Below are 121,896 nucleotides of genomic sequence, written 5' to 3' on the forward strand. Positions count from 1 at the left end.
TTATTGTATGTAGGTGACTCTTTGAAATTTGCAGGGCGAAAAGCAAGGGGGCACTACGTAGCAGACGCATGAAAGAGCAGAAACGTTTGTAATTTAATTAAAAGTGACAAGACTTGAAAATGCCTCTCTGGTTCCCTGTTATTTAAAAAAAAAAAAAGTAAATTAAGAAGACTGATTAAAATTCTGCCCATCTCCTTAAGACTGAAAACTACCCTTAAAACATTGCAAGTTTAAATGTAGTCTAATTAGAATGTATGACAAGTCCTACAAAGTCTGCCATGCTGCTTTTGCAATAATGGGAATAGAGAATGAGGACACTGGGCGGATCAACGAAGGAAGGAGACAAAAGAGTTTTTTGACCAAATAAAAGAGATGCGTGTGTTGGACCATGTCAAAGCTTTTTGGTTTATGAGTCTGTTCTCTTGCATTTCACCCTCTGTTGTGTGGTATAATAGTCTCTGGCGTGTTACCTCACCTCTGTCTGCCAAACAGTTACACACTTCAATAGAATATTAGCTAACAGCAAAGGGTTTACTCCCCCTGACAAAAGCCTGTCAAACATAAATCTATTAGAAGTGTTTTCGTTGAAAACGTACTCTGTAATGGAAAATAAAATAAAAGATCGTGTATCTGACAGATTTACATAAAAGTGGAAGTATGACACATGGACTTACACACACTAGAGACTTCACATCTTTTGGGGGAACTCTTCTCTTAGCTCCCAGATTACACATTTTAATAAGGTTATTAAATGCTCTAATTACTGAAAATACTGTTGTGTTTGTGGGCTTTCACAATTGAGATCCTTTTGGGGTTTTCTTTTATTAAAATGTGAATGAATTGATAGGCCATTGAACAACAGCAAAAAAAAAAAAAATCAGATATGTTGTTCTCTTATGTGTTGTCATTTTGAAGTGCAAATGTTTATAGCTTTTGTTGTGTGAGGTGTCAAGCCATGACTGTAATGTTTACTCACACCTTGTGATGTAGGCTGATTCTGAAGTCATGTTGAGAAAAACACTGAGCAACATTGCTGAATTGTTAGCCACAGTTTAAAGACCCACTCCAAACAAAATTGTGTTTTTTTTTTAGTGGTCCTATGGCATTTTTCTGATGATGGAGGACGGGGATAGAGAAAATTAAGCTTAAAATTGCATTTCGGAGTATTTTTTAATTCAAATGTTGTTTGAAAAAGATGGTAGGTGTTACGTAGGACCTATAACGGCAATGTCAGAGGGGTGGGGGTGAAGCCCCAAAGCAATCAAAAATTTTAGGGATCCGCTGGGGAGTTTGCTAGTTGCTCCAGAGACAGCCAAAGCCCTGATAGTTAAAAGGTTTTAATAAAGTAGTCTAAAACCAGGAATGGTAAAAAAACTAAAAACAAGAATGACAGAAAACACATGTAAAACCAACACATCAGGAGAGCAGTGGTGGTAATTGTCCATATCACGCCATTGTCCAAATGTCCACCTTGACGTTCGTCCCACACCCAAGTCCTTCACACGAGCAGGCCTGCGCTCCAAGCCACCAGTTCACATGCAATAAAAACAAGGCAAATCCACAAATAGTTTTAAAAGCACAAAAACAGTCATGCAAAGGAGTTGAAATTCAATCCATATAAAACCCAATCAAAATCCACTGGTGACTGAGCTACAGGCTGTTCATAGAAGCTCGGTGTGTAGCTGGCACACTTAACTTTAGGAGGGGTGAAGCCCGTTCACCCCTCTGCGTCTCCAAATGGCAGTGTGAGATCTTCCCGAGGGTGTGCTGCCTCCCTCCTCCTCCACGCGAGCGATTTACTGGTCCGCGCCCCGATGAAGACCTGTGGTGGCTGTGGCCAATGTTCTGCCGCCTCCGCGTCCTGAATTGCGCACCTCCGGCTCCAAGCCTTCCTCCTGCCTGCACCTTGCAGGTTGCGCCCAAATGTCATGGACCTCGCGTCTCTGGCTCCAGCAGCAGGCCAAACTCAAACGCCACAGACTCCACGCGCTGGCTCCAACAGTTCTCCTGCTGCAGGCTGTGCCCAAGTGTCAGGAACCCCACGCGCCGGCTCCAACAGTCCTCCTCTTCTGCCCGCCGCCGGCCGCGCACTGGTGCTCTATAAGAGAATAACAGCCTCCCTGCTCTGTGTGTGACCACGCCCTCCCACACAGGTGTCCTTCATCCACCATCAGCAATCTGTGCAAGCAGTCACAAACTACCTGCTGACACTCCCCCCGACTGAAAGTGTTCTAGTCCCTAGAACTACTCACGGTACCTTTGGGGCCTTTGCCTATTAAGCCTCTGGGAGCGCCTTGGTTCAGGTGCTTGAGCAGCTTCGTACCCCTCTGCCACTGGGAGGGGAAAGGCAAATCCCCATAATGCTAGGCCATCTGCGGGTGTTTGCTCTTCAGCTGTTGGCTCGCTTGGTAACTCTTGAGGGACGAGACAGGGGAGGCAAGGTCTCAAATTGTTACGGTGCAGAACCCTTTCAGGACCGTCTTTACCTTCTGGCCTGACTCTGTAGACAGGGCGATCTGGATAGGGCTGGGCTACTACAACCTGAGGTTCACTTTCCCACCTATCACTAAGTTTCCCCTTTTCCCTTCTCCTCTGGTCCAAAACCAGAACCCGCTCTCCTGGAAGCAGGGGGGAATCTTTGGCAGTCTTGTCGTAGATCTTCTTGTTTGTGCTGGCTGCTTGCAGTAAAGAGGTTGACGCTTTGTTGTAAGCATAAGTCAACTGTTGATGGTGCCTACTCAACAACTCTGTCGTGGTAGTGGTACTCAACGAGCCCACTGCTCCTGTCAGCATGTCCACAGGGGTTCTAAGGTGGCGGCCAAACATTAGGAAAGAAGGTGCATATTTAGTGGAGGTATGCACGGTGTTGTTATAAGCTTGGACAAGGCCTGGAAGGTACCCCGCCCAATGCCTTTGTTGTTCAGCCTCCAGTGTCCCCAACAAGCTTAGCAATGTTTGGTTGAACCGCTCGCATGCCCCATTGCCTTGTGGGTGGTATGGTGCAGTGCGGGACTTGCGACAGCCATAAATCATGCACAGTTCTTTATGAGTCTTGACTCAAAGCCAGGGCCTTGATCTGAATGCATGACCTCTGGGCAGCCGAATGGCTGTACAACATGAGTCCACAAGGCACGAGCCGTTGCCACTGCTGTCTGGTCAGGAGTCGGAATAGCCCATGCATACTTTGTGAACAAGTCAGTCACAACCAGAATGTTTTGGTATCTGTCTGTAGGGCGGCTCAATGTTAGAAAGTCCATTGCCACTATGTGCATCGGGGCTCTGGCAGTGAATGGGGCAAGAGGAGCCCTGTGATCAGCCTTGGTTTTGTACAACACGCAGCGGGGGCAGGCTTTAATATAACCCTGAACAGTCTTTTCCATTTGGGGCCAATAAAAATTTCTTTGCAGCGTGGCAAGCATTCGATCTGCACCTGGGTGTCCACTGTTTTGATGGCAAAACTCTACCAAGGCTGCAGTTTTATTGTTTGGGACCACAACTTGTTGGAGAGTTTCAAAGGTTGAGGCGTCTTTTACTCTCCTGCATAACACTCCCTCAATAATTTCGAGTCTTCTCCATTGCTGTAAGAGTCTCTTTATTGGCTGAGAAAGCACCCGCCTTTCTGACCTCACTCCCAACGTCAAAGTGCCTAGCACAAGGGTTAAAAGTATGATGAAAGGCCACGGGAAGCAAACCCTCCTAAAAGTCAAAAGGGAAACAATTTAGTTGAGCTCGAAGGGTTTCAACAACCAAGCTTACCAGGAACACTAACAACCAGGGAGGGTCTACAGGAGCTGAAGACACAGATGAAAAATCATGTAGGCCAGACTGTTCATTAAGACCTATTTTGCTGCATGCAGTTCACCTAGCGTTTCATTGAAAGAGACAACTCGGTCATGCTGTTGTGCTGAGTGCATTTGGGAATGTAGTGCAACAGCAAACTCCTGTCATGTTATAATTTGTCATACGATGTTTCTAGGGATTTCAAATGCAAAGCATATATTCACTGTAAAAGAATCCCAGGCAGCAGAGGCTGAAAACTGGTATGGAATCTCAATCTGGGAAAGTTTCAGGTGAGGCCAACTGCACATGTCATAACTCTCATCTGGATATACTATTTGCCAATGTAATCATTTCATTGCTCTTTCCGAGAAGTAAGAAGTGCATACTGAAAAAACTGAAATGATGGCTCCATGTGCATTGCATTAACTCAAAATTGATCTAACATCCATTTTCAAACTATTTAATCAAGTTCAGGTGAGAGGATGTCTGCCGCTGAGCAAGAGGTGGGAATCATCCTGCACAATGAAACCAAGACAAATGTAGGAAATTCACAAGGACTGATGAAAATTTTGTTTTTGGTGTTTTTAACACATTCTTGTGCCATTTTTCTGTTGATAGAGGACATACAGTAAGAATTTTAAATTTTAAAAGAGCGGACAAAAAAATGCAGTTTAAAAAAAAGAGCTTATTTGTGACGTCTAAAAAACATTGAGCGGGGCACAATCTCCTTGCTCCAAGCTATTGGTTGCTCCCCGCCAAGAGTCCAACTCAGAGGGACATTCTATTTTTTATTTTTATTTTTTTTATTTGAAATAGATCTCAAAACATATTAACACACACCTCTTCATTAGAAGTAGACAAAAAGAAATCAAGTCTCTCCAAATTTGTTTAGGATTTTGGGAAATGAACATGGTTTTATTGTCAAAATGTGTGCATTTCTTAGGGGATTGCAGCAGTTCACCCTCACCCCCTGATTTGACCTTGTTTCAATTTAACACCGTATTCCAGAAGGAAGTTCAGTACCACTGATGTCATAAATATTCAGCTTTTGACTGCACCACAGGGGCAATGCATTCAGGAAAATCGCAGCCAGGAGGCTGAAGTTTGCCTTTTTTTCCCCCGTTGTTTTTGTGTGCGACAGTGCCTGAGCAAGATGGGGGAAGTTTACCATACGATGTTGCCTCTGTGAATTTTATCAGCACTGCACACTCAAAACAAAGGCTTTTCTTATTTCTAAATGAGCTTAAGGGTTTACCGTTCCACTCATGAGAAGGCGGTGATAAAGGAAACAGAAGTGGGATGGACAAGCTGTTGTTTGTGTGGAAGACAAAATGCACAGCCCCTGAAGCTAGTCTAAGGACAGCCGACAGAAAGTTTGAATACCATTTCGGTTGTACCCATGAGATATAACCAATTAGAGAACATGGTAAATCTGAAGGTGGGATGTGATCTGAAACACACCATTAGTATCGTAAATCCCTCAAAAACAGAAGAATAGAGTACTTCAAATCTAGGCTCTTGAACTAATGTGAAGAATAATGCTGGCCTCTTTAATCATTCTGATTCTTAGAAACATCAGAAAGGAATTGAAAAGATCTCCCTCTACAACATCCAAACTTTTACATGCTGGGTGGATCGTCCCTCACCTGAAATGTATGTTGAAAAGCCAGGTTTAGAAGTGACATGGTGTGGTATGAATGCCTCATGCAAAAGTTTTTTGCTTTTGTGACAGCACCCTTTATGCAGAAACCAGAGCAGAATGTTGTTGTTTTTTTCCCCGAAGGCCACTTATTCTTTCCCAAAGATCTATTTTTGTCCAGAGAAAGTGAACACCTTGTTATTAATACTTTGAATTCTTGTGCATTTTACATGCGCACATGGTTCATGGCAGCGGAAAGCAACAATATAAGTCCAATAAAAAGAGTGCAAGACAACCGTACAAAGAGTCCCGGCCTGTTCCAAATACTGCAACAGAGCTTTGTATATTTTTCCAAGAAGCCTTTTGATTGATTTCAAAGAAGAAGAAAAAAAACATTGGTAAAAAGACTTTCCATATTAGGTTTTTCAAGAATATATTGCTATATTTCAAGAAATACTGAAAAGTTGATGGTGGAATGTTTTTAAAGTTATCAGGCATGGGCATGCAAAACTTTCCCATGGTCTAGTGATACTTTTTGGATAAGGCTGATATTCCAAAGATTCGTAATTTAAGTAATCATAGTTTTATTAAATTTTGTTTTTTGCCATTTTTTTCCATTTTTCTTTTATTTGCAGATCGAAACATTTACTTGTTGCTTTACCACATTTTACACAGCTGCTCCTGGTCATTTACCCCAAATATATTAAAGATTATAATTGTCAATTGCACGCAGCCAGATTTTCTTCTCTTTCTCTCTTTTCTCATAACATGTTCATGTTATTTGCTTTTTACAGATTAGATTAATCTTTTATTTCTGTTCTAAACACAAATGTTCCTCACTGCAAAAAGTATTTCTTTGATAATACTTAAAAAATTGAGGCAACATTTCCAAGTAATTTGTTGTAGTTTACTGAAAAAAGTGGAATTGTAAGTGGTAAAACCAAATATTACTGAATTTTTATATTCACAAGTTTTGTACATACTATTTTGCAAAGTTACAATTTTAAAACTTATCTTAAATTCCCAATAGAAGTATGAAAGGTTTAACTTAACAACCAACTTAGTTTAGCTATAAATTTTTCAGTCAAAGTGTCAACATTAAAAACAAAAATACAAAAACAAGCAGAGAATTTAGACAGAATAGTCTTTAAAAAACTTCTCAGGCTTTTTAGTGTCTTGGTGGATCCCAAAGCAGCAAACAGCGGGGTCTTCAAAAATCGTAATGTCTGTAAGAACAGGAACTCCTGATGATTTCTGCTATATCTGGTGCATGGCAGAGGAAAATCTTCACTTATGCGTGGTAGTTTCTGCTTTTTTTTTCACTTTTGGTGAGAATAACTCAATTATTGTTGAATGAATATGAATATGTTCTGTACTCAAAAAAAATGTAAAACATTTTAAAATTTACTCCTTTATAATACAGTTGTTCCATTCATAAAAGTGTGAATAAGATTCGAGACAATGGGTAAATACGGTGCTTTTTTTCCTGAACTCTTTAGTCCTGAACTAACATTGTGGTGCGCGAAAAATGTACAAACCACTCAACTGATCATAATTTATACTATCTTTATCTTGTTTTTTTTTTAATTACATAGCTAAACATTTTCTGATATTTCCAAATAATTTACATTTCTGTCAATGATTTAATGTAGTGAGTTTTAAAAGGTTAATAAACAAACTTGACCGAACTATGATTAAATATTGAAACAGAAAGGGCAACAAAACAGGTAAACTTACCACTTACCACCAAATTTACTGAGCATGACTGACTTAAGTGAAGACAGTGATGCATAATTATTCTTTCAAAATGTGTATTTGATTTTAACTCGTCATTACTGTCTGTACATACTGGTGCCAAACTCCATGCTACTGTGACAAGGAAATTTCCCAATCGTGGGATTAATAAATCTAATATAATATTAGAATGCAGAGGGGAAAACATAAAATCTGAAAGCATGCCATAAACTTAGAACTTAGATCTAACAGAAAGGAACAATTGTTTCACAACATATTTTGTACATTTTCACTTGACTAAAATAAAAAATTGAAGGATTGCCTGTGGTGACAGGAATGTTATTGGAATTTTCCATCACTATATAAGGAACTTTTTTGTTATTTTTGGCTTTTTCCATCACAATCTTTCCAAAGGAGTTACAGGAAGACATACGTTTAAGAAATGTGCAGGAAGAAAAGAGACAAAATGGCCTATGCTTACATAGCGTTTTACTACCTTCTTAGAAAGCCCAAAGTGTTTTACAGTCACAGTCCTATTCACCCATTCACACACACATTCACACACTAATGGCGGGTCAGATGCCTAACATTGGCACCAACCTATACCCACCAGGAGCAGTTTGGGGTTTGGTATCTTGCCCAAGGTTACTTCGTCACATGAAAAACAGGAAACAAATCTGCAATCTCCCAATCAGAGGTCAACCGCTCTACCTCTGCACCACCCCTGGTTGTAGTGAAAAAGGAAGCAATTCCAATGAAAAGAAATACAGTAAAAAAAGTCTTTATTTTGACAACCAGTCCTCTTTTTGCTAAACTCTCAAAATTACAAAATGATATCAAACCTAAAGGGCTATCTAATCTCATGTAATCCTATGACCACACTCTTTAAGGTCATGTAGAAAGTTGTCATTTTGCCGTAATAAATGCTAGTCACCGTTTCTGTGTATTTGTAGCCACAGGAACCAATGTTTAACAAGCTTTTTCTCAGTTATTCACTTTGCTTTTGGGTCACCTTCTCCCCTCTAACAATCTCCTGCCAGGCTTTCTTTTCATCTTCAGTTCTTTCAACAGCTTTCCTTCTTTCTTCAGCAGAAACAACAGAATAATTTGGCCTTGGGGCAGCATTACATCTTCACACATCACTAACATTTAAATTCTACATCCCAAGCATTCAAGAAATAGCTAAACATGTTTAAGATCAGGTGTCAAATCTTATTAGAGAGGAAAAAAAAGAAAATGTATAAAATATCAAATCAGTTGTTTTCACGGAATGAAAAAAAGCGTCACATGCCCCCAAAAGCTGTTCTTCAGCCCCAACCTAAAATACTTTTTTTTTTTTTAAATTGAGTAATACATGTGGGGTGTGATAGATTGGCAACATAATCTGCAAGAAAAAAAGTTTAGACAAAAAATGGACATACTGATGGATGGAATAACACAAATTGAAATTGAAATTGTCTTCTTCTGCAGAAAAACGTAGCATCCTATACTACTATTGTTTGCATGATCATATTACATGTTTCAGTCTTCTCAGCTCTAACGTTTATCAAGGAACACACCCTGGAATTGATTTGCTTAAGCAACTCTCTGAAAATGAGGCTCACAGATATTCATATTCAAACAAAAAAAAGAAGTTCAGCTAAAAAAAAAAGACAATGAGGCTAGAGCACTATCTCAAAAACAAACTCCTTCAGTAAAGTTGATAGTAAATAACAAACATTGTTGGGTTCTGTTGTTTTTTTGTTTTGTTTTTTAAGTGAAAGTTCTCATTCATCCAGGTATTGCCTTGAAGCTAACCTTTCTGGTTGCATATAAAAGGAAAGCATAATTGATTTAAAAATTAAACTGAGACTTTCAAACAGCTTTGGATTGAAAACTGCTCACTTGCTGCGATACTAGGGTGAAACAATTAGTTGAATTAATCATTGAATCGATTTACATTCCTATGATCCATCTAGATCTATATGTCTGAGGTAAATATTAATGAAATCAACTATTTTATCAATATTTGGATTGAGACATGGTAACTTTATTTGACTATTACGTAAAAATGACCAAGTGCCATCACAACAGACGACACACATGCGATGGCAGCAAAAAGTGATCAAGCTATTATTACAGTCCAACGTGTGGAAACACTTTGAATTTAGCAAAGAAGTTCTAATGATTTTTCCTTTTGATTATTTTGATTTGGAAAAACAGCAGTGGGCTGAACCTCATGAAACTAAAATGTGAATGGATTTGAAATTCATTCTTGTTTACATGTTTGTTTGTACACATTTTTAATTTACACTTAGTTATTTTGTAAGAAATAGAGGGAATCTTGTGTCTGCACTGTTCGGTAGCCAGAAATTTATCTTTGAGTCACACTGGATGAATTTTTGGCTAAAGATATCCTGGATCCATTCTAGGTCAATTAATTGGATCAAATCGGATTGTTCAAAATGAACCAATATCCACTATGAATCCTTTAGCAACCACAAATTGTGATATAAATCGAATTGTTGAGAAAAGGAAACATTGCAGCCCTAATGTATATGTAGTAAAAATGCATTCAAGCAATTTTATAAAACACTGATGAAATCAGCTGCCTGCTTATGTTAAATGAGGCCCACTATATCTTCAGCCACTTTTAAATGTAAAAGTAAAATAACTTTTTTTCTCTCCATCTCAGCACTATTTTAGACTTTTATAATTTTTTTTTATGGTATTATGTAATCCAATATTTAGTTATTACATTTTGGAGTTTTGTACGGTTGTTTTTGCTCGATTCTATCGTTTTGTCCCTGTTGTCTTTATTTTTGCCATAACCATATCTTACTTTGAATATTTGTTCCCTTTTAAGCTATTTTCAAGACCGGCTCTGAAGGAAATTGTGTTTTTTTAACTAAAAACGACATAATCCTAATTAAAAGACCACTTGAAACACTTTTAAAATAGAATAAAATATGATCAGAGTATGTCTTTTAATAGGGTGCATGCTTAAAATAATGGTTTAAGTAATTACCATGTCTTAAAGACTGTAATTGTAAAAATTTTATATTAGAATGAATGCCACCAAGAGAGTATAAAAATAGCAGGGTTTGTCGTTTCTAACTTGTTTTTGACAGATGACGACATCATCTGTCCTCCTCTGTACCCCCTCCGTGAGCGTCAATGAAGAGGACTTCATGAGAGAAAGTAAGGCAAATGAGTTATAAACTAAACCTTTTATTCCTCAGTTTTAAATTTTAAATCATGCAAGCTATTAGAAATTCCTTTGACCTCATCAATTCATCCATCCATCCATTGTCTGCTTCAACCTGTTCAGGGTCACCATGCCAACTGTGGTTGGACAAAAGGCGGGTGCATCTTGGACAGGATGCCAATCCATCACAGACTCACAGAGAGACATATGTGACAAGCATCCATATTCATACGCACTCCAGAAATCCATCTGAAGTTACAAATCAGTTTAACATGAGTGTAAGCTGGGATACCCGGAGAAAATCCATATGCACACTGGGAGATGCAATCTTCACACATTAAGGCCCCAGCTGGAGATTAAATAAAAGCTTCATTGCTGTGAAGGGAGGTCATAAAATTCTAAAAACAAAAAAAAGCAACAAAAAAAGATGCAAAGCTACTAAATTTGAATCCTGACAAAATTAGAACTATAAAAAGTATTCCACAATAGGTCACCTTTTAACGTAGCCCTTACTTTTCATGCATTGCACTATCCTCCTTATGTTGCAGTGGCACAGAGCCCACAGTGTAAATGGAGGAGCCAGCTAACCAGCTGGAAGGCAGGATGCACAAATCATATCCAGGCTCCTTCTCAGTGTGTGGACACTGGAGCTGCTGTTGCTGCTGTGCTCTACAAGCTTACTGACTGGCTGTTTGCCTGAACAAGAACAGAGGTAGTTGCATAAGCAGGCTGCATGAGGGTAGAGCAGTCAGACACAAATCCCGTTTTGCAATCCTGAGACAGCTAATGTGTAATCGTCTTTGACGTCCGATTTGCTGTCTCTGCTATTCTTTTCAAAGACAAAAACAGCCCCACTGCTCAACTTGTGGGGGCTTAGCAACATTTTGAAAGTCTGTGTGTACAAAATCAGCATCAAATGTGCTACTCTTTCCTGTTTGATGGTGCACCTTACTCCAAGCAGATTTGAATGTAATACTAGTAAACGATGGTCTATTAACTAAATAAAAGGAGGCTATGTGAGTGTAAGCATAACCTTAGTAAAGTGTGTCAAATGCGGGAAAACAGAAGCTCGGTCATAAACAAGCTCAAAGTCATGCTGGCATCTTTAAAAGAATATTATTAGAAGCAAATTTAGTATGTATATATATATTTGTGCTACTAAAAATTTAGGTTTTTTGACAGTGAAACCAACTTCAAAGCTTACAATCTGTGGTACACCAGTATGAAGATTTCCACAAAAACAACAAAAGCACTTGCAAAAGCACAAAGCCCCACACTCCCCGGAACTGTTTTTTTCCTCTGTGAGCACAAAATAATAACTAGTATGCCAAGATTTTTCTTTTTTTACTTAAAGCACCAGGAAAGTAAGTTTTGAGGACAAAATTCAAAATGTAACATTTTACAAACAATGACTGTCTGTCTTGTAATGACAATTTAATACAATATATCAATATTTAAATTAAATGCATAAAAATAATGTAAAATAGGAATAATATGGAAGCGTATTGTATTCAATTAAGAAAAGGGTCAGTTCTACTTCTTTGTGTTTTTCGGTCTTTTTAAAGAACTACAAAACAGAGAACTAGGTTGGGCACTAATCTCATCTGCTCATGAGATGACCCATAAGATGACCTGCAATTAATAGCTGAAAAGCAGGTTAATGTAACTAATAGTTTTGCTCTGGTATGTTTGTGCATAAAGTAAATAGAACAAAACAGACCATGAAGGAGGAAAAACAAAACGGACACAGATCATTTCTGTGACACGGACACATTTAGCAGAGCCTGTTAGGTTGATATTTTAAACAAATCAATGCATTTTGCGGCACAAGCACCAAATTTGGCAAAGATGAACCTTATGACCTCCTCTTTCAGGGATGCATGTTAGCTGTGAGATAAATCCAAAAGTGGCGGCCATTTGTAAAGATGGATGCCATACACTCAGCTGTTATATATTTAATGTTTATTTGGCCCAGTGTCAAAAATATGAGATGTCCATGCACAACATGCAGTCTTTATACTTGACAGATACCTAAAGAATACTACTATATATATATATATATATATATATATATATATATATATATATATATATATATATATATATATATATATATATATTTTTTTATATCTTGGATTTTCTCATGGCTAACACGCTTTTCTGAAAGAGGGGATCCTTAGGTACTTCTATGCCAAATTTGGTGCTTGTTCCACAAAATGCAGCTCCAGTAAATGTGGCTTTTCCACTTTTATTGCAAGTCATCTCATAGTTTTCATCCAGGTGATCCAGCCTGTTTATACTTCTGTTTGTTTGTTGATGTTTTTTTATTTTCTGACTACCATACAAAAATTAGAAAGAAAACCCCCTTTTTTTAATACAATACACTTCCACTTAGATGTAAAGATTGAAGTAAAGATTACTTTGAAACTAACAACAGGATTTTTCAGAAAAAGTCACAAGGATAATGAGTCACATCTCAATGTGACTCTGTCGCAACATGCCAGCGCTGCAGCACCTTATGTCACTCCAAACGTGCCTGTCCTTTTGGCAACTCTGCACACTTCTGTAAGTTGGAAAGGATCACAGAAACCTCTCTGTGCTTAGTCTGCAATTTTCTTTCCTTTAAAGTCCAAAGAACTGACCCTTTAGTCAGAAAGTTCATGTTGTGAAACCTTTTTTGGAAGCTGTGTCATAGACCAAAACCTTAACAAAAGTGAAAAAGAAAAAAGCACAAGTTACTTTTATTTAATTTTTGTTTTAATATCCCTGAGTTGTGTGTGTTTTTGTGAACAAAATATCTACTCATAAAGCCAATATATTAATATTATACGTGTTTTGTCATAAATAACATTTTTTGTTTATATTTTAAAGATCTCAACATTAAAGAAGGACAGATTGTTAAAATAGAAAATTGTCAAAGTCACAGTGATTGAATATAAAGATTACCCCTTTTTACACCGCTCATATCGCATTGTTCACAATTGTCTTAGACAGATCACAAAAAGGGTTTATAGTTCCCATGAAACGGCTGAACGCAATACAAGCCACCCACACATTTTGAAAAGTCTTCAAATGTGAGTGGTCAGCTCGGCCGCTATCAGAGACTCAGCATAAAGGAAAAGGGTTCTTTGTTGTATTTCTCAAAAAAATATCTGTGGTAGCTCCCAGTAGCTTTGGTGATGTTGAGTTTGTGCCATTTATACTTTTATGTTTGAACATTGTCCAACAACCTTTGAATTAAATTCATTTTATCTCGTATTTAATCAATTTCTCTATTCATCTCAATTTAATTTTACCCAAAAAATATATTTTTAAGCATTTTTTTAAATAGAGGCAGTTTTTCTTTAATTATTGCCCTTCTTTTTCGTGTTGTCCGTGCTGCTTGTTTTGTCGTGTTTATAAGGGCCCACTGCTCTCCACTGGCTGGTTATTACAGTTATTACAGTTCTCTGCTAAAACACATCTTCTGCTATTGTCGCTACAAGCTGAAACCAGCACTACGAGGACACACTGTGAGCCGAATATTGATTGCAAAAACATTAAAACACAGGTGTGATCATTTCACTTGAACAGCACAAAAGGTCTGTTACCTAGTGTGTGTGTGAGTGTTCCGGCTGATTGTTACATGTAAAAGCTCACAGGACCTGAGGTTTGTTTTTTATCACTACTTATTAATGATGTTAAAAATAAAGTTATGCTGATGTAAAAAGACGCATCAAAACTATGAACAAAATTTCCTCTCCAAAGAAAACTGCTTGCAACTTTTGAAATTATGTATATTTTAAGTGTCCAATGTGAACATTATAACTAAAATAACCCTGGATGGATGGATGGATGGATGGATGGATGGATGGATGGATGGATGGATGGATGGATGGATGGATGGATGGATGGATGGATGGATGGATGGATGGATGGAATACATTTAGAGGACTACTTCTTGATTGACAGGAGTGGACTCAACAAAGCTCTCACTTTCTTTCGTCCCGCCTTTTTGTCACTTCAGGCTTGAGTTTTGTGGGTGTAACACTAAAGCTACATTCACACTAAAAGTCTATGTTCCCCCCGGCATGTGCTCACTTTGGGCTTCCGCTTTCAAAACTCTCTGGTTCATGCATCACTAAATAATTTCCACAACCGTTTTTGGGCTCTACGTACAAACACCAGTTGCAAGTTACACCACATCTAAGTTGTACCAATCAGAGACTTAGATTTGACAGTGACATATGGATGATGTCCCTTTTAATTTACTCAATTGCCAACCATTTGCAAATTTATCATGGAGGAGAAATGATTTTACAGAATTATATGACCCCAAGTATTTCATATATGGAATGGAGCTGTGAAAGAAAAAGCCTGGAGATCAGCACTGCTTCCACATTTCGTACCAAGCCTCTTCCAACTGTAGGTGGCAGACTATGGGGCGCCATAGCAGACGTGCCAGTAAACAGTAGAAAAAATAAAAAGGAGAAGAAGCCCCTCCCTTCTTGTCCTGTGTGAACATCATGGACTATACTTGTACATTATTGAACATGCATCAACTGGCCCATCTGTACATAGTTTAGTAGGAAACACAAGAAGTGATCAGTCCAGTGTATATGTCTCTAAGATTTACACTACGCATGTTTATTTCTTTCACTATTTTTCCTTTGAGAAACAGGGATTGACTTGTGTCTTAGGGCTAACTTGAGGATACCTGGTAACCTGATCTGATTTGAAGTTTCTTTCCCTTTTTAAACCTCCCTTATACATTCTTGAAGTAATAATACGATAATACAATAGACCTGTTGGAAATCGAATACAGCAGTGATGTGCAGTCAGGAGAGGCAGGTGAGGCTGTGCCTCACCTGTCATTATGGGAAGAAAAGAGAAAAAAATAAATTCAATTATTATATTTAATCAGTAATTTGTGCTTTGCAGTCATTTTCCATTTAAATGTACCATTTTTGGGCGTTTTTTCTTTTCAAAATCGCTGAATTTCCGCATTTGCCGTTCAGATACTAAGAAGTGACGTGCGATGAGGCACCAGCCCGCTGAGCCTCACCTTGGATTGCGCAATACCTATGCAGTCAGACGGTACTGCTGTCTCTCTGTGTGTCGGTTCAATCACTTGTACTGTATGAGCTGAGTTTACATAATTTAGCATATGTATATGATGTACAGTGTTTGTTTTTATAAATAACTGTTGTGAGGGACGTGTTTCTTGTGCTGAGCGCTAAACGCCGGCAAAAAAGCCGCTGGGTGAGGCCAGCAGTTCTCGTGCCTCATGTTAGGGGGCGCCGGTGAGCCCTGAGATTATGACGCTTAAAAACAATAGAATAAGTGATAGCAAGCGGCAAGTCATTTTCTTCAGAAGGAGCGGCATATGGACTTTATTTACAAGAAAAGGTAAGACGACAATAAGGTTTGTGCTTTTTTCTATGCTGCAGTTTGTATATGAAAAGAACACATGTAGAAATGATATTTTAAACAAAACACGTTAACTGTTGTCAATCAAATGGTGAATAAGTTACTCAGTATGGTTCATATGTTTGTAAATCTGACTGATGACGTCAGTGCCTCACCAGCCATTGACCTCACCGCACGTCACTGGAATACAGGGACAGTATGCAGTGATGCAGGCACATTTATCACAGTAATTAGTGGATGTCTGTACCAAGCAATTATGACTTTCAATACATAATAATTACAACAAACTTCTTATATTTCAAAGTTTACTGCATTCTCTCCAGCCACCAAGCTCAATGGCAGAATGTTTGAAAGGCATGAATAATAATACTCAGGTAATAATTGATTTTTTGTTCTTCCAAAGTAGCTCCTTTAGTTTTCTTCTTATCTTTTTTCTTCTTGTAGTTTTATGCCCCAAACTGACTTTTACAACTTCGAATCCTCACCGGTGAATTTCATGGTGAATTACTCCTTTCTGCCCCCTGCTGTCTTGAAGTGGATTACTACCCTTTGAAACTGTATATTTCTGAAGTTTTTAGAAGATAATGCAAGTGGGATGTTAAGTGATTAGTAAACACAAAGAAGAACAAAATATTGTAAATACAAGAAACTATACAGATCCAGTTCTTATTTAAAATATATTATCATACTTAAAATAAATGAGAATAAAATAGAATTAAAATATTATTAATAAATTCAAAAATGAAACAAATACGTACTGCACAGATTTTAAAGTTACTATAACCATTATAACCAGTTTTCACACACAGTAGCCACCCATCCTGGAATAAACAGCTGCAGAAAATTCCATTTTGATAAATAAAACTTGATTAGAAATTGCTAGATCAGGAAAATTTGAAAGTTTGGATTGCAAGAATTTTATATTTTTATGAATAAAGTATTTAGATATGTATATGATTCTAACGGCACACTTGTATAGTTTAAGGAGAAGACAGAGGAAAGTATTGTCACTAGAGTCCCATTAAATGAGGACAAATTAATTGATATAAAATAATGAAATTAATTTATATATCAAGAATCTTTAGACAGATTGTGGCTTGATAGGTGTTTTCTAAATAAGTGTGTTATTTCTATCCTTGTTTGCATCCATGAAGCATAATTTGCAACCAGCATGAAAGTTGGGCTATGTATAATAAGAAATAATGCTTACAAATAACTACCAAAGGTAAAAAATATGTAGGTAAAATCTTATGAGCCAAGTTTGCTTACTTAAACTGGTTTAGAATGAAAATCTTAACCAAGCATTCTCTGATTATAACAGTCGATTCACTTATTTTACTCCATTAATTAATTAATGTGTATTTTCACTTATGATGATTTGACAACAGTAGCTAAACAATAGAAAAATCTGTTAGGAGGATCACATGTGGAGGAGCACTGTGACAATAGTCCGGAGCCAACAGTCGCAGCCTGAGGTTCTCATCTGTTTGGTTATTTCTTCCTCGGTGCACTAAACTGCGTTCCCAGGAGTGCAGCATTTAAGCAAAAAGCCCTGAGACATCAGAGCAAATGGTTTGTTTTAGAGCAAAAAAAAAGAAATTGAAGTAACCTACTTTGCATTTTCTTTTAAGGCATTTGGCATTACGATAAAACCATGACTCATTATGTGTCACGGTGCTGTGGGACTGCAAGATGCATTGCTCTAATAACTGAAGAACTCAACAAATTTGTTAAAATAGTTTAGGCTGTGGAAGGACACAAAGTAAACATGAGATTTAAAAAAAAAAAACAACTACTGAAAGGAGCCACAAGCCACAGAAAGAGTTTGAATAAACAAGCATGTCTCTCAAACATAGGCTTGGCTTTGTAGGCTAAAAAGGAAAAGTGTTAGATAGACACAAATAAACTCCTCATTACTGGAGGCAAAAGGATTGATGTCATTCCTTTTTGTGCACAACAGGAAATAAAAAAAAGGGGGAAGTTTGAGAGAAACATGCATATCCCTGAGATAATTGGGGATTATCACCTCTAGCTAACATTTTGATGGCTTTAGAAGAACCATGACATGCTTTGAGAGCGTTAACAGTGCATTTCTAAGTTTGCTTTTTATTTTTAATATGAACTGACAAATTATGCAGATATAAAAAAAGTCTGGTCCAAAGAAAAGCTAACGATTTCCTGCTCAAAAAGAAACTGTCCGACCAATTACACGTTGCCCCTTTTGTTATGCAAATTGTTCTGCCTATTCGTTATGTTCTCTGCTTGTTTTATCACAAATAAGATGTAGTTTTCAGTGCTGAAATGTTGAAAAATCATTATATTCCTTGCATTTGTTTTACATTTGTCTGGGCTGACCTAAAACATTCTTTTTTATAAAGTTTGATTTTTTTTTATTATACTTTGATGTTTGAGAAAATTTTCTGAAGCCGTCATTCTGGCCCGTAGAAGTCCTGGACAGCAAGGGATATACTCGAAAATTCACCAAAATTTGCACACACCTATAAAACCTGTTAAAAAGGAATTTTGGGCATAGGAAATGACCCCCCCCCCAAAAAAATGATGACATCATAGCGGGCAAAAACATCAAAAAATAAAAAAAGATTTCAGCCAAAATCTCTTATGGAGTTAAAAAAAAAAAACAACAAAAAACTTTAAAATCCACAAACGAAACCAAAACACATGTGTCAGGAATATCCAAAGGAAGTTTGAAAGTTATTATGGTATGGCCACAGGATCTACGGAAAGTGTGAAATTTGCCAATTCTCACATTTTCCCCAACATGGGACAAAAAAAACATTTTGTTCCAGCGATGTTTCATTGATCTTTGACCTTGAATTTTCCAAAAAGATCACTGTTAGTCCTATGGAGTCCTATACTGTTCATAATTAAATAAATAAATATTTAATTAAATAAATAAATATGACCTAATGCAAATAAACAATCAACCAATAAATCTCTCATAAATATATAAAAAGATCATGAAATGGTGAAAAAGCTGCACACAGATTTTAAATAAGCCATTATATTATTCAATATATTTCATTTTGCTTTAAAAACCTGTTCATTATTTTAAAACAGCATTTTAAAATATTCATTTTAATCATTTGGAATATTATTATAATTTTACGTCTTTTTTCAGAAGCTTGTATTTCAAAATCAATATTTTCCAAAGCAGCTTTGTTTTTATTTCATTTTTATATATTTATGAGAGATTTATTGGTTGATTGTGTATTTGCATGAGGTCATATTTATTTATTTAATTAAATATTTATTCATTTAATTATGAACAGTATAGGACTCCATATAGTCCCAGCTATAAATGTAAATTCCTGTCTCCTAACCCCTTTAACATCATTGGGAAGCTACTTCTTGCTCGCACATTTTTTACAAGAAAATGTAAAAAACGTAATACATTTGACTTTTTTTTACCCCTTTTGCAGAGACATTCAATCTGAAAGGAAGGGCCAATTTTTGGTTGCTGCAGCTGCAAAAAAGAAGAATTCCAATTAAATTCTTAGAGATAAAAGGTAATTTAATGTTTATTGGGATTGTTTTAATACATCTAAAGCATAAAATGCTGCTTTAAAAAATGTGCTAAAGCTAAAGATGTTCAGAAATATTTCTTACATCCCTCTTCCTCCTCACACTCATTCAATTCAACATCACCCTCAGTTCATTCAAGGCCCCATTGTGTGCCACCCTACAAAGTCCCATTTATGGCTCTATGTTTTCCTCTCTTTTACCCTCTCACCATTCAGAAGGTCTCTAAAATGTCAAACTTTTAGAAACTTTAGTGGTTATCAGACTTTGAGGTTGTCATTGCTGCACTCATTACATGCCTCCATCCATTTTTCCTTTTTAAAAAAAGTAGTGCACTTCTTATGTTTGCAGTAATGAGAACAGCCACCCCCCAGTAAAAAAAAGAAGTCATTCAGGAAGAGTGACAGAGTTGAAAGTAATCACTGGACACCAGTGGATTTGAAGATCACCAGAAAATTGTCCTATGCTCCATTTTCCTGTTCCCTCTCTCGACACCTTCCTTTTTTAAACTTTGCTTTGAGTGCAGCCTTGATGTTGATCTTTCTGTCTCTGCAGCACATTGGGTCCAGAGTGCTGGCTCAGCGTGTTCTGACCGATGGGGGAGAGTTAGGGAGAACTTTACTGACCCAACTGTGGACAATTTTTACAGAAAAACTTCCTGACTGATTCGCATTTTCGTGGGAAGCTACACAATCTTCCAATTAATGTTTACCCACTACCAAAATGGTTTTGTCCAACTTGTCATTAGTCTATCGTAGCTTTTAGCTCAGCTCATAAAGACATTAGTTTTACTTCCAGAGTCATTTCGTCAAATCACATCTTGCAACTAATTAAAGACTGTTTTACATGCATGAGACATAACCTTAGGGACAGAGAAGGACACAGAGAGGATTGACCTTTTAATTTAACACAAATTAAGGGGAAAGTTTGCTCCTTTTGTTACAAGCAGTGGGGGGGGGGGGGGGGTCTGATGGTGATTTGTGGTAGTCAGGGTGGTTGAATGATAGAATCAAAAAGATGATTAATGTAACTCTAAATATTTCCTGCTGCAATCAGACAGTCTTGAACTGTAAAAACAAACAAAAATATTATTTTTTAGATTTTCATACGTTCATTTACTGTACTGATGAAAATGGAGGTTTTGGTGCTTTTTACGTGTTCTTGTGGCATTTTTCTGATAGTTTTAAACATATATCAACGAAAATTAGGATTCAATTTACATTTGTGAGTATTTCTTCATTCAAATTGTTGTAAATCAGGCACATATGAAAAAAAAAGTTTTAAGAATGTCATATTGTGCTGTAAAAAAAATACGCTGGGTGGGACACAAGCTCCCGTCTTTGTTTTTCTCGTCCAAGCTGGAATCTGTCTCAAAACTGATCAGCTGGATAGCCCCAATATGGCTTGTTGTTTTTGTAGCACCAGTAATATTAGGTTGGGGGTGTGAGTTTTTAAGGTGAATTTTGGATTTGAGTGAATTTTTGGGGTGAATGAACACCTGTCGCTCTGCAGAAAGTATGTCCAAGAAAACGACACTGATTTTTGATTTTGCCTAAAAATGACATCATCTTAATTAAAAGACCACTGGGACCACTCAAAAGATGATTGGAGTGGGTCTTTAAAGGAACTTTTTATTTCATTTTATGTGAGCAATTTTTAGATAATTTAAAGTTAATTGTTATTATTTTTAACAAAAAGTTTACTTTTATGTATATTACCCATGAGTGATAGCAGTTTTTCAGAAGTTTGTGCTGTGCCTGACCAAAAAAATATTTTTTTAAAGAATTTAATTTGACCACAGGTGAGATTTTTTGATCCAGTCATTTCTATATATCTAAACTTTTGCCTGTTTTAGGGATACTTTATCATTGCTATCTTGGCAAGAGAATGACACCAAATGACGTTTTATTAAAGGAGAAAATTAGCATTAAATTAGCATTGAAAATAAGCATTTCAAATGCTTATTCCAAAACTAATTTGATTTAATTCTGGGAATGAGCATGATGATGTAACCATTGATTCGAATGGACTAAAGCTGTGACTCAGGAGTTTTTACATGGTGACAGGAAACAGTTTCTTGTGGGGGGAAAAGCAAGAACTTGCTTTATGAGAATTGATTGGTCAATATTTCATCTTCTAAAACAAGATTGATTTGGTTTGATTAATAGGTCTATATTAGAATAGCTATATCTCAAAATTAATAAAGTAAAAGATGCCTTGAAGGTCAAAGTTATAAAGGCTTACAGGGTACATACTGCTGGTCAGTCTATCCCAGTTTTTAATTCTGAGTGGCTTAACTGCCTTTGTGTCCTGGTGACAGTTAAGGTTGTGTTCTGCACAGGGACTGACCTCAGACGCTACACTTAAAAACGTGTTTAGTGCCACTCAACCAAATTTGCAGAAATGGAAAAGCAGAATTACTTTCACCAAGTCAAGTCCAGTTTGTTGGAGGTCCAGAGAAAAGTAGCTGAACATTTTGGGCAATAAGGATTTGTCTGATTCCCTGTCACTTCACGAAATGGCACTCTTCAGCAAACTGAATCTAAATGGTGTAAATAAGAGACTTTAAATGAAACTGTAATATCTTAGCTGACTTATAGAAAGATATTTGCAATTGCTGCATTCAGCACAAAAATATTTGATCAGCTCATTCCTGTCAGCTGGTGGCATTCAACAGCCACCAGCAACACCCAGGAGGGACACCTCTTGCTAAAAAAAAATATAAACAGTGGTGGACAGAATTGTTGGTACCCCTCAGTTAAAGAAAGAAAGTCCATGTTCAAATGTTCAAAAGTAACAAAAAAATTAAAATTTATAGAAAAGTAAATATTCCAAATCAGCCATTGCTTTGTAGTTGTTGATTAACAGAATTATTTTTAAAAACAAACTTATGAAATAGGGCCGGACAAAAATGATGGTACCTCCATAAAAGACTGAGAACTAATTGCACCGGTGGTCATGATGAACTCAGGTATGTCCTTTAATTGACATCACAGCTGTTTTTAAACCCATAATCAGTCAGTCTGTCTTTTTAAAGGGAGACAAATAGTCACATTGCTGTTTGGTGAAAAGGTGTGTACCACACTGAACATGGACAACAGAAAGCCAAGGAGAGAATTGTCCCAGGACATTAGAAACAAAATTATAGACAAACATTGTAAAGGTAAAGTATAAAACCATCTCTAAGCAGCTTGAAATTCCTGTGACGACAGTGGCACATATTATTCAGAAGACCCACGGGACAGTAGCCAACCTCACTGGACGTGGCCGGAAGAGGGAAATTGATGACAAATTGAGGAGACGGATAGTTGGATGGAACTGTATCCAAAGAGCCTAGAACAACCTCCAAAGACATTAAAGGTGAACTCCTGGATCAAGGTACATCAGTGTCAGATTGCACCATTGGTCGTTGTTTGAGCCAGAGTGGACTTGATGAGAGACGACCAAGGAGGACACCACTGTTGAAAGGACATCATAAAAAAGCAAGACTGGAATTTACAAAAATGCATGTTAACAAGCCACAAAGCTTCTGGGAAAATGTCCTTTGGACAGATGAGACAAAACTGGAGCTTTTTGGTAAGGCACATCAGCTCTATGTTGGTAGACTCAAAAATGAAGCATACAACGAAAAGAACACTGTCCCTACTGTGAAACATGGAGGAGCCTCAGTTCTGTTTTGGAGCTGCTTTGCTGCATCTGCCACAGGGTGTCTTGAAGTTTTGCAAGTTCAAATGAAATCTCAACATTATCAAGGCATTCTGGATAGAAATGTGCTGCCTAGTGTCAGAAAGCTTGGTCTCAGTCGCAGGTCATGGGTCTTCCAACAGGACAACGATCCAAAACACACAGCCAAAAACCCCCAAAGAGTGGCTTAGAGAAAAGCGTTGGACTATTCTGAAGTGGCCTTCTATGAGCCCAGATCTGAATCCCATTGAACATCTGTGGAAGGAGCTGAAACATGCCGTTTGGAGAAGACAACCGTCAAACCTGAGACAACTGGAGCAGTTTGCTCATGAGGAGTGGGCCAAAATACCTGTAGACAGGTTCAGAAGGCTCATTGACAAATACAGAAACCGTTTCATTGCAGTGATTGCCTCACAAGGTTGTGCAACAAAATATTAAGTTATGGGTACCATAACTTAATACCATAACTTAGGTACCATCAGCCCTATTTCATGAGTTTGTTTTTTTAAATAATTCTGTTAATCAACAACTGAAAAGTAATGGCTGTTTTTGATTATTTAATTTTCAATACATTTTAATTTATTGTTACTTTTGAACGTTTCAAGTCATTTCAGTGAGCATTGTGGACTTTCTTTCTTTAACTGAGGGTTACCAACTATTTTGTCCAACACTGTATATTTTGTCCACCAATGTATATATATATATATATATATATACCACTGTATATATATATATATATATATATATATATATATATATTATTAATATATAAATAACACACAAAAGCTCTGTGATGCACTGGGAGAACTGTCCTGGCCGTTCCCCGTCTTCGCCCTTCAGTAGCTGGGTCAAATCAGTGACTCTATGTTCCTGAACGGGAATTCAACAGGTTTTGAAAATGGATGAATGGACACGAAAAAACAGATTTAAGAATATAGTAAGGGGTCTGTGGTTTAGCTTTTGGTCATGTTCTGAGTTGCTGTTTGTCAGTCAAACCAGTTTAAGGTCAATCGTGATCTACAGCTGTCTTCATTTCAGTTAATTACCTAAAGCCTATATAACTGTCTGGTTTCCAGGTCATCGCCTTGCCACATTTTCGATTCGCTTAGGTTTTTGTCATGTTTTATTTTATTTTCATAAATGTTTTAGTTTCTGCCACCATGCCTTGTCTCCTGCATTTTAGGCCCTACACCTGTAACATGAAAAAAAAAATCACACCTCAAGAAAGTGGAAGCTAACCAAAAGACAAACTTTTTGAACTGTGTCAATTCTTTGTTACCTAGTGGCCAAAGAAGCAAAGATGACTGATTACAATCCTACTTAAATAATGACGATTACACTTTACATCACAGCTGGAGCTAAATGTATCATTTTTCTTCAAATTCATGAGAACTTTCTTCTCAACTGGATAGCTTATACAAAGAGCAACTAAAAGTAAACATTGAACATGTCTGCTATGCCTTTAGGATCTGGGAAATATCAGAAAGAAACTCTGCAGTTTGCCAGTTTTTTGTTTTGTTTTTTAACAGTCTTTTTATTTAAAAAGGATTTCACAATGTTAATGGGGGTAGCACACACACACAGTTGACAAAGCTGTTTAATCATTTTGCTTGTTGTGGGAACAACTATAAACTCTCCTTATCTTTCCTTGGAGACAGTGATGTTTAAAAGAAAAATCACAAAAGATAGCATAAAAGTCCTCTAAATGTTTCATTGCTGCTCTATTACCATGATTATATAGCTGGGTGTTTGCTTCTATAATATTTAAAATCCATAAGTAGTGTTTGTGTTAATCATTGCAGAGTTATTTAGCAAAGCCATCTTAAACAGACTTAACTCCACAAGTAGCACAATAAAAAACTAAATTATAGTAAATTTTTAAGTCCTTTAAACAAAATGACTTGCTAAATGTTTCATTGCTACACTTGAAGTAAAACTGTGAGACAAATATGAGCCATTGTTACAGCTGCTTTCTTCAATGCTAACCAGTCTCCTTACTTTATGTGTGCTCCCACCTGCAGGAAACGCTCGCCAACAATGACTCCTCTGGCCGCAAACTCCTAGAATAATGCTGGCAGTTAAATAATGCCCAGGCAACCCACTCAGTGTGTCTGGGGGAAATCCACTCCGAATTTGGGATCTAGGCGAGCCTCGTGCCTTTTCAGTAGTTCTACTTCTGATTTAACTTTTCTTGCTTTATGCTCTCTTAAAAACAGTTTTCAGAGAATTTTTGTGTTGTTTTTTTTTTGCTTTTTTTAACAAATAAATCCTTCTACACCTATGCCTGTATTTTTATTTAGTTTTGTTATTTTGGGAACCATCCACCACAGTGGGGGGGGGGGGGTATTGGTCAGTCACCAGTTCTGCAAGTTGTCACACTTAAAAAATAGGTCTGTAATTTTCACCTGTGAGATGGTATGTAAATTAAAAACAAATCCAATTAAGTTGTAAGATTGTAACAGTGCAGAAAAAAAGAATTTAGCTCTTATAAACAAGCAAGAATCCAGTCCTTTACAGACCTGTTACTTCTAAGAAGTTCTTTCTATCCTCCACTTGTATTAATTTCACTTTTTGAACTGGTTTTCTATATAAAAGACGCTCTTTACACACTTAAACAGTCAGAATGCAACCTTTCCACCATGACCAAGACCAGAGAGCTGTCAAAGGACAAGTTTGTAGACCTAAAAAAGACTGGGATGAACCAGTTCACTTTAGGCAAACAGCTTGATGAGGAGAGATCATTTGTTGCAGCAATTATTTGAATATGGAAGAAATGCAAGATAACTGATAATCTCTTCTTAAGTCAGCACTTGATCAGGCCTGTCTAAAGTTTCCAAAAGATCATATGTATAATCTAGAGAAGGATCAAATGAATCTCATGTGATCAGATGAGACCAAAATAGAACTCTTTGACATAAAGGCCAGACACCGTTTTAAGAAAGTAGAGAATGTTGAGTTGCATTCCAAAAACACCATACCATATGTTAACCATGTGGGTGGAAGCATCCAAAATAAATCACAGAGGCAACAAAGGAATGGCTGTTAAAACATCTCAAGGTTCTGGAGTGACCTAGCCAGTCAGTAGCTGTGTTTACATGGACAAAAGTAATCAGAATGAACATCTGATCAAAAAGAAAAAGTGTCATGTAAACACGCCGCTCAGAATACTTTGCCTCGATTAGACTCATTCTGATTAAAAAAAAATTTCCGATCAAGACAGGTGGATTATTGTTAACAGATTGATGTCCAATGGGTGTGCTCCCAATTATTGAGAATTCTTCTCAGGTGTTTTCCCTGTGGTCATGCCATGTCACTGCCTATTTAAACTGCACCTGCACCAATAAACAATGGATTGTATGTTCTGACTGCAGACTGTGGCCCAGTGTGTGCTTGTCTCTCTGAGCAGTGCAGCCGGACTCATAGCTTAGTTTTGTTACGGTGTGCTCTCCGGAGGAGGCTTCGGACAGCAGTCCGTCTGGCCGCTCTTCGTGAGCGAGCTGCAGAGAAGCGGCTTTAAGACGGTGTGTGAGCTAACGGCGGCAGCTTTTAAATGGAGAAATGCCACGCAGTCCTGAGAAACTGTGTAAACAATCGTGTGAATTTATGTTGCCAATCGTGTCCAGACAAAATAAAGGCTGATGTTATTCCCACATATTTATGTTCAGTCCAGATGCACATTGCGGCATTGTAGACAGTTCAATTCTCATCCGATCTTTGATCCCATCAAAGATATTTTGCACATGTAACCGCAGCTAGTTGAGCACAATCCAATAGAGAATATGTGAAGGTAGTTGAAAGTTTGTGATGCCAAGGAACAACCTCAAAACATTAAAGCTCTTGAGAAAAGCTGAGTGGAAGAATGAGACAAGATTTTATTTCCGAATTGAAAGTGGAGACCTACTGAAAATGTTTTAATCTGTCATTGCATCAAAAATTATTTGAGTGAATGTCTCATGTATTTATGTTTTTCGTTTGCACAATTATGCAATTCAATTCTCTAAAGATCATATTTATGAGACTAAGAAAGAAACCCAAGACTGAGCAGTTGTTGTAGTCACTATTACCCAAAAGAATATGTATAATTATTAGATTGTAATAGTTCTAATTATGACTTCAATTTATGACATAGTTAAAGGAACTACAACCATTTAACTGTAGTAATATTAGATTCTGTCAGAATGGCATTAGACATCCAAGATTTCTTTGGAGAATAAATCCTTATCCCACTGAATAAAGCAGCAATGTCTTTCTACAGTTTGCTAAAACATTGGACGACTGCTGATAGAAATCTCATCTATGGGAGTCATATAGTAAGTGCTAAAGGTCACATAGAGTGATGGCATTAATGAGCATTGGATTGTAGCCAGACCCACAGCAATCATTTAAAATAAATTGAAGTTGGGGCCTGTAACATTTTAAGATAAATGCAGCGAACAGAAGGCAGGCGAGATGTTTTTTTATCTACTAATCACATAATGTATTAAAGTATAAAATAACATTAAAGTTTATAATGAATGCTCCGGTCTGTTAATAGATATGCACTAAAATATTAACTGTGTTCACCTCTGAGAATTGCTTCAAAGCAAAAAACATTTTTCTTAGAGGGCTTAGAGTTGTTCAAATGAAGCTTATATCCAGATATGAAATTTCTTATGCAATGAAGGAGAACATATTATTATTGTTGGAAAAAATGATGTACTGGCACCCACAGCTTCATGTTAGCTTACTAGACTTTGTGTTTTTGTATTTTGATCTCTTGTTGTTGGCCTGTTTTTGATGTTGTTTTTTTTACACATAGTGGGTGGGGTGGCGTGCTTGCTTCTACTTTTGGTGCTGCTTTTCTGCTGCTTTTAGGTCTGGGGCGGTCTGCGGGTGCATCATTTGCACGATTGGCTGTTGTCGCTTGCCAACAACTAAATGATAGATACAGAGGAGACTTAGGTCCTTCAGAGTTTGCAGAACTCCTAAAGAGTTTCTTGTGATGGCGTTTTTGCATCTGCCCTCTTCTACGGACTGTGTTGCTGCTGTGGGGTCAGATGCACTAACGGGAACAAGAAGAAATTGACAAACTGGTGCGGAGATCCAGCTCCAGTCACCTATTGTGGGTGAGAAGAGGATGTAATAGAAATTGGTACCCATCATGGACAATCCTCTTCTTCATCATCCTCCATGGCTGCACTGAAGAGCTCCTTTTAATCAGAGACTCATTGAGGGAAGAAGTGCTTTTGCAGATTTTTCTTCATGTCAGCTATTAAACTCTACAATGCCTTATAGACCTTGGACAATATTTATTGTTGTTTTAATTTTTAAGTGTATTTTTAATGTTACGTATTGTCTATCGGGTGTTTTTAATGGAGCTAAGGTAACAAGGTAATTTCCCCTTTGTGGTATCAATGCAGTTTATTCTTAAATTTGTAAATGAATCATTTAATAGAAAAGGCAAATATTTCCTGTCAGGAAGGAAACAACTGGAGGACTCTTTAGAAACTGATGATTTGCATTATTTTAGAACTTAAAAGGGTGTTGCTGACAGTGCTCTTTCCATCAAAAGTTGCATTATACGGTGGTGTTTTTTCAGCTAATTGGGACCTCAAGCTAGTTTGTCAAAACAGGTCACTCATGCCCATGAAAGTCTTCTGTAGCTATCAGTCAATGCAAGACAGTAGAAGAAAGAAATGCAACGAGTGGTCAATTGAGTAACAAAATAGGTAATTTTTCAGAAAGTCACAAATGGACTTACTTTTTAGAGCAATAAAGTGTTTGGCTCTTATTACTTGAAATTTCAGGTCCTTATACATTAAAGGAAGAATTTTGTCTGGCTGAAAACTCTAATAAATCAATCTCTTGGTAGTTCCACCTCCATGTTTGATCACAGGGATGTTGTTATTTGAGAGTCATTAGCAGCATTCCCCCACTTGCAAACTTAAAGAATTGATTTGATGCCAAAGAAAGCATTGTGTGCATTAAAATTCTCTTGTTTGGCTTTAGCAGACGTTCCCATGAACTCCTGTGAGTCCAGAATGACAGTGGAGCTGGATGTTGGTGCAGGAGAAAGAGTGAAAACAAAGCAAATGGTCAAGAAAAATTTACTTCCTAAATTTAAACAATGAATACTTTTCTGAAGCAGCTATCAGTTCCCCCGGTTAAAAAGCACATCAATAACAAGCGTCTGTGGCAGAGAAGATGGGTAAGTTACTGTAATGATACCTATAATAAATTGCATCATGTAAAAATGCCTCATAAAAACTTAGGCATCAAATAAATATTTAATATTGTTTTTGCAACGTTGTTCACTTTCAAAAAGAATTGTACAAAACTAAAATATTTCTTTTTCTAAATCCAGAAAACCTGACCTCTTTTTCTAATGTTGCAGAACAGCAATTTGATGGTTTAATGTTTTTTTTAACACATTTTTTTAACAAATTGACCACAATCAGGTGGTAAAAAATCTACTAAAACTATTGAAAAACATTAATGTTTTCTATTTTCCATGTGGCTGATTTAAGATTTAAAAATGAAAAAAAGATGGCCATGATCCACAACACACCCTGCCAATCATGGCTGGCCAAAATAAAATAAAATAAAATGTAAGAAAAAAACGTAAAAATGGCTGTAAATTCTGTCCAATAAATACTTCTAAGGGTATAAAACCTTTATGTAACCTCTCCTTTAACTAGTATTTGAAGCTCCATGACCTAGCCTGATGCATCCTCAACCTAAAAACCATAAGGACCAGTTCTTGGTTCTCCAAAAACTGGAGTACTTTGTCCCATTTGAGGGGAAAAAGTGTTATTGCTGTGGTCCAACAATGATATTAAAAGTTCACCTCTAGAAAACAACTGAGCCACTGAGCTGTTCATCCTGATAAACTGAAGCTTCTTTATCTGAAGTCCTTAATTAACAGCCATGTCTGCAGGGTGTTGATCAGTCGCCTGGGGCTGGTTGACAAACAGGATCCTGTTGTGTATTTGAGTGAGGGCGGGGTGCAATTCCAGGCCTAAACACCAAAACCAATAGATGCCATCAATCTGCTTCTTTGTTACATTCTTGTGATTTTCCTTCACATACTTGTTTTTATGTTTAGATTAAACTAAAGAAAATGATTCGACATTTTGAGTGTATTAAAGTACATTTCAAATCACCTAAATTGTGTTAAAGACCTTCCAAATTTTTTGCATGAGGATTTTTTGTTTTGTGACAAATTTTTCTCATAAAAAGAAAAATATTTTTCTGTGTTACCCATTGAATAATATGGTATAATATACTTTAACAACCCAACACATTTCTACCATTTAGGTTTTTATTATAGCACCTGGTATACAATGCCATGTAACACTTGCCCTCCTCTGTTTAGTATTGCAAAGACAGCAACCCTAAGGGGGTGAATAAACAAATTAGGTGTTACTCTCTGATGGGTATAGTGTTTGTGAATACTTTCCTTTGAGTATTTAACTGCAGTTTTGTTTGAGACTGTTTGAATATAAATGGTACCATCCTTTGTCAGCAACCTAATAAAACACAATTGTTTTAGGAAATGAAACAAACAAAATAAATTTTACTTGACAACGATCTTAAGCTTCGTGCACACCGAGCATTTAATGAGTGTTCAAGAACATGCACTAAGTGAGTTTCGCGTGTTCAGCAGATGAACATTTCTGTTTGGCTTTAAAAAAAGAAGAAGAAGAATGTACTGTACAAGTATAGTTCATGATGTTCACACTGGACAAGCGGGGAGGGGCTTCTTCTTCTTCTTTTTTTTTCTACTGTTTACCAGCACACGTCCGGCACCTACAGTTAGAAAAGGCTTGGTGCAAAATGTCAAAGTTGCTCAAATCTCGCAAACTTTTCTTTTTATTTTACTAATTCCGGGCAGGCATAAACCATAATTATTCATTTCTCCTCCATGATCAACGGTTGGCACTTGAGTTAAATGAATTAAGTGAATTAAAAGGGACGCCATCCATACATCACTACCAAATTGGAGTCCCTGATTTGTCAAAGTTCAGCCTGTGCAGTGACCACGTTTTTTCCGTATAGTCCAAAAACAGTCATGAAAACTTGCGCAGCAATGCATAAATGCAAAAGTTTTGAACGAGGAACGTGCATTTTCATTGGAAGTGGCCGCTTAAGCATGTGTTGCAGAAGGCATGTGAATGTAGCTTGAAGGTTTTGATGTGAGGGGGACAACAAGATAGCAAACAGATAATGCATGTGTCATGTAATAATGTGAACATATGTATATTTTAAGAAGTTAAAATAAAACTATATTTGGTGCAGAGTATGGTGCTATGTTTATAGCACCAAACTTTGCAGATATTGTACTTACTTTTTTTTGGTTGCATTGACCCACTTTCAAACTGCTAAGCAATGCTTGGCCCAAATGAAAAGAATGCATGAGAGGATGTTAGAGCACTTACATGATTTACATCTGTGTCAGGTATCTGTTTTGCTTGAAAGTTTTTTTTTTTTTTGCCTTTTTGTTTTTTAGGCCACAAAGCTTGAGGACCATGCATGACTCAAAATGCACTTCTTTGTGGCTTCCTGTTAAACAAACGCTCATCCTGTTCACAGTCACAGCCTCACTGCAACTATCGCATAACTGTTGTGTCCTTTAGCAAATCTTTCAGTTTAGTCTGATTGGCGTCATCCATTCAGAGGAGCTCAAATATGCCTGGAGCTGCTTTTGGGGTGTTTTTTCTTCAGTTTTTAGTTTCCGTCATCCAAGGTAATTCTGGATATCCACACTTACAGTAGCTCTTGTCAAATCTGTGGCTTGCGTTTTGGTAGTTAGTTGCTTTGGTTTCTAACTTTTTTTGCTTCATTTTTCTGGCAGGACTCCAGAATTATGTAATTCCTGGAGCAACAGTGGAAGCTGTCGTGGGCCAAAACATCAGCTTGCCCTGTATCTTGGAAGACGATCATGACCTCAAGATCACCATTATTGAATGGACAAAAAATGGAGCAACAAAGCTGGCGGTATACAGCGTGGTGCATGGACTGCACCTCCATTGGCCAAATGTAACTGTCCAGATTAAGCGAAGCAGCACAAGCAAAACATTGGGCACCTACCTATACCTTCAAAATGTAGAGAAATGGGATAGTGGAAACTATGCTTGCACAATTACAAGTTTTCCTTTTGGTTCTGATATAAGCGTAACACGTCTAATAGTCAAAGGTAAGATGAGCTTAAATACATTTATTCCTGCAAACCTCAACTCCAGTGAGGTTTTTATTTGGATAAAATTATAAAGTAAAGCTGCTGTGCTGTCATACAGTTTACATGTAATTCATTTTATCTCTTAAATATTACTCCTGCCTCAAAATGTTTTTCTTTCTACCAAAAAAACCCTCTTTCTTTGCTCAATGAACTTTTTTCATCTTGATGAAACCTGTAGTGCCTTACATTTATTTTTTTATGGCTATAACATTACTGTAAGGTTTTAATATATTCATCTTTTAAAAATGTTATTTTCTAACCAGATGAAATTCAACTCATTTGCAATGCTAATGCAACCGTTGAGGTTCTCTATGGAGGAAATGTAACCATTGGTTGCACAGCCTTTCCTTTTGCACATTAGAGATGGATGAAGGTAAAATAAACCAGAACAATAAACTGCCAGAAAAATACAAAAAATCTGCCATTTTGGGGGGAATTTGATTACATTTGGAGCATTTACATTCAAAATCATCTCAATAATATGTAAGAGATTTGTTTGCTATATGTTTTTTGCCTCAGGACAAGAATCTGGTATCAGACAGTGAATTTCTGGATCTCTGGTTGGTGACAGACGATCATGCAGGGATTTACTTCCTTACAGTTAGACAAAAGCCTGCATAAAGAATTTAGCATCACTGTGCAATCAGAAATAAGCTGTCTTCCTTTGGATGCTTTTTTGTTTTTTTCTTTAAACCCTCTTGACCCAATATGAACCTGAGTCGCCATTTAGCATTTTCTTCAGCTGTTTAGAGCTGGAGAAGTCTAATCATGCCAGAATGAGTTAATCAGAAACCTCAAACTTTTTTTTTCTGTTAAAATCTCACTGTTAAACTGGCAGGAAAACAATGAGGATTCCAAAGGATCTGAAGCATTGATGGTAGTAGAACACGCTCCCTCCTTTAGATAATTTTAGAACTGAACCTCTGTCTGATTGTAAAAACGAGAGCTGTGTGGGTTTAAAATCCAGCTTTTGTTTGTTTGGATTGATTCCAGTACAGTAAATGTTCTCACAAGGCCTTGAATGTCTGTCTTCTTGTACAGAGGCTTCATAGACTCGTACAAAATGGGGGTTTCGGGTGAAAAGGAAAACAGGTAGAATTCCTGTTCTTGTTTTGTTCATACTTTCAAGCCATAAACAGTCATCAAAGAACCAAATGATCTGGTGGAGTGAGAGCACAATCTATTGGTGAGACTAGAGAATTGCAACAAGTCGAGATGCCCACAAATAAACCAATAATATTAGACAATGTTTAATTCTAACTTACAAACGTTCTGTCTCAAGTATAACTTCACTGTTACTAGATTTGACTATAGTTTCTCTAGCTTGTTTTTGTCTGCTTGATATTCTTAACAGTTGTAGAGTACATGGATAAAGGCTTATTTGGTTCTGGTGCATCCAAATCAAACGCAGTGACTTATTGGTGCATTACTTAACTTTTCAACTTCATATTCCAGTCAAATATAAAGTTTATAAATGACTGACATTTTGACAAAATGCATGAAGAGCTGACACAAAGAAAGGAACACATACAGGAATTTTGTGCAAATAGATTTCGGACCAGAAGAAACAAAGAAAGATTCAGTTACTTTTTCCCACAACAAAATCATAAATTTGCCTCATAGTTCGTTGTGCCTTATATGTATGACATATGTTTAAAAATAGACCATTCATTAATGGTGCGCTTTACTGTCTTTTGTGACCTATAGTGTGAAAAATACAGAACCTAGTGGTGAATAATTAAATAAAAACAGTTGCAACAACCATACTGCCGTTTGTTTCACAGGCTGCATGTGTTTGAAAGTCAACAAAGATTGTTATATTTGTTTGACATTGTATTCTTTATTTTTTTCCTCTTCAGATGTGACAGTTGCGCCAGAGAACCTGACTGAAAGAATTCACAGCAGTCTTACACCACCATCAACTACAGAGCTTTTAGCACATGCCAACTGGACAGTCCATCCAAATTCCAGCGATGCTTCAGTCACCGATTCTTTGGCCACAAATATTTCAGAAACAACTGAAGAGAAGGCAACCCTCTCAAACAGTTTTACATCTGCAGCTACTCCTAACAACCACTTTACAACCAATCAGCCATTCAACTTTACTACAACAAACGCTGATACAACATTAATCCAATCTACACTCGACAGCAGCCTTACACCACCATCAACTACAGAGCTTTCACCACATGTCAACTGGACAGTTCATCCAAATTCCAGCGATGCTTCAGTCACTGATTCTTTGACCACAAATATTTCAGAAACAACTGAAGAGAAAGCAACTACTACGACAAACGCTGGTACAACATTAATCCAATCTACACTCAACAGCACCGGGAATCAGATGACAGAAGAACCCAATCCTCACAAACTGCACCTGACTACTATTTACTCATCAGTCACTGAAGAATCCAGCACCCTCAAGAGCAGTACAAAAAATTCTGAAGATGTTAATCTGAGCCCCACTCAAAAGGTGACTCCCCCTGATGGAAAAGGTAACTTTTGAAAAGCTTTGCATGTTTTTTGTGTTTAAAAATATGGTGTTTTTAGAGTTCAAAGCATCAATTTTGCAGATAGGAGTGGGTTTTCACATTTCCCATGTTTGAAGTTATCTTATGGGCAATAAATGTGTTTGTGGCTCCTGATGTAAAGCCACAGGGCCGTAAAATCGACAATAAACAGTTTTTTAAAAAATACCAGTGGAGTCGAATCCTCCAAAGGAAGAAACCCCAAGAGCTTCAGGTGAATGTTTAGTCACAGTTAATATCTGTATATTCCTTACATGTTGTATTTTGACAAATTCCAGCTTTTTGAGCCTTAAGCTACTTTCCAAGATGGAAAAGGTATCATGAGTGTCTATTGGTACACAACTGACTCGATTTCAGCAAAGGGTATATTTTTGTTTACTTAAATCACTTGTTTTGTTATGATTTTACTAAAGCAAGACAAGCAGTTTGAAATGTAGGCTATCTTGTTTTCTTAACTCCTAAGATAAAATGTCTTTACTAAAAAATGTCGCCTAGATACCACACGCAGTCATTTGGTGTTGATCGTCATTCCAGTGCTGACACTAGTTGGTGTCATTGGTTTCCTCTATTGGATACAAAAATCATATAAAAGGTAAAACCTCTACCTTCAGCATCTACTGAACTTTCATGCACTCAATGAATGTCTTGTATTTGTCGATGGTCTTGAAATGACCTATATCTATCATGTTTAACCCTGTAAAGCCCACTACATCAAAGAATTGACGGAATACGTAATTTTATGGATGTTTTTTTAGATTATTTTGATGAAATACATATTAAAAAATTTCTATATCATTATTACATCACATATAGATAGTATCAATAATGATATGTTGGGTGGTTTGGTGAGCTTTTGTTTAGAAGATTTTTCGATTACGATGTAAAAATGTTGTTATTAATGTTCAGAAAAAATCTATCTCATACACACACCGTCTCAAATTTAATCCACGCACTTTTAACATGATGAAGAAACAATTATGCATAATTTTGCATTTTTTCAGCAAGTAGTTTTACAGCAAGTAGTTATCTAAATATGTATAAAAATATAAAAGTAGATGAGTTATTCCCACCATAAAGTTTTGAAAATTAGCAAAACCTTTCCCTTCAAAAGCAGCCATTTTGAAATAAGCAGGAAAAGGCCTACTACTGCCTCTAGTGGACTGATATTGAACTACAAGGCAGAAAACATGGACCATCTTACATACAAGGGGTTTTTAGGGAAGGTTAAAAAACCCAAAAAGGCATAGGTCTACATGGCTTCAAGTCCCACTCCAATCATCTTTTGATATATCCTAAAAGCGTTCCCAGTGGTCTTTTATTATGATTATGTCGTTTTTAGCCTAAATTGAAAAATCCTATATCGTTTTCTTGGACATATTTTCTGCAGTGTTGAAGCAGTTCATTAGAAAATGAGTTTTGAGTCAGATGCCAGCTTGGACGAGGAAAACAAAGACGTACATGGATCTAGTCGTCTGCAAATGAATGCATCCGAATGGAGCAGAGCAGGGAGCTTGTAGCACCTACATCAGTAGCACCTACATCATCACTATATGCTTTTTCAAACACTATTTTTTGGGTCTCCTCTTGAGTCACAGCGATTTCAATAAAGAAATACACAGAATTTGTATCTTAATTTTCTTAATATATTTCCATCATAAGAAAAATGTGACAACATGTTAAAAAGACCAAAAACAGGGTTTTAAATGGAGTGGGTCTTTATTAGACTGGTTGACTTTCTGAGGTCTGTCAGTGTCAACAGTCAACCTTCTGTTCTCTTTCTCTGCAGAAAGATGAAGATGGAAGGGCCCCCTTTATTCAAACCCCCTCCACCTCCAGTCAAGTACACGGCTACAAGACAAGACGAAACATCAACCCAGTTTTTCCCCACGGCAAGATGCAACTCAATAGCAGATTACACAGATAACACATATGTTTAATGAAAAAAGGATCAGTCACAGACTTTGCGTCACGTGGGGGGAGGGGGGCTCACACGCGGTTTCCTGCTTGGGTTTTTTAGTGCTGGTAAAATGCATTGCTTTTTCTTGCAGGTTGTTTAAAAATGCATGTGCAGCAAGATAAATTTTGTGAAGTGTGAGTTTTATTTATGTAAACAAAGTCACTGGACAATATTGTGAACTTCTTTTTAAAATTCAGTCTGAAGAAAATAAGAAAAAAGTGTTTGCTGTTAGGTTTATGGTGGAGATTAAGATAAGAGATGGCTGACATATATGAATTACCTTGGTAGTTTTTTTCATGGAACCACATCTTTATATGGTTAAAAGATGTAAAATTACTGTTTTGTCTTGTTGTGTGTATTTTCTGTGTCTATTTGATCAAATAAAAATGTTTTTCAATGATTTAACTTTTTTTTATTTTTTCCTTGTCCTGTCCAACAGCTGGTCAGACAGATGACAGCTGAGGGCCTCTTGTGTTGGACATATTTTACTTTAACAATAGGGGTTATTAATCTTCATACAAACCAGAGGTATGTCTGAATAAACCCCTTTTGTAATTAAGGCCAAACTTTATTAATTTCAACCATGTTTGAAAATCTTGGGCGTTGGACCGGACGGAAAAGGAAAGAGGGGAAGAAAAGGGAGGGATGTTAGAGAGAGAGGGGGGGTAGGAGGGTGATAATAGGAGGGGAGGGGGGATAAGACCATGAAGCAACATAAAGCAACAAGTTTACTGGTTGTTAATCATTATGGTAAGGTTCAAATGTAGTACAAAAAGGGCGGGGCCTATCCACACACACACTCAAATGTTATAAACACACCTGCTAGCTGCAAAAATGTCCACCTGTCGACATGTACACAAAACAGATAGTGTTCATACGCATACTTATGCCTTAAAACCAACTAGTGTGAAATATTTCAGTCATTCAATCATGCAAACTGTTAGTGCAAAGGTGAGCTAACACCTGTGCTCAGGTGAGTGTTGATGTTCTTTTAAAATGGATGGTGGAACGTGAAAAGAAGAAGGGAGAGTGCCCAGCCATCCCAACCCCAAGACCCCCGCCGCCGCAGCAGCGGCAGCCGGAATCCCCCCAACGCCACACGGGAACAGGCAGGGAACAACCGCCCCCCGGGTCCCGTCCCGTCCCAGAACCAGAGAGCAGGGAGGCACGGAGGGAAAGAGAGCGCCCCCCCAGCCCAACCAGGAGAGCAGCCCCCCGCCGCGCCGGGAGAGCCCAACGCAGGGCCCCACCGGAGAAGGACGCCCACAGCCCCAGACGAGCACCCCATCACCACCCAGGAGTACTGGGCATCCCCCCGCCCCAACCCCAGGTACGAGCCAAGACCCCCCAAGGGAGACCCGCTCCGCACTCCAGGCAGCCACCCACCCGGCCCACGGTTGGTCCAGGGAGGAGCAAAGCAGGGGCCCGCCGCCCCCGCCCAAGAGGGGGGAACCCCGGGGAAAAAAGGGGGCCCACAAGGGGTGTTGTAAATATGGCCCGACCAGGCTCGGCCACAGTTGGAAATTTGGCGGGGCCCAGCGCTCAGGGGCAAGGACCAGGACCCACCCCCCAGGGACACGAACACCCCCGGCTCAGGTGTAATGTAAACCCCCCCCACCGCGCGGAGAGAGAACCGCCGGGCCCAGGAAGCTGGCACCCAGGGGACACAGCCGCCGTTGCCAAGGGGCCCGCACCCCCCACCAGGGGAGGGGTAGGGGACAGATGGACCCAGGTCCCACCTTCCTTGCAAAATGTGTGTGCGTGTATGTGTGTTTGAGAGGGTGTGTGTGTGCATGTGTGTGTGTTTATGTTGGAATGTATATATTGAGGGGGGACGGGTGTGTGTACCAGTTAAAATTGGCGGGTAGTGCACTAAGGGGACATCTCCTGATTACTCACAGTGATGTCCCTCACCCTCCCCACCAAGGGGCCCTGAATGTCTAAGGTGCGGTTAAAATTGGCGGGTACCATAGGCAACCATAGGAGGGGGGCCACTGCCAAGTACCCCCCCCCCCCCCCCAAGGCGCATCACAGGCTAAACCCCCCACCCCCTCACCCTAATATGAGGTTATATGAGGAAGGGGGTGAGTTGGGGACAGCTGGTAGACTGTCCCCCGGTGGTCAAACAGCTGTTCCCCCCCCCCCCCCCACACCCCCAGCAAAGGGGCTAGGCCAACCCAGCCCCACCAGTGACGTGCGGTGAGGTTAATGGCTGGTGAGGCACTGACGTCATCAGTCAGATTTACAAACACATGAACCATACTGAGTAACTTATTCACCATTTAATTGACAACAGTTAACGTGTTGTTTAAAATATCATTTCAGCGTGTTTTTTTTATTTTATTTTTTTATTTTATTTTTTCATATTCAAACTGCAGCATAGAAAAAAGCACAAACGTTATTATCATCTTACCTTTACGTGTAAATAAAGTCCATACGCCGCTCCTTCTGAAGAAAATGACTTGCCGCTTGCTATCACTTATACTATTGTTTTGTAGCGTCATAATCTCAGGGCTCACCGGCGCCCACCAACATGAGGCACGAAAATGTCTGGCCTCACCCTTTTTTGCCGGCGTTTAGCGCTCAGCACAAGAAACACGTCCCTCACATACAGTTATTTATAAAAACGAACACTGTACATCATATACATATGCTAAATTATGTAAACTCAGCTCATATAGTACAAGTGATTGAACCGACATACAGAGAGACAGCAGTACCGTCTGACTGCATAGGTATTGCGCAATCCAAGGTGAGGCTCAGCGGGCTGGTGCCTCATCGAACGTCACTTCTTAGTATCTGAACGGCAAATGCGGAAATTCAGCGATTTTGAAAAGAAAAAACACCCAAAAATGGTACATTTAATTGGAAAATGACTGCAAAGCACAAATTACTGATTAAATATAATAATTGAATTAATTTTTTCTCTTTTCTTCCCATAATGACAGGTGAGGCACAGCCTCATCTGCCTCTCCTGACTGCACGTCACTGGGCCCCACCCCCAGAGGCGCCGACACCCCAGGCCCGGCACCACCCACCCCACACAGAGAGAGAGGAGCCAGAAAGCGTCGCCCCCCCGGAGCAAGCCCAGGCCCCCACCCCCAAACGCCGGCCCTAGAAGAGCTCTGGTCAGGCCTCGACGGGACCGAGGCAGCCAACCGGCCGGGGCAACCGCCGATTGCCTCAGCGGAGACCCCAACCCGTCAACCCCCCCCGCCCCGTACCAATAGTTGCCCCCCCCTCCCCACCAGAACGCCCCCCCACAGGACAGGGCCGACAAGCCCCCCACCCCACCCCACCCCAGACCCCGCAGCCGAAGCGGATGACACCCAGAGCGACCGGGGGCCCCGAGAGGGTTGTCCCGTCCCGTCCCAGAGCCAGGGAAGGGCCGATCCCAGCCTCAGGTGCAGATGGGCAGCCCATCCAGCGCCGCCGCCCCCCCCCCCCCCCCCGAGCAGGGCCCCCCGCCAATCCCCCCCAGCACAGGCAAAGGAACCACCCCTCCAAGCTAAGCCAGACCACCCCCCCACCCCCCCACCACGCACCCCCACACCCAAGCCCAGAGGACCACGCAGCGCCCCAGCCCGCCCCACCCAGGCACCGGACCCGACCCCCCGACCAACGGAGCCCCCACCACCCCCCGCCAGGCACCGGAGGCTCCGACCCCCACCAAGAACCACGGCAGAAGGGCAAGGAGCAGCGACAATTTATTAAAATAGTTTTTTTAGCAATACAAAGAGTTATGAAAATGATAGAGCCTAATCCTCCTTCTACATCGATGGCACTCATGTCACCAAGCACACAAAGTGACGGTGAAGCCGTGATTGAAGCTTTAAGCCAGACTGATAGATCGGCACATACCTGCTGCCAGAGAACCTGGACAGGCATGCAGAACCATAGTGCATGCATGTAACTGTCGGGTAGATTACTGTCACAGTGCTGACAAATGTCTGAGTTGCTGAGACCCATCTTGAACATCCTCTGTCCAGTGTAGTAAATTCTGTGAAGAGTTTTGAAATGGATTAGCTGCAGATTTGGACTTTTTGTCAGTTTAAAGGTGTTTAGACAAAGTTCTGACCAAAAACTTTCATCTGTGCTGATGCTCAAATCCGCATCCCATTTTGTTGTTGGAAGTGAAATATTATTATCTAAATTACATAAAAGTTTGTATATTTTGGAGAGAGTTTTATTCATTGAGAAATTAATCAGAGTGGTAACTACATCTGGTGGTTTTAAATCGTTGTCTCTGTATTTAAACTTTTTAGTAATAATTGATTGAAGTTGCTGATATTCCAAGAAGTTATTTATTCCATGTTTGTCTTGAAGTTCCTGGGGAGTTATGAATCTTCTATCAATAATTATGTGCTCTAGTTGTTTTATGCCCCCTGCTTGCCAAGCTGGGAAGTGAATCATTTTTTTTTTTATATAAGGATGTCTGGGTTGTTCCAGATGGGTGTCATTTTGCATGGTTTAATTGATGATTTTGATATTTTGAGAAATTCCCACCAGGCTGTTAAAGTGGCATTTATATTAATACTTTTGAAACAATCCTGTTTTTTAACTGTTTGGCTAATAAATGGAAGATCTGACAGGTTGATCTTTCCACATAACGCCTGTTCCAGGTCTAACCATGAGTTGGTTTCTGTATTATTTTTTAACCATTTTAAGATGTATTGTAGTCCATTTGCAAGAAAGTAATTGTGGAAGTTAGGTCATTCTAATCCTCCACAGCTTTTTGCAGATTTTAAAGTTTTTAGACTGATTCTTGCAGGTTTATTGTTTCATAAAAAGCTTGATATGGATGAGTCTAATGTTTTGAACCATTTTAATGGCGGTTGTGTGGGAATCATTGAGAATAGATAATTAACTTTGGGTAAGATTTTCATTTTTACCGTGGCTACCTTGCCCATAAGGGACAGAGGCAGGTTGGTCCAGCGTGTTAGATCGTCCTGTATGTTTTCCAGTAATGGGGTGTAGTTTAGCTGCACCAGTTCTGATAGTTTGGGGGAAAAATTGATACCTAGATATTTGATATTTCCTGATTTAACTGGTATTGTGAGTCTTTGCTCTGCATTACTGTTCAGTGATTTATTGATCTCAATGATTTAACTTTAACCTTGATGGCAAATGAGTTGAAAAAAATTGTAAATTATCATTATATTAAATAAAGCAGACATTTTTTGTGTATATTAAAAACATGTGTACACCCATTCTACCTCTGTTATGGGGAGGCTGGACCCACTATTAGGATGAGGTGGGGTTCACTCTTGGCAAATTGCTGTTGCAGAGCAGGGCAACATAAAGACATACAACCCAAGGCCTGATGGCATCATTTTCCTCACAAACATGAAAAATTAACTTAAGAAACAAAAATAAAATAAAAAACCCTAATACACACATACAAAAACAAAATCTTGCTCACCTTTTAGTACCATACTGTATATCCCTTTTGTGGTTGCCACATTTATTCAACTTTCACTGATTCGCATCGGTGGTTTAGCAGAGACTTTAAAGCCGGATGCCTGTATTTTATCCGGGCTGAGGACTGGCCCGGGGAGACCCACACTTGGGCCCCTTTTGTGGCTACATAGTTAGGCAGTAGCGTGAACGGTCTTGCCCAAGGATGCAGCTTTAACAAGGCAAAAACCAATGTTCTGCTTGTGTTGGTCTCAAGCCTGGTAAGTGTGTCGGGAAGGGCTTTCAACATAAAGCTTAAAAGATATGTAGCTCAAAGGAGAAGACAGAAATATGGATATATAAACTGACATGACGACAGGTTTTCGAAACATTTCAGGGACTTGAAAGGAAATAACACTTTCAGCATACCTCGACTTGCCCCCCCCCCAGTATTTTACCTGCACCCCATTGTGGGGCTGGCTAAATCCAGGCCTGGTACTACCACACACTCAAGGGGCATCTTGTAAATACCAATTAATCAGTTAATCAACTAATCATATTTTTGGACTGTAAGAAGAAGCCGGGGTGCCCTGAAAAAACAAACGCATGCACGAGGAGAGCATGCAGACTTGACACAGAAAGAACCCAGGATTTGAACTAGGGTCTTTTCACAGTGAGGTGAGAATGCTAACCACTTCATCACCATGCAGTCTATATATACACACACACCTACAATCAGCTCAACAGAGGATTTGTTTTGTCATTGGCTCACTTAAACTGGCTAAAGCTAAAAATTAAAGGACCCTCTTGTCCACCACAACCACAAAGTGACACTTGTATTGACAGTTTGGGGCTAACACCACAGACCACACAACATCAAACACAGGTATCAAATTTTCTTTATTGTAATTTTTTAACATTTTAACTTTTATTTCTTCTAATCCGGCATGCTTGGAATTCATGTGTCCATTTGAAGTTGAATTTTAATCACTTTAAAAACTAGACAGTGGATCGTAAGGTCTCGAACAAACGTTTGTTCTCTTATAATGACACGTTTGCCAAAACTAGTCGTGTATCGTGCTAAAACACATTTCACAACTGCAGTCTGTCTTCTGATTTTCCAACCACACTATCGAAACCACATGTGCTTGCAAGATATGAATTCTTGATAAACTCATGTCAGAAGACGTGTGCAAACATGCATTGTGATGTGAAAAGCTCTATTGTTCTAAAGTCTAACCAAGTGTGTGTGAAAAAATTTTGACAAATGCACATAGCATGAAGTTTTTGTGATGCATTTTAAAATTTAGGGATGTAACTTGGCTTTGATACTCCTGTTCCAAACTGTATCTGAACTATTTTAAAGAACAAACCCACTCAGGTTACCAGAAGTGAAAATAAAAGACTTGCAATCATTTTATTTGGCAACATTTTTCCTCTGGCAAAATCTTTTCACAAATTGTTGATCTTGAATGAAAGTTTGAGAGACGTCTTTTATAAAATTTGCACTTACCCTAATTGTTTCTAAAAGAGCATAGGTCATCAGTGTGTACCATTTCAAATCAGTAATTTGTCTACAGACCAGTGATTGGCATTCAACCCCAACCCGTTAAAAGGCCTATATGATGCTGAATCAACGTTTCTGAACTTTGAAGTGAACTACAATGTTAATTTTTCACAAAAAAACACCCCAAAGCAGTATTTTTGATCCATTCAAGCAATTCTGAGCACTCCTCTAAAACCCACCAGCCTGTCCTAAATCCACAAGAACTAGCAGGTTCTCACATTGTGACATCACAAAGTGAGAAACAGCCCCTCCTAGTAAGAGTCTGAGCTGCCATCACTGCCCCCAGGTGAACACACTTTCACTGCAGAACTAGCGGTGATCGGCAAAAAGACGGCACAATATGCACAACCATCTTTGTAAAAGTTCGGACGTTGATTGTTTTCGTGGGCAAAACGCAGACACGCTGCAGAGTCCGGGTTTAGGTTGACGTCACGAAATAAGCGGCACCCACAAAGGGCGAAAGGCGCTGCCTCAGAGATGGTAGGAAAATGAGTTGTAAAACTAATTCATATTTCCCTGAAAATCCATTCTTTTGTGTGCCAAAGGTAATAAATTATTACATATATAGATATAGTTTAATGTGAAAGGCTTAAGAATGGCATGATATAGGCCCTTTAAACTGTCATGGTGAAAAGCCTAATGTTATTTTCCCACAAAGAAGGATTTCAAAGTGCTTCAAAAAAGCTTCAGCAGCATGAAAAATTACATTTAAACACAATTTATAAGAACAAAAACAAATTAATGCATTAAAATCAATGACAATTCCAACAACAACAAAAATATTGTAGGGAAAAAAAGGAAAACAGAAAGAGTAGATTGTGCAGCACTCAAACAAGAACATAAAACATGAGCAAAAGTGTTAATATAACAAAATAAGAAGCATTTTTACTCTGTTTTTGTCTGATTTAAAATTCTTCTAGTTGTCTCCTTCTTGCAGATTGTAATACACTCTTTGGTTTATGGACCATGCAGAGATCTGACAAGTTTTAAATTATTAAATCCCCACCTTTATAAATTTAATCCACAGTAGCACTATCAAGTTTTTCATATTAAGTTTTTTTTTGTTTTTGTTTTTTTACAGGCAACCACCTGAATATTCCTTCAATTCCTATTTTTTCTTCTTTTTTTTCTTTTTACAAATATTTGTGTTTAAAAAATCAGACCTCATCTTTTAGTTTTTTTCCTGTTGAATGAAATCAAACTTTATTCATAAAACACTTTTCATACCTTAGTAGCACAAAGTGCTTTACAGAAAAAATAAGAATATAACTTAAAAACCAAAACAAAGGCCATTAGATTAAGAAAAAATATTTAAAAAATAAGACTCTTTCTAGTTCTGTGTTTAATTGTGAAGTGCTTTGTTATTTCTATTAGTGCGACATTTCTATTCATAAGTAAACTACAAATAAAAAAAATTGACAAGTTTTATAAAAGACTGGGCTTATAAACAGGTAAATACAAAATACATATTTTGTAAAAATACAAAAAAACAGATTGTTTGAACGCATTGATTTTTAAGTTCACTTTTTAAACATAGAGGGATCTATTGTGTTGTATCCCACAGAGCTAAAAACACAGCCTGCCTCAGAATGAGGTTACGATGCTTCCTGTTTGTAACTGAAGAGCAGTAAGTTTGAAAGCAAGATGTACCGAAGGGAGGGTAAAAATAGACTACTGTAGCACGCCCCGCTGATGAAAACGCAGTCCTGTCCTGGTGGAGAACCATTCGATCATACTTTGTGCAGTCCGAGACAACTTTAATATGACGGGTAAGAAAAGATTTGACTTTTTTTTGCATTCTTTTTATGGAATATAACAGGGGGAAAAAACATAATCCATTTAAAAATAGATTGATAAAAAGTAAATTGAAAAGTGAAGGCTGTAGTTTTTCTGATTTCTCCTTGACTTTTGTTTAGGTTTTTACTGATGTGACGGCAAAGAGTTAAACAAACTGTAGCCATGTAAAAGGAAAATAAATTTGCCATTACATTGTACAAAGTATGTAAAGAACACCACAGTAGTCTGGTTTTCCCTGTAAAGAGTCACAGTAAAACAGTGTTAGTAGGCGAAAATGTTTTTTTTGTACACCAAAACATGTCAGTGTTATTAACGTCAGACCAGTAAAAGTCTACATTTCCACCTGGTTTGACAAATTTGGAGGCTATAATTTGTATTTTGTTTTGTTTTTTATATTTAAAGAAGGAGACACTTTTGTTATACCCCTTGCGTTCCTGTCTCTGGCCTTGTTCATCTCGTTGAGTCTTCACATAATATTTTGCTTCAGAAGAAGAGCTGCTATGTGCACAGGTAAACCAAAGTATTACTTAGTATTTTGCTTCACCTCATTTTTCAATACGACACTCTTTTAAGACATGCTTCTTTCTTACAGGTCTAGATGGATGCTGCTTTGGCCACATTTCTGAAAGAGAAACGTACGCCTCCATTTTTACTTTTCAAATTTAACTTTAATATGTGCCTAATCATGTAGAGATCAATCAAATATGTCATGATTTATACAGCAAAAAGCTGTTTTGGCTTTAATTTCAACCACAAAACCATGCAATGTGGCAATAAATCAATAAATTCAAAATGTATTGAAAAAAATGTGTCTGTCTTGCTTCAGCCAGTCGCAGATTGAGAGGCAAAATTTTCGTAATCTCAGTCATCGAGAGCCGCAAGAAAATCCCCGCAATCATCATGAACAACAGGAAAATCCAATCTATGGCAACATCCACACTGACAGAAACGGTGAGCCAAGGCTTCGACTGTTTAACATCTATTTGAAAAAAAAAATGTGTTTATTTGATTGTGTGTATCACCTCCAAAAATTTGTTTTCTGGTGGAATTTTTGAATTTTTGGTCAACAAAATATGCAATGTCAACATTTAGATGTTAAGCCAAAGACTAGATTTGGGTGGTATCTATGCAAAATAAAAGATTTTGATGGATAAATTATTGTAGAATAGAATATAAGTAGATTTAATTTTAATTTGTAATGGTTTTTATTCTATCAACCTAAATTGGATTACTTGTGAACAAATTCAAGGAAAATCTATATTTTAACAGAAGCTGCCGAGGATTGCTATGAGAGGATGACCATGAAACGCAATAGAGATCACAAGAAGGTAAAAAAAAACTTTAAAAACGTCATAATTTATTAAATAACTATGATTTATCTACAATTTAATGTTGTTGGTTGCCATAATTTGAAGATTTTCATCTTTTCTTACTCCTGAGTTTGAAAAGATTAAAATTTTTCTTGAATGTTTAAAATGAGGGTTGAAGAAAAATCGGACAAATTGACATCATTGACATTTGGTTTAAATTTCCTAAAGGCTGTGTCATAGTGCGCAAAACATACATTTTGCGCACTATTTCACGTCGTGTCTTTCATGATACATGCGTGATATACGTAAGTGTTTCTTACGTTCATAATTCGTCGTTGTGGGCAGAGGGTTTTGCATGATGGTTCTTTGCGTAAATTATGTTTTGAGCCGTTAAAAACTTTTGATCTGTTGAGAATTTTACAGTTTATGTAATTGTGCTTGATTTTTGCAAGATTCATACACAAAATTGTGGCTTTCCACGACCGTTCCACATATGTGTAACGTACTTTTCACGCATCTATCACAGATGTATAACTTTTACATTGCGTATATGGCGCACATATCTATAATTAATATAATTTTTGTTCATGCAATATGCATAAAATGTACATAGTGGCTGTGTGACATGGCCTTAACCATGGGTTTGAGTGAGGTGCTGACATCTTTCTTTGACTCTTACAAGTAGACCAACATTAAGGAAGGTCTAAGGGCAGGGATGCCCAGTTTTGTTTAGTATGTTTAATTTAATTTAGCAATCAGCTATTGAATTCTTACTTCATGTTCTTTATGATTCATGTTTATTACACAATTACCGGAATAAAGCCCATTGAGATGACTATTGTTGTAAATATTGGGCTGTATAAATACAACAGTATTGAATTGAATCAAGCTGTAGTTTGAATTGATTCAGCAGTATTTTTGTGATGCTTTGGTGCTTTCAAAATTCAAATTACAAAAGAAAGCTAATTAATTATAAGAGGGATATAAGGTTAGGGATATAAGGGTAATGCCAAGTTGTGCATGTATTGAGAAGAGTGTGCACATATTTCATCAGAAAAATGGGCTCCTAACCCCAAATGTTTAGTTTTTGTGGACAATTTACATTTATTTTAGTTCATTGCAGCAGAGAGGAGATTCAAAGTACATTTGTAGCATTTTTATTAAAGCTATTGAACATTACTTTCTCATGTGTCGTCAATGAAATTGCAATTCACTAGACACAAGACAATTATAATCCAAAAACCAAACTAGTCAAGCTTTATTTACAATATGCTCAAGAAACGACAAATAAGACAATTAATAATGAAAAAGTACTTTATTGGGCTGGTTTTTATAGTACTTCTCTCTTTTTTTTTTGCTATTGCTTCACATAGCCTTTGGAGGGTGACCTGAATTATGCCTCACTGGATTTGAAGGTTGCAATGAAACGCAAGAAAAAGCACAGTCACTTGCAAGGCCAGACACAGGGACACAACACGCTCCTGGATCACCTGCCCGAACGCCTCACACCTCCACCGAATGCTTTCCTGGAGGTCGACACAGATGTGGATGCGCATCTTCCTTCAAGAGAGACCTGCACAATGGTTTCGCACAGCAGCATCTACCTGAACAGTCAACAGATAGCCCAGGAAGCAGAGGAGATGGAAAGGGAGTGGAGCGCAAACACAAAGATGGAGAATAGTTCTCGGGACGCAAACCAATGGGGAGAGGACGGTCGAAGTAAAGAATGGAAAATAGATCAAGACAGTGGGGAAGGAATAGATAGTAAAAACTATAGTAGCAATGGTAATGTCTGTTCGCTTCTCTTAGAGGATGACACTTAAAGGAGCACTTTTGTGTCACACAAACATTTTAATAGAAAACTGCTTCTTTCAAACTATCACAATCTTATGTGAAAAATCAGTTGGATAATGACTGAATTTTGCAAAGTTGAGCAACTTCCTTCCAACTTAGAAAGGAAAATGTATATTCCCTGTGAAGAAGTAGTAAAATACCTAAGGGGGAAAAAAATAAAAGAAAACCTGTTGGTGACATTTAGAGGTCAAGAACCGTGTGGAAATTTACAGTTTATTGTGAAACACAGAGAAAAACGTCAGATCATTACAGGAAATGGAAGAACCTTTCCTGTTTTGATGTCTCATCCATCACCAAAAAAGTTTAACAAAAACTTTCCCCAGAGTAGGCGACATTTCTTTGACAACACTGTTTCCTACAACGGAGTATTAGGGCCACCATAAAATTAAAAAAAAATACATATATAAAAAAATTAAGTTGTAAAAGTTATGAGGAAAAAAGTCATGCTTTTACAGGGAAAAAGCCATGTTTTTTTCAAAAATAAAGTTGGATGAGTGGTAGCCACATTAGTTAGGGACTAAATCCATCGATGCAAGCATTTCTGGTGATGCCTTAAGGCTTTGGTTTATTATAAGTCCCATAATCTATTTGAACCTCTGCAACTATACTGCCAACAATGGAAACAGCTCACCCACTGGAAATTCACTCCTTGTGGGTCACGAATCGTCTTCTGAAGAGGCCCAGTTTCCTGCTAATTCTTTTCAGTATCCCTATGATTATAATGAAACAATGTAAACTCACTAAAAGACTCACTAAAAGTGTTTCCTTATTTGTGAAACCAAAGCTGAAGTAACTGTTACAATTAGTCTGTGTGTCTCTAATACTTAAACACAATATTAGTTTTTGTTGTTGTTGTTGTGTTTCTTAGTAAACAAACTTTTGCCTCATTAATTCATGAATTTAATCTTGTACATTCTCAACTTAGAAGTCATGAAAATTATAATTGTTAACAAGGTTATTTTTCTTGCAGGACAGAAAATATGACTTTTTTTTTTTTACCAAGGGTCTTTTCATTTTCTTAAGATTCAGTTTTTGCAGAGTTTTTGGAATATGATTTCTGCTTTCCTGCATTCATTAGGGGAAAAAAATCCTGTTTTTCTTTGGACTGCTGTTGATATTAGGGTCAAATTTTGAATTTTGTTGTTTCTTTTGATCAGATCCTTTTAGCAAATCTTTTAGGTCCCAATAACACCAAAAACGTGAGCTAAAAACCCTGAGCTTTCCTATTACAGTGTAGTGTAGGTAAATAAGTTATTCTTGTGACACTTTGGTGTCTGGAAAGGCTCTTTTTTTAGCTCAGAAAGTATTAAAAGATACTAAGCTAAAGAAGTCGGAGCTCAAACTTCAGAACTGTCTTATATTATTTAGTAACGAAAGAGGCTGCTTTTTGGGAGTGTTATCTTTCAAATTGACAAATGAAGATGATCTTCTTCTACCTTACAGCAATATTTCTGTCATGAAATGGGTCTACGAGCAAAAAAAATTACTCAACCAGAGTTCATTTAGATTCCTACTGAGAATCTTACAATCACATTTCCACATATTATGTTAGAGTTTGTCCTTGTTGTGAATTTATTGAGTTTTATCAACTTATTTTGCAAGGTGAATGTTTATGACTCCTGTGATCACATAAGGAAAGAGCAAAATAGAAAAGCAGGCCCCTTAGAGTCAAAAATTCTTACCACATTGGAAGATTTTCATTAAACAAGCAAAAAACAACAACACCAATGGGGTTAGAGAAATGGTCTTACTGAGAATTCTTATTTTCAGATAAACATTCTAGTCATTCTTGTCACTGAGATGTTTTCTCAAACTGTTTTGTTAATGAAAAACTTTCTTGATAAGATTTTTTTCTTGCAAGACAGATAATCAGACATTTTTTTCTTGAAACAAGAGCTCTTTACTTTCTTAAGATTCAGTTTTTGCAGTCCAGATATTCTTGTTGCCTACAGGCAGATTTGTGAGTTGCAGAGTTTCCACATCAGGACCACATCAAGATTGAAGTGGTCGGAGGTCTCATGAGAACCCTGCAAATATCAACATATTTCATCTTGGTTTTTTCATTATTTTCCTTTCTAACCACAGACAGTGCATTCTTTGACATCAAAGAGATAGAAATGAAGAGAACCACGAAGAACACTGTCCTCCGACTGGACTTAAAACAAGTGAAATTCAATCCTTGGTGTGTGTTTCCATCTTTGAAATGCCTCTGAATATATTATTGTTTCATTTGTGACACCTAACAGATTACATGTGAGTAGCCAATACTTAGTCTCGTCTTTATTTGTCTTTTCTGTGTATTCAGAAGTGGATGAGATTACTTACTACTTTCCTTGTTTGGGATTGAACACCATGCACTAAAGAGAATAATACAGAGTCACTGACAAGGAATTTATCATGAACCATCTCCAGCTTTTCCCCTGATTTAAGTCCTTCTATCTTTTTCACTCATTTCAAACAAAACATTTGAGTTCCCAATAACTCTAAAATTAAAAGTTCAATAGTTTCAATTTTAGGATTACCTTTTTAGAATTTTGAATATAAAAATGATCACAATTAGACTTTTGCTTTAATACTGTCCATAAATCCTTTTATAACATTTTCATGGAACTGTCTTTTACTCCAACTTGTCATTTAGAAAAATGAGCGAGTATAGTATAACCTTGATTATCCTACTATTGCATGGCGTTCTGTGTCTGCTTGTCACAGAAGTTTAAAGATTGACATCATTTCAGAGATTAAAATTAAATTTTACATTTTCATGAAAATGATGAATTTTAGTTTAGTTCAGGACTTTTACCACAATGTCTACATAGGGACTTCTTGGCTAGTGGAGAAAACCTAAAAGTACCGAAAAAATAACCGGACGCATGGCAGAAGTTCAAAACCTGAGCTTCTTCAATCCCACATCCCAGAAAAATGAGAAAGGGGAATTGTGTTCTCCAGCAAATGTGTGTTTAAAGTCCCACTCCGATCATCGTTTTTCTATTTTCAAAGCATTCCCTGAAGTCTTTTAATTTTAATTATGCTGTTTGTGGCCCAAATTTAAAAACTTGTTTCATAGGACATAGTTTCTGCAAAACGGCAGTAGTTCATTAGATATTTTTCTCTGAGTTGTGGACAGAACTTTTGGCCCAGAGTGAGCCCACCCTTACTTCCCAGCATTTATCTGTTTACATGCTCTCCTGTTAGCCTACTGCTCCTCACAACTCCAACATAACATTACCGGTAAAACAAAAATAGCGAGACATATCGGAGCTGTCCAGCTGTACAGTTTGGAGCCAGATGGCACCTCAGATGAGGAAAACAAAGACATGAATTTGTTTGTCTGCAAGTGGATCTATCAGAATGGTGCACAGCATGGAGTTTGTGGCCCGCCAATTGCAGCTACTACACCATGTAGTACTGCTTTTGGCAGTAGCATCTTTGTGGCAGATCCTGGTTTATAATGATTTGAATAAAGAAATATCCAAAAGTCAGCAATTATAAGCTGAGGTAATTGCACCACCAGAGGGTGGGACAGTCATTAACATGTGCACTGCCATGATTTAACCACAAGAAGAAGAACAAAGGAACTCATACCAGGTTTGTTTGCCCTAAATTTTAAGTCTTTTCATAGTTTTACCTCCTTTCTTGATGACAAATTTCACATTGAAATTCTAGACACAAAGAGATGTGAGGGCATGTATTGTTTTCCCTGCAGAGGCCAACAACAGTAACCAACATGGAACATGCCGGTGATCATTTTTGAAAGAACAATCACTGCCTCGGAAAGTGAAACGGTCACAGGACTCTGTTGACCCATTTTTTCCACAAAATGTAGAAAGACACACCAAAAGACAGGTTTAAAAATGTGAGAAATTTTGTTTTATCTGCACTACAAATAGCAATATAAATTGCAGAATAATTATATTTTATTTTGCCATCCATCCATCCATCCATCTATCTATAAAAGAATAATAGAAACTGTATTTGTACTTGTATTTTTGAAATAAAAAATTAGACTAAGATTATTTCCCTCTCGAATAAAATATCGTTTTTTTGACAAAAATGTCACTTGATTTAAATTAATTAATTAGTTAACTCGCATAGTTACAGTTATTTACACTTTTTTAATACAGATTAAGATTCAAACTTTATTTCAGGATAGTAAGCAAAAAGTAAAGACAGAGTAAATCCTCTTCACAGGAAGAGACGATCTTTGTTCCAAACATGGCAGCGCGCTTGTGAATGTCATGCTCCTAAGATCCTTTAGCTATCAGACTCTGTTTGGTTTAGAAATAATTGAAACTTGCTTTTAAATCAAACGTTTCAAAGCACTTTCGGAGTTTTTGAATTTCAGGTCTACTACACTGAGTGAGTCCAGTTTTAACGCCGTCGTTGATCGTCACATTTCCTCCTCCGAAGCAGCAGCAGCCATGGATGCCGACCAGCAGCTGAGAAACGTAAGCCTAATAATCACATTTGTAATCCTTATGGAAAAGAAAATCCAAACCGAGACTTGATAACGTTTCTGTATTCCAACAGCTGAGGGATTTTCTCCTGGTTTACAACCGCATGACTGAAATCTGCTTTCAACGGTGTTCGAGCAACTTCAACTACAGGAACCTAACAATGGATGAGGTACAGCAGACACATGATATTCAATGGTTAGCGACAGGGAGACAGTTTAGCTCAGAGGCTTTCTAAATCTGATAGTAATAGTTGATAGATCAGAGGTTTGCAACCTTCCACACTTAAGAGACATTCAATCATTCAGGTCAATTTTCCACTGACAGAAGAAAACGGAGCCTCAAAGTCTCAATCCACCCTTTAGAAAAATAAGACACTGATTTATATTCATGTTACCACTAAAAGAAATATACATGAGCATTGTTTTGCAGCATTAATAATATGTTCATATTAAGATTTTTTTTTCTAAATAAGAAATAACTCTTGACAGTGGTTCACGTGACTTCCTTTCAAAATAAAAGACATCCTGTCTCACATAGATCATCTCAATACAGCAAATGTGGTAGTGATTTTTTTTTTTAAATTGTTGTTTTTTATGGTGCATCTCTGACATAGATTTCTAACCAAAGTTAAATCGGAGCTAATTAAGTGACCCTTGCCATATTTTTTAAGCTATAAGGCACTTAAAAATACTTGAATTTGTTCAAAATTAGAAAATCTGCCATACAATTCAACTTTAGTATGATTTCTGTTTGTGCTTACTGACCTCCAATTGACTTTCTGTGGCACAAAAATCTGTCAAAGTGTTTTAGTTCGACTTTGTTAAACTGTGAAGCCACACTGCATGATGGATTGTCAGAGCATTATGGGTACTGTAGTCGGTGACCTGGTGGAGTGATATGTACTGTTCTTCAACTGTTGGTGAATGAATTGGATAAAGTTTGAGATAGTTTACTTTACTGCTTCCTGACTTATTAACTTTAGTTTTCTTGAACCAGAGAGCTACAATGGAGGGGTCAAAGAGCCACAGGTTGCAGACCTCTAGGATAGACCATATTAGACGTTATGGTTGTGAATTATTGTTTTTGCAGGAACGCTGTGTGGATAACTGTGCAGGGAAGCTGATTCGCACCAACCACCGCCTCATGAGCACCTATGTGCATCTGATGCCTCGCATGGTGCAGCGCCGCATGGAAGAGCTGGAGAGCAAGGCTGCAGAGAACGCCCAGGCAACCGAGGGGGCGACCGTACCTGCGGGGGTCGGACCTGCAGAGGCATCACAGTCCCAATTCAGCCCGTCTGCCTCCACACAAGTGCCTCCCTCTGCGCCTGAAGTTGCATCAGAGATACAAAACTCAATTCTGGTGCCAGCCAAATTAGACATTCCAAGTGAAGGGACAAACACAGCAGTCAAACTTTCCGCTGCAACTCCAGTCACTCCTAATATTGAAACTTCCCATCCACAGGGATTTCCTCAACCAACTTTAGCGGAATCCCAAAGAGATTTTGGAATCAGACAAGCATCTTTATCAGAAAATCTGCTATCAGAAGCTTCTTCTGTTTCCAAATCAGAAGCATTGGCTGACCAGAAATCGTCCTCACAGGTTTCACCTCTTCCTGGACAGCAGTCTTAAGCATCAGATGGTTTTTGAGCATCAGTGGAGACTGGAGACACTAGCTTTTGGGTCAAAATGATCCTAGATATTCAACACATAGATATGTGAACATCCATCTTTCAAATCTTTTATAAATACAAGAGTCCATCCTTTTCTCTGTACTTTGTTGTCATTTTCTTTCTTCCGAAACCTATTGTCACTGCTTAAAAAGGACAAGTCTATCTGGTCAAAATCAAACATAACTAGTTGACCCATAATAATATAATTGTCAAATCATTTCATATCAAAGTAGTTGGGACTTGGTGATCAGACTAGTAACGTATGGCTCCTCACCTTAATGTCTGTGTTTTTGTTTTTTTTTCCTTTACATTATTGTGTTTTTAAGTCACTGTCAAAGCAATAAAAATATATGAAATGACCCAATTTGTTCTATAGGATAAACTACTCTCAACAACTGGAATTGTTAAAGAAAAGGATGTTGCTGGAAAATAAGAGCCAAACTTTAATTTATTTTATATATATATTCAGTTAAATGTGTCACTTAGCAAGTCTGAAACTTCTTAAAAGCTGATTTTTTTAAACAATAAATCAAATGCTTTTTTTAGCAAAAAAAAAAAAGACTGACATTTTTACTGTACAACTATGTATTTTTCCATCAAATTTGCATTTGCAACTTAATTTGCAAGCATATATCATATTAAGGATGTGAGTAGAGTTCATGACCTTTGTCATGCAGCTCTTATCTGTCCTCGTAATTTGCTTCCTGTTATTTTGTTAGCATCAATCGCTCGTACCCAGGATGTGGAGACACTCAGAGTAAACTGTCATAATTCCTCTTAAAGGAGCATTTATGAGCAGCTGCCACATTTCAGAAATTTAGAGAAGCTTAGTCTTTAGGAAGCAGATAAGAGTATTTCATTCTAAGGTCTGCCAAAATAACTTAGTTTGGCAAAACAATGAAAATTTAGATCTGTTGGATTTTACAATTCTCAGTTCATCAAAATATCAAATGGCAAGTATAAATACACAGAAAAAAAAGAGATGAAATAATTGTCGTGCCAATGTTTTTTGTTGTGTGACAGAAAGTACTTGTAGATATGAATACTATGCTTCTATTGTAATGCTGGATTTGATGTTATATATAGTGAACGTTTTTCCCCCACAAAGAATAAAAAATGTGAAATGAAGTACTTTAAAGACAAACTATAATTTTAAACAACTAAGGACTTAATTTTTGAGCCGAAAAAATAAATATTTTTTGCAGAAACCAACTAAGTACCTTGAACTTTCCACCTATAGATAGGAAGCTGAGAGGTGGTTAGAACCCCAGCTGATCTCACCTGGTGAGAACACTTGCAAAGGGGGAAAAGCCCAGCAAAAATGAGTTTCTTCTGACTCCTTCTATAACATATGCTTCCAAACTCTAAAGGAAAGTCATTTGTATTTTGAAAGGTCCCACAACCCCCCCCCCCCCCCCTCTTCCTTCTGGTAAGAGATATGGGACATTGAACAAAGTGCAAATCCCCTAATGTTTTACCAAAATATGCATGGTGGGTTGAATTGACAATCTTATGGTGTAAATGATTTTATAAATGTGTGGATGAATAAAGTGAATGTGTATGGGCATACTATAGCTTTGGGTGTTTTTTTAGTACTATGATGACACACTGCAAAGGTGTTTTTCATTGTTGTTTTTATTTATAATGATGGCATTCAATATATTAATATATTTAATTCCATTATTTTTGGTTTTAAAATTTGTTTTTTTTTTCTGTTAAGATTATTGTTTTTCTGTGAGAACCCTTTCTAAACATCTGTGGCTTTTAACCTCACCCAAATTCAGAATCTTATTTACGCAGGAAGTTGCAGTGTCAAATTTCCTCCAGCAGGAGTCGCTATTCGCGGCCGTCAGAGCTAGAACTGCACGAGTTACCCGCATCAAACTGGAGCGGCGGGGCGTGGACTCAGTCCTTGAAGGAAAAAAGGGAGAGGAAAAAAGGAGCAGGGAGGACAGAAACAAGTCAAGAAAAGGACGACTGGTAAGCTTTTCAACCAACTTTTGCGTGTTTTAGATGAAGATAATATTTAACAAAGTAGTCGAACTGTGTCCCGTTAGCTCAACTTTTTTATGATAAACTGAAGGGTAATTGGTCAGCCCAACTGAGTCTGCGTAGAAAGATAAATAAAGGTAGGAACAAAAATGGGAAAGTCCATTTGAGCACTTTCTAGTTTTTAGCTAGCCGTCTATTTGATCATAGACGTTTTAACCCACAGACGGTGTAAAAGTTACACTTTAATGGAGCATAATGGCTGCTTTTCGTCAAAAGTGAACTCATAATAACTAATTTAATTAATAAGTTTTTAATTAAACTTGTTTGTAAACGGTTTAAACTTATAACACAAAACATCTAGACTGAAGTGATGTAATAATACTAACTAATAGTTGAAACACTGTCAAGTTTTATAAAGTAGGCTTGTAATGATATTTCTCAGGCTCCATGGTCCCTTTTTAAAGTCTGAAGGGTGAACATGGATGACATCTTCACACAGTGCCGAGAGGGAAACTCTGTGGCTGTTCGTCTGTGGCTGGACAACACTGAGAATGATCTCAACTTGGGGTAAGCGGATATTTTCTGGTGGAGGAGGGGGCTTGTTTTACCTGAATTCATGAGTTCTGGGGGAAATACCTGACCACAGACATGTTGTTTAGACCCACTCCAATGAAAATCGTCTTTTTGTTTTCTCGTGATGGAGAACTTTTTTTTTTTTTTTTTTAATCATCTTAAAGTTGCATTTCTGTGTAGTTTATTTAAAACGTTGTGAAGCAGGAGCAGATGAAAAAGTGCGGCCGGATAAAGCCAGTCAGTGACATAATCGCTCCAGTCGGCAGGCCATAAGCTCTGCTCCACTCTGTTCCAATGGATCCACCTGCAGACAAAGAGGCCCACATACATCCCATGTACGTCTTCTTTTTTCTCGTCCACATGGCTGGATAGCTCCAAAAGTGCTAGCCATTTTTGTTGCACCGATAATGTTAGGTTGGGGGTGTAAGGAGCTGTAAACTAGCAGAAAAGCGTGTAAATAAAGGTATGATGGGAAATGAGGGAAGGCTTACTCCGCGCTATCAGGCCCACCCACAACTGAGGCAAATGTCTAAATGAACCACCGCGAGCGACTCTACAGAATCTATGTCCTAGAAAACAATGTTTTTTTTCTTCCTTTTTGCCTTAAAACTACATAATTGTAACTAAAAGACCACTGAGAATGTTGTTAAAATAGATCAAATCATTATTGGAGTGGGACTTTAACCCCAAACAACAGGTTAAGACTTGATAAAAACAACATGTTGGATTATTTTGTTGTTGTTGTTCAAAATAGAAAGCGCCAGACACTCAGGTGTGCTCATACAAAGACATTCTTGGCATTTTGGAGGCGCTAGAATAGTTTCCACATTGTGCTCTGGTCTGCAGAGTGGCTCAGCATCACTCAGCTGCAGGCTTCCAACTTTTTCCCCAATGATGTCATCTGGAAACATTTCTGTTAAAATGACAGGAGGTTGTTGCTTCTACTACAGTCATGAAAGGAGGCGGTCTTGACTTTATCCAGAACCGTGCTGAAGATCACAGATAAACCCTAGGTATACAGGTGCTCATAAATGCTCCAATTTCAGATAAAAATTGTGTTTTTAACATGTTCTTGTGGCATTTTTCTCAAGATGGACATTTATTAGGAAAATGAAGCATAAAATTGCATTTATGAGAAATTGTGGTAAATCAGGAACAGACGCAACAATGCAATTGGGAAAAATTGTTGCAGTGACCTAAAAGCTTCAATCGTCAGGCCACAAACTTGCATCCATTTGTAGAAGACTAAATCCAGTGTTGGGTAAATTACTTCTAAAAACTAATTATTTAAAAAAGTAATTCACTACTTTTAGTCGTTACTTTACTTTTTTCCCTCTCCTTTACAGATTCTCAAGGGAAACACAGTTTGCACAAACAAGGTCCTCTTGGATTTCAGTTAACTTTTACTTTTAAAGCAATGACCTCGTGCAAAGTATGAACCTGGTTGAAGACATAACCTGGTTTTATTAGACGACAGTGTGAAAAATGACACAAGAATAAGCAACAACCTATGAAGTTTATGCCACTGCTCAAAGTAAGCTGTGGAAAAAAACTGTTAAGCCTATTTTCATATCTAGCAAATCTGAAATGAAGCCACTCTTTTGAAAACACAAAGAAGTATTTAATGCCTCATGTTCAATTTCTCAGACTTTGGGTTTTTCATTGCAATAAGTTGCACCTGTCTCTCTCTATGCTTGCCCTTTGTGCACAGTTCTGGCCTCTGCAGGTCTACGTTCTGTGGAGCGAACTCATATTGACCAAAGACGCAGTAGACAGCGTGCAGCGTAGAGAGAAAATAAAGTAAGAAAGGGTGAATTGAGATAGAAAAGAAACGGCTTCCAGGAGGGACCGGCTCTTGTCTTTGACACCAAACAGCAGACTTTAGAGATGTTTCATTCATCAGAACATTGGGCGGGTCTCTTCCCTGCTGCTCACCTGCTGTTCGTCTGGGATGAGAAGACTCCTTGCAGCATCTCTTTTCGTCTCATTCTTGAGGCAGTTAGGAAAGCAACGTGCCTGCAGCAATGAGGGCATGTCTGTACTTTGAGCGATCCCCAAATCTGCGTGTGCATATGACGCCAGTGATTCCATTTTTGTTTTTTTAAATCAACCTCTGTCGCGTTTCATTTAACCGAGAAAAAATGTCAGAGCCTACAAACCTTTCCAAGTAACGAAGTAATGAGGGTTTCTATAGTCCAGTAATTGTAATTAATGACCAAAATTTGAACTGTAATTTGTTACATTCCTCCATTTCTGACAAAAGTAAGTAAATTACAGTAATTATTTACGTTGTAATTTGTTACCCACTGACTAGATTCATGTTGTTTCCCTCGTCTGAGCTGGTAATGTTGGGTTGAGGTGTGATGGGCTGTAAGATAGCGAGAGAGCTTGTAAATAGACTGATGACGTCCCGTCCACAACTCAGAGGCAGATTTCTAATGAACTCCTGCTGCTCTGCAGAAACTAAAGCCCTAAAAAAAACATTTTTTTTGTTGTTGTTTTTTATTTTGCCTAAAAACTCCATGAATATGATTAATAAAACAAAACATAAAAACAATGGGAACACTTTTACAATCTATCAAAAGATGATCAGTGGGACTTCAAGCAATAATGAATGTTATCTAATACAGACTAAGAAAAAGAATATGAGATGTTCACAAAAATGCCTAAATATCTATCAAAATAACAATGATGTCACCTTTTAGACTCGTTCTCTCCTTTTTCACGGATTGGTCGGAGGACTTTATCTCATTCTTGGACCAAGCCATATATGTACAGTTTGTTGACATTGACTATCAGGGCTGCTAGCCAACCGCGCAACAGCCAAGGCCATTTCCTCTGCGCAGCTCCATAAAGGGGCAAGCCCTCGCTGACACAGCTCCTCAGGCAGCTCCCTGCCGTCCCACGTAAACATCTGAGAGGCCAGTCATTATGCTGGAGGCCTCCCGATTTTGACTCTTGCTCCGAGGAAGCTCCGCTATGCAGACTCCACCATTCCTTCCCCTCAGAATGTCAGAAATGTGTAATAAAAGTGAAATCTGACGAGAGGGTATGTTGAAACTTAAAGCAGACTGTGAGAAGTGGTGACTCAGACGTTAGCAGACTTTTCAGATCTGCTTCTAGAAGCGCTTGCTGTAGGAAAAGGCATTAAAAAACAGAAAAAGGGAGAAAGAGACTTGGAGGGAATGCTTGGCTCCCTTGTATTTTCCAGCCTGTCATTCCTAAACTTTTTTTTTTCCAGCCTTGCAGCTTTTTATAGCCAGCAGCCTGGTTGGAGTATGAGCCATCCGTCCACATTGCTGGATCAGAAATGACAGTAAATGTATTAAACTGCTCTTTCACTTGGGTGTGAGCTAGTTGTGCAGCTATTTCCTACAAGCCCTGCAGAGAGTTCCTGGTCTAACAGAAGGTTGTGGCTTTACAGTGAGTCGCGAGAAGCCTCAGCGATTGCCATCAGGGGTCAGGTAATGTAAAAGAGGGGGAAAAGGCCAGTCAGAAGGAGGTGACAGCCTGGCTCCTTGTTGGCTGTGGTACTGAAATGCACCTTTGCATATGTTAGCTGGATTTAATTTATCATTTGACAGGACTGCAGGCAGAGAAGGGGAAGCGTCTGCTTAAGTCTAAATAAAGATTGCTAGGTGGTGGGGGTGCAAACCACACAGATAGTGTTTTGTCAGCTGACATTCTGTTTGTGGTATTTAGAGCTGGCTAGCATCATCTACAAGAGTACAATGGTTTGTTTTCCCCTTCAGACTGTCAGGACTTTCTTTCAGTGGAGAAATGTTTGAACCAAAGCCTGGTCTGACTTCTCACAAAAAGGGACTTAAACTTTAGGTAAACGCTGAAAATGATTAAAGGGTTTTAGGCCTAAAGACATTAAGGCTATGTCCAAATTCCCTCACTACTCCTCATTCCAGGGGTCTGCAACCTTTAAAGCTAAAAGAGCCAAGTGGTCCACTTTCTTACTGACCAAAAACCCAGGGAGAGCTGCAAAGCCTCACTTTCTTGTTTAGACGAATAGACTATATTTATGTTCTTGTGACCAACAAACATTTATTCATTACATTAGGTTTTATCTATTTACAACAATTGAATTGTTAGTATTATTTTTAGATTCTGACACCCCTACAAACTGGCGAACGCCCTTTATAACACAGTAAGAGTGAATATTTAGACACATTTGGACACAACCGTAGTTTTCCCTTTTAACATATAAAATATAACTTTAGGATGAGATCAGAAACTTAACTCTGCTGGGTATCCCTGCCTGTGATTTTAAATTACAAACTCAAATGGAAAAATATTTGATGCGTCTTTCAAATTTCAATCAAAAACCAATTTTATTTGGTGATAAAAAGCATTTTTCTGTATTAGAATTGTTCATTCTTGCATTTAAGGCTGACCAAATTTCTTTCCCTAAAATATAAAAACCTAATAATATCTAAATAGCCAGTTAAAATCATGGATTTGATGAACTGGTGTTGATTCTTTTAGTAATTCAAAATTAATGAGGCGATTTTCATTAAGCCCAGCACTACTTTTGAAAATGTTAGCAAATACTGCTGGATTTCATATCTCAGTCTTCATCCAGCCGCCTCTTTAATCAGTCACATCATCAATAAACATAAATGGTTCAGCGCTACTGGAAGTCATGCATACGTTTGCGTGAGCATGCCTGGGTACCACAGTGTTCACCGCTTCAGATGAAGATCATTTCCAAACATGTTTTTGTAGGTCTGTTTTTCTTTTTCCTTTAAGATTTAGCCGTCTTCACCCTTGTTAAAAATAAAATCCCTGTCAAAAAGAGGCTCCAAATATTGTTTCATGCCTGTATTTTTGTCAGTGCTGTCTTTAAGTTAAATCTTTTTATTTTACAGCAACAACAACTTAAATATCAAAAGGATTTTTGATCAAGTGTATTTTTTATGTAACGGTCTGTCTGCTCCTGTCTGTCTCAGTGATGACCATGGCTTTAGCCCCCTCCACTGGGCGTGCAGGGAAGGTAGAAGCGGTGTGGTCGACATGCTCATCATGAGAGGCGCCCGCATTAATGTGATGAACCGCGGTGACGATACACCTTTGCATCTCGCAGCGAGCCACGGACACAGAGACATTGTGGCCAAGGTAGAAACCTTCATTTAGCCTGAGCACAGCCTGTTTGGATGTTTGGCCGTTTAGATGTTTCACTTGGGTGTCATGTGACTTCCAGCTGATTCAGTGCAAAGCCGACCCCAACACAGTCAACGAACATGGGAACACCCCGCTCCACTACGCCTGCTTCTGGGGCCAAGATGAGGTTGCAGAGGTCTGATGTGACACACATACACACACACTCACTCTAGCTTCTATGGGCCGGAGACGCCCCCTTCTGGGGAAAAACCGCCACTGCAATCAAGGGACATTTTTCTGTTTTTCTAGTAATTACAAACATTATGTTGTGTAATAAACAATAAATAAAACTTATATATGTGACCGTTTTAGGACTTGGTAGTCAGTGGGGCTCAGGTGTGTACATGCAACAGATACGGACAGACACCTCTGGACAAAGCCAAGCCTCACCTAAGACAGCTTCTACAAGGTTACTTTCCCTTTTTAACAGAAAACATATATTTTTTTCCTCACTTTTATTGTACTTTTTAACTTATTTGTTGTTTATTTTCTAGAAAAAGCAGAGAAAATGGGTCAGAGTATGAACAAAATCCCATACAAGGAAACTTTCTGGAAGGGTACAATGAGGACACGACCTCGTGAGTGACCTTCCCTGATCGTGCTGTCAAATTCACATTCATTCTCTATTATTTATGTTTTCTCTTGCTGAACTCGCAGGTAATGGCACCCTTAACAAGCAGGCTGGCATTGATTACAAGCAGCTCTCGCTCCTGGCAAAAATCAATGAAAACCAATCTGGGGAGGTCAGCTGCACTCTGTCCTCTACTTTTATTGTTTACAGCCATTTTCAGCTCCCCCAATTATTTACTGAACTGTTTGCTGTGTTTGCAGTTATGGCAGGGTCGGTGGCAAGGAGACGAGATTATAGTGAAAGTGCTGCACATCCGAGACTGGACCACCAGGAAGAGCAGAGATTTTAACGAGGAACATCCCAAACTCAGGTAACGCCTTTTCCTGAATTTTACAGCAGTAGTGCTAGCAAAACTATAGTACGAGGAAAAAAGATAAATATATGATTAAATAGTTTCAATGTTTTTAAAAAAATAATGAGATTCCTTTATTTAAATGACAACTAGCTATTTATATTCTGAATGGCCTAGTTTTTATTCTTTTAACTATAAAAATTGAGTTTATACTTCTTTGAATTTAGTTGTATGGATCTCTTGCATTAGACCGATAGGAGCTCTGTCTCTATCTAACTCCGCCTTTTCCAACTATATGGATCAGTTCAGTTCAAAAATGCTTTTGTTATTTTCCAAAAGGAGAATTTAGAAAACCCTTTTCAGCAGATCAGTTTTTAAAAACAGAGAAAAAAAAATCACATTTACAACAGAACCCAAAGAAGGAAAACACCACTGGTGTCATTTTTTTTTCAAAGTTTAATTTCATGTTTTAAATCCCAAACACAACTTGCAAAATCTAAAAATATATAATTCGATGTCTGTTCCAAAAAACCAAAACCTCAAGCTTCTGCTTTTAGTCTGTACTTCTGGGTTTGTCTGCCCAAAGGCATTTTTAGCACGCGTTCATGCTGTCGTTACTCTGCTAGAAATTGAGTACGAAAAAGGTTTTGGTGCACCAGGGATTGAAATCTTACAGAATGACCCACAGCAATGAATGGGGACACATTATGTCACTTTGCTAGCCTTAGTACTTTTTGCCTGATGTTGAGGCTGTGGACATTTGGACTTATTATCATGTCTTTGTAAATGTGCTGCTTTTCTAAAGGTTAGAAAACCATTAACTATGTTATTGATTGGTGAAGTCAGCTGCTACACATAACTCAGCTTGGCTTGCAGGATTTCCCCTTAAACTAAAGTGCAGTTATTCATTCTCATATTTTCACATTTATGTGACAAAAAATCACAAGGAAAGTTCCACATGAGGTAGTATTTCCACTTATGTGCTATTCTTGCTAAATTTAATGAAACCTTCATGAAAAAGCAAAATAAAAGTTTGTGAACTAAAAGAAACCCTATAGGAGGAGTGGAATCTTCCAGTTCACGTTTCTCTGCCTTCTTTTAGTTCAAAATTTCAAACAAATTGGGTTAAAAAATGAACAAGCATGTTTGAATAAAAGCACAAAACATATCATACTCAAGTGTAACAAGTTTGGTCCACTCACTTGTAGCATTTTCAGATTTTCTGGCTCAATAATTACATTCTTATTTAGTGTATGTTGTTTCCTTTTTTTTTTTTTTTAAAGTCGTAGCTGCACGTTTTCTTTAACCCTCGACCTTTATTTTGTGTTCTTCCAGGATCTTTTCTCATCCAAACATTCTGCCCGTTCTTGGGGCTTGTCAGTCACCTCCCTCTCCTCATCCTGTCATCATTACCCATCACATGCCTTATGGATCTCTTTTCAACATACTTCACCAGGGTACTAGTAAGTGGTTTACTTTTCTTCATACCCATAGTTTTCTTTTATGTCAGTAAATTATGGGTTCTGCTGGAGCCTGTCTCTGCTGTCTTTATATAAAGCTGAGGTACACTCACAGTCTGAGCAATATCCACCTACAGTGAGGCAGAAAAGGGTTTTGAAGTCACACATTCTGTGAGTTGTTCCATTTACTGGGGCGGCCGTGGCGCAGAGGTAGGTCGGGTGACCACTGATCGGAAGATCGCAGGTTCGGTTCCCGCCTTGGCGGCCCATGTGTTGAAGTGTTCTTGGATAAGACACTGAACCCCACATTGCTCCTGGTGGTTAAATGCTGGCGCCAGTGCTCGGGAGCAGAGCCGCCATCAGTGTTTAAAAGCATATGTGCATTATATTTCAGAAGACCAATATTATGATTTCTTGTATTATTTCTTTATATTCTTTTTCTCACAACTGAAGAGTATCTATAGCTGTGTTTCAATTACACATATGTGCAAAAACTTGATCCAAATTCTAGAAATGTCACCAAAAAAACACAATTCCGCAATGAAACTGTCTTCATTAAATCCGAATTATGCAAATAAACACAAACCAACTGAGGTGATAAGTCATGTGAAAACATGGCGATGGATGAGAACAAGTACTGTTTGAAGTTGGTTCACTAAAAGGGAACATTTGGATGACATCACAGCAGACCATTGACAGTCTTTGTAATGAGCCTTTGTGAGAAGCCTGTTCAGCCATATTTGAAAATAAAAGTTCCAACAATTAAACAGTTGGACCCAATTCCAGGCTGGTTTTAGATCAGGTCACAGTACGGAAACGGCTCTACTCTGGTTGTGCAGGGATTTGCTTTTAACTGTTGATTCTGGAGCTTCTGCTGTTTTTATCCTTCTTGATTTCACTGCTGCGTTTGACACAGTGGATTATGATCTTTTACTGTCTGGATTAGAGCAGTCTGTTTAATGTCTTCTATCACAGTTATGCAGATGACATCCACATTTATTTACCATTAAAATCTGGTGGAGCCCAGTGTGTAGAGAACCTACAGAAATGTTTAGAGGAAGTTACAACTTGGATGAACCTAAACTTCCTCTGCTTAGATGAAAATAAAACTGAAGTACTTCTGTTTTTGACAGAATGCAGCAGTGCCATTAGATCATTTGACTCTCACCTGTCTTCTATCAGGAATCTTGGGGTTATTTTAGATAGTAGTTTTAAATGTGATAGACACGTTAGTGCAGCAGTCCAGTCTAGCTTTAATCATCTCAGATTCATCAATATGGTAAAAAGGAAAACCCTGGAAAGGGTGTTCATGTCTTCGGCTTTTCTAGACTGGACCACTGTAATTCCCTTGATTCTGGGATGGACTAGTCTCTCCTTTACAAATAAAGATTGACTGATTGATTATTTTGGAGAGAAAAAAAAAGAAAAGTGTTTCCATTGCAGTTTTGCAACCACTGAGCTTCTGGAAGGAAAAAAAAGGAGGAAATGTTTTTAGGTTTTTCAGTTTAAAAGCAGGTTAGCTGAGGATTTTCAAAGTAGAATTATAAAGCCCACTAGATTGTGTTTGACATTAAAATTCTGCTTCTATAAACATAGGAAATTTAAGAAGCCAGTCATCTTCACAGATTTCTGCATGTTATTTTCTTGTCTTTCTTTGCCTGGTTTGTCATTAGCTCTGGTTGTTGATCAAAGCCAAGCAGTGAAGTTTGCCTTGGACATTGCCAGTGGCATGGCTTTCCTCCACACTCTGGAGCCGATGGTTTCAAGGCTTTACCTCAACAGTAAGCATGTCATGGTAAGACGCTGTTTTCCCTCCTAACTGCTACAAGTACACACATGCAGAGATTTCTCTCTGCCCTGTGATGCATCATTGTGGTGGGTGATGAGCAGATCTCTCTGCTCCACAGATTGATGAGGACATGACAGCCAGGGTGAGCATGGCAGATGCCAAGTTCTCTTTCCAGTGTCCCGGTCGCATGTATTCACCAGCATGGATGGCGCCTGAAGGTATTTAGCTTAGCCTGTTAGTCTGCTTAGGGAGTTAACCTCTAGACTGGGTAATAGTGGTTAAAGATGGGGTTTTCTTTAAATATTTTAAGCTGCTTATTGCTGCCACAGATAACAGTGTTCCATGAAGATCCACTCTGATCAAAATAGTGTTTTTAACTTGTTCTTGTGGCATTTTTCTGATGATGGAGTACATATAGAAAGAATGTTGAGCTTAAAATTGCATTTTTAAAGACTAGGACTTAAACACTTTGGCAGCTTGAGAAAAAAAGATAGTGTAGGTAATAATTATATATTTATAATTATTTATAAAATAAATATGCTGCCCTATTATGTAGATTTGACTCCTTGATTTAGAAACTTTGACTAAAAACATACATTTTCTTTACTAATCTAAAAAAAAAAACAGCTATTTAGTTTTATTACATTTTTTGGTTTAGTTTAAGCGGCAGTTTAGCTCAGGCGGTAGAGCGGGTCGCCAAACAACCGAAGGGTTGGCGGATCAATCCCCGCTCCCCCCAGCCAGCTGTCGCCCCCTGAGCACGGCTAGTCTGCAGCTCACCGCTCCCCCCAGGGGACGGGTCAAAATGCGGAGAAGAATTTCCCCATTGTGGGATAAATAAAGTATCAAAATTCACAAAGGAGCCATTTCCATTAGTACATATGTCTGCATTTGTGAAATGTAATTTCCTATTTATGATCCTGGCTATAAAAACCCTGCAGAGTTTAGTGGTTTGGGAGTTTAAGTATTATCCAGTTTACTCCTGATGCTGTTTTCAATTGTATATATGTAGCCCAATATTTACAACAACTGTCATCTTCATACCAGTAATTGTGTAATAAAATTGAATCATAAAGAACATAAAGTCATAGAATTCAATAGGTATTGGCTAAACTAAACTATACTAAACTAAACAGACTAAACTAAACTGGGCATCCCTGGCCGTAGACCCTCCTTCCCGGTAAGGAAAAGCTCCTAATAAAAGAAACGGATTCCGGAAAGAAAAAAAAAAGAAATATAATCTGAAAGAGAAAATAATAAACTTTTCTCTGTCTTTTGACCTCAGCACTGCAGAAGAGGCCTGAGGACATCAATCGGAGATCTGCTGACATGTGGAGTTTTGCCGTTTTGCTTTGGGAGCTGGTTACCAGAGAAGTTCCATTTGCTGACCTCTCTCACATGGAGATAGGCATGAAGGTAGGTAAAACTTGTGTTTTCACAGGCTTTAAACCTAACGTATGTTTATTCGTTGACAGTGCCTCCATTTTTGTTTTCAGGTGGCACTTGAGGGCCTTCGACCAACCATTCCACCTGGAATCTCACCTCACATATGTAAGCTGATGAGGCTGTGCATGAACGAAGACCCGGCTAAGAGACCCAAGTTTGACATGATCGTTCCCATCCTGGAAAAGATGCAGGACAAATAACTGCTGTTATAACAGCTGCTTCTGCTCAGTTGCATTTCTATAACCCCATTGCTCTGTAGCTTCACTTCAGTCACATATCTGCAAGCCACTATAAATAACGCCAGAAACCACTATAGCTACACTCCGTTTGAACACCTACACATTTTCTGTACTATACTTGTTAAGTTAAGAGTTAGGAAAAACTTGAGATGAGTTTTAGCCTGTGGTGCTCTTTGTTATGACAGACCTCTCGAGAATGAAATATTGTATTGTGGATATTGTAAGTATTACATTAGGAAAAGATCCAAAGAGATGAACGAAGTATTAAAAATGCTTTTATATGCATTTGCATTTGCTGATGTAATAAAGTTTTTGTATTTATGACATTTGCTGTTTTTTTTACCATAGCCGCAGTACTGCCTTTGAACGACAGTGGCCACTGTTCAGAATGTGTCTTTTGTTTTGCCATTTTTCTTGTAATGTTTTGGTTATGAAATGGACCTCATGGCAGGGCTAAATGTGGAATCAATTGTTATTTTTTTCAAGTGGTTGCTTTTGAAAACAGAAATGCAGATCCTTTATATGATCTCATATATCAACAATTTCATGTTTAAACGTCCAAGTAACATGTTTATCTAAACGAAAATAAAACGCTATTTTTACAAATACACAGAATAAGGTCGGCAGTTATGGCGCAACCCGCAGTGGTAATGGAGCAATGGACTTTGTTGCGGTTTGTTTAGCAAAATCGAAGGGAGGGAGGAAAATAAAAGACGGTCACGTGATCAGTCAGCTGACTCGCTGGTTTTGTACAGCAGCGCGAGCGCTCGTCGGTCAGTGGGAGCTGGGTTGACAGACCGGCGTTTCCGCCCAGACTTTAAATAAAAGGGTAATTAAACGGAAAAGGCGAAGCAAGAAAAGGTGAAGAAGACCCGACTCTTGCCGTGGAGAACGACGAAACAATATTTGTGCTGGAGGTACATCTAAAAAGTAGCTAGTTAGCTACTTTGTGTTTGTTAGCTGGCTGTATTTAATTGCATAAAGGCGGAAATTCACGTTCCAGAGTGTGAATGAGCAATTATATCCACCATAGGGTGAGGAATTTTTAGCAGACTCGCGTGTGACTTCCTGCACGCCTCTTTCGGCAGTTTTTTCTTTACCGTATTTGGTCGTTTTCACGTCCTTCGCAGACGTAAATCGTTCGCGGAGGACACCTGCCTGTCTGTCCCCCTGGCCTGTCCGGACAATGGGGTCCCCCCTGCGGTGGTGTCCCCTCCCTTCCTTCCTGCTGCTTTTCGGCGCTCTACTCGTAGCGACGCCGCTGTTGGGCTCCTGTCACCCGGCCCAGATGACCGCCCGGCCCGGGCCTGTGATCCTGGAGCGGTTCAACCCAAACGCCCTCGGTTTTAACTGGAGAAACCTCACCTGCCCCCTGTGCAAAACCCTCTTCACCATTGTTGACATCGCGCTTCTGGTAATAAGTTTGTTGATCATCTCCTAAATGGACCAGACTGATACTAGTCTTGCACTATAGTAGACCAGGCAGAAACTTATAGAATATGACTTTAAACTACTCAAAGATGTTTATAAGTGTCAAACACCCATCTGTTCTTTATTCCTCATTAAGATTATGACGAGGATCATCACATATAGGAGTCATGTAATACAACAGTCCTTTAATTACAGCTGTTGTTTTTATTATTTATTCATATATCATTGCCAAAGAGGAGGTTATAGATGCTGTGTAAGGATTTATGAAGGTTGCTGGTGTTTAAGTATAGATGATGCAGAAGACGGTTAGATGGAGGAAGCTGTTGATCCCTGAAGGGAAAAGAGGAAGTTTGCTAATGCTTTCCTTATTAGTATGTTTTTTTTAATTCTATCCTTTTGTGTTTCAGTAAATAAATCTTTAACAGCAAAGTTAACTGAGTTTTAATTCACACTTTCTACCTGTTAATGTAATATTTTGTAGTTATTGCTTGATCATAACAAATAGTTAACTGTTGATGTGTAACAGAAGCTGAAAGACTCACTCTGATTATCTTTTGATCTATTTTGAAATTTGTGTTTTTTAAGTTATGATTTACTGTTTTTAGCTCCAAAAAAAACTGTGTTGTTTTCAAGGACAGATTCTGCAGATCATTAGAATTTCACCTCTGAGTTGTGGGCGCAGAGTAAGCCCGACTCCCCTTCCCATCATCCCTTTAGTTTACACTCTCTCCCACTAGCTTATAGCCCCAATGGCGACAAATATAGGAACTATCCAGCTGTACAGTTTGGAGCCAGATGCCAGCTCAGATGAGGACAGCCGAGACAGACATAGATCCTAGTCGTCTACGTGTGGCTGCATCAGAATGGAACGGAGCAGGGAGCATGTGGCTCACTGATTATTGCTTTAACATCCCAATTACAAGCTTTTTCGTGTCATTTTTTTCTATTCACAACTATTTGAATAAAGAAATACTGCGAAATATAAGCTTCAATTTCTATAAGTCCTCCATCAAGCGGAAAGGGCTAAAGGAGATTTTAAAAACACAATTTTCATTGGAGTGGCTCTTTAAGCTCATTTCTATGAAAATTTGAGGATTCGGCTTCTTTAGATGAAACAAAACAAAAATCCTTGACAGTTTGTTGGTGTCATGCATCATCTAGTGTTCTACCCTATGAAGCCACATTTGTATCTGCAGATGTAAAATGTCAATTTGGTCTGACTTTCTTCTTTGAGTTTGGCATTTTTGGTGATTTGGTTATGTGGTTCTGAAATCACTGACTGGAAGAAATATTTCCTCTGAGCTAATCATCTTTTTTTTTTTTTTTTTTGTTTTACATCTTGTTCTGCTTTTTTGCAACTCTGCCAGAGCGATTCAAATGCAGAACGCGTGGCACGCGCTGTAGAGGAAGCTTGCATCCGTCTGCACTTGGCTGAGGAGGTGGTGTGCCATGAAATCACTGAGCTGTTCAGGGATGACTTCATCAGGGCCCTGCAAGAGTCCCTGCTGTGGCCCAGTGAAGCCTGTGCCTTGCTCGTGGGGCCCGCCTGTGGTAAATTTGACATTTACGCGCCCTGGAACATCACTCTGCCGAAGGGTCCTAAACCCCCTGTTACACCACCTTCTCCCCCTAAACCCGGATCTCCGCAGAGTCGAGTCTTGTTTCTGACAGACGTCCACTGGGATCGAGTAAGTGGTCTTCTAAACTGAAATTTCTCGATGCCGCTCTTCCATCACTTTTAAAATCCTCTCATCTTGCAGGAGTATCAAGTTGGCAGCGCTGCAGATTGCAAGGAGCCTTTGTGTTGCCGGAACAGCTCAGGAACTCCGAGCTGGAGGAGGAGAGGGGCAGGGTACTGGGGGACTTATAGTAAGTGCGACCTCCCTCTCCGAACGGTGGAAAGCCTCCTTGAGAACGCGGCCAGAGACGGACGTTGGGACTGGGTCTACTGGACCGGAGACATACCCGCCCACAACATTTGGTCTCAGACGAGGGATCAACAGCTGATGGAGCTCACAGTCATCTCAAGACTTGTCCACAAGTAACTTTCCCTCTTAAATTCCTTTTGAGGTTACAAATGTCTACTTTGACACACAATGCAGTGATAAAAGAAGGCATTGAAGTGCCTCTGTGGCTGTTGGAACTCTTGACTCAAAGATGTTGACACTCCCAATGTTTGGGCCGCTGCTTTATCAAATATTTGTCATTTGTAAGCCTTAGCTAATCCAAGCTGACTTTTTGTGTCCAGACACCTCGGCCCAAATGTCACCGTTTACCCTGCTGTGGGTAACCACGAGAGCACGCCGGTGAACAGCTTCCCCCCGCCTTTTATACACGGCAACAGATCCTCTGGCTGGCTCTACGCCGCGATGGCAGAGGAATGGGCGCCGTGGTTGCCAGAGCCGGCCTTAAAGACTTTGAGGTCCATGTTTTTTTTTTTAAACATGTATGAATGTTGTTGTGACACTGTGGCCAAATGAAGGGGGATTATCACTAAAACAATGCAGAAATAAGACTTTAGATGGTTGGCTTCCATCACGCAAAGTTTCACTTTGGCAGCCAGAACAGAAGTGGGTTTGGCGTCATTTCTCATAAACATCCGTGTTTCCATGCAAACATGGACTGACTCATGCTGTGTGGTAACTTTGTGGTCCTCCTGGGGAATTTCAGATACGGAGGGTTCTACACGGTGGAGATTCAGCCTGGTTTGAGGGTGGTCTCCCTCAATATGAACTTTTGTGCGCGGGAGAACTTCTGGCTGATGGTGAACTCCACCGACCCTGCCAACCAGCTGCAGTGGCTGGTCCACATTCTTCAGGACAGTGAGGAGAAAGGAGAAAAGGTCCGTTTGGCAGCTTTGTTTTCTGTAGCTTGATCTTTTAGCTGCTGGTGAAGTTGAAAGTGAAGTCGTGTTGCAGTCCTGATCTGATCAGGGTTTCATGGTCTTTTGATTTAGGTCCATATCATTGGTCACATCCCACCTGGTCTGTGTCTTGGAAGCTGGAGCTGGAACTATTATCACATTATCAACAGGTAAATCCATCTCAGATTAAAGCTGCAAAATCTTAAAAGTGAGGCATTCTGTCTAAATGTACCGTGCATGATTGAGTTGTAGCCAACTAGGGATGTCCAGATCAGATATTTTTGGCCCCGATCTGATTCTGAGTCATTTGATTTTGAGCATCTGATAATACTGAGTCCCAATCCAAAACATATATACATTTAAAAAAAAGAACACAATCAAAAAGAATCAACAGATCCAGATTGTCCCTGATTTTGTTCTATCATTTAACATCTACAGAACACTTCTGTGAAGTAGCTTGAACAATCACGTAAAAGTAGTGCAACTATCAACTAGAAAAACTAGTCAACTATTGACCAGTAAAACTGGTGAGAAAGTTTGGTGACTGTAGTTTTAATATCTTCCCCTTTTTTTTGATCATATATTATGAAAAATGAATAAGGACTTTCTTTCTAAATCATTGTTGTGGCATCGTTGATGATGTGTAACCATGACTAAATGTAACCGTTTAGTAGTTATAGTCGTTTTTCAGACATTATTGAATAATTTTTCTCTTTTGGATCACCTCATGATTGGAGCTTGCACTTTGTAGACGGTCCCGTGGTAACCGTCTCTCACAGTAATTCACTTTAAAAAATAATAAAAAAATTCCTTTGTCTTTACACCAACCAGTAAAGTCAGTTTTACCAAAAAAATGTCAGTTTTACTCGTTTACGTAACCCTTGTGCTATCCTAGGCACTTTACCATTGGGAGTTGGGTCATCTAGACCCACTAGACAGTGCTCTGAACCTTTTTTCTTCACTGATTTTTGATCATCACTGGTGTCCATGGATTACATGAAATCTTTCTACCTTTATCCACCTTTGTCATGGTAGGGAGGACACGTCAATGGAAGGGTGGGGTCATCTATGATAGCACAGGGTTACAGAGTTATTGAGCTTGGAAGTCCAAATCTGTGAATATCTCGCTATCTTTACCGAACTTATTGTGCAGCTGCTGACAAAAGTAGTCGTACATTCTGCTGCATTTTACATTCAGGTTTAGCTAGAAAAAAAGTGTTGCTGGTCTTTCTGGTTCAGAATTCAGGGCAAATGTTACCGTTTTGTTTTGAATAGATTTTCTTTATTTATTTGTTGTTTTTGTTTTTTTCAGATATGAAAGTACGGTCACAGGACAATTCTTTGGCCACACCCATCTGGATGAATTTCAGATGTTTTACGATGAGGAGACCATGACCCGGGCAGTTGGCGTTGCTTTCGTTGCTCCCAGTGTTACCACTTATGTAAATCTTAACCCAGGTGAGTCAGTGAATCTGTTAAACGATTGTCCATCTTTTCCTAAGGTTATACTTAAATCTACATTATGACTTGTCAGGCTATCGCGTCTACATTGTCGATGGGAATTACAAAGGCAGCTCTCGGCTGGTGCTGGACCATGCAACCTACATCCTGAACCTGACGGAGGTAAACCGTCCAGAGGTGCTGGGTAATCCAGTAAAGGACCCCAAATGGACGCTCCTGTATCGCGCCACAGAGGCTTACGGTCTTCCCACAATGTTCCCCTCCGATTACGATCTGCTGCTGCGGACCTTCATCAGCAACGACCGTGTTTTCCAAAAGTTCTGGTATCTGAGACACAAAGGACACGTGTCGGAGGTCTGCAAAGAAAGCTGCAAAACTACAATACTGTGTTTTCTGCAAAGTGGGCGTTCCGATCAGCTGGAGCAGTGCGACCTCATTCACGGTTTTCAAGGAAACATGGTGCGGGCGTTGAGAAAAACTCTCTGTTAACCTCAGCAACTAGAAACCAAGAGACTATGGAGTAAAAAATATTGCCGAAGATGAGCCAAAAAAAAACGGAATTTGCTGCCCCAACTTGCATTTAAAGAAATCCAAAGTTTTCAGCTATGCTTAATTATTTGTAAAGCCTTACATACTAGTAATTGGCGTTAACAAATTTCTTTTTTTTTTTTTAATCCTCCTGAAATATAGTTACTTGAATGCACGCAATTGTAGGATTTTTTTAACGTCCAGATTGCTCTAAATTGTCGAATTTCACATTTCTACTTCACTGAGTGCCTTTTTCAGCAGAGCATATGTGAAACTAACCATTTTCCAGCAGAGCATTTATTACATTTCACTTGACTTTAAATCCTTTCAGTTGTAGCACAACAGAAAAGTCTGTATCAAACATTTGTCACTTTATAGTTCTTATCTTTCGGTTGTAAGGATTAGACTGACCATAACCCAATTTTAAACCCATCTGCCTCAAAAAGATCAGTGTTTTCTTTTTATGTTTACTTTGTTTGCACTTTAATTCATTCATTGATTTGTGAAAAGAATAAGTGTGGTTGGCTCAAAAAGAGGCGAGTATGTTCAAGTTATAGAGTCGGAGTATGCAATTTGTAAATTGGGTTGTATTTAAGATTCAATAAAGATCATTCTTTGTGGAACTGCTAACCAATTTATGAAATGAACCATCCAACGAAAAACAGTTTTTAAATAATTTTATTTCTCTGTTAGATACCAAAATGAGTTCTTCAGTAGAATGCAGTGGTCGGGAGTTCAGAAGTGTCCTCTACAGATGATAAATGATTTGAAATCTATAATAACATCTCTGATTAATTAGGTCCCTTCAGTTGTGATACAACTTGAATTGATCCCTTGATGGGGAAATTGATTTGTTAAAAACTCCACAAACAATTTAAAAAAAATTACTATTAACCCTATAACATATTGTTTAATTCCAAATTGTTTAGAACTTTTGTTTAGAAATGATTCTTCTGGTTTGTAAGTTAAAGCCTCCTTCATATTACTTTACTGCCCTCTAGTGGCCACTTCCTACAACTACCACTTTGTTTAGATCCCTTTTCACTGAAAGGAGTAGTATTCAGAGTCAAACTTCCACATGATCTAAATCTGTTTTAATAACATTCATTTTTATGTACATTTTGTGTGACAACACTTCAGGATGAAGGATTCCTCTCAGAGGTGGATTCTGCAACATTCCAGATCAGAAAACGGAGACAAAGTCTATCAAGTTCAGATTAGACTTTTCTTATCACCGTCAAACCTTTTTCCACGTTTCTTCAGCTGCTTTACTTAGACTGGCAAAAAGTAAACGGTGATCCCAAAGTCCTCCTTGTACAGGTTCCATGTTTTTGGTTTGTGGGGGTTATCCAGTTCTTCTCTGGGAAAAAACAGCCTAAAGGTGGTGTAAAGAGAAAGCAAACGTTTAAGCCCCCCCTTAAAAAAAGGGAACTAATAAGGACAAGAAAAAGAAAACCTACTTATTATGCTCCACAAAAGAAGTATTGAACCAGAAGTAGAAGGGAACATCTTCATATCCTTTTGGAAGCCCCTGGTTGGGACAAAAGAAGTGCATCACACATCTGCAAGAGGGGCTTCTTTAGTTTATTTTTTTTTCTAAGTTGGAAAACTGCAAAAGCACTCACAGCACTCGACTCAAACATAACCTTCACATCCCCTTCAACCACAGGCCCGTTCTGCAGGCTGATGACGGCTGCATTGCTGCCTGCGTCAGGAAACACCTGGTCAGAATGAGCTGAAGTCAACCACTCAGGAAGATCGACACCAAACCAAATGAGTTGGCAGGTCTTACTGTGCAGTTTTCTTGTTGGGCACACACGCACTGAAATACCAGCTCCCCCCTCACGATTATCTTCACCTTCAGATCGCTGCCATCACCTCTACCCACACCTGGACGATGGAAAAACCCAGAAAATAAACAGATTAAGGAGCTGAATGCTGACACGACGGATGTGCTTTCTTACCTGCTATGGAGTGGATGCGAAGGCTTTTGATTCGGAGGCTTTGAGGTGGAGGCAGCTGTCTGTTGAACTTGTTCTTCATAACCTCGTAGTATCCAACATAACGACTCTGCAGTTTTACACAAACACCGGGAACACAGATTGAAATTTCAAATAAGTTAAGATTACACTTATCTGTTTTCTTATGACTAATTCTTAAATTTTAAACAAAAAAAAAAAGTGGTAGTAGTTGTGTCCAAAAGTCCCAAACTACCCCGACCTCTTTGCTAACTAAGATCCACACAGCAAAAACAGAGCTTGTAGAAATAAGACAAAATTCTTAGAGTTTGAAACATTTTCCTTCATTAATCATGAGATAAAAGAAGGTCTCCTACCAAGAATTCTTGTTTTAAGAGAAAAAAAATACAAACATGTTTTCTTAAACTAAGATTATTTGGATAATAAATAAAATTTCTTGATAAGATTAATTTAATAGACAGAAAATGAGACGATTGTTTTTTTTTTAAATCCTGTTGGTTTTTTCTTTTCTTTAAGTCTTTGTGGTGCAGGTCAGTTTCTCATGCCTCCCACCATTTTCTCCTTCATGTGAACATCTTTAGTCATCTTGTAAGGCGTTTGATGAATCAGTCAAGTGCGCAAAAACAAAAAAAAAAAGATTGACCTCACTCAAGAAATGAATCAGTGGAGGAAATGCAAAGTACACACTGCAAAAACTGAATCCTAAGAAAGTAAAAAGACTCTTGCTTCAGGAAAAAATGTCTTATTTTCTGTTTTGAAAGAAAAATAATCTTATCAAGAAAGTTTTTACAAAAGTAAAATTATCTTAGATTGAGAAAACATGTCTTATTGACTAGAATTTTTTCTTGAAAAGGAACTAAAAATCGTGTTTTTCGTACCTCATTGGCAGAATTTTTTTACTTTTTTTTTTTTTAAAGAAAAAATCTGCAAATGGGGTGAGAGCATTCAACTTATTTCTGTTTTTGCAGTGGAACATTTAGAAGACATTTTAAACTCCTGAAAATATTCACCACAACGTTATTTTTGAAAAAAAAAACAACTTGCATTGGGAGAAATCAAAAATATTACAAAAGTACTATTGTTTACTTCTAGAAAAGCAAAGGGATAAACTTGTGCATGTTCTTTAATGATTTTATGAGGCATCTTTGAAGACCTAATCCCATGAAAATCTTGTTTTTAGTGTTTTTAACATGTTCTAACAGTTTTCTGATGATGGGGGGCATATGTGTTGAAAACTAAGCTCAAAATTGCATTTTTGAGTTTTTCTTTATTCAAATCGTTTTGAATCAGGAGCAGATGAAAAAAAGCCGTTGGAAAACGAGCCTAAAAAAAAAAGTGGGTGGGGTCTGCCCCAACAGTCCCGCCTACAACTCAGGCAAATTTCTAAGGAACTCTGCTGCTCTGAACTGAAGAAACTATGTCCAAGAAATGATGGTTTTAATTTTTGGCTTAAAAAAAAAGGCAAAAATCATTAAAACACTTGGAATGCTTTGAAAATAGATCAAAAGATGATCGGAGAGGGTCTTTAATCTCGTCTTCCAAAGATCAAACCAATGGTTTTATTACAACAGTCTTCAGTGGTGGTCCCTAAAAAGCTGACCTGAGAGGGAGTCTCCACCCCTTGGAACTTAGAGCTCCGCGTCTTGTCCGTCCTCCTCTCCCCAAAATACTCAAGGCTGTCCTGTTTCCAAGCAGAAATCAGTGTCGACTTGTTTTCTCATGAATGAAGCTTTAAAAAAAATAAAATAAAGGTGTGAAAAGTACCTGTGCGCTCTCGAACTGGTCGCTGTCGATGAGCCAGGTGCAGACCATGGTGCCTGTGCGACCTGCAATACACAACGGGGTGGGATTCCTTGGCTCTAGCACTGAAGAGAATCACCTCCCTAGTAACGAGTAACCGTCACAATCACCTTTGCCTCCTTTACAGTGAATGGCGATGACGTTTTGGGGGTCAGCAGACATCCACTCCCTGACGCTCGCTGTGAATTTCAGCATATCCCTGAACCGGTGATAGGAAAAATCATTCCACTGGGAAGGCTTCAGCAACAATCATCATCATTTGTGATTATTTACGTGGAAAGTTTTAAAAAAATGAGGAAGATTTAAGGTTATTACTCCAAAGCAGGGACATTGTGGTCGTCAATGAAGACCCTTTCAACCCTGTAGTGGAAGTGCTGAGGGTCATAGCCTTTCTCACCTTTAAGTATGAAAGAATGTGTAGATTTTTATTTGTTGTTATTTTTATTTTTTTTTAATCAAAATGTAATAAAAAATTCAGCCAATATGATATGGAGAGAGGCTAACTCACTGCAAAGGTTAAAAACTTTGTAATGGCCTTCATGTTTAGTGTCCAGAAACCTGGCCACCTCCTGCACAGAGGGAGAAGAGCGGTTTAAAAAGATCACTGAAACACCATGAAGATCCAATTACTCTTGAAAAGTTCTGTCACATTCACCTTGATTGGATTTCTATAAAAGGCCTGCTTCCCAGAGGAGGGAAATGACATCGCTATGACACGATCTGCAATATAATCATATAGATAAATAATAAAAAGAATGTAAACACACAACTTTTCTTGTTTTTTTCAGTCACCGGCTCCTAAGATCCAATAAAAGCCCAATGGTGTCACGCCTACCTGTGACGTACGTCAGATCAAGGTCAAATCCATCCTTCTGGTAGCGCCTCTTGTTCTCAGAAATCTGAAAGAGAATAATCGGATTAGATTTGCGAAAACTCCATCATGTGACCTCGTTATGTTTTCCGCAGGCATCACCATCCTCCTGGTGACTTTCTCCAACTCCTTTTTCTGAGCTGCCAGTCGGAAAACCCTCACAAGGATTATTATCCTCAAGAAGCGAAAGAAGTTGACAACCCTGGTGAAGAAAAGAAGAAAAAATACTTGATTTAAGTTCTTTTTTCCCTCCCTAAAAATAACCATTTTGACATATGAGCATTGAGCTGGACTGCTCAACTGGACTGACACTTATTTACAGCGATGACACAGGCAAAAAGTAGAGCAGAGATCCGAAACCAGACATCAACAAATATTTGCGCTGACACAAATAACTGTAGATATAAGTCAGCACTTGCATCGTGCTGACACAATACACATGCACAGTAAACATGAACCTGAATGCAAAACAACCAAGCATCAGGGATAGTAAATAACTCCTTCTTCAAAGTATTAGATTCCAAAATTTTCGACAAGGTGTGCTGTGCATTATCAGGAATTAACGACTGACACGGGAGCCTGAAATCTCATCGGGTGGTCCACGAAGTGCGTTAATATCTGGTAGTAGACTCCTCAAAGGCCATCATCCCGCCAATATCATGGTAACTTACAAAAGAAATAAATGTTCAATCCATTTTTAGTTCTTTATTCTTGTTATTTCTTCAGTTTAAATTGCTTTTTCATGGCAACAGCTGAGCTGGTATCAACCTCGACGGCAGAAGGAAAGCGCTAAATAGATATATATCTCTCTAGAGATCCATCTATCTATCTATATATGCTGATCTTCACGATAGGTTTTTAGTTCAGAGAGAAAGTTCTGCTTATTTTTGTCAAGATGATGAAACAAAAGCTTGTTTTGAAGAAGCCAGCGCAGTGATATTGAATATTTAGGCCATGTGACCGCAACATCTTTCTAGGTGTACATTATGTAAGGGTTAATGGCCGACGAAGTATGCATTATCAGAAATTAGACTAGGTCCGGGTTAATACTCGATTCTGATTGGCTGCTGGGTGTGCGTTAAAAAAGGGATAACGCACAGGATAACCGCACGCCCTAAAAAGAAGTTAAAGAAGGTAAACGGGTCCTTCCGATTGGTCAAATGCATAAAGGGATTTATTTCATTTATTCAGTATTTCAGGCTGCCATGAGTTTGTTTTAGCACATTTAAGGTAACCATTTATTGCGATTTTCGCCGTCTTTTGCGGTATGCATATTGCACAGCTTAATGTCGCGATAACGGTAAATTTGCGGTATATTGTGCAGGCCTAATATATATATATATATATACTGATCATCACGATGGACTAAATAAAGCATCAGTTCAGAGAGAAAGTTCACCTCTTACCGTTTGTTTTCGTCCAGATGATGAAGCTAAAGGTTGTTTTAAAGAAGCCGGCGCAGTGATATAAAACATTTCAGCTATGTGACTGGAACTTCTTTTCAGGGCGTGCGGTTATCCTGTGCGTTATCCCTTTTTCAATGCACACCCAGCAGCCAATCAGAGTCGAGTATTCACCCAGACCATTGTCTAATTTCTGATAATGCATACTTCATCGGCCATTAACCCTTACTTAACGCACACCCAGCAGCCAATCAGAATCGAGTATTCACCCGGACTATGGTATAAATTAAGTTAATTAAAAAGAAAATCTCTCTTACACATTTTAGTTCACATGCAGAGTTTTTATTTTTTTTATGCCAGTTAGCCCAGCTAACTGAGCCAGCCGGCTAATAAACAAGCATCAAAAACACACCGACCTGGGAATGAGGCTGACACCCGACAGATCACTGAAGGTGTAGACCATGGTGACCACCAGCGTCAACACCACGACACAGGCATCTACGATGTTCAACTTGGAGCGGAAGTACACCTTGAAGCTAGGAGATAGTCAGGAGAGGTTTTACATCACTAAACCAGTCTTTTGCAATGTCCATTTAAATGCACTTAACTTTGAACCATGAAAGCAAAAAACAAAAAAGAATTTTTTTATAGAATTAAAAATAAGGTCAGATATGATGGGGTTAAGACTTTTTTTTTTTTTAACATGTTGGGTGGTTACATATTACATAATTAGGACTGACAGAGACTGTACAAGCATTCCAGAGAGGAAGACATCTATTTCCTGAAGAGCTTCCTCTCAAAAACTTCCTGTTGAACAGCTCATCTCTGACTTTTTGCTGACAGGACATGGAGAGTGTTTGCCAATTGTCCTGGTCTCACTCACTCTGAGCTTTTGCTCGTAAAACTCAAGTCAAACATTTGTTTGCCAAACCAAAGACAAAAAAGTCTACTTCATCTAAGAATTGTTACTTTTATCAGAAGTTGGAGTTTGACCTAAATTTCCCAATTTTTTAAAAGACTTTTTGAGGCCTTTCGCGGTATTTGTTCCCACCTACCCTTCCACATAGACTCGCAGGAGGACATCAGCCAGGAAGAAAAAGGAGATGCTGAGGGAGACGGCTTCCAAAGCCTTTGCAACCTCTCTGCTCTTAGAGGCCAACGAGAAGTCCACAATCACAAGAACGAAGTCCACGATGATCAGCACCACTCCAAAGAGGCTGAGGAAAATGCTTCTATGAGTACATTTACACTTCCAGGAGAGGATCCATTTGACAAAAGAAAAACAAAAAAAAACGACTCACCGAAATCCAAATGACATGACAAACGGAGTTATCGCTCTCTGGATGTTGCTACACACAAAAAAAAGGAGGATTGGGGTTTTTGAGGATTCTGAGAGATTTCTGCAAATGTGCTTTTGAAGGAATATTCTCACTGATAAAGAGTGTCTGGGAGTGCACTCTCCTCCTTTCCATTATCGATCTCCACTTTTGCATCTTCCATCTTTGCAACGTTTCTGACCATCATTTAAAAAAATAAAAGATTTTTTTTTTATTGTAATACTTTAGATAACAGACTCATAAAGATCACACTTAAGAACCCCCTTTTTTCCCCCCCCAAAACGTTTGTCTCTCACCCATTCACTCCTGCATCTGACCCTGGCTGGAAGTGGACAGACATGATCAGCTATTTAAAAAGTGGTCCTCCTTCAATCTGATGGCAGGAAGCGCAACCGTCTAAATAAAAGTAGTCACACTTTGTACAACACAAGTCTAGCTACTAAAAGTTTGTCCATTTCTTCTGTCCAGCACATCAGTTTGATTGGTATTTTCAAAATTAAAGCTCTGGCATTTCAAATTAAAAGCACCTAGAGCAAGTGAGACATTTAAAAAGAGCAAGAAAAGCTGCAGCCGGTTTAACACTGACCTTGATCGATGGAAAGCATCTATTGCCGTCTATTTCCACTCGGGTTGTGTTCAATGATGAGTCAACGGCCAAACCGTAGCGACACTTGGACCGAACGCCCCTTAGTTTCAGAAACTCATTCTCGAAATTATACGACACTTCGTCTTGTGACTTCTTTAAGAACTATGAAAGACGGTGCAAAGGTTAACCTACTGGATTTTTTACCCCTCCCGTATCCCTTCACTTTTTTCTCGTCGTTTCCCCCTCTCTTTTTATCTTCTGCTTTTTCTGCAAACGCAGTGGTTTTTCAGACTTCCTGGAATAAAAAGGCGCTGTCCGTTTTTTCTCTCTCGCCATTTCTTGTTTATCTTTCCCCTTCAGTCCACATCCACGTTCACGCCGTTTCACACCAAAACAAGCTTGTAGGAGAAAATCAAGGGTAAATCAAGGTACCTGAAAGTTGGAGAATGTCTGAGCAGTCTGCAGCCCGCCTCCTCCTCCAGTCCTGCATCTGGTTTTAATTGAGCCTCTGCAGCAAAAGACGTGCAATCAGAACAAAAGGAGAACCCCCCCCCCCCCCTTTTTTTTAAACATTCTTAAAACTTTTTTTCGCTGGATCATAGATGACCTAGATCGTTTACAAAAATAAAAAAGGCGATTTTTGATTCTCTTCTTTTTTCTCGGACATAAAAACTTTATTTTGAAGTTGCAGGTAATTCGTGCTTAGTATTGTTTCCAGTCTGTGCAGATTAGTGATGAGAAGAATCCCCTCATCTGCAAACAAAATTAAAACATAAAAAAAGTACTTTTTATTTACTTCTAAACAACCCAACCAAAATCATTTACAGAAGGCAACTTAGGAAAAAAATAGGAAATGTTCTTAGTCAGAAAGCTGTATTTTGAAGTTGTAGTTGATTCAAGCTTCAGTGTTGTTTCCAGTTTGTACAGTTTCAATATATAGTGGTTTAAAAAAGTGCACTATAAAATAAAAAAACAATTGTTTCTTTTCACCTGTCTTTCCCCATGGACTGAGGATGGTGGACACTGAAATAACCCAATGAGACATTTGCTCATAGAGCAAAGCGTCTAGCAGTAAAAGTACAAAGCAGTTGTTGAAATGACTGTGGTCTTAAATAATTGTCTACTTTTCACCCGAGATTTAAATATCCTATTAAAATTGGCTGAAAGTGTGGACCCTGGGGTATCTATACAAATTTCACATTTGGCATGTGATATTTGTATAGAAGTAACCTCAAATTTTTGTCATGTTAGAGACAAATAAATAATATAAGAACCCTATTTTATTTCAAAAAGTCTGTAAACAAAGGCTTAATGATGTGGGTTTTTCTTTTTTCACCTGTAGCAACAGTTGCTATTTATAATCTTGTCTTAAAATAAGGAAATGTCTCATTTTTTGTCCATGTGGATGTTTGTTAACAAGTCTTCTTACTAATAACACACAAATACCCTCATCCAGTGATTTTTAACAGGAAATGTCAGCAGTTTCCTAAACAAATATTTACTTTTCCCAGCCTGCGATTTGTTTCCTCTATTTTGGAGTCTTTATCTAAATGTGATGGTAGCAACAAAAAGGGTTTGTTATGTTTTGTGATTTTTCAGATTTTGGTTTGAATAAAACCACGTCAAACAAAGCAAATAAATAAATTATTTATTATTATACAAGGAAAATGTGGCTTTAAAAAAAAACAAAACTATTGTCTGACTTTTTTTATCAAAAATCTTTGTAAAAAAAACTGAGCTCCGACAGTCAGCTTTGTTGGACAAATATGCCAGGAATGAGCTCTGACTGTGTTTTTGTCCATGGAAGCTTCAGCAGCTCCGAGATCAGAAACAGTCTTGAAACTCTGAGCTGCTTTCCGAAGAAGAGACGTTTCAAACTGTTCTGAATTCAGGGCTTAGCAAAGATTGTTCAAGCCTGAATCATCTAATGTGGACCATGCAGAACTGACCCACACAATAAATCTAAAACTGACGCACTTAGGAGGATCTGAACACTGAAACATCACACAGAGAGAAGTGGGGTGGACTGATGGTAGGTCTGGAAGTTTTCTATTCTTTACTTCACTGGTTGGTATCACATTTTGAGAAAATATCTTTTGATATTTTTCAGAGAAATATGGCTGTGATAGGATTTATCAAGAAAGTCATGTTGGCGTGGCTGTTGCTGTTTCTGTTGTGCACAACTGCGGCGTCTTTTGCACAACTGCCCGTATGTGCACTTTGTGTTTTACTGCCAGTCTGTATTTCTGTGTATGGAAGCTAAAAAAACACATGTTGATAAAAAAAACTATACACATTAAAGCCCAAATAAAATATGTTAATTTGTAAAAATATATACTTTTACATTGTAAATGAGTTGAAGAATTGTACTTTATAAAGTGATTGATATAAAATAGGACCAAAATTCAGTTTAGAACACCAAAAAAAAGTAAAAATTTAAATTAAACAATTCCATGGACAAAATTCTAGAGTTTATTGTTGAAATATCATCAAGTCAAAGCACAAAACATGGCAACATGAAAAATGAATGCATAAAATACTGTGCATGATTCCAAAATCTAAAGTTTCAAATGAACCATTTGTCAAACAGCTAAAATAAATACACATATACATTTTTATTTATACTTTCAATTTAAAGATAAAATGAAAAAGTAAAAATCATTTAAACATATGTATTTTGCATTAAGGATTGAAAAATGCAGCATGACAAAACACCTTAAAGTAAAATTTAAAAAGCTTAATTTGGACATGTCTCTTTAACAAATTAATTAAAAGATTCAGTTTTAGATAAATATTTGTTTTGTCATTTGTTGCTGCCACCAAAAATATTAATTTGTAATTTTTTTCCTTTGTTTTTATGCCTCTGTAATCAAATTTAATCATGTTCTTTTTTTATGGACTCGGTGTGTTTTTAAGGTAAAAGACTCATGCTGGCCAAAGATTTCCATCCTGAAGAGCAACATAAAGAAGCTGGAGTTCAAGCTCCTGATTAGCACTTGGCAGGTTGAGCACCTGCAGAAGCACAAATACTTTAAACCTTCTCAACCTGCTGAGGCTACTGGGAAATCTCCAATTGATTCTGTCTCTGGCGCCAACCTCAGCAACAGCTTGGATAAGACACAGATGAACCGCCTTCCAGTAGCTGGTAACTTAATCGTCCATGATACAGGTAGGACATGTGAAGGTATTTGACCTACTGTTTGATTGTCTGAACTATAGAAATGATGGAAAGCTACCTCAAAGGGTGTTCTGTTTGGTTCTTTCTAGACTGTTCTGAAATATTTGACAGACTGAGACCACCCAGTGGTTTCTACCGTATCAGACCCAAACTACACCAGGAGCCGTTTTTGGTATACTGTGACATGGAAGATGGAGGAGGGTGGACGGTGTTTCAGAGACGTCGGCATGGGAGAGTTGACTTCAACAGGTACTCCAACAATAGAAAAAGTCCCCCAGCTTACAGCACACATGGTGACTTAACGCTAGAGGGTAAACTGTGGACCCTGGGGTGCCTAGAACAGACAAGCCACCCATGTAGGGAAGGAATGGAGGAAAGGAAATCCCACCTCAATTTAGCCAAAATAATAAAACCATATCTTGTCGACAGAATTTATGCAAAGCGGAAGAAGTTGATCAGAAATTCGCCTCTGAGTTGGCAAAAAGAAAAACAACCCGGCCCTCTTCCCCTCCCCCTCTCTGAGAGCTCTCTGTTCACATGCTCTCCCACTAGCTTACAGCCCCTCACATCTCCGATCTCACAGTACAACAAAAATGGCGAGCCATATTGAAGCTACCCAGAAACACATAAGTAATTTAAATGTAACAATTTAACAGTGCTGTAACTTTTGAGCTGGAAACCTTATAAAGTAGCCATTTTCCAAAAAAATGTTGCCCCCTAGACTTAATCACCTGCTAAGCTTTTTCTGATTTTCATATAGAAAGGGAGATTTCTTATAAAGTCAACACATTTCAAGTAGAACATGAGTGTGATTTTTATTTCAGAGACTGGGTGGATTACAGAGACGGCTTTGGTGACTTCAAGCTGTGGAATGATGAGTTCTGGCTCGGGAATGAGCACATACACTCTCTCCTCCTAGAAGGTCCTCCTCCACAAATAAATATGTTCTTACATCTCCTATACTTTTCAAGAAGTCTGCATTTGGTTGGTTATTTCTCCAAAATATACTGATCATCTCTTTATTTGTTCTACAGGTAGGAACCTTGTGAAGATTGATCTCATGGACTGGGATGGTCACAAAAACCATGCATATTATGAGAACTTTAGGATCACCAATGAGGCTGTAGGAAAAACACATTTGTATCTTTTTTTTTGGCTTGAATGAATTTTTTTTTTTTTTTACTAACACTCCCTGTGTTTTCTCTCTCCAGGATAAGTATCGTCTCCAGTATGGGAGGTACAGTGGGAAAGCAGGGGATGCTTTAACTGGTGTGGGGGGGATGGTGGAGCAGTGGTCGTCCTGCCTCAACAGCATGCAGTTTAGCACCAGAGATCAGGTAAAAAACAAACAAACTTTTTTACAAAAAAACATTTAAACTCCGTCCACTTGCTTTTATAGTACATATAATGACTTTTGTCAATGATTGACAGGATAATGACCGCTTCCTTCAGGGGAGTTGTGCCCAGGAGAATGAGGGAGGATGGTGGTTCAACAGGTAGTACTTTTTTTTTTTAACTCTGTGCTGCACCACTTTAACACAAGTTTCTGTGCTGGATTTATTTGGAAAACTTTTTCAATTGTTAACCCACAGATGCCACGCAGCCAATCTGAATGGAAAGTTCTACCATAAAGGGAAGTACAAAGCCCAGTATGACAACGGCGTCGTGTGGGGGACCTGGAAAGGTCTCTGGTACTCGCTTAGACACACTACCATGAAGGTGCGGCCCCTGCTTTTCCTGGACTCTGTTGGAAGTGGACTAGGAGAAATTTAAATCTTCAAAACTGTATTTGAGGGTAAAAAAAAGAAAAGTTTGATGCTTTATGTTTTGATTTCTCCCGTTCTTTGTCTGAACATTTAACCATTTTATCAAAAATATAGTATCTTTGTTTGCAACTCATCCAACTAAACCATTTCCTTCTATAAGAGAATATTACTCTGATATTAAAGAAGCAGGATTTCAGCAACACTTTCTCATAAATGTCTGCTGGAGCCTTTAATACTTCATCATTATATTCTGTGAGCATTTTAGAGAACTCATGGGTTTAAAAACACAGATTTATTTGAGGATCATAGCGACTCTTCAATAAGTGACAACAAAGCACAATTTCAGGATAAATGAGACTTTTTGTGACATTAAAGTGTCTCCCATTCGATTTATATGTTTTAAAGTAGACCCATGCTGGAGCGAGATTGTCTAAGATGTGTATGTATAAATTAGTGATGGTCTTACAAATGATAGTTTATTGCAAAAACTTTCAAACAATGACAAAGAAATATATTTTTTGAGTATTTGCCCTCTTATCTCAAGATTCAGATTCCTGGGAAACAGCTTAGTTGTTTTTTTCTTTTCTGATGCTGCGCCTCAAATCTATGATCTACTACTCCTCCTCCTGCACAAACACAGGACTCAGATCCAAGTCCAGCATCCTCTGTTCTGCCTCACTCAGCCTGTAGGGGGAGCCACCACTGTGGTCTTCAGAGATTGGCAGGGAGCGGCAGCGGCCTTTCCTCTGCTCCGAGGAAGACAGATTAAAACTGGAGCTGCGCTTGCATGCCCTGGCTCCAGAGCAGGACTGAGCTTCTTTCAACTTCCGAGCTAAGATGTTCCTCTGAATAGGAGAAGGGCCACGCCGGTTCCAGTTCTGCTCTGCCCGCTCAACTTGATCTACGCTCAGATGGTTGGTTCCATGAGACTTGGTCGGCTTTGATGCTGGACCCCTGATTCCTGAAACTGAGTCTCTGCTGCCATCTGCTGGCTCACCACCCTTTTTCCTTTCCCCGGTGCCACAGAAGTCGACATTCTCAGACGCTGGCAAAGTGTTTGTGTTTGTTCCAGTGTGTTTGCGCTCAGGATTGTGAGAAGACACCGCTGATTGAAGCCAGGACTTTTTTTGGTCACTTCTATAGGTATTGCCTCTAGTCCACTCTGAAACTCCATTTTCTGGGATGGGATAAGGGCGGTGAGGGTGTCTCTCCCATCCTCCTTTGCTCCAAGAACTCCCTTCTGGGAGAGTCCGAAATCCCACCTGCAAACCACACATTTCAATTGAAATAACTCATATTAAAATGCCAAAAAGCCCAATTTGATTAAAATCCTATTACATAAAATAAGTGGAAAAAAAGATATATGAATGAGGAGGGCTAACCTGGGTCATGCTCCTTTCTCTGAAGTGTCTGGACTGAGCTGAAGATGCTGCATAAAATTTGGTGTCACTAAAACTGGACGTTCGCCTGAAGGTTGGATTCTTAATGCTTTCTGCATCTCCTCCTCCTCCTACCATGAGGCCCACTGGTGCACTTCTTCCCACCATCTCAACCCAGTCAGCTGTGCGGTCATGCCACTTTGAGTTCCCTCTGCTGCTGCGAGCAGAAACCGGAGGACCCGGGGCCAGCCCCGCCTTCGGGCTCAGCCTATCAGGTGTGATCCTTGAAGATTGTGCTGGCAGCTTGGACAATGGGGTTGCGATGCAAACATGGTCATCATTATCCTGCAGACTCAGCGGTAAGGTGGACTGAGCCAATTCAGCATGTGAGAGAACGGAGGAGCTGTTGGGAGACTTTTCCACCACGGTGTCGTGAACTGGGCTTGAAGAGACATGGTACAGCTGAGTAGCTTCTTTTAAACCCTTCTTCTTCATTTCCTTTAACTGTTGTTGAGCCAGTTTGTACCTTTGGCGACAACAGAATTTCATTTACCAAGACTTTTAACAATAAAAGTACCACAGTTAAAGTCCCACTCCGATTATCTATTCTAAAAGCGTTTCCAGTGATCTTTTAATAATGATCATGCCTTTTTTAGCCAATGTAAAAAAATATGTCATTTTCTAAGACATAGTTTCTGCTGAGCAGCAGGAGTTTTATTAGAAATTTGCCTCTTAGTTGTGGGCAGTATTAGTAGCACAAAGTAAGTCCACCCTTACTTCCCATTATCCATCTGTTTACATGCTCTCCCACTAGCTTACAGCTCCTCACAACCCCAACCTAATATTACAGCTGCAACAAAAATTGCGAGCAAAATTATAAAATATTGTAACATATTACATCACAAATACGCTCTAATTTAAGCTGCATTTTTTTTGTCTACTCCTGATTCAGAAAGAATTGAATAAAGAAATAATCAGAACTGCAACTTTAAGCTTAATTTTCCTTATCAATCATCAGAAAAAACTACAAAATCATGTTAAAAACAACAAAGAAAAGCTATTTTCGTTGGAGTGGTTTAAAAAAAATAAATCAAAACGTACCCAAACACTGATGGCAACACCTTCTGACCTGTAGGAGAAAGTCTTTCTGGGTCTTGGGGAAGTGGCAGCACCAGTGTCGGTGAGAGAGGCTGACTTCCCCGGTAATTGGCGTCTGCTGGAACAGCCACGCCCCCCGAGGAGCCGGGACAGTCCGACAGGCTGGGTCTTTGGAGGCTGTGGCCACAGATCGAGGCCTCGTCCGATAACTTGCGCCCGCCGGGGGAATGAATGGAGCCTCTGCGCACTGAGCTGCACTGTGGGGTCTGACAAAACCTTCGCCACACAGTCACCACCACAGTCGCCATGATGACAGACAAGCAGAGGGAAATGCCAAGGACCACTATCATGTTACCGCCAAGGAAACTGACTCCAACTGGCACAGGGGGGGGAGAAGGGGATGGGGAAGGGGACACTAAAAAAATAAGGAGATATATTTGACTTCCTTTGTAATTTGATTTAAAAAAAAAGCAATTTATTTAAGTATTTTGTAGGATACTAAGTTATGTCTGAAGAATATAAATACAAAACAATGTATAATTGGCGATGGTATAGATACTGAAAAAAAAGAACTGACCAACACAGTCCTCCAAAGAACACAGGGATTGTTCCTTTATCATTCCACTGCACTGCAGTCCTCGCACACCGGAGGGAAGCAAACACTCACGAACGCGTTCCCTCACTGCTTCTCCACAGCTCGCACTGCACACGCTCCATGGTTGCCAAGGCCCCCATTGTTCTGCCGGTGACAGCCAAAAAATGTTAAACGTTAACAAAAACAAAAAGGTGATGGGCAAAGACAAAAAAGTTAAAGGTCATGATGGTTCTGCTCTGAATAAAACTCTTGAATATAATTTTTTCTTTTGAAAAGTGTCGTCAAGAAGCTGACTATGGGGTCAGTCAAGATCAGTTAAAAGTGAAAAATAGACAATAAATTGAAAATTTGTAAACTGTTTTTAACTCAAAAGTTCACATCATAGTCTTAAAAGGAATATTGAACATGTACTTTTTAAAAATTTAAAAGAATACATTTTTTTAATTACAAGAAATAATTAAAACTTGAACTAAAACAAACAATTGACCTTCAACAGTTTCCTGATGGAAAGAAAAGTTATTTGTAACAACTGCTGTTTTGTATTTTTAACTTTTGTTTTTTTATGTTTTATTCACTTTCAGTCCTTTCTTTACTTTATTTAACAGTTTCAATTTAAACTTTTTGTTTTCAAGTTGGTTTTGAGCCCATTGGCTACTGGGACATAATAAACATAGAGAAAAAGGTTTCGGGGACATTATGTTTTCCCTCCTCTGATGTACCAAACTTTGGAAAAGCATTACTACTACTGTGCGCCAACTCAGAGGAGCAGAAATGTCGATACTATAACCTCTGTCACTCGATGACCATCAGGTTCCGGTAGCCAATATGTTCAAAGCTGCACCTCCATATAAAACAAAGCTATGGTTTTTGTTTTTCAAAATTTTAATATTTCTTTCAAGATATGTAAGATGTACTTGCGAGTTACAATGTCTGTTTTTCAAATTTACAATCTGGTTTTTCAATCACTTGAAGCTGATCCTGATTTTCCCCCATAGCTGACATTTGTTGAATGTGATTGTGTCTGTCTGATAAATCTCACCTGTACTCCTATAAACCACCAGACAAGTCTGTGCAGGACTCGGGGAGCGACTGAAGTTGAAGACAAAGCGAAAGCAGTACTTGCTCTTCCCCGGGTGGAACACGGAGCAGTTGAATTCTGTCTCATTCTCTCCTTGAGTCAGCCAGTTGAAAGCCAGAGGAGGAGAGGACGATTTTTCTGCTCCCGACCCCGCCCCTGCAGAAGAAACCGCCATGCCCCTTTTACCGGGTGCATCGCTGTACAGCAAGACCTTCCCGCTGATGTGAGCACACGGTGGGGTTATCATTTTAACCGTCATCGTCCCCACACAACCACTCTTGTATGCATTGGCGTTCTCCACCAGCAGCTTATAGAAGAATATACGGGACAGGTAAAGAGGTTCAGTGCTTTTCACTTCCTGTGCTGTGTGAGGAGATCGCAGAGTCACCCTTATGAAGTCCTTCTCTGTGAATGGGAAGGCGCAGGAAAAGTCAATGATTTGGGAACGTAGGGCTTTGATTGGGCGCTGTACGCGTGCTCGAATCTTGTCGATGCTGTTACGTCCTATCTGGTTGTACTCCATGTAGGTGACCTCTAAGAGGAGGACATCCTTATTGGAGCTGGAGCAAGCCTGAAAGTGTTCATTCATTGATATTCCAACCTATGGAGACAACAGCTGGTTAGTTTTACGATAATGACTTTTCGAATAGAGACCCAAATGTGGGTTTGAATCATTGACTGTATATAAGAACTGGACTGAGTGACCCCTCCCCCCCAAATAAAAAAATCCATAGAATTCTGTAGAGAAATAAACAGCTATTACTTAGTTATTGTATTTGTCAGAATAGCTGCTCTTTCTCGATTATGGAATTGTAGATTTGGACAGCTCTACAAATGGTGAATGCCCTATATGGTGCACTATGTAGAGTAATGAAGGAATTCTAACACAGTAAGTCATTTTTTATGGATGACATCACACTCACTCGCTCCAGTTCTCTTTTAAAGTCAATGGTTCAAATTGATCCTCCCCTTGGTCTCACCTGAAAAGAGTCAGAGCGGTTTGCTGCTCTCTCCACAGCAATGTGAAAGGTAGGCCACTGAACTTCCAGTTCTGAACTCCACCACCAGGTGAGGCTCTCTACGCTTACGCCATCCGTTTCATTGGCATGGAAAGCAGGGGTGATGGAGGTCTGCCTGAGCAGGAACCGGAAAGTTCCCGCATACAGGAAGCAGGAACAATTGAACTCCACCCTACCGACCGGTTGGTTGCTGGGAAGAGTCCTGGTCAGAAGGGTTGCGTTGGTTCCCATGTCGACAAGGGAAAGACTCAAGTTACTCACGATGCTACTGTTGGATTTTGTGCTGAAGTCCACAAATACGCTGCCGTTGCTAAGGGCAACATGGAATGATGGCCAGATACTGAGTCTTGCAAAAGCTACAAGAAAAACACAAACATGCAACATTAGATCAAACATTTGGTCCATTGTTAGCTATTTTGCTATTTAGTAACAATTTTAATGCTTATTTCTAAAATGTGTTCTTATAAGAAAGCTATTGATTATCTTAAAAAAATGTGTCTAAGTTTGTTTTGTTGTTTTTAAAGTTTGAAAATAAAATATAGGGGCTTTCAGTTACAGCTGACATTTTTACAGATATGTGACAAACATCATTTAACCACATGATACTCATTTTGCAGACTTATGTTTTCATATATTTAGAATATATAAATAACCTGTCTGTCGCAGATCAGCACTTACAGCCAGATAGTTATAAATTGAATATAAACATTTCCTAAAGATAAGAAAGAAATGCATTTTCAAACATCTCACCGAACTCACCATATCCCAGCAGTGTCAAGAGGAAGGGCAGTGGTGAAACAGCCTGTGGCATTCCGGTGTTTGTGCCTCTTTTTTATTCCACACCTCATGACCGTCTTATTCCACCATCCCTCTCCTTCACGCATTGGAGGTTAGATCATTAAAAGAAAAGAAAAATCACCAGCAAAGTCCAGAAAAGGAGACACAAAAACAGCGATTTGTGATAGCAGTAAGCAGAGAAGACATGTTTTCCTCTGGGTAAGCATCAACAAGTATGAGTTTTCTGGATTTATAGGTGCGTCTTCCTCTTCCTCCCATGATCACAATGGGTGCAAGGATCTGCCGTCATTACTCAAGCAAGGTTGCACTGGAGGGCTTTGTTCTGACTAAGCAGACAACACTTTGTGATTTCCCTCAAGTCTTTTGCTTCTTTGGAAATAATTTATGAATAATTCAACATTATTTCATGTCAGATTATTAATTTGTGATTTCAAAAAAAAAAAAAAAACAGGTCTGTCTTGAAAAAATGTTTTCTTTTTTTCTGATTGTTAAAAGAACTTTATTCAAAAGTGTTGAACATGTGTCTGTATTGACACTCATGTATGACAGAACGTCTCCATTTTCAATATTGAATAAATAGGAACCACTGGAATGTGTCTTGTCTTGGTACATTCCACCTTACAGGTTCACCCTCTTAAACTATTGTGTTGCTTAAGCCAGAAAATTACAAAATAAAGTTAAAACTTGAACATTTAAGGTAAGGTAACACATAAGGTAAATTTCTACCATTCCCCCCCAACATTATTTGCTTGTTGATCAAAAATTTGCTGGTCAAAAAGTTGCTTGCAGTTTTTTGTAACAGAAGTAGTAAAATATATTGCACTATTGTTTAATTAAAAAAAAAAAAACAAAAAAACATTTAACTCTTAAAATTAAAAACAATAACTGCTCTACGTGGGTCCTTTTTTGCATACCACTTTTCATACACTGAAACAGTTGTACATGCTTTGCATAAATTAGTTGCAAAAATCAGATAAAAATTGTGATATTCTCAAGCGCGCGTGAATCTAAACACTGAAATCAACTGCGCGTGCCGCCTGTTTACTTACGTATCTTTTATTGATTTGACGAATTAAAAAGAATTATTCTCCCCTTGAAGTCCCTCCTCGTTTAATGCAATTTCTATCATTTTTAAAGAGCCACATAACTGCTTCTGTCGCAAAGACTCTTCGGTTTCCAGGCGCGCGCATGACAGCGCGTGCTATCAAGTTCCGCTCCAACTCACTGAACAGTCTGCTGAGAACTCTGGCAAATTTCCTGCAATCTGACGTCTTCTCGTCCCAAAATATTGATGGGGGAAAAGTGAAATTGTTCTTGAAACGATTGTTCTAAAAAAAAAGAGCATTCCAATGTAATTCGTATTTTCTAAAAGAAATAGTTTAAAATGTTGTTTTTGCAGTCTAAGGGAGTAGGCTGTATAATAAGACTCATCAGGTTAAGTCACTCATGTGAAAACACGTCAGGTGCCTAACAAAAAACGAAATAAAATACATTCTTTGTAGCAATTTTATTTAAAATATTGATAATATGCATGTAGTTAAATAAGTTAATTAACTTTGTCTTGAAAATTTTAAGAAAAAAAACCCCTTACATTCTGATTAAATGCAGAATACAATTTTTGATTCATTTTTTTTTCATTCATCTTCTTGACCATTTTTCCCTTTCGGGGTCACAGGGTTGCCGGAGCCTATCCCGGCCAAAGAAATATCAAAGAAATCTCCATATATTTTTTAAAATGTTCAAAAAAAATGCAAGCAAAGTTTCAAAGTCAGGCATGGATCATTGAGCACAAAGGACAAACCTGTTTCATGTGCTCTCACAATTACCCAAACTAATTGAGGAAATCAACAATCAATAAGTGAACTGCATGTCAGGATAATCTAATCAACTATCCAGACCTTCAGTTTTCTTTTATAGAAGAGATAGCAGAAAACAGGGTGAGGAAAAATACAAATTCAAACAGCAATTTAAAGCTAAGACAAAAAGTTTAGGCAGTAATTAAAAAGCTACTATAGCATGTAAAAAGTACAGTATTTCTTTTTTACCTGTTTTAAATATTTTTCAAAATACATACTAAGGTAATCTAATCTGTCAAACCTGCCACCACAACAGGGTCTGATCTTCCATTCTTAAGAATAGAAAAATTAAATTGAACATTTGAAGCCCTTTATTGCAGAATGTGTTTTATTTTAGAATTTTATCACTGAATCAAAAGAACATTTATTTTTATAAATGAAGTATTTGAAATCTTGAAACAAAAATATGCATTATGATATATTTTTGTTACAACCACATTACAGTTAATTCATCATGAGAATAAAGGGTCATAAACATTGGTTTGAAATACGTAACAAGAGGATGTATTGGTAACAAAAACTTAGTCTGAGATTCCAAAAAAGAAACAAACAAATGGAAAATATAAATGCACCTATATAACATTAATCAGTTTGTACCATAACCAGACTGAAAATTATTGTCAGAGTAGGGCGACTATTTGAAAATAAGTGTCAATCATAAAAGTAAACGTTCAAAAAAGGTTTGGGTAGAATCTCAGCCCCTCAACAGAGTCATCTCTACAAAGATGGCCCATCTTTTCAGCAAGCAGCAACCTGGAGAAGAAAAATGAACAGAAACTATTTAATAACAGGAGATTGTAAAGTAAGAATCAAAAAAACAGAAACTACTCACAGACATACATATTATCTATATAATAACTTACCGCTCTTTGGATAGAAGAACAGAAAGCCCCAAGAGCTTTGCAAACTCCTCCGCTGTCAATGAGCCTTTATCAGAAACCTGTTAAAAAGCACCATGAATACCACAGATTGTAAAAAGATCAGAAAACATTAACAAGAAACATTCTTTTTTGTTTTTTAGAACAAACTCACATTATCCAAAGCTGAGGCTATCATTTCCTCTTCACTGTGAGACTGCAGCTGGACCACCATGACACCACTGTCAAACACACGCAACCTTCACCGAATAAAAGGAGAATATCTTCAGAATTCCAGACAAAACAATCCAACAACAAAGAATATAAATACTAAAAAAATTCAGATTTTCTACATTAGGCCCACAAATCTGCTGATAACTTGGACTGGTAAAATAAAAAAAAACTCCAAATAAAAGTCACAACCAAATTGTGATAACTATGTAAAAAAAAAAAAGCATGATAGGGGTGAGATTATATAAATTCGTTTCCTCCCAATCCTTTTGAAGCCGTTATTTTAATTTTTCGATAAACTTTACGTTTAATGGATTAATTGTGTAGATTGCTTAAAATAAACCAATTCCCAATCCTAATGGTTTTTTTGGGAACCACCATGCCTTGTTTAAAAAGTTAAAGTCCCATTAGTTGTCACGCACCTAAGTGTGTGAAATGTGTTCTCCGCATTTGACTCAGCCCCTGGAGCAGCGGTGAGCTGCAGGCATAGCCGTACTTGGGAAGCGTTTGGTGGTTTAACACCCCCCCCACACACACACACACACACTCTAAGAGTCAAGCATGGAGGCACTGGGTCTCATCTTTTAGAGTCTTTGGCATGACTCAGTCGTGGATTTGAACATTTAACCTTCCAGTCTCAGGGCAGACACTCTACCACAAGGCCTCTGCGCTGTGAGCTGGGAGCGATACAAGCATTTGTCTACATACTTTTCGTAAACATTATTTGCAATGTACCTGATTGATGTTGACGTGCAGAAAGTTTATGCTAGTTGATGGTTCTTCACAAACAAATTGAAAATCAGTACAATTTTGTGGTCTCAAAAAAAAAAAAAAAACAATACTGCCCACTTACATGTTAATGATGCTATGGATCAATCAGAAATTCATAATGCCAGATTTAAATGTATGTCAAAATATGCTAAATGTTTGTACTGATTTTAGGGTTAAATGGCCTCTTTTGAATTCAGAAACATGCATTTGCATCAACTATTAAGGGTTAGGGGTCAACTGCTTGAAGTTTTTTAAAAAAAAATAATAACAGGCATTTAGGTGCACTTGGGCCACAAATGTAAGGAAACAGGACGGCGCTTCTTTAGAAACTCTGATAAAGCAACAGGAAATGACAGCTGTGGAGGCCTGGACACCCTTTCCTACAACAGGAAGTTAAACAGGAAGACCCTGGAACTTACAGAGCCAAGCGCCAACCCAGCCCTACGCTGATTGCTCTATAATCAAAAGAAATGTAGAGCACCCACATCCTTTCAACAATATAAGTCAAACTCACCTCAGAGGGAGCTTCAGGGACTCAAACATTTTGCATGCATTTACTAGATCTTCAGGGGATAAAAGCTGAGGAAGATGGGAACAAAAAAGTTAAATAAGAGCTTTTTTGTGTAATAAACCTTCACAGTCTTGTGTTTTTTCCCCCTATATAGTCTGTGGGCATCACCTCCATCCCTCTTGCTCTGTTGACGAGACAGTACACCTCTGTGAGAGCCATCATCCCGCCACGCTCCTGAGATGGCAGCAAAAAAGACGACAAGTCACAAAAAGTGAAGGAGAATGCAGGAACCTGCGGGTTCCCTTTACCGCCAAAGTTTTGAAGTTTGTAGCTAAAGTGAGACGCAAACTTTAACCGTTACCTCTAAAGGAGCCTGAAGCATATCTCCCAGCTGTTTGGCAAGCTGCATATGATAATGCGTGCCTGAACCGTGCGTTTCCCTGGTAACCGGGTCTGCAATGCCCATGCTCAGGAGGTAGGACTTAAAGCGTATTGTCTACAAAACACAACATGACTGATAATTAATAAAAAAGAAAAAAAGAAAGTTTGGGGGCATGACATTAGCTAAAGACCAGTATGTACTTCATCCTCTGTTATGTCTCCCTGTTTTTCTTTGATCTTGTTGGCAATAGATTTGGACAGCTCCACCATTTCTTTAGCCTGTAAGCAAGAAATCATTTGTCAAACTTCAATGCAATCCCTGCTGGATACAGTTTAGTCTTCTTTCATATAATGTGTTCTTAAAATCAATGAAAGTTAAGAAATCTGTTGTAAATTTACAGATTTTTTTTACCTTCACCATCAACTTACTGAGGTCTTCAAAGGCCTGAAAACAGAAAATTTAAATTAATTCTTATTATTAATTAAAATTAATACAAATATTGAAAATACAGATGCTATAACACTTCATATTTATAGATGAATGGATATCTATGGAGGGTTAATTCTCCCTTCATAGAGCTCACACTGTTAAAAAACTGCATAAAGACTTCCATCTGCCCAACCACGACTCTAAAACACTACAAGTTTTTCTAAGGAATTTCTACATCGCAGCTGGGTTAAATATTTATTTTAAGAGACAAACTTGTTATTAAGGTTTATTGCCTTGATTCTGAAGAGACAACTACACAGTTCAACAACAAACTCTCTGCTCAGAGGTCAAGGATGTACCTCGGAAATGTTTTTGTCCGTTTCTTTCCTTTTCTCCTCGATCTTACGCTCAATTCCAACGATCCCCACTGCACGCGTCCTTCCTGCCTATTCGATTGGAAACAAAAGCGTAAACTTTACAAAACAAAAGCAATTGAAAACCTGGCAATAAATCTCAAAGGACAAGGACAGACAAACAACCAGCATGGGATTTGCTGCAGTCAGAAGGTGGTACAGAATAGTACTAAAGTTAGTTTTATTCACAATATACATTTAAACGTATTTTGCCCTGCAGGGTAGTATATATATGGATTTTATTAAAATTTAATGACCCAATGCATGTGAAGTGACAGCCTACCCAGTAATGGGTATTTAAATTACATTAAAAAATGCATCCACTACACAAAATGTGCTCTGTTTTGATGCACAAACTTTTTGAAAAATAGAAAAGAGAATAAAAATAAAACGAGTACATAATTATTATTAGTTGTGAAGAATACTGCCATCTAGTGGAATGCCTTTGCAACTGCTCATCACAGTTTAAAACATCAAAAACCTGACATTATGTATACTTATATATAAAATGTATGTACTATATATTTTTTAAACTATTTACTTCAGAAATTGGCCTCACAGGCCCAGATGTGGCTAATATAGAATTAAAAAATAGTTGCATACACAGCAAATAAAAACGATCCATTATAGGCCCAACTAAACTTTTTTGACAGAAGGTATTTTAGACAGATGAAGGGTAAGTCTATGATAGTGTTTTTACAGGAATCTTCATAAACGACCACAATTTTCTGTTTCTGATGAACTTGTCCTTAAATTCTTTAAAAAATATATCTTTTTACATATTCTTAGACATTTAGCTGTAAAACTTTCTTTTTTGTTTGTTAGATTTCTCAAATTAATGGCTCCCTGAATTCACAAAATGTTTCTCATCAAAGCTGTTTATAACCTGGAATAGAAAATATAATAAAGATAGAGAAAGATTGTTTTTTCAGCTCCTCACCTGAAGTCCAGTACCTGTAGGAATGGGCTGTGAAACAGGCGTATTCTCCCACCTTCTCTTGGTCATCTCCTCTGTTAGTCTTCTGTAAAACTACAAGCAAAAAAATAAAAAACTAATCCAAGCAACTGAAAACTATAAAACCAAAAAGTCAGTAAACCTTTAGAATAAAAAGGCTTACCTCAATCTGTCCATGTTCCTTGAAGGACAGCTTTATATAGGAGTATTTACTCTGCTGATAAGGACCGGGCTCCTTGTTGGGAGGTGTTGGGTGCAGATGGATAACTATTTTTGCACTTTGGAATAACAGAAAGCATTTGTTAAAACAACACAAAAACAAAAAGGTTTCAAAATGTTGCAACTGAACCAGAGTTCTTTAAGATATTTTTAAACAGAAAAATAAAAAGGCTCTCAAAGTCAAGGCTCATGTGTGCTAGCACACTAAAAAAGTAAAAATCAAACACAATAACATCTGTATACCTCTTTCCTATTCCTCCAGCCTGCTCCTCAAAGAAAAGGATCTGAGACAAAGGCATGGCTATGCAACATTCCTGCAACATGAGCAGAGAAATGCAAATCATAGTCACAGCACAAAAAAAAAACATTGGTAACAGTAAAACCTCTCTAAATTAGAATGGCTACACAAGATATCAAAACCATGAAACTCAGAGATGGATAGAATAATAATAATAACTATAATTGACTGTTACACATTTCACTTATTAAGGTTTTTAGAAGACCAGAAACTAACAAATAGAGGGGAAAATGTGAAATATGAAAAGTTCTGCAAGACTCCTTGACAAAATCTCATTGAAGTGTAAAAGTTTCTGTCTGAAAACCTGGTTAACGTGGGAATAAGGAGCTTGTCTGCATAAATAATGTACAGCATTGTTTTAAAAAAGATTGGAAAGCAGGACTAAATATATCAATATCAATATAAAACAAAATATCAATTCCCTAGCATTACAGATAAAATAACTAACCACCAGTTTTCAAGAAAAGAATTGCATTCTACTGTAACTGTCGGTGCACTTTACCGTGCCTTTTATCTCTATCAAAATTGTTAAAGAATTAAAAGTAACTTTAGTGAATATTTATTTTCTTACGTGGTTCTTATTGTCCCTCCAGATCAACCGGTGTGTGCTCAACAGGGCAACTCCAACATCCATTTTAGCCTGTTGAAATTCAAGAGGACATGATGATGATCATCATCGGTAGAATCCTTAAGTGCTATATTGCTAACAACGTAAAAACAAGTTTAAGCCCCAAATTACTACACATTCACACCTAAAATCACAGAAGGAGGATATAATTTTATAATCATAACTATAGCATTGTCTGTCGTGACGGTATGTTTTTAATAACTTTAAATTAAGTCAAACAGTGTATGTGTCCTGTCACTCATGCTAACATGATTTTAGTTAATAAACAACTAAACTACCTTGTCATCACCGTCATACAATCTTACTCCTCTTTGCTGAATAACTAAAGTCTCATTTATTTCCAGTAGCCCATTTGTCCACGAAAATCTGTCCATTTTGAATGCTTAAGAAAAGATTCGTAACCCGTTTTTGCTACCAACTGCCTGTTTCTATTTACTTCCTGTATGGTGTTCAAAGATGGCCTGACACTGCCTGCACAAAATCACTTAAATTGAACGTAAGAATCCAAAATAAATTGAAATCACTTTAATTAGCAGTCGTTTTGCTAGAATATGACTGTTTTCAAATATTTAATAAAGCTAAGACTTTTAAAAAAGTGTTATTTATTTTTTACATGTAATCTACAAAATCCATTTTTAGACGGGCCTGACGGGACAGAAGGGTCCTCTTTTATTGACGTTATCGCCGTTGGCTGTCTCGAGCTAGCAGCTTTTTTTTTAGCTTTTTTTCGTTGAATTTAATGAATTTACAAATGTTCTGCGTTTTTTGTGAAACCACAAACTGTTTTTTGTAATCGAATTTGAGTGAAAGGGGCTGCCAATTCTTGTTTGTGTTTTTTTTTTTTTTTGTTGTCGTTATTTTGTCGTATCGTGCTTCTATTTGAGCCAGCTGTCGCTTGCTAGCTTGTTGTTAGCTGCAGACAAGTGTGAAACAGAACTACAATTTAATACAAATCTTCATTTATTGAAATTATGTTGTGGATAAATTTTGAGTATATATTAAAACCGCAGTTAAGTAAAACATCTTTTTATTAAAGCCAGACGAATGATTTGTGTTTGACTCTTTGTGTCTGACAGTATATTCAAAGTTGCTATAGTCATTCAATCATTCATTGTCTCAGGAGAGTACGTTCTTCTGAAATCAGAAAACATGGACAATAAGTCATTCGACATCGTGCTGGACGAGATAAGAAAGGTAGAGTTTCTTTAAATTGATATGAATACATTAAATCGCGATGCTTTGCCAATGAATGTTGTTCTTTGTTTCAGTGCGTCCTGACCGATCAGAGGGTCAGAGCTATTGAGCAGGTGCATGGATATTTCTCTAGTAAGCAGGTATGATCAAACCACAGTATTCTTTATTTTGGCTTTAGAAGAGCGTCATAATTTCTGGATGTCACTAATTTAATGTTTTACAATAAATTATTTGACACTTTTAATATTTAATATCAATTCAGATAACATCTGGTGGCCGGACTATATAAAACGTTTTTAATATCTGCAGGTGATGGACATTTTGAAGTACTTTTCATGGGCAGAACCTCAGATCAAAGCTGTGAAAGCTCTGCAGCATGTAAGTAACTATTTCAGAGATCAGATCCCAGATTCTCTTTTTTCTTTTTATAAAATTGCTTGAATTGTGTTTCTTATGGTTCTTAGAAAATGGTTGCAATCCGTACCACTGAAGTTGCAAATATATTGAATTGCTTCACCTTTACGAAAGACCGACTCGTGGTCTTGGAACTCATAGCTTTGTGAGTGCACTTTAAAATGTTTTCCAGTTACATTGCTAATGCATTAATTTAAATCAAACACTTTGATTTATTAGTCTATCTTCTTTTGCATTACATTTTCTGTTTCTGGACAGGAATATTTCAGATGCTCAGAATTATCATCCTGTAGAGGATATGTTTCGGACACATTTGTCTGAAAAGAAGCGTGCTCGTAGGATACTGGAGCAAGTAAGTAGGAATTTATATACCGGTAGTTTTGTCTTTGTTGAGTTTGTAACTTTATTAAGTCAGTTTTTAATTTCTATTAAGTTTAACAAGTTAATGAAAGGAGACGTACTAACAAAATGTGTATACACTTCATTTTGATGTGTTGTTGTCTTTTGGAAAATACTAATATTTAAATGTCATTAGGTATGCAAGGTTGGCTGCAAGGCTCCGGTAGCCATGATCTCCTCCTGTGGAATGATACCAGGAAATCCATATCCTAAAGGCAGACCCAGTTTGGTAACTGGAACTTTCCCTGTAAGTTCATGCAAGATATGATTTGGTAAAAAACACTTTGAAATTACTTTGACTCAATTGTAGAAGAGGGATTGTAATGCACATTTTTTCAATATTTGCTGAAGATTCATTTTTATGTAAAATATTAAAACCATCGACCAGTGAGACGATGGTAATTAGCAGATCTGTTCCAGTTTTTTTTAGAATTTACTACTCAAAATTGAATCTGCCTTTTGTAATTTTTATATCTGTTCCCTCAATGTTTTGTATTCTTTGAAACACATTCATGTCAACAGTGAAATGACCATTACAGAGTCCCATTAAGAAACAATTACAAAACAGTTTGTTGCTGTTTTTCTCTGCACAGTTGCTCGGTCACAATCCTTCACTAAAATGGCCTTTTTTCATGTAAAGTGAATTTGTGCATTGCAACTGCTGTTCTTAAATTAAATTGAATCTTGTTTTTGTTTTTTTTGTATGACTTTTTGCTACAGCAGAGAATAAATTACATGTTATGTACAGTATTTCTTTCTTGATCAAATGATGTCTATTGCTTTTTAATGATGGCATATGTTTTTGTGTTTTTTAAGGGAATCCCTCCAGCTAAAAAAGAAGGGGAGAAGAAAGAAGACTCTAACAGTCTGGAGGGAAAAGGAATTGCTTCACGCATCATAGGACAATTTAAACCTGTAAGCATTAGTTTTCGAATCACCGAACAAAAAGATCCCCCAAAAAGTCAAAATTGTTTTTTTTAAATGACAGTACGCAGTGTAATTACATAAAAATCTGTGAGTGAAGTCAGTCTGTATTAACAAATGGGCAAAAACATTCATATAGAGACAATTATTGAAGCTTTATGTTATTCAAATAAAATAATACATGTTAATCAAGTAGAATGTGTATTTTCAATTTTTAATATTATTTGAAGTATTTGATTACATTTCTTCTTTTACATTTTTTAGATAATACATTTATTTTCTTATTTTTAGTTATTTATTATTAAATTTTTTAAATGTAACTGGATTTAGTTGGTTTAAATGCCTTTTTTCAAATTTCTTTAGAAAGATGCCATATGTTAGAAGTTTTTATGTTTAATGTCTTTCCATTTCAGTTTCCTTCAACCTACAACCCTCATCGGCCTGTCCCTTACCCCATCCCACCGTGCCGACCCCATGCTACCATCGCTCCAAGTAAGGAAAAGCACAGATTCCCATATTTCCTGCTGCCTTTTATTGCATCATTCTTAAACTTCATGAGTACCTGTCACCAATTTAAAAGAGGGGGGGGGGAGTGAAGAAAAAATGGGTGGATGGTGACAACAATAAATATCTAATTATTTCCTGTTTCAAAGTGTTTGGTCGACACCTTTAATATTTACAACTGCTACTCAGGTGCGTACAACAACGCAGGCCTTGTTTCTATGGGAGGGGTAATAACAGCCAACGTGCCCCCTCCCCCGTACACCTCTGCCCACAAAGTAGCAGGTATGGTTCAGTTGGAGGCGGTATGAGTGTGTGTGAGAACAACTCCTTCAGGCTTGCAGCCTTACTTGCTAGCATGCTGCTTACCTGCGTCTCTGACTATATCTTTTAGCTAGTGAAAAATATTATTTGCACCTTTTTGCTTTCACTGATTGACCAGAAAAGTACACTTCACTGTTTTGGTCTTTATTGTCATCTCCCTGGACATGACATCCAAAACATAATATTACATTGTCACTTTAAATTAATTCATGGCCACAAATAAACTTTTAATTGGCATTTTGTGACCACAAATCAGTTTTTTTGGGGGGCACAAATAAGCATTATTTTATCAACAAGTTAACATTCTGTGTATACAAATTTGTGTTTTGTGGACATCAAACATAATTTTGTAGGCACAAATTAGGTTTTTTTTGGGCACAAATTAGAATTTTCTGTGCACAAGTTAGTATGTTGTGTGCAAAAATGAGCATTTGTGGCCACAACTTAGTATTTGGTGTGCATCAATTAGTATTCATTCGTTTTGAAAGAATGGATTAATGAATAAACGATTAGTATTTTGTGACCATAAATTAGCATTTTTTGGGCACAAATCTGAGCCTACAAAGTACTAATTTGAGCCTACAAAATGATCCATGATAAATGCTAAGTTGTGGGCCCAAAAACAAATTTTTGCACACATAATACTAATTTGTGCCTACAAAAGCTAATAAAATGCCAATCTGTGGCCTTTAACCCTTGTGCTATCCTATGGAGTCCAGATGACCCCACCCTTACATTGACCTGTTATTCCAACCATGACAAAGGTGGATAAAGGTGGAGAAGATTTCATGTAATCCATGGACACCAGTGAAGATCACAAATCATTGAAGAAAAAAGGTTCAGCGCACTGTATAGTGCAGGGGTCTGGAACCTTTTTGGGCAAGAGAGCCATAAACACCACATATTTTTAAATGTAATTTCGAAAAAGCCATACAATAATGTAGTGTCCCCTTCCCACATTGAGGCACGGAAGGGTTCTTTATTCTGGTTACTGTAGACAAAAGCCGTACAATTAATTCAGCAACTCCTGAATCTCTCCCGCCGAGACGAGAGCGCTTCTCCCAACTTTATATTCCCCTGCTCCCGCTCCAGCCCTCCCATTTCCCTTATTCGGCCCATAGCTGAACCCCATTGGTCCAAATTACCTAACAACAGGATGAGCGACAGAACTGAGAGCCAATCAGCAGCTCTGCTTGATGCGTTCAATGAACTCCAGAACTTATAACGCGGCCCAACAGCCACCCAGTCCAACTCAGTCCGCAACAATATGTGTATCACTAAATTTTCAAATGAATGTGTGCATTTGATGTAATTTCAACATTTTTAAAGTACAATAAGTCTGTGGATTCTTTTTAATGACATAGTTATGCTGTTGCTAATAAATGATGAGTATTTCTCGTAGTAGTTTTGCTGATGCTCTTGTCTGGTTGATACGTGGTGAGTTTCTGCTTCATGCAGGCGTTGAGACTTTAAACGTGATCTTAGGTTAGTATGAAAGCACTTTAGATGTGAGACAGACTGCTCACATGCAGACCTGGAGCCAAACACACACTGACACGCTGCAGTGAGTGACGGGCAGTGGGTTTTACGTTTTTATAATCCCCGCGCGATTCACCTGCTGCCGGTCCCCACAACCCCCCACCCCCACCCTCTGCTTTCTTCTTCACACATCCCGTCCCCGCAACTGTGCGCTCTTTCTCAGAGACGGGAGCGCGCAGCTTTAGGCACGGCAATTCACAGGTTTCCGGCTGGTACAAACTCTGTGAAATAATAGATAATTGTAAACTGATAGCTCTGGCGCAGATTTCTCTCTCTAAGCACCGCTACTACTGCGCGCCTCTGGCATCGCATCGCGCCCGAGAGGGACTGGTCTAATGAAAAAAAAAGTATAATTAAAGATTTGTCTGCGAGCCACATGTGACCATCAAAAGAGCCATATATGGCTCGCGAGCCATAGGTTCCCGACCCCGGGTCTAGTGGGTCTAGATGACCCCACTCCCAATGTTAAAGTGCCTAGGATATCACAAGGGTTAAATACTCATTTGTGCACACTAGGCCTGCACAATATACCGCAAATTTATCTTTATCGCAACATCAAGGTGTGCAATATGCATACCGCAAAAGACGGCGAAAATCGCAATAAATGGTTACCTTAAATGTGCTAAAACAAACTCATGGCAGCTTGAAATATTGAACAAATGAAATAAATCCCTTTATGCATTCAACCAATCGGAAGGACCCGTTTACGTTGTTGATCAATCAGATGAGCCCTTTTATGTTTGATGTTTGCCTCCTATGTCGACAAGAGTCATTTGGAGTATAATTTTTAAACTGTTGCAGTGAAATGGAAATTATGTTTTTGGTTGTTTTGCTATTTGTTTATATACCGCGAATTATATCGTTGTTGCAATATTAATCACCAATATCGCATATCGCGAGTTTTCCTCATATCGTGCAGCCCTAGTGCACACACAATACTAAATTGTGGCCACCTATTATTAATTTGAGGGAACAATTTGTTTTCTTTTAGGTTTTTAATGTCATGTCCAGGACACCATAGAGTATCAATGTCAGGGAAAACTCTGGATTTTAATGATGCAGTAAAAGCTTATCACTTACATGCAGAATGTTCAACAAGGCAAAAAAACATGCTACTAAAGTGCTGCAAAAAGGGGCCAAAGTCCCTTTTTTAAAATTTCACTCTGTTTTTATTTATAAATCCATTTCTTTTGTTAGTGATTTTTACTATGCTTGTGTGCAGCAGCACGTTTCTTTTGTTTTCTGGTCAGTCAGTCATGTTTTTTAAGGCTTTTGAGAATGGGATTTGAGTCTAAACAGAATTGGATCTACTCTGTCAAAAATGTGATTCTTTGTGGAGTCATGCTGGGTTCTGGCATTTAACACGTATCGCTTTGTGAAGTCGGTTTCTTCTTTTTCTGAATGCAGTGTCCTAACTACCGTAAGTAAAAATACAACTGTAATCACAAAAATGCTGGAATGATGAGTGCATTTTAAAGAAATACATTAATAAATAAAAAATTTGAGTCCTAATCTAAATGACGTGTTTATTGTTAAAGTTAAAATTATTTTTCATTTCAAGGTTTGGTTTGAAAACCTTTGTGTCATTGTAGATAATAGTGTGCCATCTGTAAAGAATTACTAAAGCTTATGCTGTTGCTTCCACTCGTACATTTCTGTCATGTTAATAAAGCCTCTTTAATACCACTATTGTGTAATAAAAAGCCAGTCAAATTCCATCACTGTTCACATTATCTCTCATAATGTCAGTTCACACAGCATACATCTACATAGGCAGGTTATTGCCGTTGCAGGTTAGCGTCATATTATCCCAGAAACACAAAGAATTTAACCAGTGAGGCCTATTGTGGTTAAAATGTGACATCATTTTGCAAGGCTCTGTTATGCTTATATTTAAAACTACATGCACCATGATGGTTTAAGCACTTTTAGATCTTTTCAATCAGGGTCTGCGCATGGTTAACAAGCAGCTAATAGAATGTTAGTTAGGTTGGTAAATCTGAGCCGTAGGACATGAGTCTCTGTTTGCTGTGATTCTATGCCAATCATTTTTGTTGTTAAACAAAGGGGGACAGTTTTTGAACACTTGTTCTGGGTTTCTTCATTTAAAGATAATTTTTGCATAGGTTTCTCTGATGTCTTCAAATCAAACTTTATTTATAGAGCAACTTTAACACAACAGCAACAATAATGTAAAGTGCTTTACTGGGGTTAAAACAATTATAGGTAAAATGATAAAACACTCAGAATGGCCTTAACCTTCCTGTTCTCCTGCAACCAGCATAAATGAAACCTAAAACGACACATGAATAAAACTCCAAGTATAAATAAAAATAGAAATTAAAGTGGACATCAGGTTTTTTCTTTAGTGAACTATATTGTTATTATCTGGGTTAATTATTCGCTGTGTATACTTCTAAATGAATAGGATTGTTTTAATATGTGAAAAGCTTGTCAATAGTTGTGCAGACGGAGCCAAATGAAATCCCTGGAAAATGGAGTCAATGGCTTTCATTAACTCTTGTATTTACACTTCATTATTACAGAGCCTTGTGGCATGCATCATGTCACTGCAGCTGTCGTGATGCTCCATCTTACCTTACAAAATGTAAAACTGCGCTGCTGTGTTATGGACGGCACTTTCCATTCTACTGAAGTGCACGGGAAAAAAAAAAACTCCACACATGTACAGGAAGAACATGCAAACTCCACACAGAAAGGTTGCTGTTGCACTGCTAGTGTTGGGTTGGGGGTAGGCCTGCACAATATACCGCAAATTTATCGTTATCGCAATATCCAGCTCTGCAATATGCATATCGCAAAAGACGGCGAATATCGCAATAAATCGCAAACCCAAAATGTGTTAAAACAATCTTCTAGCAGCTTGAAGCATTTAACGAATCAAATAAATCCCTTTATGCTTTGACCAATCAGATGGACGCCTTCCCATTGTTGACCAATCAGATGGAGGCCTATTATGTTAACCCTGGTCCTGAAGAGCCTCAACCCTGCCTGTTTTCCAGCTCTCCTTAACCAGCTTGCTGTTGATTGGCTGACTCAAGTGATTTCACATCCTGATTGACTGAACACACCTGATTTTGGTTATCATTATCGAGCAGTCTAGGGAGAATTGGAAAACAGACAGGGTTGAGGCTCTTGAGGACCAGGGTTAGCCACCCTGACATTTGTCCCCCATGTCGATGAGGGTCATTTGGAGTATAATTTTTAAACTGTTGCAATGAAATGAGAATGATGTTTTTGTTTATTTTTCTATTTGTTTATTTACCGCAAATTTATCGTTATCGCAATATTGATCACTAATATCGCATATCGCAAGTTTTCCTCATATCGTGCAGCCCTAGTTGGGGGTATGAGGGACTGTAAGCTAGCATGTAAACAGGTGGATGACAGGAAGCGGGGGCAGCTTACGCAACGCCAACAGCTCACAACTCAGAGGAACATTTCTGATGAGCTACTGCTGCTCTGCAGAAACTGTCTAAGAAAATGACACAGGTTTTTAAAATTTTGTCTAGAAACGGCATAATCATAAATAAAAGACCACAGACAACGGTTTTACGATAGATAAAAAGCTGATCGGAGTGAGACTTAAGCACCAAACCACCGTGCAGTCCTAAATGAGTATAACTGTTTTCTGTCTTCTTTTTTATTAATCATTCCAGCATTTTTGGAAACCAGAGTTGTAGATCATTAAAGACCTTTGGGGAGAGTTAAGTTTCAAGACCACTATGGTTGTTTGATCTTTTAATAAATTCACAGGACATTGTGTCAACTTTGATTCATGAAAAACATGAAATTGAACTCAAAAACCAAAAAATGTTATTATACCATTTTCCCAAAGGTAAACACAAAGCATAGTTACATTTTTTGTTATTTTTTCAAATATTTATAATTTAAAAAACTGCATGTATGTAGTGTTCCTCTCTGGCTGTGCCTTCCCTGCTTTCACTTCAACTTTCCTAACTTTTATATTGGTGTATGATTTTTCCAAACTTATTTTTTTTAATGGGTTAGTATGAAATACTTTTACTAAACCATTTCTGATCAGCAAGAGTTTTTTGCTTGGCTTAAAAAAAGTATATTTTATGGTTCAACCACCATATTTTAGAGCACTATATATGTTTCTATTTTTAGGTTTTGTTTTTATTTCATATTTTCTACTTAATTCTCACTTCTAGGTTACAGACCAGGCAATCCACAGAACACAACACCTGGCGTCAACAGCGGACCTTTTCCTATTCCCCACGGGTCCACTCCGTCCACCCCTGTCCCACCCCAGTCTCCCGCTCAGCCGCTTCCTACAACTCCCATCACACCCGTTTTCCCCGGCATGGTGCCCTCCCACAACCCCAATGCTCCTTCTCCATCCCCAGCCCCTTCTCCCTCTGTGATTAAAGCAGGACCCCAAACCCCCAGTGGCCACACCACACCTACACCCTCAGTCATTAAAGCCCACACCCCCTCAGGCACCCCCTGTGGAACCCCCGTCTCCAGCAGTGGGAGGTATTCCTCCTCCCCTTTCCACAGCCTCTCTGGAACAGACACCCCTTCCCGGAGTGGTCAAGACTTTGCGCCGCAGCCAAACTCCATTGGTTCAACACAGCAGAGGAATTATTCTCAGTCTGCAGACCACCAGTCAGGATCCACCTTTTCTGGCACACAGCCACAAGCAGGTAACCCCTCTGGGTCTGTGATCCGAAGTTACACCCCCTCCAGACAATCCCCTCTCACTCCTGGGTCCTCCACTTCAGCAATTCCAAACTGTTCCACTCCAGGCCTCAGCCCCAAACCCTCCCCCCTTCAACAGGCTCAGGCTGTCGTTGCTGGAGCCCTGAACAGACACTCAGGGGGAAGTAACAGTGGAAGCAGCAGCCCCATACCCTCGGCCTTTAAGGGCACGTCACGTTCTGTTACTCCATCTGTTGGCTCCCTGGTGGCATCAGGCTCTGCCCAGGCTGCTCTTGTGCGCTCCTTGGGTCTGTCACACCCCTCTGTCTCACCTAAGGTTTCTCTCCCGAGCCCTGTTGCCATAGCGGGCCTCCATGCTCTTTCTTCCAGCCCAGCACCATCGCATTATCCCGGCTTGTCTCCTTTCCCAGCCCTGTCTTCCTCTCTCCCTGCAACTTCCCCATCAGCCGTGCCCACAGCAGCTCCTTCATCCAACATTTCCAACCACCCCGCAACCTCCATGTACCCAGGCCTGGCAGCAAATGCTGCTCCCAGTTCAGCTTCCGCTTTTGGTTTAGGCCTCAGCTCTGCACCTGTATTCCCAGGAATCCCCCCTGGTCCTAACCCCACCTCTTTTGCTGGACTGGGTGTGTCAGGGGGGCACGGTGCTGGAAGCCCCGTGTTGTCTTCCCTGATGGGATTGGCAGGAGCAGCTCAGTCTTCAGTGGCATCAGTCACCCCTCTGCAGGCAGCTGCAGCTGCAGCTGGAGTTCCAGCATCCTCCCCGGTGTTGCCAGGTTTCGCCTCCGCCTTCAGCTCCAACTTCCAGCCGGGGTACGTACACTCAGTAGTCCTTTTAGCCGGCAGACAATAAAACTGTCCTGACTCGTGAGTGGAAAATGCCACAGAACGACCGGATAGCTGTTGTGCAAGTTAACTGGTAGTGATGTATGATTTTGGAGGATGCCAGAGTGCAGTGAACTCGTCAGAAATGTTAGAACAATCGTCAAAGCATGTGACAAATTTCCACGTCTTCCAATGCTGGCTTTAAAACATGCATCGTAAATCATGACTATCAGTTTCCACGTAGGTTTAATGTCATAAGTCCAGTGTTGCACCTACAAAGTACAAAGTCCTCTTTAAAATACATTAGGGTGTTGGCTCTATGTTGTCTGCTGTTTCTCTACTAGAGGATAACTGTCAAGAACTCGATGTAGAAAAGACAGTCCTCACCCCTGTTTACTTTAATAGATTTGTGTCTGCATGTTTTGGTTAGTGTTGTGTGGAGGGTAGCACGTATAACCAAATAGACATGCATATTTTATGAAGAGCCATATTTATTAGATGACTTTAACCCATAAGAGCCAAACCCACTTTTCTTAAAAAGGACACTTATGTGAGATTTTCCACAGACTGACTAAACCACTAAACAGAAGTTTTCTTCTGTTACACTGATGTCTCCATGGGTTCTTAATGTTTTGTTTTGGATTATTGTGGGTTTTATGGTTTATTTAAAAAAAGAAACAAAATATGGATGAAAAGTTAAACAACTTTGCCGAAAAGGGCTTAATATACCATCATGTAAAATGTTTTTATTTTCTGACAGTTAATTGGAATGTAATAACTTAAAATGTAACTTTATTTAAAGAGAGTATATCCAGTTGCAAAAGCCCTCAATGAGCTGTACAGATAAAAGGAAAAATAATAATAATAATAAAGAAAAATTAATAGGAAAACATAGAAAAAGCAATCTTATTGGTAAAAACAATTAAAAACACCACTCATGCACATTATAGCAACGTAAAACGAAAGAAACAGTCCATGAAATCGATTAAAAAGCCACAATAAAGCTAAAAGGGGGCAACAGTGACATAAGCAATTGCAAACCGATACAAAGCCCATCGAGACGACTGCTGTTGTAAATTTGGGCTATACAAAATATAGAATTGAAATTGAATTGAATTATAGTTCACTTCAAAGCCAAGCTAAAAAGATGAAAAAAACAGACAGACTAAAAAGGTTTTAAGCTTGAAGTTTATCTCAAAGTGCTGCTCCGTTTATCTTTTTCTCTCTTCTTAAAGTGATTCTAGTGGTTTTTTAATTATGATTATGCAATTTTTAGCTAAAATCAGAAGACCTATGTCCTCCATCATGAGAAAAACATGTTACAGGAACATGTTAAAAACACAATTTTCATTGTAGTGGGTTTTTAAACTTGGTAAATAGTTAGCTGAACTATTTCCTAGTAACTGTTTAACTGTGATACAGACCTGTTGTCTTCATAAAAATTTAAATTGTTTCTAAGAATCAGCTTTATAAAAAAGCTAGAAAAACAAATACAGGAATGTTATGTTAAAAGGTGTTTTTAATGTCCTCAAAGACAAATTTTTCATTGTGTCATAGTTATTTAAGACTGTTTTTTTTAATTGATTACTTTTATTTTTCTAACAGCCCAACAAGGTGACTTTAAAGTAGAACTAAGATTCTAATATAAAAAGACCCAACAGAGACATGGTTCTTTTATGTTCTTCAGTGAGTAAGAATTCTTGTGTGTTCCAGGTTGGGCAGCGGCCTCCAGCCTCCAGGAAGTAGTGGTTTTCCTGGTCTGCTGTCTTTCCCTGCAGTAGCAGGCTTTTCTCCCTCTGCTTCTCCTGCTGCACTTGGTGGCCTCCACAACCCAACCATGCAATCGGCTCTGCTGCAGGTGAACATTCACGGTGCACTTGAACCCTTTAGCGCTGGAGTTGTCCCTGGCAACACCTAAGTAGCACACGATCTTTGACATATCGTTTTTTAACGTGTTACTAACAAGGTTGGGAGTCGGCGTAGTCTCAGTAACTTCTGTTTTAGTGGTATCACGTGTTGCAAACAAAGTTGAGAGCTACAGGTATTGTGAGTACGCTAACTTGGCTAACATGTAGCGTGTTACAAACAAGTTCTAGAACTACTGTGAACACACTTTTTACTTTTGGACTTATGCCGGACTCTTTTGTCTCGCTTAATGTGCCTTATAGTTCGGTGCACCCTATAGTGCAGATAATGCAGTACGTTAATTGTGCAAACAGTTGAAGAGTTACAGTCATCGATAGAATGTCAACACGGGAGCTAAAGTTCTGGTGTTAAGGGGTCAAGGAAGAATGTAGAACCTTGTTTACGTCTTTTTTGTTTTGACGTTGGACTTGTCTTTCAGGCTCACCCTACATCTGCTTTGGAAAGCTTTCCTGCTCAAGCCAACAGTTTTACCAACTATCCTTCAGGTCCAGGAAACCCTTTTCCACTCCAACCAGGACTGCACCCCCAGCTGGGTTGGCAGTGAAGCCTGTTCTTTTGTAAACAGACTCCGCCCTACCCCACAGAAACAGCACAGTATTGGCCTTGAACTCTGAAGAAAACTGAATAACAGCTTCATTGCGATTTGTGTTTTACGGCAAGACTTAATACAACGAACACTACCCTTAAGTGTGGGTGGAGGTGAAGGCTGGGGTGTATAATATTTGTAGAAAATAATGTGACTTTAGGTTTTTGAAAATATTCGTTTTGCTAGTTTTCGCTAGCCTTACCTCCCTGTTTTTAGAAATGAACTCTATTAAAAAAAACTAATGAAATGTTTGAATCCTGAACTGTATCACAGCATTCTGGTTCACAAAAGAGGAAAAAGTGAATTGCTCTGTATTTATTACTTTACTGTGACATTTCTCTGACTTACAGTTTTACTGTATACAGTTAATTTTTTAGCTGTTTCCTTGGATTTACATTTTGCATGTTGACAAAATGAACAAAAATGACATGCAGGCTCTGTTATAGCAGTATTTGAAACGCCCTTTGTGAATATTTGATATTCTAAAAACTATGAGCTTGAAAAACAAAGTAGTTCATTTTCAGGTTTGTAGCAGCTTAGAATTATCCATTAGTTATATCAGGGATGGTATATTGACAGTGACCTGATGGTGACTAGGCCTTCATGTTTTTTTATCTGATTTCATTTTACTTGTTTTTATATTTTTCCAGTAACCAGCTGGTTGTAATAGATATAACTGTATTTGTAGTCTGTGATGCCTTGGCTGTCACCTAAATAAAATGACTGAAACTATATGATGAGGGTTTTTTTCTCCATTTTTTTTTCATCCAAATTATTTAAAAACATGTTTCAGCAAACCTTTTTACATTTGACTTTGGCGGCATATGATCCAGCTATCTTAGAAGGCTGTTTTACAGCTGCCCTGGGTTAAAATTAACCATACTGGTCCTTGTTGTTGCCCAACACAACATAAATCCAGTCACACGATACTGACAAGATTCCATTACACGTTTCCATTCATCTAAAAGTCGTAGTTATAGCACTCTATTGTCGTCATTGCAATTCAGTTATCATTTCTTGTCAAAGAAAATTTCACAAATGGAAAATATTGGTTTGAAGTTACTCTAAAAAGTATAAAAATCAAAATGCTTGAAGATTTTTAATCTGGGAACTGGATTTTCATTTTTGTCAAAACTGTTAATATTCTATTAATATTTTAACAGTCATACCTAAAAGCTTTCATTGTGTTACTGAACAACTGCCCTATTTCGTATTTATTTTTGTTATTTCCATTTCATTTGGAATAAATAAAATGCTTCTACTCATTTTATTATTACTACATTTTGAGAGCAACAAGTGTAAAATAAAAAAATTGTTTAAATATTCTGACATCTTTTGAGTATGTTTTAAAAAAAAGCTACTAGACGATTTGAAAATAGTTGACCTTTTCCATCAACTATGTTGACATCATTTCTGTTAATGTAATTTCTGAAGGTTACATTTTTCCTGAATACTGGATTTTATTAATGAGGTCCAAAATAAACTATTTTATTTACCATAAAAAATAGGTTAATAGAAAATGCTATTTTAAAGAATATCTCATTTTGTTTCATGTTAATTTAGTTTGAGTTGAATTTAGCAGAATATCAACTATTCAAGACCTGCAACAAAGACAAAACATTGGAGAGGTAGAGTCCTAATACCATGCATTAGGTTGGGCACTTGGTAGGAGATAAGTGATAGTTTTGCATAATTATCAGAATTATGTTTTATTCATATTTTATTTCATTTTACTTTGAATTTACTGCTCTTGTTCTTTTGCTGCACAGCCAAACATGTTTCAACCTGTTTTTCTTCAGAAATGGAGGCTTTTGTGGTGTACATTCAGACTGAATAACAGTAGTTGAGTTTTTTTTTAAACTTTTTTGAAACAATTGTAGCTGCTAATTCCAGGTCTATGAAACGGTCAACAAGTGGTTCTGGGATCATTGTTTTCATTCGTTTGTCAGAAATCCTTCAAGGAGCAGCTGGTCCTCGCTGGATGTTCTTTCCACTCTTGGATTTTGACTCTGCATTTGAACCTTTAGGATCCTCTTTCTGTAATCGGCACTATCAAATAAAGTTCTGAAATTCTTGTGAAAGCCTTTTGCTTGTACTCCTTGATGAATGTTTCTCATGTCTAACATTATGAGACACCTTCTTGCTGTGCAGCAAGTTCACTTTTACTGCAAAAGACATTTTTTTCTCTCATTACTGACCCTTCAGATCTTGTCTTGGCTGTCTGTCTTTTGTTCATTTCCCTTCATTTTTTCTCAACTTTTTCCATTTTTCTCACATGACACAACCTTTACAAACCCTTGTGACTCAATGGGTGAACTTATCACATGGTTACTACCTTTACAAATGTCTATTAAGAATAATTCTGCTCTGTGTAAAGAAAGAGTAATAAAAGCAAACAACAAATATAATTGTGGTGCTTAAGAGTATGTGTGTGTGTGCAAAGTCCGACAGGGAATGAAGAAGTATTCTCCTTTGGGAAGGGGAACTATTTAAAGGCACATTCCCCTTCCCTTTCACCTGACTTCCTGTGGACTCCTCTTTGTGACCTCAACCACAGGCCCTGTTTAGAAAAAAAGTTGAAAAACCATTTAAAATTTGTTCGTAAAGCGACGTAACTGTGATGCTCACTAGATTGGCAAATATGAACCACAATGCATTGCGTTTGAACAATTTTTCACGTGAAAAAACTGCATTTGAATAAATTTGTTATGAACCAGTGGATTCATTAGTAGTCTTCGTAAAGTGTTCATATTTAATAGTTTTTTAATGTCGTATTTGTTGTTCAAAAAGTAAAAGAAATAGCAAGTGAGTGTGATGTCTGACTTGCTTTTAAAACCCACTAGATAGTCCAGCACTATATCGTTTTTTGTATTGATGAAGTAGGAAGGGAATTCATACATAGCCTAATTCTTGATATAAACCATCACAAAAATAGAAAAACAAATATGTTAATGATTTAACATTACAAACAATAGAGTTCCTCAAAGCACTCTGGAAAGTACAGGTACAGTTTTTGTTTTCATTTGTTTTTTTGTTTTTTGTCAGTCAACAATTGATACCTTCCATCTATCCTTTCTGAGGACAAACAGGCAAGCTGAACAGAAGTCCATAAAAATCTGTTGGTTTGTAAAAACAGGAAGATTCTTCCTTCCATTTGTTGGTTCCATTTTAGCTGCCACTGCTGGGATTTTTGAATCAATACCAAATAGTTTATTGATCTTAACATAGATGTTATCGGAGATGGACAGAGCTGCAAGAATAAATTGGACAGCATCCACATAGTGCTTTTCTAAGTCGGCTGATCAATCAGTAAGCTTTTACACTGAAAGGCTCTTTCGTTCAACCGATCTGCATTTTTAATCAATTTAGAAATTCCTCAATTGGCAAATGGAGTGCTTTTTTAAGACACTCAGATATTAATGGATGTTAATGATCTATTATGAGGGATCTCTCCCCTCTCGCGTTCTAAACAGGAAGTAGTTACTGGTTCCAGGATGCCAAAATCCCAAAGCGTTCTATTGAGAAATAGTCAGTCTTTATATTTGTCAAAATAACCATTCTTGCTCTAATACCTTTTTTTAACATTTTATTCTAATCCTTTTTTCATAATATTATTTCATTATTGCATGTTATTCAAGTTATAAACTGTCCAATCAGAGGCCTCAATGAAAGCAGGTGGACTCAGGTCTAACATTCGAACATTCAAAGCATTTGATTGACGGATTCTCCAAAGCCCGCTTTTTAAGTGGAAGTGATGTGGATTTCCTGATTGGCGGTAGTAGTTGTCAGTGAAACAACAGCTCAGACCAATTCAGAGCGATCACTGCTTACTGACCTCATTCGGCTCCAACATGGCGATGTCCGTATTGCAAAAAAGTGGCGATTGAATGTACTTGTACTTTTCTCTGGGTAAAGTCATACTCACTTGGTCCAGTTCTAATATTTAGTTAATGGGTCTTTCTCTTGGGTTTTTCTTTGTTTGAACCGAAAAAGGGTCTCATAAAATACAGAAATCCCATACCATAATGCTTATGACTCCACGTCTCAATCCTATTTGCGATAAACAAACATTATAATTATCCCCGCTCCTGTAGTTTCTACTTTAAAAAAAATTGAAATCCTTGATTGTTAAAAGTAGATTTAATGAAAGAGTTGCTGGACTAAACTACATGAGATTGCACTGGCATCCTTGTGTAAGTGGGAAAAGACGAACATCTAGATTTTCCATTTTTGTCAAATCGTAAAGCATGCTTTTCCAAAAACCTGTATTCAGTTTTGTAATGTTGAAAACCTCTAAGGGGTCAAAGCCACTCCTCTGCACTGAGCCATATTATATGGCAGGACTGTAGCTTTAAAAGGCTGGATCCTTCCTCTCATCGGACACACTTTAACAAACTCTCAACAGACTTCCGAAGAACATTACCAGCTGAAAGGAGTATATAGAAATGGAGGACCAGATGGAAAGCCAGAAGAGAAGACAAGAAAGCAAAGATGTTTTAATCTGTAAGTTAAAATGCTTTTTTTAATTCTGCTTTTGAAACTATTGTCACCAGCAACAACTAGAATTAGCTTTAATAACCAAATACTTTAATTCTGACTTATATTTGAAATAATGGAGTTTAGCAAGGAAACAAACAGAAGGGGAGAAAATGTTTGGATTCATGGGAAGGTAGGAGCGCACCTGAGTGAATGGAAAGCAGGAAAAGAAGGGCACAGCAGAAGTGCATCGCCATAGAGACAGAAATCACATGTCACAGAGATAAACACATCTGAAAACATGTGACAATGTGTGCGGAGGACTAACCTCAGTTATCTACCTTCTGAATTTGTATAAACAAAAAAGTACACGCATGTACCTGTCCACACTTGAACAAAGAGGTTGTTTTTTATTCCAACTCATTAAAGATCCTTAATCTGACTGAACTGTTCATAGACTCACTTCATGCAGGACATCACGGTGTAAAATCAGACTTTGAGGTTTTAGACCGCCTGACATTCTTCCCAATTGCAACACAACATGTGACACGGCAATGAATACATTTTCTTCTCTTTTTTTAATGTGTAATGAGTTTCAGTGGGACTGTGAAAGTCCCTACATTTAAGCCACTTCCTGTTTTGTTTTTTCTATTTAACATACAAAAAACCATATGCGTTACATGTGAAATACAAAAGAACAACAATGGAAGAAGTGTCAAACTATCATCCTGTGAGTGCAATTATATAATCTGTTCCAGTATTTGCTGAAAAGCGTCATGATCTCGTGTTTTGTTAGATATAACATTCACAGAAAGCGATTAATGCTGGAAACTACGGCATGTTGACATACAGAGCCACTCCTATTGTGGTGATTACTTTTCATTCATTAACCAAGCAGCTTCTCAGATCATGTTACATAGATAAACACTTGACTAGTTTTCCCATTTATGCAGTTGATTATTTGTATGCGAACTGCAATCACAGTGTTATAATTTTGTGGAAATGTTTTGACACCTGCATTTTTTTTCTTTTTTTAATTATTTTTAACAAGTCTCTAGTTAATATTCTGTGATGTTGAAATCTGCCACTAAAGCTTTAGATACAGAGTGGCAAAAAACGTTGTTGTTCCTAAAAGAAAAGTCTCAAATCAATTTTATTTTGTTGGTAAGGGAAGCTCTTCAGTCAAACCATTTGGTGACACGTTTTTCCCCTTTTTTTAGCTGAACGGACAGGGTCTTTGGGATGCCTTGGATGGTTTATAGTCATTCTCTCTGGATTTTTCACAGTTCTTCTTTTTCCCATCACAGTCTGGTTCTGTTTGAAGGTGAGTGAGCTAAAGTGCACAAACTGACACTCTCTAATGCAAAAATGAGCATGTGAGCTGAGGTTGAGCTGTTTGTGGTTTTCTAGATTGTTCAGGAGTATGAGCGAGCTGTCATCTTCAGGCTGGGCCGCATCATAGACAAGAAACCCAAAGGACCAGGTGTGACAGCTTTATCCACACTATGAAGAGAAAAAAAGAACTATTTATTCTCTGTTTTATTTACTTATTTTTTAGTCACTCAGAGCCTTCCATGATTTTTTTTCATTTATTATTGGTCGCTTTTACTTTTTTTAGGAATATTCTTTATCCTGCCATGCACTGACTCCCTGATTAGAGTGGATCTGAGAACTGTTTCATTTGACATTCCACCACAAGAGGTCAGTGGTACTCACCACGACACACGAATAAAGAATAAAATCTTTATTTGCAGCATTACAACCTTAATAAAATCTTGAAACATGAACTGGTTTCACTTTTCTTCAGATTCTAACCAAAGATTCAGTCACTGTTAGTGTGGATGGCGTGGTGTACTTCCGGGTCAGTGACCCCATCGCTTCCGTGGCCAATGTGACTAATGCCGACTTTTCCACCCGACTGCTGGCACAAACCACCCTCAGAAATGTCCTGGGCACCAAGAACCTCGCAGAGGTCCTGTCCGACCGGGAGGGCATTGCTCACAGCATGCAGGTGAAAATAAAAACTACAATATCTATATATATATATAGTGTTCTTTTCTATTAAAGGTCAAAACATTTTCATAGCTTAGTTTGGTGGGCATGTGCCACACTCTTAAACCACAGAAATAAAGCTTCTTTTTTTAAAACCTTTTTCAGTCCAATCTGGATGAAGCCACAGACAACTGGGGAATTAAGGTGGAGCGCGTGGAGATCAAAGATGTGAAACTTCCACATCAGCTCCAGAGAGCCATGGCTGCAGAAGCAGAGGCAGCACGAGAGGCCAGAGCAAAGGTCTGTTTAATGCAACACACAAATGTGCTAACATATTCACAATCACTACAAACAGCTATTTTCACTGACTTCATGGCCTCTTCTCTCCTCACAGGTGATTGCAGCAGAAGGTGAGATGAACGCATCCCGCGCCCTAAAGGAGGCGTCGCTCGTCATTGCAGAGTCTCCATCAGCTCTGCAGCTTCGTTACTTGCAGACTCTCAGCACCATTGCAGCAGAGAAGAACTCCACCATTATCTTCCCATTACCCATGGATGTCATATCTCACTTTATGCGAAAGTGAACTTGCCTCACCAAAGTGAAGTGGACTTTATAAGATAGGATTTTAGTGCATTTTATGTTTTACATGATTCATCTATAATTCATTGTATATTATATTTAATCTGTCCTTTCCCAATGTCTTGGTTAAAATCACTGGTTAAATTCTCCCTTAGTAGATTTTGTTTTAATGTAAATGTTTAGATAAGTGGCAAATAAAGCAATGCATGGAACTGTAATAGAATAAAACATTGTAGTGGTTCCAAATTTGTCTGTGAGGTCCTTTGACATCAGTGACAGCATTAAGAAATATTGACGAAGCAGAATGTCCCCAGTCTCATGCCCTTACTGAAGATGTTTAACTGTTGCACAGGTCTTAATCAAGTCTAAGAAGAGCGGTTCAGCTTACTTTCTAAGATTTCTGACAAAGAATTGCTTGACATACATAATTCTTTGTAATCGGCGCAAAGTTAGAGAGGTATCAAGCATGCCC

The 121,896-nt window shown here is 38.3% G+C and overlaps 11 protein-coding genes across 20 annotated transcripts; 8 read left to right on the plus strand and 3 right to left on the minus strand.

Annotated features, from left to right (window-relative positions):
* The first annotated feature begins 31,442 nt into the window (after positions 1 to 31,442).
* Positions 31,443 to 37,076, plus strand: LOC105355596 (T-cell surface protein tactile). Its single transcript, XM_023962748.1, has 5 exons — positions 31,443 to 31,698; positions 31,807 to 32,148; positions 34,050 to 34,685; positions 35,214 to 35,310; positions 36,505 to 37,076. The coding sequence occupies exons 1-5, from the start codon at positions 31,641 to 31,643 to the stop codon at positions 36,653 to 36,655; spliced, it is 1,284 nt and encodes a 427-aa protein (XP_023818516.1). The 5' UTR covers positions 31,443 to 31,640; the 3' UTR covers positions 36,656 to 37,076.
* Positions 37,077 to 44,905: 7,829 nt separating this feature from the next.
* LOC105355597 lies at positions 44,906 to 50,867 on the plus strand. Its single transcript, XM_011483338.3, has 6 exons — positions 44,906 to 45,408; positions 45,839 to 45,946; positions 46,029 to 46,071; positions 46,263 to 46,387; positions 46,706 to 46,764; positions 48,120 to 50,867. The coding sequence occupies exons 1-6, from the start codon at positions 45,402 to 45,404 to the stop codon at positions 48,567 to 48,569; spliced, it is 792 nt and encodes a 263-aa protein (XP_011481640.2). The 5' UTR covers positions 44,906 to 45,401; the 3' UTR covers positions 48,570 to 50,867.
* Positions 50,868 to 52,800: 1,933 nt separating this feature from the next.
* timm10b (translocase of inner mitochondrial membrane 10B) lies at positions 52,801 to 55,136 on the plus strand. Its single transcript, XM_004076218.3, has 3 exons — positions 52,801 to 53,045; positions 53,128 to 53,223; positions 54,144 to 55,136. The coding sequence occupies exons 1-3, from the start codon at positions 53,019 to 53,021 to the stop codon at positions 54,684 to 54,686; spliced, it is 666 nt and encodes a 221-aa protein (XP_004076266.1). The 5' UTR covers positions 52,801 to 53,018; the 3' UTR covers positions 54,687 to 55,136.
* Positions 55,137 to 56,583: 1,447 nt separating this feature from the next.
* Positions 56,584 to 68,642, plus strand: LOC101172012 (integrin-linked protein kinase). The gene is made up of 13 exons (XM_004076219.3): positions 56,584 to 56,707; positions 57,162 to 57,286; positions 62,251 to 62,416; positions 62,502 to 62,597; positions 62,774 to 62,870; positions 62,956 to 63,039; positions 63,119 to 63,204; positions 63,293 to 63,402; positions 64,720 to 64,847; positions 66,518 to 66,639; positions 66,752 to 66,851; positions 67,919 to 68,049; positions 68,130 to 68,642. Exons 2-13 carry the CDS (start codon positions 57,198 to 57,200, stop codon positions 68,277 to 68,279), a joined length of 1,359 nt encoding a protein of 452 aa, XP_004076267.1. The 5' UTR covers positions 56,584 to 56,707; positions 57,162 to 57,197; the 3' UTR covers positions 68,280 to 68,642.
* Positions 68,643 to 68,756: 114 nt separating this feature from the next.
* On the plus strand, positions 68,757 to 75,224 carry smpd1 (sphingomyelin phosphodiesterase 1). 2 transcript variants are annotated; one of them, XM_020708820.2, is made up of 9 exons: positions 68,757 to 69,352; positions 69,449 to 69,732; positions 71,117 to 71,437; positions 71,510 to 71,790; positions 71,998 to 72,171; positions 72,420 to 72,591; positions 72,706 to 72,782; positions 73,925 to 74,070; positions 74,147 to 75,224. In XM_020708820.2, the coding sequence occupies exons 2-9, from the start codon at positions 69,505 to 69,507 to the stop codon at positions 74,560 to 74,562; spliced, it is 1,815 nt and encodes a 604-aa protein (XP_020564479.2). In that variant the 5' UTR covers positions 68,757 to 69,352; positions 69,449 to 69,504; the 3' UTR covers positions 74,563 to 75,224. The 2 variants fall into 2 exon arrangements, with proteins under 2 accessions (XP_020564479.2, XP_004076363.2); XM_004076315.4 differs by having other exon boundaries at positions 68,757 to 69,235.
* Positions 75,225 to 75,673: 449 nt separating this feature from the next.
* Positions 75,674 to 83,122, minus strand: LOC101172265 (phosphatidylinositol 3,4,5-trisphosphate 3-phosphatase TPTE2). 6 transcript variants are annotated; one of them, XR_909975.2, is made up of 19 exons: positions 82,578 to 82,999; positions 82,288 to 82,364; positions 82,087 to 82,167; positions 81,956 to 82,003; positions 81,710 to 81,871; positions 81,071 to 81,190; positions 79,354 to 79,453; positions 79,216 to 79,279; positions 79,036 to 79,100; positions 78,889 to 78,949; positions 78,696 to 78,777; positions 78,491 to 78,579; positions 78,345 to 78,406; positions 78,181 to 78,261; positions 76,566 to 76,671; positions 76,394 to 76,491; positions 76,227 to 76,306; positions 76,062 to 76,132; positions 75,674 to 75,976 (listed from the first exon to the last, which is right to left on the minus strand). XR_909975.2 is itself a non-coding variant. In XM_004076220.3 (19 exons), the coding sequence occupies exons 2-19, from the start codon at positions 82,329 to 82,331 to the stop codon at positions 75,874 to 75,876; spliced, it is 1,533 nt and encodes a 510-aa protein (XP_004076268.1). In that variant the 5' UTR covers positions 82,332 to 82,364; positions 82,578 to 82,999; the 3' UTR covers positions 75,674 to 75,873. The 6 variants fall into 6 exon arrangements, 5 of the variants coding, with proteins under 5 accessions (XP_004076268.1, XP_011481644.1, XP_020564480.1 ...); XM_004076220.3 differs by having other exon boundaries at positions 76,227 to 76,322; XM_011483342.3 differs by having other exon boundaries at positions 76,227 to 76,322; positions 82,288 to 82,313; positions 82,578 to 82,805.
* Positions 83,123 to 84,377: 1,255 nt separating this feature from the next.
* On the plus strand, positions 84,378 to 87,721 carry LOC101172515 (fibrinogen-like protein 1). Its single transcript, XM_004076221.4, has 9 exons — positions 84,378 to 84,609; positions 84,688 to 84,786; positions 85,494 to 85,746; positions 85,845 to 86,004; positions 86,580 to 86,677; positions 86,790 to 86,878; positions 86,967 to 87,092; positions 87,187 to 87,251; positions 87,348 to 87,721. The coding sequence occupies exons 1-9, from the start codon at positions 84,607 to 84,609 to the stop codon at positions 87,526 to 87,528; spliced, it is 1,074 nt and encodes a 357-aa protein (XP_004076269.1). The 5' UTR covers positions 84,378 to 84,606; the 3' UTR covers positions 87,529 to 87,721.
* Positions 87,722 to 87,794: 73 nt separating this feature from the next.
* On the minus strand, positions 87,795 to 94,753 carry thsd1 (thrombospondin type 1 domain containing 1). Of its 3 annotated transcripts, none has more exons than XM_020708822.2 (8): positions 94,538 to 94,753; positions 93,450 to 93,564; positions 92,652 to 93,046; positions 91,633 to 92,272; positions 90,576 to 90,737; positions 90,002 to 90,413; positions 88,904 to 89,342; positions 87,795 to 88,783 (listed from the first exon to the last, which is right to left on the minus strand). In XM_020708822.2, the coding sequence occupies exons 2-8, from the start codon at positions 93,499 to 93,501 to the stop codon at positions 88,136 to 88,138; spliced, it is 2,748 nt and encodes a 915-aa protein (XP_020564481.1). In that variant the 5' UTR covers positions 93,502 to 93,564; positions 94,538 to 94,753; the 3' UTR covers positions 87,795 to 88,135. The 3 variants fall into 3 exon arrangements, with proteins under 3 accessions (XP_020564481.1, XP_011481647.1, XP_023818693.1); XM_011483345.3 differs by having other exon boundaries at positions 88,904 to 89,426; positions 94,538 to 94,750; XM_023962925.1 differs by lacking the exon at positions 94,538 to 94,753 and having other exon boundaries at positions 88,904 to 89,426; positions 93,450 to 93,902.
* Positions 94,754 to 95,379: 626 nt separating this feature from the next.
* On the minus strand, positions 95,380 to 101,496 carry vps36 (vacuolar protein sorting 36 homolog). Its single transcript, XM_004076222.4, has 14 exons — positions 101,317 to 101,496; positions 100,982 to 101,050; positions 100,356 to 100,426; positions 100,057 to 100,171; positions 99,879 to 99,968; positions 98,885 to 98,971; positions 98,508 to 98,540; positions 98,297 to 98,374; positions 98,076 to 98,210; positions 97,883 to 97,948; positions 97,718 to 97,782; positions 96,377 to 96,461; positions 96,208 to 96,284; positions 95,380 to 96,097 (listed from the first exon to the last, which is right to left on the minus strand). The coding sequence occupies exons 1-14, from the start codon at positions 101,410 to 101,412 to the stop codon at positions 96,016 to 96,018; spliced, it is 1,149 nt and encodes a 382-aa protein (XP_004076270.1). The 5' UTR covers positions 101,413 to 101,496; the 3' UTR covers positions 95,380 to 96,015.
* A 210-nt stretch (positions 101,497 to 101,706) lies between these two features.
* proser1 (proline and serine rich 1) lies at positions 101,707 to 115,111 on the plus strand. 2 transcript variants are annotated; one of them, XM_004076317.3, is made up of 12 exons: positions 101,707 to 102,232; positions 102,307 to 102,372; positions 102,542 to 102,610; positions 102,697 to 102,791; positions 102,905 to 102,998; positions 103,182 to 103,292; positions 103,862 to 103,960; positions 104,383 to 104,461; positions 104,663 to 104,755; positions 110,530 to 111,853; positions 113,579 to 113,723; positions 114,210 to 115,111. In XM_004076317.3, exons 1-12 carry the CDS (start codon positions 102,188 to 102,190, stop codon positions 114,333 to 114,335), a joined length of 2,346 nt encoding a protein of 781 aa, XP_004076365.1. In that variant the 5' UTR covers positions 101,707 to 102,187; the 3' UTR covers positions 114,336 to 115,111. The 2 variants fall into 2 exon arrangements, with proteins under 2 accessions (XP_004076365.1, XP_011481648.1); XM_011483346.2 differs by lacking the exon at positions 104,663 to 104,755 and having other exon boundaries at positions 101,708 to 102,232.
* A 3,636-nt stretch (positions 115,112 to 118,747) lies between these two features.
* On the plus strand, positions 118,748 to 121,670 carry LOC101173000 (erythrocyte band 7 integral membrane protein-like). The gene is made up of 7 exons (XM_023962335.1): positions 118,748 to 118,880; positions 120,074 to 120,177; positions 120,264 to 120,336; positions 120,472 to 120,554; positions 120,661 to 120,864; positions 121,011 to 121,145; positions 121,240 to 121,670. The coding sequence occupies exons 1-7, from the start codon at positions 118,823 to 118,825 to the stop codon at positions 121,426 to 121,428; spliced, it is 846 nt and encodes a 281-aa protein (XP_023818103.1). The 5' UTR covers positions 118,748 to 118,822; the 3' UTR covers positions 121,429 to 121,670.
* Positions 121,671 to 121,896: the final 226 nt, after the last annotated feature.

Source organism: Oryzias latipes, chromosome 14, assembly GCF_002234675.1.
Source record: "Oryzias latipes chromosome 14, ASM223467v1".
NCBI lineage: Eukaryota > Metazoa > Chordata > Actinopteri > Beloniformes > Adrianichthyidae > Oryzias > Oryzias latipes.

Bases quoted from the DNA above. Each gene is read 5' to 3' on its own strand.
- LOC105355596 (XM_023962748.1), top strand. From the start codon at position 31,641: ATGCCTGGAGCTGCTTTTGGGGTGTTTTTTCTTCAGTTTTTAGTTTCC. The intron at 32,149-34,049 runs GTAAGATGAGCT...TTTCCTCTTCAG, and splicing joins AACACGTCTAATAGTCAAAG to ATGTGACAGTTGCGCCAGAG. The intron at 35,311-36,504 runs GTAAAACCTCTA...CTTTCTCTGCAG, and splicing joins ATACAAAAATCATATAAAAG to AAAGATGAAGATGGAAGGGC.
- LOC105355597 (XM_011483338.3), top strand. The intron at 45,947-46,028 runs GTAAACCAAAGT...TCTTTCTTACAG, and splicing joins AAGAGCTGCTATGTGCACAG to GTCTAGATGGATGCTGCTTT. The intron at 46,765-48,119 runs GTAAAAAAAAAC...TGCTTCACATAG, and splicing joins GCAATAGAGATCACAAGAAG to CCTTTGGAGGGTGACCTGAA.
- timm10b (XM_004076218.3), top strand. From the start codon at position 53,019: ATGGATGCCGACCAGCAGCTGAGAAAC. The intron at 53,046-53,127 runs GTAAGCCTAATA...GTATTCCAACAG, and splicing joins CCGACCAGCAGCTGAGAAAC to CTGAGGGATTTTCTCCTGGT. The intron at 53,224-54,143 runs GTACAGCAGACA...TTGTTTTTGCAG, and splicing joins GGAACCTAACAATGGATGAG to GAACGCTGTGTGGATAACTG.
- LOC101172012 (XM_004076219.3), top strand. From the start codon at position 57,198: ATGGATGACATCTTCACACAGTGCCGAGAGGGAAACTCTGTGGCTGTT. The intron at 63,205-63,292 runs GTCAGCTGCACT...CTGTGTTTGCAG, and splicing joins ATGAAAACCAATCTGGGGAG to TTATGGCAGGGTCGGTGGCA. The intron at 66,640-66,751 runs GTAAGACGCTGT...TCTGCTCCACAG, and splicing joins TCAACAGTAAGCATGTCATG to ATTGATGAGGACATGACAGC.
- smpd1 (XM_020708820.2), top strand. From the start codon at position 69,505: ATGGGGTCCCCCCTGCGGTGGTGTCCCCTCCCTTCCTTCCTGCTGCTT. The intron at 71,438-71,509 runs GTAAGTGGTCTT...CTCATCTTGCAG, and splicing joins CAGACGTCCACTGGGATCGA to GAGTATCAAGTTGGCAGCGC. The intron at 72,172-72,419 runs GTCCATGTTTTT...GGGGAATTTCAG, and splicing joins CCGGCCTTAAAGACTTTGAG to ATACGGAGGGTTCTACACGG.
- LOC101172265 (XM_004076220.3), bottom strand. From the start codon at position 82,331: ATGTCTGTCCACTTCCAGCCAGGGTCAGATGCAGGAGTGAATGG. The intron at 82,168-82,287 runs GTGAGAGACAAA...AATGATGGTCAG, and splicing joins TCAGATGCAGGAGTGAATGG to AAACGTTGCAAAGATGGAAG. The intron at 79,101-79,215 runs GTAGGCGTGACA...ATTATATTGCAG, and splicing joins TGATCTGACGTACGTCACAG to ATCGTGTCATAGCGATGTCA.
- LOC101172515 (XM_004076221.4), top strand. The intron at 85,747-85,844 runs GTAGGACATGTG...GGTTCTTTCTAG, and splicing joins CTTAATCGTCCATGATACAG to ACTGTTCTGAAATATTTGAC. The intron at 86,678-86,789 runs GTCCTCCTCCAC...TTTGTTCTACAG, and splicing joins ACACTCTCTCCTCCTAGAAG to GTAGGAACCTTGTGAAGATT.
- thsd1 (XM_011483345.3), bottom strand. From the start codon at position 93,501: ATGCCACAGGCTGTTTCACCACTGCCCTTCCTCTTGACACTGCTGGGA. The intron at 93,047-93,449 runs GTGAGTTCGGTG...TTTTTCTTGTAG, and splicing joins CTTGACACTGCTGGGATATG to CTTTTGCAAGACTCAGTATC. The intron at 90,414-90,575 runs GTCAGTTCTTTT...TTATTTTTTTAG, and splicing joins TTCTTTGGAGGACTGTGTTG to TGTCCCCTTCCCCATCCCCT.
- vps36 (XM_004076222.4), bottom strand. From the start codon at position 101,412: ATGGACAGATTTTCGTGGACAAATGGGCTACTGGAAATAAATGAGACT. The intron at 99,969-100,056 runs GTAAGCCTTTTT...TTTTGCTTGTAG, and splicing joins AGGAACATGGACAGATTGAG to TTTTACAGAAGACTAACAGA. The intron at 98,541-98,884 runs GTACATCCTTGA...TTCTGTTTTCAG, and splicing joins CGGACAAAAACATTTCCGAG to GCCTTTGAAGACCTCAGTAA.
- proser1 (XM_004076317.3), top strand. From the start codon at position 102,188: ATGGACAATAAGTCATTCGACATCGTGCTGGACGAGATAAGAAAG. The intron at 103,961-104,382 runs GTAAGCATTAGT...TTTCCATTTCAG, and splicing joins TCATAGGACAATTTAAACCT to TTTCCTTCAACCTACAACCC. The intron at 104,756-110,529 runs GTATGGTTCAGT...TCTCACTTCTAG, and splicing joins CTCTGCCCACAAAGTAGCAG to GTTACAGACCAGGCAATCCA.
- LOC101173000 (XM_023962335.1), top strand. From the start codon at position 118,823: ATGGAGGACCAGATGGAAAGCCAGAAGAGAAGACAAGAAAGCAAAGAT. The intron at 118,881-120,073 runs GTAAGTTAAAAT...CCCTTTTTTTAG, and splicing joins AAGCAAAGATGTTTTAATCT to CTGAACGGACAGGGTCTTTG. The intron at 120,337-120,471 runs GTGTGACAGCTT...TACTTTTTTTAG, and splicing joins CAAGAAACCCAAAGGACCAG to GAATATTCTTTATCCTGCCA.